This window comes from Antechinus flavipes, chromosome 1, assembly GCF_016432865.1.
Source record: "Antechinus flavipes isolate AdamAnt ecotype Samford, QLD, Australia chromosome 1, AdamAnt_v2, whole genome shotgun sequence".
NCBI classification, from domain to species: Eukaryota; Metazoa; Chordata; class Mammalia; order Dasyuromorphia; family Dasyuridae; genus Antechinus; species Antechinus flavipes.
Window position 1 is genome coordinate 428,054,936 of NC_067398.1, and position 144,179 is coordinate 428,199,114.

Genomic DNA, 144,179 nt, shown 5'->3' on the forward strand with positions numbered 1-144,179 from the left:
TTCTCAAAGGTCCTTTTCTTTAAAACATTTATCTGGAGAATTTAGCATTCTACCATGGTCAGCTCATGACTGAATGCACCAAGGTGCATGTGGATGTACCCTCACTAGGACTCCCACCCGAGGGCAGAGCAGAAGATCTTTTGCATCATTTTTAAAAATATCAGTCAGGGCATGGCATACTATCAAAATTCAAGGCTCAGCAACATGTTTTGCATCCGGTCTTTACAAAATCCAAAGAATGCTTTCTTTGGCTTTTCGGGGGCCACTTGAAAGTCAGCTCCACTCTCAAAAACCTTGGCTCAGAAACTACATTTTGTTTTATTTCTACCCAAGCCTATTAAAATTTTTAGCATAACCAATGGATAAAAATTCCAGTCAACTTTTCTTCTTTGGAAAAAAATAAAAACAACCAGCCTATTTGAAATCATTTTAAGAATTTTAATCATAACAAATGTTTTAACAGTTGTCATAAAATCAACATTACCACATATACAAAGGACAAGACATCAGTCTGGCATACAAAAATACCATATATTAAAATAGGGATCAGTGGAGAAAAAACACAGGACTTTCTAAGACACCATCTATGACAAAGAGCAAGCAAAGAATGCTTTTAAGACATTCAGATTTATAAACAGCAGCTTCATATCCCCTTTACAAAGTCAATATTTGGCAACATTTGGATGATATTTCTACACAGCCCGGCAGCTCATATATCTGTAGGGCTACTTAGCCCTTTAAAGAAAAGCTTCTAAAATAAATTATCCACATTATTGCAAATGAAACATGTCACAGACTTGAGTTAACAGCCTCTGAGCAGTATTAATCTAAGCTATTTGACTGGAATATCATCAATTGGAGAAAGCTAGAGAAGACTAGGGAACCTACAAATGGAACAGCGAGGCTGAGACTTAGGGTTTCTGTGGCCCTGAACTGGAGCCAACCTCATTGCATATGGCAAATGAGCAAAACATATACAAGTAGTAGTAAATATGTGAAACAAGGAAGAAAAGATGAACGTTAGAAACTCCAAAAGTTAAGAATAAATGTTTCCCAAACCTAATTGCAATTATCACTTTAAGTTGGCTAATGTATCCAAAGGAACACGTAATAAGTAGTCCAAGGATGCTAGGATTTGTATTTTCGGGTACAATTTGCCTTCATCATGTGTCTAAAATTGCCAGGGTATTAGCAACTTAAGGAGAGAAAATCTGTACAAGAGGGGCACAATTTGACTCCTTCTTAGACTGCTAGAATAACTCAAATCCTCTCAGCTTCTCTCTAACTCAAATCCTCTCAAACTCACTATAGTTAGCACATTCTGAACATGCTGTTCATTTTTAAGTCATTTAATATTCTAGTTGAAACAAGAGGGTTGTTAAAAAGAAGTTTGTGTCCAGTCTAATTCATTACTGGATTTTTTTCCCCCCACAACTGAGTTTTGCTACTCATCTTGGAATCCTACAAGATTAACTTTAGTTTTAGGCATTGTTATTAGATTTTACTACTTTTAAGAACTTGCTTTCTTTCTCAAGGTATATTTCCCCACACGATGGCATTTGGTAAGTTATATCCCATAGTCAGGTAAATTTCAGAAAAATCCCACAAATGATATTTAAAGAATATCATAAAGGTAGTAACACCATGCTAATTGTTGCTAATAAAAGATAGCATATATGGCACCAAACTGATATTTAACAGACATCTGACTCTAGGATCTTCTTTTCCCTCTATTTTACTCTTTTCCCTGCTAAAACTATCTCCTGTTGATACTTGTGGATTATCTTAATACAAACCTCAAACCAGAAAGGGAGAACCATTTGCAGACAACCTTCGATAGCACAAGATAACCCATATCCCTGGTAATCATCTACAAATTAGTAGATTTTATCTTTTTTCATGGACCACTGTTTCTGTAGCTTATCATGATGTGTTTCAGGGCAATGATCTATTGGAAAAGATTTTGGCAAAGGAGGCTTAATCTTATAACATTCTTAAGAATATAAAGAAAAAAGTCACATTGTGGCAAACTTTAAGAGTTCTTCAATATTTTGCCTAGTGTGCTACAAAGTGATTGCCCATAAGATATAATAATTAATAACATTAACAATACCTTTGATTTCAAGAATTATCCAGAGAACACAGGACCTACTTTACCATCATGATGTCTTTTACCTGAAAACATTTAACAGTATAAGCTCAGAAATGCACTTTTATAAAACAATAGCCAGTATATGTGAGGTAAGCTTTAAAAGACCAGTACACTTCAGGAGTTCAAAAGTCATGTGCTGCCATCGTCATTGAGCTCCCAAAATAACAAGCCACTTGGGAAAAAATGGATTAAATCTCAACAATGATTATACTCCTTATTGATCAATGGCTGCCACACCAAAAATTTATAAAATATGATCAAAATTTCTACAAACATGTAATAGATGTTTTTATCATATACTCACTCCTTGTAGTTGGTAAAGACAACAGTATAACTCATGATAATTGGCTAATAAATTATCTATACATCCAAAATCATTGAAATACATATAACAACAACCTGGAAAGTGCGGCATTTCCATCAGGATTTTACACATAATTGGCAGCACATGACTAAAAATCTTTTATGTGTATGTAATTTTTAACTTTTACAGTACATGGAACTAAAGCATAAACATATAGTCTGATGTTTGACTATGTCCAAAAACTATCTATTTAAGTTTCAATAATACACTCCTCAAAAATGTTTTGAGATTTTTTTTAAAGTATAAGAGCATGGCTGCCAGAGTAATATTCTTAAAAACAGAAATCTTAATTACTTCTTAAATTAAATAATAAGCCTCATCTTTCTTATGTATTTCAAGTGTGAAATCCTGGTTGAATTAAGGGCACTGATGAAGAGAGCAACCAGAAGCTACTAAATGTTACATACAGGTAACCAATCATGTGTTGACCCTTTTTGTTCAGGAATCAAAGATCAACTGGTTTGTTTCATCTATTTACACATTTCATCAGGTTTATCTATGTAAATGTTGCATTTTCCCATTAGACCATAAGCTTTTAACGTTCTTGTGTTTGTAGTCTTGGCATGTAGTATAACATCTAGATATATAATAGATGCCAAACAAAAGCTGTTTTTTAATTTCATTATTCAAAGTAGTGCAAGCTCCAGTCCAAGTGAAATTTACCACTGGAAAGACAAATTTGATAAATACTAGGTAGGTAAAGGGAATGAGAAAGGAGTGATTTTTTTTTAACGTGATAATTTAAAATGATAATTTTGCTCTTCTATTATTACTAATAAAAAATGAAAACAAACCAAAAACTCTAACAAAAACAAAACAAATATTTACTTAAGAAGAGGGAGATGGCATTTATATGTCATTCTCAAAATGAACTTCTAAATATCATTGTTCATTGAAAGTATCAGGTTTGTTCAAATAAGCTGTTCAATACCAACTGTAGCTATATGACTTTAAAGTAAGTGATTTGACTCCTCTGAAACCTCAGTTTCCTCCTTTGTAAATCAACATGGTTGAGTTGGAGTAAACATTCTTTTAAGGTTTTAATACTGCAAGATCTTGACATTATTATTTATATATCACTGCTTATATATTTTTGAGAAATTAATGCCTCACTTAAATATTAATAAAATCAGTACCTATTCTGTACAATTCAAAAGGAAACCAAGAGAGAGAACACATTCCTACTAAGATAACATAGACAAGAGTCTTATCCTCCTCTTTTGAAAAATGTCATAGGAAAAAATTAATTCAATTCAAAGAGGAAAAAATAAAATCAAATACTTAACATTTTCATTATACTTCAGGTAACAAAAATATTAACCAAATTTTACATAAATTTTATTGCTCTGAAATAAGACTGAAAAGTGAAATGTGGTAAATATCCTTTTGGATACATGAAATCTAGAATCATCACACTGGATAGCTAGTTTTTGGAGGAGGGGATTGGTCTTCAGACAGGGATGAAAAAAATGACACATAAATATTTGTCTTTTGATCTAATTACCATCATCCCTAGACTGTTCGATTTTGTCCTTTGTTAGATACACAAGTGATTTTATAGTAAAGTTGTGTTTGGTTTTGTAAATCAGATAACTTCCTTAGAAAAAATTAAGTGAATTATAAGAACGAAAGAAAGGAAAAAAAATGTGTTAGTAAACTAATGGGAGGTTACAAATCCTAAATTCTTTCAGAAAGAAATGAAATATAAACCTGAAAAAAAGTCCCCTGCTTAGTCTTCTCTTTGAAATGCAAAATAGTATTTCTGTTTCAGTTTGGCATCTGAAAATTTATGTATACATATACATCTACATACAAATATACACAAGCAACCCCAGCAAACAACTTCATCTAGCTGGTAGGTTTTAAAGGATAAACAACACAACTAAAGACCTTTTCTATCAATACACTGCAGGAAATTCTAACTCTTGAATTCCCATACTCACTAAAGTTAAATGCATCTTATTAAAACATCAATACACCTAGCATGGGGAGAAAGGAAAGAAGTGAGATGAGTAGATTGCCTTACTCATCCAAAAGACATTAAACTGGGGGCCACAAAATTCTGAAACAATTTCATATCATATACCATGCACAGCTTGTAAGCCAAAACGTTTTAGAGTTATTGCTTAGTAAGAGCAGATTTAGCAAAGAGAAATATTTGCACATTTGTTTAATAAGCTTTTTATCACACTGTGGCTCAAAAATCCCACATGTAGAGGCGTGATAGACATTCAAAGTTTGTTTTATCATTTGTTGATGCAAACTAATAATCACAGAGGGACATCAGTGGACTTTCATCCTTAAACAGCTTAAATACTTGATTTTGAGTCCACTGACAACCTAAAGAGGAAAATAAGAGGGATTTTCAATTACATATTCCCCAGTCTTTAACAAGAACTAAGGCTTCATAGCTTAGTTTTCAAAGTGCATCTGCATAAATAATGCCAAAATGATTAACCAGCACATGATTATAACTCCTGCTGTGACCCATGATTTAAATGAACCTTAAGTTTAATTGTGGAGTTTTTCTTTTTGTTTACAGAAACCAAAATATCTTATAGCTCTCTCTAGTCATCAGACGTGTGTTTTGACACAGAAAACTTTATCATTATAATTCATGCCTTCTACAATTGGCTGTATCTACCATTTAAAAAAAATTGCTGTGGGTTTTTTGGTCAAAAATTTTACTCTTGAATAGAGTGTTCTTTTGCTAATACTGTATTCACATTTAGTGAGATTCACTGATAAAGAACAAACTTCATGCTCTTGATTGCTGAATATTTACAAAACACCTACAATCCTTTACATATCATTTAAACATTATAAAAATGACTAATATGCAATTTAAAAATCCTACACTGCACAATCACATCATTTGATAATTTTCTTTCAATTCACTTATATATCATCAAATAAACCCTCTTCTGTCTCCCAGAGAAGCTTAAGCTAAAAATAAACACATAGATCTACCAATCAAAGAGAACAGCTGGTGAGTAAGTATATGCATTCCCCAGAAATCAAGATGGCGCCAACAGAAATCCAGGAGAGCCCACCTATGGAAAATTAGGCAGGTGAATACAAAAATAAGCATTCTCTGATTCTCTTTCGTTGTGCAATGGAATGAGTAAAAAAGACCAGAGTCAGACCTGAGTTCTCTTCCTGGCTCTGTGTGAAATGATTTCACACCTCTCTGTGTCTCAGTTTGCTCAGTTGTAAAATGAGAGGTTGGGAATAAATGATTTCTATAATCCCTACTAGCCCTAACATTCAATCTGTTTAAATCCATTCAAATTTGTAGTTGAAAAAATGAGAAGTTTTATTGGTGTGAAGATCTCTGTGTATGGAAATCTTGTGTAATTTTAGTCAGATGATATGAGGAGTAGAGGGTGCAGCTGGGTTGGATGTTTTACTGATAAATTATCACAATAAAATATCACAATAGAAGTTAATTCAAATATAGGAGGCTAAAATGAATTTCTACAAGCCTCTTAGCTTTTTTAAAACACCTGATTATTCACAAATAAAAATGATTGTGGTACACAAGTATCCTAAAAACTTCAGGCAGAATCCATTCTTAAATTATTAAAACTCTTTTTTTCAAAGTTAAAGTAGCAAGATCAACAATCTATCACAGACTGAATTAGCTTCACACTGTTTAAATGCAAAGTCAGCAGTAGATTGTTAAGTATAACTTTCCTGAATAGTTTTTATTGCAAGGTCTCATACCAAGAAAAACAGAACATCCTATTGTGGGTTAAAATCTAAAATAAAGCATGTCATACATGGGGAGTACTAGATCATGTTATATTACAAAGCAGTCCATTTTTACACACTGTACACAAAGATAATTAGTTTCCAATATTTACCCCAAAAAATGTGGCATAGCTTAAAATAAGAAGCACAGGGATCTCTCAAGCATTTTTTTAAAATGCATTTTCCAATTTGCTTATGTAATAGAAACAAGCAAATGGCTAGGTTGGACATGCATTACAGAATCCTGGGAAACTATGAGCAATTGACACTAACCCAATAGTATATGATGTTACATAACATAGGATAGTATTCAATTAATATGATACCTAAAGTATTAATATCAAATATTATTTGTTTTATAATGCCCAATGAGTTATACAATATGGCATTTTAACCTAATTTCTTGTTTGTCTTTCCAAATGAATTTTCTAGATATCCCCCCAAGAAAAAGAGAATTGGATAGATTCAGCAAACCTAATGCTTTATTATTAACTAGATATTGATACTAAAAGTCATACCAATTTCACTTAATAGTATCATTATTCTTTTTGTGTGACTGCAGTACCTTACAATAGATGAACTTCATTGCATTGTTATACATAGTTAGAATGTACTGAAAGGTAATACTTGAATTACTAAATACAAAAAATGAATTTGTTCCTTAATTTTATAAACTACAATTCCAAATGTGGTTATTAGGGACCTGTCTGTCAGGTTCTGTTTTTCCTCATTTTCCTTGGTTCCATGGAATTTGAAAAGAAATGTTAACAAATTAATTCTATTCATATGCTACCTGATTTACCAAACTCACATGAATTAGAATTGCCAAGCCCCACAGTTGCTTGTTTTATTAATTAAGGGGGAAATAGCAATGGATAGAGATCTATTATTTAATATGAGTCCATCCTTCACAGGGCCATCTAAGATAATAAATAGTGAATTTTTTCATTTCAAACAGGAGTGTATGAAGCCATCAGCTTGCTACTTTCCTCAACACATAGATGCTTTCCTTTGTATTGGCACTCATCTATTTTTGTATCAACAATTTAAAAAAAAAAAAAAGACACAATTCCATTTGGCTTTCTCACCCTCATGTCAGACATCATCTTCCAAAGAACCATTCTATAATGTGTATGTATAAGCCCATATCTGTCATCAATTGAATACAACTATCATCATTTAATATTCAGAGAAAAAATTAAAGTATCACCTCCAGTTTTTACCATACTTCCAACCCCAAACTCAAATATGGGAGAAAGTGATCAAGATGATATATATGCACTTCTTCATAGAAAGAATTCTGTTTTCCTATGATATAACTTCTTGAAAAACTTCCCTTGTGTCCATTCAGATCTAGCATCCCAAATACTTGCTGAAAAGATTTTTAAAACCTGAGGCAAATGAAACACATAGGTGCGTGCACATGCACACACACACAAACACACACACATATTTACACTTCTGATTCTTGTTTTGCAAAAATGGCTTGAGAGGGGAAAAAAAGATATGCAAATTTTCTGCAGTAATAAATCTTTCCTTCCTTGTTATTTGTTTTATTGCTTCCCTGTAGGGCTCTGAACTTTAACAAACATAGAATTTTAACTACAGGTAGACAATAGGATAGTGCATGACAAATACATCACACATGAAACACTTTCCCCTCAAAATATTTGCTCTGAAAAACTATAGTCCATTTAACTTATTTTAATTTAGGTGCAATTCCAAAGATATAAAAAATGCCTCATAAACTAAATCAAGACAATTCTGGTTTTACAACAGTTTTCATTTTGTTTAAAAAAAAAAAAAAGGAAACCAGCATTGCATACCTGTTACATTGATTCTCATGTTTAATTCTACTTCTATACATAGCATTTTGATTTTAATCTATTGCATTTAGAGATCACATCATATATACTTGTACAGTATAACATCTAGGTAGAATATGTTTTAACATGATAAAATCATAAATTACAGTTCATTTAATAAATTATTATGGTGATACATGCAGTCTCCTTCCAAGCTGTGACCATCACTCAGTACAGTTTCCCTCATATCTTGTTGAGAGGTCCTGCATTCTGCCTTTCCGGTCTATCTTCATATAATTAAGTGGCTTCCCCAGTGCCCAGTGCCCTGCACCAATTGGTCAGTGTTGCCGTATACACCTCACTGTGATCCCATCACCAATATGTTCTCAACCCCTAAGTTGGTACACACATGGAATTTCACTCTGCAGCCTTTCTCAGCCACAGGAGATCACAGTGAAGCGCTTAGAAATGCAAGACATGTTGTGCAGAACGATGCCGAGCAGGAAAACCAGGACGCAGGCCACCAAGATCACAGTGCAAACTCCTGACCAGGTGGAGCTTTTCACCACACCCCTCCTGTCTTGCTCCTCCTCCATCACCGCATCTTGGGGAATCCCCCCCTGCAGAGGCTGCTGTTCTGTCGGAATGGTCACCACGGTGACAGACTTTTGCTGGCTACCTGGCAACAGGCGGCAGCCAATGTCTCCAGGCAATAATGCTCGCTCCTTGGAGATGGGTAAGGGTAGCATGTAACACCCATTGCTGGGAAGTTTGATGAAGACTGGAGTGTGCTCCGAAGTGTGGGGGATTGCAATTACTGCAAGCACCTCGGGATCATCAGGGAGCTGGGAGACCGAGAATCCTGGGGGAAGCTTAGTAATACCCCGGCACCACGGGCACCTCAGGTCCTTCTGGCTTGTCCTCATTTGCTGAAGACAAACTGAACAGCAGGTATGTTTGCAGTCTAACAACTTGGGCCTCCGCCTTGGACTGTAATAATTGAAACAAATCTGACATTCCAGCAAAGAATCTTGAGAAAGGGTTTCCATCATCACCTCGGGGCAGGGAGGGGCAGGTTCCGGACCTTGAGGTTTAATCCACAATCTAAAGAAGGGTGGGGTTTTGCTCAGGATACACTCTTTTTTTTGGAGTCCTTCCAATGCAGGAAAGTGACCAGGAAGTTCATAGGCATCTATCACACTTGGTCATGCCTAAAGGAAATACAGAACACAAATAAGTTAATTGAAGAAGGCCAACTGAACTCAGGAAAAGAGTGGATGTCTGTGCATATGTTTATTCATGCAATATTTCAAACCACCTGAGAATTCTTTTTTTTTAACTTAAAATATAAAATAGATTTTTTATCAGCCAGACACCTCCCTCTACCTCTCACACTCAGAAAATCACTAGCAATTTTCAACACTAAATTTTTATCTACAAAACTGTCAAGAACATAAATCTAAATTAAGTTTTGACAAGATTAAGGTTTCTAAAAGTGTTTCTACCCTTAAGACTATATAAATTGTCCAAGACTTATGCAAATCCTAGGTTTCAAATAGGTTCCCAAAAAGAATGGGACTCATTCAAAAGAAAAAAAGAAAGAAAGAAAACAACATTTCAGTGAGCTGCCTTAGATCCTTTGTTTCCCCAGGGTATTAATTTTTTTTTTAACAATTCTACATTTTTAAAGGAATATGAGTTCCCTTTCCTGCTAGGACAAACCCTGGAAACATCAAACAATTGTAATTTTTTCTTCATTCCTTCATTGTATATACTCTTCTATATTTTTATCCTTTTTTTTTGTTTGTTTTCCTTGCCTTTCTTGCCTCTAATAATGAAAATTATTTAGCATTTTGAAGTTTTCAAAGCTCTTTGTATAATGTCTTATCTGATCTTCACAGCAATTTTGAGGAAGGCACTATTTGCATTATCCCCATTTTACGGATGAGACTGATGTTAAAAAAAAAAAAAAAAAAGATTGACTTTTTTTTTTGTGCTCCATGATGAGTTGTCTGAGTGCATGTCAGAGGCAGTATGTATGCAAAGACTTCTAAGAGACAATTTTTTTCTTATTTTTGTGACCTCACACTAAGATAGCTTTCATTCTACCAATGAAACAAGTATGTATTTTTACATACATACATACATACATATATATATATATATGATAGAGTATAAGCTTCTTGAAGGTATAAAACTTTTAGTTTTGCCTCTATAATGCTGACATCTAACACATAAGGAGTAAAAAAGGATTTTAGTATAATAGTTCAAACAAGGGTGTAATGATATCCTCAACTACATGGTTAGAATGAAGGAAATGGATGTTTGATATAGAGAAAGAGTCAACAGGACTTTGCAATTGACTAAATTGGAGAAGTAATAGAAAATGAGCATAACTTTCAAGACTGCAAAGTGAGATGACTAGAAAACATCGAGGCTATTAACTTGAATGATTAGAAGTATAAGGGCACTTCTTCTCACCCTCACCCTCCAAAAAAGGAAAATTAGGAAGGTTAGTAGAGATAATGACATGTGCTAGGCAGGTTGAGATGTCTGCAGGATGTTTAGTATTGGTGATTCTCCCTTATAAATGTCTCTAATAGATTCTGATCACTTTTAATAACTTTCTGATTTTGCATGTAGCACACATATAGACTATTTCTTATACAAGTAGCTTACAAATTCTTTTTTAATAATTGTGATTCTTGAAAAGATGCTACCTATCTCCTGACAGAGAGGAAATTACCCAGAATAAAGGACTAAGACATGTTTTGTTTTGTTTTTTGAATGTGGTCAACACAGAAATGTGTTCTGCTTGATTATACGTGTTCATGACAGATATTTTGTTTAACTTTTTTTCTGAATGGGAGAGGAAAGATGGAGACACAGAATGTGGATTTTCACTGATTGAAAAAAACAAAATTTTATTTTAAAATTTCTTAATAATAAAAAATCGAAAGAGATTGTCTTTCTTTTAGACCATTACTCTCTGCCTGACTTCATACCTTTTGTGAACCAAAAACACATCTAAACCAAATACAGTTTTTTAACAATCAAACATTGCTACAGAGAAAGAAAATATAAACAATCTTAACATGATATTTGACATCATAAACTCTTAAGCTTTGGCCATCTCTTCTTTCCTGTTCTTCTCTTCCCTAAGTACAAGAGAAAACTCTTGTCAGGTATCATTAATTCTCTGACCATCAACTTTTATAAAATAAAAACCTGGGTATATGCTCATTTACAAAATATTCTTCAAGTTTGACATAATTTCTATGTAAGGGAACTTCATTTTCTGTTTGACATCTATGATAAAATTAAAATTCTATTGTCTTGAAAATCACTTTGGCTCAAGAATATAGTAATATAATTAAAAGGATATTGGACCTGAATCATGTATTTGAATCTATGATCCAGCACTCTTTAGCTATGGTGACCATGAACACATCGCTAATATTCTTTGAACCTCAGACTTAAAGGGAGTTTCCTGAAACAGGAATACCCCATAACAATGAAATCACAGGTATACTTTAATAAGTATTTTCCAGATTGCTGAAGTGCCCTAATTAGGAACTACTGTCATGTCAATATAGCATCTGTTTAATTTCATTGGTTATAAAAATACAAGGTCAGGCAAGAGTCAAAATACATAATTCAGTAGGGGAAGATCCAATTAGAAGAAGCAACAGTGACAACAAGATAGTAGTTGCATATTTTATGAATTGGGGAAAGATACATTTCCCCAATTGGAGAAAGATTTTTATTTTTTACAGAAGAAATTACTTTTTGTCTTCAACTAACTTGGATAACATAATTTTAAGGATTTGGAATGCAAAGGGCAACAACCTATATGTACAAAAAATATTTATAGTAGCTTTTTGTGAGTCTTTTTGTAGAGTCCCCTAGAAACTAAAGGGAGGGGACATCAACTGGGGTATGGGTGAACAAATTATGGCATGCCAATATAATGGAATTTTATTATGCTATGGGATAGCTAGATGACACAGTGAATGGGACACTGAGTTTGGAATCAAAAAGACCTGAGTTCAAATTCAGACTTAGACACCAGTCACCCTGGACAAGTCACTTAAGTCTATTTGCCTCGATTTCCACATCTGTAAAATGAGCTGGAGAAAGGAATGGCAAAACATTCTGGTGTCTTTGCCAAGAAAACCCGAAATGGAGTCACAAAGAGTCAGAAACATTTGAGCAGCCTTAGGGTAACAACCAACTATAAAATTTTCTTCCACCACTACTATTTTAGTCTATAACCTCTTTATGATCCAAATTTAAAATTTAATTTTATTACTTCTACCTCCATCCATTTAACCCAATGCTAACATAATGAACAGTATCCAATATCTTCTTTTAAGACCAGAGGAAAATTTAGTGCAGTTCATATTTTCAGGGCTTAACTACTTAAAGTATTTTGACAGCAGTATCTATAATTTATAAATCATTTCATTCTGTATTAAACCACGCTGCACTGCATTCCAGTTTATTTTCTAGGGCATAATTAGTGATGATGATGATTAGTTAGGTAAAGAGAAGAGAATTTATGAGGCTATAGAGCAAGTCTAATGATGAATCATTCTTTCCCCCTTTCCTCATAAACTAGAAAATCTTGAGTCAACTTAGTAGAAAGAAAAGTAAAAAAATGGATTAGAAGATAATAACATGAAATTCAACTATGGAACAGAAAAGACTTTTTGTGAGTTGTGTATTTTCTTTGACAAAACTATTTTGTCTTTGTTTTATAAATATGTAAAAAGATATAGTATTCAAATTTTGAATAAATAGGAATGAACATTTTTACAGATAGTACTCATTTGTCATAGTCCTCAACTTCATTCTCACAGAATGAGATTTTATGTTTGGTACATAAATGTGTGTAGGTAGATAGATTCCCATACATTTGTGTGTGTGTGTGTGTGTGTGTGTGTGTGTGTGTGTGTGTGTGTAGACTTTTGTATTTAAACTTTTGTAGAAGGCTATGTAAATACCAGCTATTATCTTTATCTAGGAAGCTAAATGGGGCAATGGATAATCTTGAACCTGAAGTTCAGAAATGCCTATATGCAAATATCAAGTACTAACCAGGTACTAGCCTGAGCAAGTCACTTAACTATCTGATACCTGAAGCTATCTGCTTCAGCTTCCTTATTTGCAAAATGGGAAACATAACAGTACGTCCCATGTTATAAGGATAAAATGAGGATAAGAAGAGCATAATATCTGCAAAGTTTTTTGTCAACTTTAAAGCATTATAAAAATTCTAGCTACCCTAATGATTATTATAATCTATAAAGACTTGAGACAGTGTCAAAATTTTAATGATAAAAACAAATGTATACCTTGATTTTGTGATTGAGATCTTGGTATTTTACATGTAAATTTTTTTTTATTCATTTTAAATACAAATGGTGGGGGGAGAACATTTACAAATACACAGCTAATAAGAGAGGATTTGATATAAAACAATAAAAGTCCATTTCTAGGAAAACTATATTATATATATATTCTTTTCAAAGCTATCCAGCTTTTCTTTTGTTCTTTGCTGTACAGTTTTTACTTTACTTTCCCCTCCCTTTCTCTACCACCCTAGAGAAGGCCACAATAAAATGCAGATACACACACATATACATCCATATGTAAGACCATACTATGAATATTTTTACTTGTTATCTCTTTGTCTGGAGATGGATCACATCTTCCTTCATAGATCCAATCTTTCCATGTTTTTCTAAATCACCCAACTCATCATTTCTTATATCACAGCTGTATTCTAACACAATCACATTCTATATAGAGAATGTCCATGAAAGATTTCCCTCCCCCCCCATTTTAGCATTCCTTCTATTCTTGGCTATATTGGTTTTATTTATACAAGAAAAATTTTAACTTCAAATAATTGCAATTTTCCATTTTGCACTTCAACAATGCTTTCACCTTACAAGGTTTGATACTACTGAATCTCCTTCCTTTGCATATTTTTCCAGTGATTTCTTTGAAGATCCTGACTTTTTATTCTTCCAAGTGAACTTTATTATTTTTTATAACTAAGATAATTTTTAGTAACTTAGTTGTAACATTGAATAAATAGGTTAGTTAGGTAAACTTGTCATTTACTTATTATATTGGTTTTATCTATCCCTGAACAATAAATATTACTTCTATTTAAATCTGAATTACATATATAAAAAGGAGATCTTGTTTCTGTAAGTGTGAAAAAATGCCACACATAAAGGACTGGACAGGAATTTAAGGAAATAAAGTTTTGTGGGGCTTCTAGAGAACATTTCAATGTTTTTTAATTTTATTTTTTTCCCAAAACAGAAAATTTATTCTGATAATTTTTATAAATAACAATTTTAAACTTATTCATAAAGGAAAATTGCCTAACACTTTTCATGAAACTTGTCAGTGGTATAGAATAAACATACTATAAGTTTATAATTCACAATACTTTATTTGAATTCCAATCAGGAACATCTAACTAGAAAAAGATAAAATGAGGGGTTAATCTAGATCAAAGCATCTTAAATGTGAGTCCCCAAATGAGGTCACATAACTGAATTTGGGGATCATGAAAAATTTGGCAAAAGATTTCTGAATGCAATGACTAAAAATTAATTTGAAATCAAACACATAATGAATCCGAAGTGTTTCAAGCAGTGCTTGCATCATGTGACTTCACTGCAGCTTTGGTTCTGAACATATAACATACACGCTTTACATTGTGCAAGCAAAAGCATTGCCCAAAACACCTTGTCTCAGATTCTAGATGGGGTCATATAAAAATTTCTTGGACACAAAGGGGTCACAGCTGGAAAAAGTTTAAGGAGCTCTGGTTTAGATGACCATTTGCAGCTTTAAATTTTATGATCTTATGATTTTATGCTTAGATTCTCAGGAAGCCTCATATATTCTGATTTGCAGCAATGGCAACTTTATTAATAATGAATCATCTTGAATCAGTTTTGTGATTTCATATTGATAACATCTTAGTTGTCATGACTATTTTAATTAATGGTTCTGTATGATGCCATTTACATTAATGATTGTGTTGATTCTAGCTGTCCTATCTCTGGAGAAAGCCAGAGAACAAATTATGCTATTTTGCCTTGTAATATTGGCCATATTAAATAATACACAGGAAAATACTACAAATATTTAAATTCAATAATATAAAGCAATTATGATTACATATATATGTGTATATGATTCTATATATTTTAGTATTTCAATATTTTGGTAAATAAAAAATACTAAGTTATGGTGCATCTTAAGAAACATACTATGCCCCAATTAGAAAAAAACAATAGACATCGCCTGGGTGGTAACCAATATCCTAAAAGCTATTTTATCATATTGTCCATACAAATATCTAAATCCAGGAAAGCTATTTTTTAAAATCAATTTTTGAAGATTTATGTCAACTTATTTTATAGCCACATCTATAGTTACTTTTAGATTTGTCTCACTGGAAAATAGTAGTTTTCATGACCAATAAAACTAAAACTTCACTGAGCATTCCTCATGAGTATTTCTTCATAGGATCCCCAAGTGATTTCTGCTCACTTCTCTCTTGGTAACTGAGTGGATATAGGATAGCAGAGAATGAGGAGTCAGATGATTCTGAGTTTGTGATAATCTCTCTACATCTCACATCTGTACCCAAAGACACTACTTAAAACTCTCAATATCTCTCTTGGATTGCTCAAATTTGGTCCCTGACTCAAATCTTGCCCCTCTCTAATCCATCCTCCACCCACCTGCCAGGCTTGTCTTCCTTCTTTTAGGCACTCAGAAAGAGAATGATGGAGATTGAATGTAGCTCAACACCTGCTATGGTCACTTTTTTTTTTCTTCTGTTTTTTTTCACACTACTTTTTGCTCTCTCACAGACTATTTCACATAAGCAAGCATGTTTTTAATAAAAGTATCAAGCAAGAATTAACAGATAAAGTAACCCTAGATGAAAGAGCATGCAATTTAAGAGAGAAGAGGATGGAAGTTCAAATCCTGACTTTACTATCTCACAAATCTTTGAATATAAATGCTGGAAGGGACCTCACAAAAGGAATCTATTAGAAATCTGAATAAGAATACCCAACCACTTATCTGACAAGTAATATCCTGGCTTTTGCTTAAAGAACCCCAAGAGAGAGGGAACCCACTACTTCCCAAGGCAATCTTTTCCACTTTGAAAATAGCTTTAAATCCCAAGGCAATCCCAATAAACTTTGGATGTAAAATGCCATCCACATCCAGAGAAAGAACTATGGAGACTGAATATCAATCAACACATGCTATATTCATTTTTTTCTTCTGTGATTTTTTTTTGTTTTTATGCTTTTCCCCTTTTGTTCTGTTTTTTCTCTCTGAACATGACTCATATGGAAATATGTTTTAAAAAATGAATGTACAAGGATAACCAAAAAAATGGGGGAGTAGGAAAAATAGTTTTACTTATTAAGAAGTATTTTTTTTTTACATAAACAAATCTTTCTCTTTGGAAGTTCCATCCACCTCTTTCCTCTGTGACCTTGAATAATAATAAAAAAAAAAATCAATAAACTAATCTGGACTTCCTTTTCCTCATCTATAAAAGGAGATAGCTGAAGAGATTTCTAAAGCCCCTTAAGGTTTAGATCTTGTATTTAATTTGTATTTTCATAAAGAAATTGTCTTTGATATTTTCAGCCAAAACCCTTCTTTAATCATTCCCTACTACCAAAATTCATAGATGGTCATAAGCTGAAAGTACTCCAGATTATCTTAAAGAATGAAGGTCTATGAGACCGAAAAAGCTGTCTGCTTCTAACAGGAGAGCAATGTTGACTTTGACATTAATCAGGGACGTTGTTTTATTTTTAGTTTGTTCTGATTACCCAATGACAGTCAAAAAAGTGGTGACAGTTGGAAAAGCAGGGAGTAGTTTAGGTATGAAAGAGTGCCAGGGGATCCCAGAAGTTCTCTAGGGAAAAGAGGTAATGAAAGATGCAATCAAGTGGACAGACAAGTACTATTCGAACTCTGATTAATTTCCTAGACTGGCAGAACTTTGAGTAAAGCTGAAGGCACTGGAGAAATTAAAGCTAACAGAGGTAAAGCAATAAGTTTAAAAAAAAAACACACACAACTTAGCAGACCATGAGTATCTGCCAGGGTAAATTAAAGAACCCCCAAAATTAAATGGGATGTGAAGAGACAAGAGCACAACTCAATGGAAAAACAACATAAAACAAATGCCCTCTTCAATCTGGAAGATTGTAGTTATCATCCTGCAATGTCAGAACTTAGAGATTATTTAATCAAATCAGCTCATATTTCCATTAAGACAAAATAAAAGAGATTAAGTGATTTGTTTAAAGTTACATTTCTAGTTAGCAACAAGAAGAGGAGAAATGGAACCCAAATTTCTAGATTTCCTATCAGGTAACTTTTCTAGCACACTTCTAAGACCACAAGAAAAGTCTTTATTAAAATAGGAAGGCCTATCTTAATGAAATATGGATGGTATTCTTCAGACTAAAAGGACATTTATGAATAGTTTCAGGATATGTTTGTAAATTTAATAAAGAGAAAATGACTATGAGGAACAGTTAAGACAAGAAATGTTCCTTTTCTAGCTCACAAATAAAAAACCTAGTTAGAAATGCTGTCATCAAAATAAAATGGCCCTCAAGATGGTAAAAAAAAAAAAAAGTCATTACTGTTTTTCAAAAATGGAAATCAAGTAAGCACCATGTTGCTGAGCTTAATCCAAAACACAGGATGAAAAATATAACTGATGGTCCCATTAAGGATGCAGCTCCTCCATTTTTTTCTATTCACCAAAGCTGTCTAGGTGCTGCTCTTATATATTGTTTCTCACTGGAGAATGCTGTCAGGCTCCTTCTCTTAATATAACGTACCTCTGTGATTCTGTACTATCACCTATGAGCTACTCTACCATTTATATGTCAGAGACTATGTTAGAGTTTGGGAACCTCTGCTTATGTTATAACATGGTCCTGCTAATGAATGATATATCTGTATTTAGATGGCTGTCCTAGTTAAGTTACAAGGGGCTCATCATCCTAAGACTGACTACCATGTGATAAATTTCTTCAACTATAGTTAACTCATGAACTATGAATATGATTCCCATTGGTAGAATCATATTCTACTAATAGAGCACCCACATTGGTAAAATGATAGATCCTTCAATTCAAGAACATAAAACATGCTAGTTCATAGAGCAAAATTGCATAGGGTTTCTTCTTGATTAAGGAAGGTATATTGTATAAAAACTCTCCAAATATATTAAGCATTCTTTGAAAATTCAGAAGCAGCACATAGAATCACTGATGAAGAACACTGAATTAATTTGAAGTACCCTAAGGCTAAAAAGGAATTATAAGGAGGGAAAGGTTTTCTTCAATAGGAAACTAATGGCTCTTAAATTTTTTAAATTTAATTTTCAGGTTTGAATTGTCTCCCTCCAATCTCTCCCCATTGAGAAAGCAAGAAAAACAAAACCCATTTTAATCAAAACAAGAGGAAACATCTTTTGAAATGTTTTCAAATTAAATGTGGAAAAATTATTATTGCTCTATCTCCACAGCAGCCATCTTCTTCCTGTGTGGGAGTCCTTCATGCTCCCTTTTGAATTTATTAGAATGCAAGTTTCTTAAGAGTGAGGGCTATTTTGCTTCCTTATTTTTGTATATCAATGTGTATTGAGCAATACTGCCTGACACATAGTATGTACTTTATTTAGCTAGCCATTATAAACTCAATAATAACTGCAATAAAAGGAATTTTATGGAGTTTTCTGATATCCTTCAAATTATATAAAAATCACTTCTAGTTCTCATTTCCTTTGATCATGAAGTATCTGTTCCTTGATTTTCTTAGTCTTACTAGTCTCTTTGGCCTCGTATCTCAAAAGCTAGATCTCATCCTTAAGAACATTTCAAAGAGATTCCTAAAGGCATTGGCACTAAAAATGACTATCATTTTAGGTCAGCTGTCAATATAGATATCACTTTACTTTTTTTTACTTTTAACTTTCTACTGCAATAATTCAACTGGTGATGGTTTTTCCATTTAGATATAAGCAAGTTATGTAGGAAAAAAATGAACCCTCCCAAAACTAGATAATGAAGAAATATTAAAAGCAAAAAATCATTCAAAATTTATAGACCTTCCTTAACAACATTTTATCTGGGAGGTTATTATTCTGAAATTTTCCACTCTGGAATGAAAGAGAAATTAAAAAGCTTTTTTCTAGAGCACCAGCCCTGAAGTCAGGAGGATATGAGTTCAAATGTGACCTCAGACTACTTAACATTTCCTAGCTGTGTCACCCTGGGCAAGTCACTTAGCTCCAATTGCCTCAGCAACAACAACAACAACAAAAAAAAACAAACAAACAAAAAAAAAAAGCTTTTCCCTTTAATTTGCAAGGTACTTTGCCAGATTCCTTATTTCATATAAAACCAAACTTAAAAACTCACATAAATTTCTATAATCATGAACACCAGGAAGCTCTTTCCATCATAGCAAAATACTATCATTACAAAAGGACCACAAATATAGATAATTCCAATAGAATAGAAAGAACAAAAGACTTGAGAAAAAAATCCAATTCTATATGTCCTTAGGCAACTCATATCACTTCCTAAGTTTATCTCAGTTTCTTTGTCTCTAAAATGATAATACCCCATCTATTTCATAGATCTATTTTGAAAATCAAGTGAAATAAAGTATGTGAAATAGTTTTGTAAGGATAAGTTATCATAAAAACATAAGATTATAATTATGATTAGTCAAGATCTTACTGACTTTTAGGTTAAACAGATTTACAAACACTATAGTTATTAAGAGTACTTTTCTAATATTTCCTTTTACTTATATCGTACTGCATAGTTTTCCCATGGCATGTGTAAATGTATGAGGAGTGGAGAGAAGAAATTATAATAAAATATCAAGAAAAATGTTTCTCTTTTTTAACTTTTGAAGAAATCTGATAGGAAAGGTATTGTTTTGGAGCTAAGAGTATATAATAAGAATTACTTTTAGATTGCATTTTAAGGTTTGAAAAAATGCTTTACAATTATTTCATTTTATCTTCAAAATAACACTGTGAGATAGGTGCTATTGTTATTCTCATCTGACTGATGCAAAACAGACATTAAGAGAAATTAAATGATTTGCCCCTAATCACATAGCTAATTAATATGAATCTGAGTATCTGGCTAGAACTGAACCCAAGATCTCCCAATGCCAAATTCACTGACTATTGAGCAACTATAATTGGACACTATAGAATAAAATAAAGTTTCAAAGTCTACTCTGCTGGGTACAGGTACATCATATTAAAATTAATTAACTCCTCTTTGTCAAAGCCTTAATGAACCAACACTCAAGAACCCAATAGTAGTAATAACTTTATGAGATGTTTACTGTTATGATGAAATTGGGTAAAGAATTGACCTTAGAGGTTATTCTCCAACTCTCTTAATGTTATAGGCTATTACTTATAATGTAATTTCAATTTTAAATTTAGATAAATGTTGCAACACTCCTATGTCATTGCTTTATAATTTGATTTATACCAAGGAGCTTTCAGCAAGGGGATATTAAAGCTCAATGAAACCACAGTTCTTAAGCTTGGGAAAGCCAGATGTTTCTGTTAATAGAGCTTGCAGGAAAAAAAAAAAAAACAACCTCTCTCTAGTTACAATTTTGAAGGTTATTAAAAAGACATACACTATACACACCATGAACAATGCTCAGTTGCTCTGATAAGAAGGTAAAGAGGTCAATGAAACAAAATTTAAAGGAAAATACTTGTAAAAGTTCTACAACTATAATCCCAAGAATGTCAGTTAACTTATTGGTGTTCAGTAATATAGGAGAGGAGGTAGAATTAGCTGCTTCTATATCCAAATATTGAAAATCAGCTACAAAAATGAAACAAGGAAATCCTACATTTTTAATCATCTTTCTCTGCTTCTAATGTTTATAAACTATTCTACTTAATTCCTCTCCCAATCCCACTCCCACAAGCACCCTTCAAAATTTATCTTTTGCTTGAATAGTTATATAATAAAAAGGAATATTTGGCCCATTAAGAAATCTAAAAACTACTGTGTATAAAGCTCTTGTTTTCAAATATTTATAATGAAATCAATTAGGCTGCTTATGAGGAAGAAATACATTAAGGACACACTGTCCCTCCCCCTTTTATTAACCGTGATCACTCTTCTACCATCACCAAAAAGGATCATTTTTATATTTAAAAAAAAAAAAACAAACAATTTTAGTACCAAATACCTAGGCAGCTGCATGAATCAAAAAAACCTGAGTTCAAATGCTGCCTTAGACACTTAGGTATGTGATCTGAATATATCATTTTACTTCTATTTTCCTCAGGTTTCTCATCTGTATAATGGAGGTAATAAAAGCACCTACTTACTGGTGTTGTTTTGAAGATAAAATGAGATAATATTTGTAAGAAATTCTGTAAATCTTAAAGCGGCATATAAATGTTAGCTGTGATTATTGTATTACAAGCTCAAAAATATCATTATATAGGAATTTTTTGTTCTAGCATGGGTCTATTCTTTTTTTTTATTTAACTGAAATAGTTATCACACAGTACTTTAATGTTTACAAAATACTTTACTTATGGCTTCTTACTTGATCTTTGCAAACCTATTAGCTAGGTTCTCTTATTATTCCCATTTTATAGATGAGGAAAGTAAGGGTTAAAGAGATTTCACAGAGCTAGTAAATGTCAGATCTTCCTAACTCCAATTTCATTGTTCTGATCACAATACCATATTTGTCTCATGCATTCATATAGCCTTTCTTAGGAAAAAATAATTTCTATTAGAATCCCAGCTTCTTGAGAACCTGAAAGACATTTCACCATCTGAGTGTCAGTTCCCTCATTTGCAAAAATGTGTGATTGGCTCTTGGGATTTTTGCTAAAGGGTTAAAACATCCTGGAGTTAATTTTTAGAAATATTCTGATAATTGTATTTCAATATAATCATTTTCTTTTGTGATCCTATGAATTTTACTTTCTTAATTTAAAGCTATTCTAAGAAGGAGTCCCTCGGGCTTCACCAGAATTCCAGGAGTTCTTTTCTTTTTACTTTTCTTTCTTCTTTCCCTTCCCTTTCCTCTACTTATACTGGATATCATATCCTTACCTGTGAATGCTCTGCCCAAAGGAATGTAAATTTTTCAAGTTGAATGATCAACTGCTGACAAGAAAAACTGACTATACCACTAACCTAAACAAAATACCCCCAATAATACTAAATGAAATAAATTCCAGATACAAGGAAAAATCATTAAAGACATGGCTGCTGATAAAGTTTAAATAAATTTTCATCAATCTTCATTTCCCACAAGGTTCCCTTCCTGTGCATTTCTCCATTATTCCTCAAGAACCACTTCAACCTGGAAGATCACTTCAGTCCTGGAATTAACATTTTGGAAGCATCCTCTGCTCTGGGGGCCCCTCCCTCTGATTAGAGGGGAGGTGTCTCTCCTCAGAGCCTCCACTTTAGGACAGCATCCAGTCCAGCTATTTCTTCATTTCCCACCAGACTTCCGTCCTCTGGATTTCTCTAATATGCTCCTATGACCATACTTTTCCCTTTTCTCCAGTTCCCTTTTATCTGTTGTCTTCCTCATTAGAATTTAAGTTATTTGAAGACAGAGAATAACTTTTTGCTTGAATTGTATTTCTAGGGCTTAGCACAGCACTTGGCACTTAAATAAGATTTGGTAAATGTCTATGGAATAAATAACTAAAAGTCATTTAAGTATCTAAACACACCAAAAAAACATCAAAATTGTAACCCTAACAGTAACAGCTTATAATATAGATGTAGAATTATTTTCTCTGTGGGAATAGAAAAGTCATTTGGGATCTGAAGAAATGGAAAAATGTTGCTTTTTCTAGTTGTGAAAAGAAAAAGGTAACATTAAAAAAAATCACCACATATTCTTTCAATGACCCTTCTCGATATAATGTGACCAAAATAATTCACCCAAATATCTTTGAATGACCCTATTTCCTTGAAATTGGTTCACTTCTCAATGATTTCACACATTTCTGTTTATCTTAGAGATAAAACAAACATCATTGTTTCCTGCCCTATCTACAGAAGTAATTTTTTTAAAAAATAGAAATAAAAACCACTACTTTAAAATGAAAATGTATACCTTATATATATATAAAAAATGTAAAGCATATCTTTTAGATGTGAATATTTGTATTAAAGGTTTAAGAAATTAACAAATGTTTATTAATTTTTTCATGTAGAATATTTTGCTAGATCCTGGGATATAAGACAGCTTTTGGCCTCATGGAGTTTATAGTCTCATACTAAAGTCATTAAAAATGAGAACATAATGTGTGATTTTTATTTAAAAAATAATTTTTTAACCTTCCTATCTTGATTTAAACAAGGATACTTTCCATGTAAGATACTGCCAGGAAAAAAACAAAAAACAAATCATAACTGTGCTTTCAATCAGAAAACACTATTTGTGGCATTGAAATGACATTTTGTACACATTAATCTTTGTTTCTAAACACTATTTTTTTCTTCTTGTCAGTCCTTTCTGCTCTTTGCATACTACCTCTAATAAATATGTACCTGGTTATTTCAGTAATGCTCACTATTTAATAACTAGACAAGTGAATAAATGAAGCCCACTTATTCTTTTTCTAATCCTAAGGCAACATGGCAGTGAAATAATGGAAGAATTCTCTCAATTACCCAAATTCTAGTACTCTTACCAAAACTCACAGCTCTCCCAATGGAGAAAACAAGTCAACCCCCATATTTTGGCATATTTTGCTATTTTACTTACAAATGTAACTACAACAGTAATTGAGAAGCAACATAACATAATGGAAAAAAGTATTAGACCCCAAGGCTCAAATCCTGTCTCCAACATGATTTTCCTGAGCATGTAATTTAACTCTCTCAGTTTCAAGTTCCGTGTAAAATGGCAATAATAATAATTCTTTCCATAACTATTGCAGGGATTAAATAAACTAATACAAAGTGCTTTTGTAAACCTTAATGTGCCTTATAAATATTAATTATTAATAATCCCCAATTATAAACCTAACTGAAATTAATCACTAATATTGAGATCAGTAGATGAAGTTACATCAATTTACATTTTTTTATTAAGACAGACAATCTTATACAGTAAAAAATATTGTCAAGTTATTTAATAATCTCATAAAACAAAATCAAATCCAACTTGCTTAAGAAAACGGAGGGGAGCAAAAAATAGTAATGTAATATAAAGAAGCTTCAAATACAAACTGATTTTAAATACATGACTGTTATAACTACAAATATTTCCTGATTTAAGTTTAGAATTAGAATGTCCTTCCAATGATAGCTTTAATTGTGACAACCCTGCTCTGTTTTCCAGTGTCATGAAATTTCAATGAGGTCATACAGTATAAAGACACATACCAAAACATGATTTGGAACATGATTTCCTGAAGAAATGAGAATAGAAACAACTGTATTACCTAAACAGTACTGTTACCTGTTATTTGTGTTTTCTTTAATTGATGAGAAAGAGAACAATTAAGTGTAGGGACCAAGGCAACTATGTATTTTAAAAAAATGTCATCTCTCCTAGAAGCTGGATTATGACAAGAAGATGAAGGGATATTTCATTTCTATCTCTCATTCTAGAGTAGAAATTTTCACCCCAATTTACCTTTCAGTGATGTTCACTCTTGTTATCCCATTAGTTATCTAAGTCACATTCTACGGTATGCCTGCTGGTTTTGTTTTTCCCTCCCTCTTCCCCCACTTACCCTCAGAAAGCAGCTAATACATCACAGCTCAAACTGAGAATGCAAATAAAGTAAATTTGATGCTAGCATATAACTGCAGTGTCAAGGATCCTTATAAGGTCTGCCATAAAGAAAAGGACATATTCTATAGCTAATGCTACACAAAGGGAAATCTTCCTTATGAAAATGGGGGAGAGACATCGGCATATATTTCCTTATTTAAAAAAACAAACAAACAAACACAGCAGTCACTTGTTTCATATAATCTTTCTACAGCTGCTCCATAGCAGGCAGTTAACCTTTCCACATTTCCATGACTACAGAGCTATACCTACATTCAACCACCTCCTTTGCAAATCCATGGTATTTGTTAGAAGGGGGAAAGATCAAGAGTATTTGAATGGATTATCACAAATCTCTTATGGCTATTGGAAAAATAAAAGCTTCACAGCATTATTTCCATGTATGAAGGACAAAGTGCTATTATGTTTGAGAATCATTAGATTTCCTCTGGGACAAAAAATATGCCAAACAAAGAGAGAGAAACTAGAATACAGATGTCAAACTTACAGCCCCACAGTCCTGAGATTGTCAAGAAATTTATAAGGCCAGAAGTAGATTAAAATATAATTGGGAAATATTTTTAAAAATAAAAACATTTTATTAAGTTTTTATACATACAGAATAATATGTATACATAATACAGATAATGATGATTTATGGTTTTCTAAGTCAATATACCTCTTTTGTTTTTATTTCTATTTGAGTTTGATATCACTAAACTTGAAAACCTGTGATTTTAATGATAATAGCATTCCCAGGTGAAAAAACTCCCTCTGCAAAGCAGATTAGCACTTACTCCCATGAGAGTCACCAAAAGCAAGGTATCATACTCAAGTAGAAATTGTGGGCCAGTAAACCATAATAAGAATCCCTGAATGCCACATATTTACTTAGAAAACTACATGTGTTTATATATAGATAGATATAGATATATTGTTAAATATTTCCCAATTGAGGTTAGGGATATTGGATTTTTTTTGGTCCATGTTTTCTTTTACAATGTAACTAATATGAAAATATGTTTTATGTGACTGCACATGTATAAGCTATATCAAATTGCTTGTCTTCTCAATGAAGGGGGGGGACACAGGTAGATAATTTGGAACTCAATTTTTTTAAAAGCATGTTAAAATTGTTTTTACATGTAAGTGGGCAGAAATGAAAGTAGTATTTTTAAAAAGATTTCCCAATTACATTTGTATCTAGTTTAGACTATACTTAGGACTACTGTGGGTCTCATGCAGCCCAATGTGTTTGATATCTCTTGCCTAAAGCACTTGAAGTTAAAAAATGACTTTCCTGGGGATCATACAGTCAGCACATTTCAAAGGCAAAAATCTGAATCCAGGTTTTCCTGATTTGAAGCAAAGTCATCCTTCCATATATTATACCATGCTGTCTCTTATTTCCTTTGATTACAATCTTGGGAAAACCTCATTTTTTAAGTAGATGCAAATAGATATTCCTTTATAGCACTTTTTAACTTATTTTTAAAGAGGCACCTGCTGGAACTCTGCAAGCAACTATGGCAGGGGCAGGACTGACAGCATGGAAAGTTTCAGGGAAAAGAAGGCAGTTAAATGGGGATCCAGTGTGACAACTGGCTGGTTTCACAACAGACTGAGAATCTGAAAATCTGAGTTGCTTTGATCACAGACTTCTTTGGCTTTTTGATACAAATTACAATTAATAAAGAACAGAGCTAATAAAGAAAAATAACTCCACTCCTGCTGATCATCATTTGTCTAAATATTAAGATGGTACCAATTACAATTCATTCAACAAGCAATTATTAAGCCAATAAAATGTGCAGTGGGGATGAAAAGAAACATGACACAACCGCTGTTGTCAAAGACTAGGGAAAGGACATGTCACCAAGAATAAGGATATAAGGGAGAATAGAAACACAAAGGAGAGGTCCTGGCAAAGTATAAAAAGTAAAGTGCATGGTGGAGGGTATGTGGGAAAACTAGGAAACTCATATATTGTCGGTAGAGTTATGAACTTATCCAACCATTCTGGAGAGCAATTTGGAACCATGCCCAAGGGGCTATCAATTGTGCATATCCTTTGATCCAGTAATGTAATGTCTCTACTGGACCTGTATCCCAAAGAGATCTTAAAGGAGGGAAAAGAACCCACATGTACAAAAATGTTTTGTTCAGGCACAAAAATAATCCATTTCTCTAATTTCCCTTCTGTAAAATGAGAAAAACAACAGCATCTACTTTACAGAATTGTCGTCAGGATCAAACAAGAAAATATAATATGCTTAGCACAGTTCCTGGCACATGGTAAGGATATATAAATGTGAGCTATTATTGTTGTTGTTATTATTATTATTATTACTATACAGGAGTTACTAAGATTTTAGAGTGGAGAATGGTGTAAGAATTACAGATCTAATTGACAGATGAGGAAATTTGAGGCTCAGAAAGATGAAGGAATTTGGAAATCAAAATCTGGTTTTCCCAAATTCATCCCCCCACCCTAAATCACTGCAACAGTGTGATGAGAAAAAAGGATAGATGTCCGAAATAATGCAAAGATTTAATCAACAGGATATGACAACTTATTCGATATCTGGTGTGAAGGAAATGGGAGAACCAAAGAGAATTTCCAAGGAGGAAAAAAGGTCAAGGGCTTAAAGAAGGATAACAATGATACTCAAAATTTCATTTTGTGTATTACATGTCCATCTCTCTCAATATGACTATATAAAAAATAAGACCCAAAGCATAAAGCATATTCCATAGGGCCCAAATTAAGCTAAGCATATGCATACTTTGTATAAAAAGAGTCTCCTTCTCTAGGGTAAATAGAAGTAACCCTATTGCTTTTCTCGTCAATCTTATCTTAGCCCAAGAATGCCTAATATTCATCTATTGTATAAATAGAATTTCTATTTACCATTAACATTTCTGGCTGAAAGTAAATGGCTGATTTAGCCCTCAGAATCAGGACTAGGATACTTTTTTTAACTTAGGGGAAAATGCCAGGAAATAAAGTGCCAGTATTGGAATACCCAAAAAACAATAACAAGAACAACAACAACAACAAAAAACTGAGTACGGTTTATTAAGAACATCTCTCACTCCAACTGCTTCCATCTGAAGCCTCATATCCCTTCTGCTTATGCTCATTTACTTCTTTTTATTCGTTATCTTTGCTGATAATACTGTCCTAAACCTATTACTAATTGTCACTATGACCTCTAGTCTCTTGTTACTCTCCAAAACCATCAACCCCTGTCCTAACCTCACTTTTCCCTCATCCCAAACTTGACATTACACTGTCCTCTATTCTCAGATCCCCTGCTCATTTGTCCTATTGCCCCTCATTTCTTGTCAAAGAAATCTGAGTTACTTTTACCTTCTGCCTCTTATGCTCACACTTCTCTGCTGCAATTTCTTGGGCAAAGTCCTAAAATCTCTGTTGACTAGGTCTTCTAATCTTAATCAGGGCTTCAATATTTCAAGACAATCCTCCCTCCCCCTGCCCTTTATTCTTCTACCAAGCAGATGTCCAAAACTTCCCTGCTTAAGCCTCCTTACACCATCCTCTGTCTTGTGGAGAATCTTATTTCATATTTTGAGAAAATAAGAGGCCAGTCACCACAAGCTTCCTTTTCCTCTTAATCTGGATTTCAATATTCCTTGACATAATTATCCTTCTCTTCTCTTTTTATTCCATCTCTAGTGAAAAGGTAGCTTTTCTCACCAAGGCTAACCCTTCTACTTGTACCCTTGCTCCTATCATTTCCCATATAGTCTAGTAGATGACTCCCTCACCCTTATCTTATGTTCTCTCCCCTATCTATCAGGTGCATTTCTTGCTGTCAGGTTTCCTTTAACCTTTAAAAATATAATAAAGTAAAATGGGGGGAAGAGATCCTCAATTTACCATCCCCTCAAGTTATCATGTTAGATCTTCTTTACTAAATTCTTACACAATCAAAATTCTAGAAATAACATGTATTGGTCAACCTGCCATCTGGGGGAGGGGGTGGAGGGAGGGAAGGGAAAAATTGTTAACAAAAGGTTTTTCAATCGTCAATGCTGAAAAATTACCTATGCATATATCTTGTAAATAAAAAGCTATAATTTTTTTAAAAAAAAGAAAATTTTGCAATCTATTTTTGATCATTCAATGGAAAATACTCTCTCCAAAGTACTAATGATCTCAACTGTCAAATCCCAATGATCTCTCAATCTTCATCTTTTTCTCCATGAAAGACCTGTCACTGTGAACCACCTGCATACTGTCTCTTCTCTGCATTTCTGTCTCCATCTTATCACATCTCGGGTTCCTTTGGTGGTTTTTCAAATATATTATTCTGTAAATTGGGTATATTGCTAGGTCCTCTTTTATTCTTTCTCATCACTCTGTCTTGGGAATCTTATTATCTTCCATAGGTTAATTATCATCTCTAGGCAGATCACTTCTAGTTCTAAATAGCCAGGCCCTTGTTTCTCTCCTGAGATCCAAACTACAATTATCAGTTGCTTATTGGACATTTTAAACCTGATATCCCCAAGAAATCTCAAATTAAACATGCTCAATATAGAATTTATTATGATCCTTATTTTCATCAACAACTTGAAGACACAAGATGGCTTGCTTCTCTAAAAGATTTCTAGAAGACACTAAACTACAAATCAATGTTAATATACTAGATGATAGAATAAGAATTTTTTTAAAAAGTCTTAATACTCAGGAATGATGGGTCAAATAGGATAAATTTAATTGAGAGAACCATAAATATTTGTCCTTGGGTCAAAATGTCAGCTACTCAAAATCAGAATGAACCCAATCTAGCTTTATTTTAGTAGATTCTAAACTCAGTATGAGTAAACAATTTAATATACCTCCCTCAGAACCTCCATAAAGCAAGTACCCATGCCAACCATATTAACTTCAAACCCAACTCAGCCCTGGCCTCTGCAACTTATTTAGTGCCTTTCTATTCCAGCTCCCTTTTATGTGCTGTCTTCTCCTATTAGAATGTAGGAATACAGTCTTTCCTTTTGTTTGTATTTGTATTCCTAGTACTTAGCATGGTACTTGGCACACAGTAATTGCTTATTAGAAGCTTTATCTCTGGGACCATCTGAAGAAGATAATATAATTTCCACCTGTTTTAATAGAAACAATTTTCCAACAATGAAAGTAATATTTTCAATACATTCCATGCTGGTCAGACAAAATCCAGAATACTGTGCTTAGTTCTATGGTGTCATACTTTAAGAACTGCAGAAGGGAGCCAACCAGAATTCAATTTAATTCAACAGATATTTATGGGTATGAGAAATCTTTGTTTAACATAAGCAAATTATACAGTATTACCAATAAGACTTGCATGCATAAAATGATATAAAAGATATCATCCAGGGCATATGATGTAAAAGGAAGATAGATTATGCTGACAAAAGGGCCAAATTGAAGCAGAGTTCCAAAGGGCCAAGTTCAAGTCAACAATACTAAAAAGCCTAGAAAAAATGCCTCAAGGCTTATAAACTTAAACCCAACTCTTGGCTTTAAATCATTTATGACATATGCTAGTTAATGTCTATTCAATGCAAAATAGCAAAAACTTAATAATAAGTACTAAGTATTAATGGATGCTGGGGATACAAGTACTACAATATCAACCAAAAAAAAGATAGCTTCTGGGTTAAAGAATTTATAAACCTAGGGAAGGGTGAAAGACATACAGATAAATTACTGTAATACAATTTAGAAAATAATTCAGTGAATAAGAAGGGGAAATAGAGTACGCTGGGAAATTCAGAGATACAGTTACCAATTACTTCTTGCTGGAGGAAATTCAGAGAAGGAATGTTTAAGAGAAGGCAGCACCTGAGCTGAAGCAAACCAGAGAGAAGAGCCTTAGGGAGCCAAGAGACAACTGGCTAGATTCACACCAAATTCATGAAATGGTTCTTGAATATGATGTAACTTACAGATGCAGTTTGGCTTTCCTAATAACATTTAGCCAGAATTACTATATAGGTGTTGTTAAAACATAAATTATAAAGCCAAATAATTTGAGAAGTTCATTTTAGGTGATGGTGTAATAACCACAGAAATAGATACAAGATAATTAGAAACACTTATAAATAGCTATGCACATAGTAAATATTCAATTAAATACTGACTGACTAAATGAACATTTATTTTTTCCGACATTTTTTAAATTGCCACTGGAATGGTTTTCCTTTTAACATTAAGAAGGAGAAATCAATGGCAATTATTAGGTGAATTAAAATTTAAAACATATATATATGTATATATATATATATATACATATATATATACACACATATATATATATATATATATATATTTACTGAAATAAAATATCCAGACAGAAACATCTATATAAAAGGAAAAATTCTACAAGTCATTACTTGCAATATTCTGCCAAATACCTGTTCCTAATGAATGACTGATTGCCTCCCATCAGCATCTATCTATTCTTTAGTGTATCCTCCAAGATATGCATTCTGTGAGTACCTTAATATGTATGTTTTAAATGATAGAAAGATTATTTCTAAGTAACACTAGTAACCCCCACTAAATGCCACATTCCTATGGTTATCTTTGCTGAGTTATTTTTCATTGTGTGTGTTTGCATATTGTCACATGTGCTAAATTGTTTGCAAAAGCCAGGCTTTAACTCACAAATGATTTAGAGCTCCAAAATTTTTTTTTAAAAAAAGTTGTAGAACTTAGAATTTATTTTCTCAAGGAAATGATGTTATAAATCATAGTTAGGTACTAAGCTTGCTCATAAAAGTCTACTAAAGCCATATTTGTTTGTTTGTTTAACTATGTAGGAAGAATAAGGGCCATGACTTCTAGAGAATAAGCAGTGCTTTGCATTGTGCTTGAGCCATTCTCCTAGGATACCCTATGAGAAACTGAATTGAGTGGTAACTAATTTTACTGCAAATCCTATGAAGATATTTAGAAAGTCAGATAATAAGAAGTGAGATGAAGTGCTTTGGATTGAATGTATTGGGTTGCTTATAGGTAATGACAAGAGTGAGAAGGAATTGGTGTGCAGAGGAAAAACTAGCTGAATCTGGAAGGGGGAAAGGCAGGAAGTCCAGTGCCCACATAAGGACTGATCCTACATCTCTCCTTGCCTATCTGTCATCCCTATGATGATGGTAGCTTTCATATTTCCTATGGAGTTGTGGTTCATGCTGTTCCACATCCCACCTACAACATAAATCACATGAAGATGATGAAAACTCTGTATCAGATTATATCAGCTAATCTCACTCCTAATTCTTCAACTTTAAAGACTGGTCCTCTGATAGGCAGCAAACTCAAAACTTTCGGTACAAATTTAATACCCTGGTTAATGGAAAGAGGAAAACATGTCACTCTGGAGGAAGGTGGAGTAAGTTACTTTTCTTGAGTACTTCTAAATAGATGCCATTTTTCTCTGGGATCCTCACACTTTTCTTTATGTATCTTTGTCCTATTTCAGGGTTATCCTCTTACTTAAGACTCAAGCTGCACTAGAGACCAAAATCAAACAGCCATGTGATTCAAAATTATATACCCACCCTCACATTGTAATCAGAACTCGAGTCCCTTCATACAGATGATTTTAGCTGGGGATTAAAGAAGAAACCGCTTTGATTAGACTAATTTGTAAAGAGGTGTAAATCAGACAATTGAACCCTCCCAGCTGTATTTGCATCTTTAAAAGATTCTCTTCAAGCTAAATCTCTATTTAGAAATGTTTACAAGCAATGTAATTATACTAATAATAGTCAATATTTAGATAACACCTTGTAAAGTAATATAATATATAAACACATACATATAGAAAATCAAATCTAATTTGAATCCTTCACAATCACTCTGAGGTAGATGCTAGTATTTTAAGCCATTTTTATGTCATAAACCCAGTTGGAAATCTGATGAAGCAGAAAGAGGAAGGTGAAATAAAATAGCTTTCTTCTCAGTAGCTGAATATCTCAAAGGTTGTCTGTGAGATCTCATGCATTCTTTTCTATATGCTTCTCCCTCTTTTCAGAATAATGTTTCTATGTGCATAAAATACAGGATTACAAAGAAAACATATTGAAACAATTATGTAAAATATAGTTATTAAAAATTAAAAAAACTCACACAGGCATTTACTGAAAGAACTATGGCATATAATAATTTTTTTTAAAAATCAGTTTAAATAAAAGGATATGTTGAGGGTCTGAGTGAACTAATTTTTATTTTTCTTTCTTTTTTTTAACAACAAAATATTATACAGTGAAGTGACCTAGTCATCTTGTTAGTAAGAGGTTTAGCACCAAGACATCTGTTTCAGAAATCAATCCTTGTGAGGCAGCTAAGTAATGCAATGGATAGACTACTAAGCCTAGAGTCAGGAGTCCCTAAATTTAAACATATTCTCATATATTTCCTAACCCTCATACTGAGTAAGCTACTTAATCTGTTTGGCTCAGTTTCCTTAATTTTCAATATTTGTTAAATGCCTAGATGAATTCTTTGCTCGTGTTTCAAGAGTTCATGGAAAGAATCTGTTAGAATTAGAAGTAGAAAAAAAAAAGGCTATGGAACCAGAAATTTTCCTTTATGAGAACACAAGAAGTCTTTACCACAGAGAAAAGTATAGCACAGTTATTTGAGAAACATCTTGATAGGGTTAGTACCACCCCCAAGATGACATTACAGTCTTAGTATAGGTCAAAACTTCTTAAAGTGTGGGTGGTGACCCTATGAGAGATCATGTAACCAAATAGGAGGCTAAAATTATGATTTGTTATTAGTAAATATTTGATTTCTATAGCTATATACTTGGGGTCACAAAAAGTATATTGGATAAAAAGGAGTCACAAGTGGTAAAAGTTTAAGAAGCCCTGGAATAGAAGACCCTAGATGGCAGTGAGATGGTAGTAGTTGCAACAAGCCTTCAGGATCTCCTTCTAGATGGTTGGAGGAAGAATAATTCTATGTAGACTGTTTAGGCAATTACTGAAGTTGGTGGCACATTAACTCTAGTAGAGTTGGCTGATCTTTAGTAAGAACAAAGTTCAAAGACTGTAAAAAGGGCACATCAGGATGAACAGATCTGTCTATCCAAAACTGATCTTCTCAACTAAGTATCTTTGCAACCCACAGATTGCAAAGTCCATAAATAAAGCTGATAGTGAAATCGAATCTCCAAAAATCATACCCATTAAATAGGGTACTAATTGAACTAAGACTTTTAGGATCTGTGTTGTTGTTTGTTCTTCTTTCTTGACCATAACATCAGGAAGGTGATGCTATGACATGCAAATGAATTAGATTTAAGTGAGGAGGACTGTGCAAAGAAACCAGCCTTAGTTTTTCCCTTAAAGTCATGTGAGTCCAATGGCAAGCTATAGATCAGGATAATTGACTGGAGATGGTCCTGGATATAGTGGGAGAATTTTGCCTTTTTAAGCTAAAGTCTTTAACAGGTATCAGTTTGACTGAGGCAATGCCCCTTCAGTGATTATGGTTAAATAAAAATGAGGCAGATGATTTTTTTTTTTTTTTACCTAGTCAAAAAAAAAAAAAAAAAAAAAAACAATCTGGGAAAGGATGATCCTAAACAGAAATAATTGGTATATACATTCACTATGAGCCAATTAGGACCCAAATCCTGTTATTGGTCAATCAGTTAGAGCATTGATGGTACAATGATGTATGATGTAGTGATAGTACAATTCTGTCCAAGAATTGCTCCTTTCCCCATGTAATACAGTCATTTTCTGCATAGAATATATCAAATCAAACACAAACGTCAGACTGAGATGGAAAAGGATAGCATAGCCTAGAAAAAGATAATTTCCCCCAACCCTAGATCCATGATGAACTTTTTCCATAAAACCATAACTATATCAACATTACCAGCTGAGGTAAATAAGGTCTTCAGGTCACTAAATACATCTTCTGCTTCTTATGTCCACAAGGAAGCCTCTGGGAGCCTCATTAGATCACTATCAGACCAATAAGAAGAGAACCTGAAATCCTGTGATGTAGAAAAATACTAGCCAGTCTTTTATAGAGGTTCCTCAATGCAACAAAGCTTCTACTATATCACTTAATCAATCATTTAATAAGCACCTACGACTTACCGGGCACTGTGCTAAGCACTGGGAATACAAAAGGAGGTAAATTACAGTTCCTGTCTTCAAAACAGCTTACATGGCAGCCTAATAGGTATCTTGGTAAATCCATCCTTTTCTCAAAAGAGCAATTCTCCAAGTTGATCATTTTGGTATTGATATGGGCTCAAAGATTCAGACTGATTCAGCATAATGAATGAATAAATGAAAGAAAAATATCTTCTGAAGTATTTACACTACACCAACCACTCACCTAAGCTCTGGTGATACATATAGAAAAGTTAGACTGTTTCTATACTGAAAATATATAGTCCACGAACAAAACACCTCATCTTTCAGATGTGGGCATTTTCTCCAATTATCCTCCATGTCTCTCATGCTCTCCTTCTTTATCTCTAGCTTCCCTCGTTTCCTTTAAGTCCCAACTAAAAATCCTGCTTTCTACAGGAAGCCTTTCTAAATCCTTCCTAATTCTAGTCCTTCTCTTTCAATTATTTTCTTTTTATACTGTATATAAGTTTGTTTTTACATCTTTCTTTGCTTGTCATTTTTCCCCCATAGGTTGTGAATTCCTTGATGGCATGGAATACTATTTGTCTTTTTTTGTATCCCCAGCACTTAGCACTTAATAAATGTGTTTTGACTAACAGACATAGAGAAATGGTTGCCAAGAAAGACTGTTACAGTCTGGAAATTCACAAAGATGTCCCATTCACAATCATTTACCAATTTTGGATTACAATTATCATCTTCTTTTCTTCTCTTCAGCAAATTTATATTACCTAATTTAGGACATTATCTAATCTATGTTATCTAAAATGGAAGACAAAAGGGCAGTTAATTGATACACACTTTCCAAAAGCAAAGAGATTGTAGAGCTGATTACACTTCTCAGAACAAGATATAGAAAGATGAGGAAGGGCACACAGGGCAGAAAATAGCCAGGTGAAGAAGAGATTGCATGAAAACAGAGTGCTAGAAGAGAGGTTTAGTTTTTCCCAGGCTTGGTCTCCAAGGTCTACAACATGATGGAAATTTGCCAGGTGAAGAGGCAACTTTGCTGCTCCTAGGCATTATCCTGGAAACAGACAGTCAATTTAGTGACTATTACTGTTCCCTGATATCTAGTCTATTGAATCAGCCATTAAGCAGAGAAGCTTAACTATTCTAGATATTGATGGGGTCTTTTATTATGGCAGTGTCTCAATTCCCTACTTTTCCTTATAATGAATAATATTATCCATTAGCAGGACTTAGCAACAAAACTATACCTCCAAATAAATCCCTTCTAAAAGTTCTTTTCCAAGAATTCAACTACTAACATTTTTGGCCTGGTGAACAGAGATCTCAACTATCCCAAACTGAGGATCCTGGAACTAGGTGATTATGAAATTAAACAGTCTATTTGGGACAACTTCTCAGTCTCCTCCTCTAGATCTGGTAGCAAAAAAGATCCAAGACTTGGACAGGGGTTTTAGAATGTTTAGAATTCTACAGAATGTAGAATATAGCTGTTCTAGGCAATGCAGTTAAGTACTGGCAAAGGAAGGTGACCTTCCTCAAGTTCCACAGATGGCTGGATTATACAATGCCAGCCAACAGATCCTCAGTACTACTGAGAACAAGGTTATATTTAGGCTAAGTACCTGGCAAGGTTTCTTCATTCATTCCACAAGGGCTTAGTCTCCTAGGTCATTATTCTCAATGAATGAACCTGGCTCCCAGTTTCTTTCTCCAGTCTATTACCTGACTTCATATTAGGAAGTTTATACATGCATCATGATGTTCCCCCACATACTTTCTTCCTCAATCCCAATTTCTCCGTCTATTCAGTTCCCCAAATCTCCTCCACTCTACTTCTGCTCCACATAGAGATATCCTTGACCTTGCCCTCATCTATAAATGTTTCACATCCATGTTTATAAATGCTGAGATTCCTTTTTTGATCGTAATCCTTTATCATTACATACTCTATATGTCTAACATTGTCATTACATATGTCTATGTCTAATACTAGAACCTCAAACATTCTACTCCTCAGTTCTTTCTCAAAGCATTATCTTTTCACTGACTATATAGTCTCCTCCCTCAAAATCTTGAACCTTTAATGAACCAAGTCAACCTTATATTATTCTTTACTCTTTAATCCATTGTCTCCCTTGTCAAGTCACCTCACACAATTTAAAAAAAAAATAACTTTGGCTAACTACAATGAGCCTCCCCCTGCCCTTCTCTTCAGTTGCTGAATGAGCTAAAAATTTATCTTATTGCAACTGTGCCATCACTACACCAATCCTTCTACTTCTCTCGTAATAGATTTATTATCCCATTCTACACACTGGCTGCTCTGGACTTTTTCATATATCCACAAGCTTGTCAAAGAACTTCATCCTATCTGCTCTACTGAAGATCTCACTGAAAAAAAAATTGAAGCCATCCACCTAAGACTCCCTCTTCTCTCCTCCTCCTATCACATCTCTGACATATTCTTTTCCCATTATATTTTACCTCTTCCTTTATTCATATTTCATGAAGAGGCAACCCTTTTCCTTATAAAGACCATTTTCTATATACATTCTCATCTCATCTCCTCCTACTTTCTCCAACAGATTATTGTTTCTATCATACCCATTCACTCTAATCATTAGTCTTTCCCGATCTACTTTATCCTTCTCTGCTGACAAAAACTATGACAATCTCCCCAGTCTTAAAAAAAAAATACTTTCACTTAAATGGATCCTTCCATACCATCCCATTTATTGTCCAATATCTCGCCATTATTTCTCAAACTCTTTGAGAAGGCTACCTACATCAGAAGTGCCCCCACTTCTTTTTCTCCTAAATCCTTTGCAATGACCTCATCATTCAAGTGAAACTATTCTCTCCAAGGTTGCCAATGATTAGCATTTCAAGCTCTTCACAATCTAGGCCCTTCCAACTCTGCAAGTCTTCTCATGATTCTACTTCCCTCCATGCAATCTACAATTCAATCATAATTACCTATCTGCCATTCCTCCAACTCAACATTCCATCTGCCATCATACCTTGAATGTTCTAGCTCTTTGAATCCCTAAATTTTCCTTCAAGAATTAATTTTACTTATTTTTCTGCAAGAGGGCTTTTCCATTTCCTCCTCAATGCTAATGCCTTTATATATTATGCTATCTTTCTTTAACTCCATGTGCATCTTGTATATAATATGTATATCTGCTATTTCCCCAATTAAAATGTAACCTTATTGAGAACAAAAACCTCTTTAGCCTTTCTATCTCTAGTATGTAGCACATAAATTTTAATGCTTCATGATTGATTCATTCTAATAAGTTTTTCATGATTGATTTCTTCTGAACCAAAGTTGGTGTCTTATCAATTACCTCTCACTAATCATCACTACCACTGTGAATAATTTACTAATGCACTGACTAAGACAACTCTGCTTGGAGACAATCAGATTTTTAGCCAGACTAAAAATGGGACTCAAAAGACCAGTACTGCTACATAACTTCAAATAAGTCAGTGGCTGTATCTGTTTTGGCTATTTTTTCACAGATAGGTATAGCCAAGCCCTCTAAAAAAAGTTCCACTAGGACGAGGGATTTCATTCTAAAAGGATTGGTATATTCTAGCATGGTCCATTGCCTTCACAAGAACAGGCAAATTCCAATGGTGATGTCAATAATCTCAAGCTACGAAAACAACCTTTACACAAGTAGCTAATACCTATTTACAGTGAGGGCAGTAGGCTACCTTATCCTGCTGGTTGAAGATACTATAACTGCTTAGCTTAGCCTAGATGACAGGCTTATAAATGACTGACATTGGGAGGAAAACCCTGAAAAAATCCTTTATCCCCTCATCAAAATGTCAGGGACTTGTGATTTCACTTGCTCCTAAATTTATTATTAAATTATTAAATTTACTTATCTTTGACTATTCAAATAAGCCTGACAAGGCAGCCAATTCCTCAAATTGGTCTAAGTCTCACAGTAGTTTCCAAGTCTCTTTTTTAAGCTTTTTGCTTTAAGCTTAGTTTTCCACTAAGCCATAGTTCTTCCACTATGGCAAACATCTCTATTTGTCTGAGTGGTTGTCCATTTAAAGAATCAGAAAATATTTTATAAAGCTCAAGGCAGGATTGGCTGGATGTTGATAAGAGTAACCCCAATGTTGGGAAAGAGAAAGTAGGGTCTAAATTAAACAAGAGCAAACTAGCAGACTTGGACAAATTGGAATGAAGGAACAGAAAAGAATAGGAACACATTGCAAGAGTAAGCACTCAGGCTTAGAGATCACTATTAAAGGCAAAAGGCACCCTCCTCACTCCCACTCCCCAATTTGAACAACTAGTTGGTATAAGTCATTTCATCCCTCTTAAATTTTGGTATTTTAGATATATATTGCTGGTTGAGGAAATGTGGGGAAAGATCAACTGCCTTTCGGAATCCAAGTAGTTGGATAACATAGAAAAAGAATTGTCTAGCCAGTTGGATAGCAGAAAGGCCACATGTTTAGAGTTAAGATTTCTTGATACATACAGTGTGGTTTCTCTTTTCTAATTTGAGGTAATAGAACCAGAGATTTACCTGGAAGGGAAGGTGAGGTGGAGAGAAAGTGTAGATAAATACTCAAAAGGTTTTCTGATCAAAAGTTAGGTGACGGCTGAACTAGATTTATAAGACAAGAGGGTGTGCCAAGAAGAATTCTAAATCAATTATTAAATGCTTACTATGTAATAGGCTAAAAAGAATTCTAATGAACAAGTATAGTTTAAGGAAAGCAAAGGCATACCTAATACCTCAACATAGCCTTCTGCAATTCCTGATACAGCCAGGCAAATAAACAATTCGTTTAGAATCACAGTTATATGTGATTTTAGGCAACAAAACTTTAGAGGATGTGGCTCTGGTGCAAAAGCACATACACCATAAGTGATGGGAGTCCCAGGATCCCATTTTCCAGGAAGACTTTGAGCACTCGATTATGGGTTCTCCTCATAAATGAAGTCTTGAGATTCACCTAAGATCATACCTCTACAAGATGGACTGCCCATAGCCAGTCTGGTATAAATGCTCTGAAAGTTGTGTCATTGACACCTCCATGTGGCACTTAGGGGCCACCTCTGCCAATCCCCTTATCCCCTCTCCTCATTCAGAAGAAAATCTTATCAAGCTTCACAGCTATTGGCTAAATGCTAAAAGAGGAAAGTTGTAGCCTCTGCTAGAGTGAAAAAAGCTTACTAAAGTCTAGCACCTCAGCAGACTGAGAAAGGACTGAGTTTCAGATGACTTTTTGAAGACAACTTTTCTCTTAGCTGCAGTGCCAAGCAAAGAAGGTAGTGGCTGACAGGAAAGACAAAGTAGATTTTCCTGTGTAGGGAAGAAGCTTATTAATCACTCCACCCCACCCCAATTCCTCACCCAGCTGTTGGCAGAGATGGCTAAAAGAGCAAGAGAAGGCGATGTCTCCTATCCCTAGTTACTACATCCGAGAGAGGTAAACAACAAAGCATGGTAAAGAACAGATCCAACAAACAAAAGCCTGATGGCATTAAAAGCTTTGCAGTATCAGAAGCATAAACTTCCTATCCACACATTTTTCTTGGTCATATTCCCTATTGCACAGAAACTCTGGGCTGCATGCAGATGACTCCAACAAAATTCCTTCAGAACTATCTTTTTCTCCACTAATTTCATAGTTTTATGGAAAAATAAGTTTCATATGAGGATGATGTCATAATATTGCTTCATTTACATTATTCCACTTGCAAACAACATGATATAGGGGGAAGAGCAGTAGATTTGAATTTAGGAAAGTCTATGTTTGACTCCTGCCTCGGATATTTACTCTATGACTCTGGGCAAGTCAATTAACCTCTCTATGCCTCAGTTCATCTGTAAAATGGGGAAATTGTATCAACCTCCAGGGAAAGAACTGATGAACTGCAATTCAGCCTGAAGCACATTTTTTTCCATTTGTTTTATTTTTCTTGCCTTTTTTTTTATATCATGGCTAATGTGGAAACATGTTTTGCTTTACTTCATATGCATAACTGAGATCATACTATTTGCCTTCTTAGTGGGTGGGGGACAGGTTGAAGAAAAAGAATTTGGAACTCAAAATTTTTAAATTAAATATTTCAACAAGATATACTTACATTTTAGCTATTAACATTATTTAATTGAAATCATATTTTATTATGAACTGTTTGCTGTTTGGTTAAAAAGTAAACTGCTATAATTGAAATCTATAAACTATCATTGAGAAAGGATACTAAACACCTAAAAAGCTGAAAAAAGGGGAGGGGAAGAACATGGAGAATCTATACAATGGGAGCTATATCCTGCATTTACTGTAACAACTCAGTGCTAATATATTAAAATGATCCATTCATGTCAGAGCTCAACATGGAATAAAGAGATTTTTGCTACATGTAGGCAGATCTTTTTTTTTTTTTTGGTTACCACATAGCAATGCAGTTCTAAACTAGACATCTGCCACTGTGATCATCTGTGAATTCTGCTTTTGATAGCCCCTTCATTTCCTTTTACTTCTAAATCTATGGCTTCTTTAAAAGTTCCAAGTTGTTTCAGAAGTCCTATTTTCTCCATCTATCCTCACCCTACAAATCAGTCCGAGTAGCACAGAGATTTTCATTATCCCTATAGGGAAAGTTGTCAATTGGGGAAGAGATTGCTCCAATGAAGATTCCAAGAAAAAGGTCTCAGGAAAGGATACATGGGGAAAAGATACAATAAATAATTACTTTCTTTGAAGATTTTTAAATTGGATGCTCATAAATTAAGAACTATGCACATTTTGTCTTCTCTTCCCATTAGATCATAATCTCCTTATTTGTGAAAATCACTTCTTTTCCTTTATGAATCTTAATGATTATAGACATGATAGACTCTTATTTTTATCAGATTAAGGAACAATAATTTGGGGATGGGAGAAAATGATTCTATGACTATGTTTTTGTCTCATATCACTTCAGTTTTTTCTTCAAAGTAGGGGAAGTCAGTAACAAATGTGACATTGACTATTCAGTCATGGTCCTATGTTTACTAGTAGTTGTTCCAAATGATCATATTCTATAGATATATCATGATGAAAGCTTTTTATTCCTGGTCCAAGTAAATATAACTCTGCAAAGAAAATATATCCAGTTTGACTTTCTCCACCATTAGAAGGATTAAATTAGATCTCTGTTACATCCTTTTAAAATACAGTCATTATGAATCCAAGTAGCTGATTTGCTGTTTGCTGGAATGTTGTTGATTTTAAATCACATGTGAATGGTAGCATCCATTCTATGTTAAGTCATACAGCCAAGCAAATGTAATTTATTTCACCACAAGTTAATCAAGCTCACACTAGTACTGTTTACCCTGTGATTCCAGAGATTACATTATTCCTACTGATCATTTGCTATGAATGAGCCATTGTTCTATTTTCTTGCTGACACAATGAAAGCCAGAACAATTCCATACTGTAAACATTTCCTGAAAGATACCTTGTCACTCATTTTTCTAATTCTTGATAGTTTTATTAACGATCAACTACACAGCACATGAAAATTAGGATGCATTTCTTCTTCTTGTTTTTCTCCCAAATGGCTAGATTTTTTTTCTTTTGGATACAAATTGTTAACTCTTTGATCCAGCCCTAACAATTCCTACCAAGAAGGCTTTACCTTCTTGGATACTTGTTACTATGAAAATTAAAGCAGAATTGAGAGACAGCTAATTTCTTTTTAATCAAAGATGTCAAAGAAATAAATATTTGAATACTTAGTCTTATAAGCTTTACTAATCCTCAAAGATGAGAAAAAAAATGGATGTGGTTGATCCCTACCTCTCATATACCCTATATTGGAAATTTAAAATCTGCTAAAATGGCTGGTATATTCAGTGCTATAGCAATTAGATCTCTTATTTAAAGCTTTCTTTTCACATTTTAACAATAAATATCTATAATACCTGGATAGCAAGAAAGCATTAAAAAAACTACCATGGACACAAATGAAACTTAGCCACATATACTATAGCTCAAAATAAAATTCAGTATATCAATTTCCTTTATAAAACTCAAAACTATAATAAAATTTATTAGCAATATCAATACAGGACACAGAAGTAGAGAAAAGATACTGAAAAGGTCATTATTCCCCATAGCAAAATAAACACTTCTTTACAAGAATGAGAAGCTTAATATACCTATGGCAGTTCTGTGAGAAACATGTTCAGTATTACAAGGACCCAAAGGAGTATTTTTGATAGACAAGGTAAACTTTTCACTATATCAGAAATATGACGGTGCCCGCACCAGATTTTTCACTCTAATTTTTAACATGTATTGCAACTCTGTGTTTCTGAAGAATAAAAATAACATACTTGTATGCCTATACATAAAATTTATGTCCAGAATGAGACTAATAAGATACTTTACCAATAAATTTAGCAGATAATAAGCAGAAAGCAATTTAACTATAATTTAAGAACCAGAGAAAACTTTAGATTTTTCGCACTGGCCTTACAAAAAATCATTCACTTACTTGTACAAGGTAATAAAAAATGTATATTGTGGGAATAGAAGAAATATTTTATTTTTTCAATCCCTGTAATATTCCAGATAATTAGGTGAATGGAAAGGAATAGCAGGGTAAAAATGTTGGTTACTTAGGATAAGCATATTGTGTTTTTTTTCCCCTGTGTGCATTGGATTCTCTTAAGAAAGAAAAAAGGGTTAAAAATAACTTAATACACTTGAGGGGGAAAAAATAACCAAAATTCTTTAGGGCACTGAAGAAAAAAAGATGTAAAATCTTGCCAAACAATTAGCATAGTTCAAGAGTTAGGAATTCTTTTCACTTCCTAAACATTATTATAAAAGAAGTCATCAATTCAGACCCATGATGTGTGCCAAGTATGTGCATTTATATTCTACAGAAATATTTGTCATCTTTATAATTAGTCAAACCTTGAAATTTAGTTATAAATTATTTTTTCCTCAGAAGCAGAATATAAAGAACTTTGTCTATTTCATTTTTTGTGCAATAGAAATTAAAGGGGTCTTTTCTTTTTTTGGTTCAGGATTAATTTATACATAGACAGACAATTTTGGGGGGGATGCACGGATCCAGAACCAATATTTCTCTACCAACACTTCATCAAATTGAGGCTATAGATTACTACCCTCTACTGCACACAATCTCCCCATTCACCAACAAACATACTTCCCAGTGGCAGATTCAATCAAGCTGGAAATTCTTCCAATTAAAATCTTGTTTTCAATCACAGTTTCTGTTTGATAAATTTAATAGCAAATACATTTAGAAAACATTCAATCACCACACAATTTATAATTCTTAAGCCAGACACTGCAATGTGTTATGTTATGTTCTCCATTCACCTCCCTTTCTCTCTTCCTTCCTCTATATTTTTCTTCTGCCCATCCTTTTCTCATTTCTACCCATTCCGCTATCTATCCTTACAAAGAAAAAACATCCTTCTGAACTGCTCTGGTTATCATAAATTAAAATTTTAATTTTAAACAACTTGTGAGACTGAGGATGATAGCAGTTGAAGTTTGAAAGAACCTTAGAGAACATCTGGTCCATGCCTCTACACACAAACACACACACACACACACACACACACACACACACACACACATCAATTACATGTTAAATGTACTGGATTTAACTTCTACCTTAACATATTTAATATATTTTGGACTACCTTCCATCTAGGGGAGGGGTTGGGGGGAAAGAAGGGGAAAAGTTGAACAGAAGGTTTTGCAAGGATCAATGTTGAAAAATTACCCATGCATGTGTATATAAATAAAAAATATATAATTACATACTAAAACAATTTTAACATTTGGTTTTTAAATTTTGAGTTCCAAGTTCTATCCCTACTTCCTTCTCTTCCTCTCTTCATTTGGTAAAAGAGAATGTTAATAAAAGAAAGAGTGAAAATATCATGTTTCAATCTATATTCAAACAATATAAATTCCTTCTCTGGAAATAGATAGCATGCTTGATCATTAGTCCTTTGGGATTGAATTGGATCATTGTACTGCTCAGAATAGCTAAGCCATTCACAGTTTTTCATCAAACAATATTGTTATTAATGTCTATAAAATTCTCTAGTTCTGTCCACTTACTTCACTTTGTATCAGTTCATATAAGTGTTTCCAGGTTTTTCTGAAATCTTTTTGCTTGTCATTTCTTATAACACAATAATATCCCATTACATTCATCTATCATAGCTTGTTTAGCCATTTCTCAATTGATGATAGACACTTTTGTTTCTTGAGTTGGAGAAATTCACCCAATGTCACTTAGTAAGAGACTCAGAATTCAAACTTTGGCTGTCTGATTCAAATTCACATTCTTTCCATTAAAACATAAATTGATTAAGATAGTTGCACTGTGATCATAGATTTAAAACTTATATGTCATACATTCCTATTCCTTCATTTTATATATCAAAAAACTGAGACCCATTAGCCCATTTGGGATGGCGGTTATTGCCCATTTAAGAATGTTTACACTGAAGGTAATCAGTGTTCTGTTCTTTACCACTTAGTTATTCAAAATTTGGAAATACAATGTAACTATTTCTAGAACCTTATTAGTACAGAAATCCTAAAACTTTAGGCTTTAGAGCTAGAAGAGATCTTAAAAATCATTGCCTCCAACTGAGATGAAAGAAGTAGTGGTTCTAATCTCTTCAGATTTTTAAGTTCTATCTTTTCCAAATACAACTATAATCTACTTGAGGATAGAAAAGTATAAATAGAACTCTATTTCTTTTGGTATCCTTCAAAACACAGAGCATAGACAAGTAGGCATATAGGAGAGGCTCAAAAATTTCAAGATCATGTGAGAAAAATGTTATAATTAGAATTATGAGGATCTTTTTTTTTTTTTTTGGTTCTCACATTTCTTATAATGCTTTCTTTTATTTGATGAAAAAGTCTTCATTTTTTACCTTTCTTTGAAATTCTGGAATCAGAGTGAATCTCTCTTGAATCACTACCTCGTGCAGTCTTGTTTTCCCTACAGTGAGAAGACAATGGAACAGATAAAAGGATGCGATCTATGAATCTGTGGAATAAGAAAGAGCTTGACTTGTTCCTGTCTTTCTACTGTGCTGTTATGAGAACCTGTACAGCAAAGGGGCCAAAGAGCTCCCAGTTAAAATGTAAAACTTTTAGTTATAGGCACTCAAAAATTATTTATAGCAGCCCTTTTTTGTGGTGGCAAAAAATTAGAAAACGAAATGGTGTCCATCGATTGAGGAATGGCTGACCAAGTTTTGGTATTTTATTGTGATAGAATATTTTTGCGCTATAAGAGGTAATGAGCAGGATGCTTTCACAAAAGCCTGAAAAGATTAACATGAACTGGATGCTAAGTGAAGTAAATAGAAGCAGGAGAACAGTGTATACAACACTGTAAAACATTGTATAGTATTGAACAGTAATAATGTATGATGATGAACTATGAATGATTTAGCCATTCTTGGTAATACAAAGATAACAAGACAATTCTGAAGGACTTATGATGAAAAAGGCTCTCTACTTCCAGAGAAAGATCTGATACTGTCAGAAGGCACATCAAAGCATACAATTTTTTATTTCATTCTGTCTGTGTATGTGTCTATGTGCCCACATGTTTTGACTTGTGTTTTCTTTTACAGCATGACTAATGCGGAAATATGTTTTATATGACTACACATGTATAATCTATATCAAATTGCTATGAGAAGAGGGAGAGAAATTAGAATTCAAATTTTTAAAATAAATGTTAAAATTATTTTTACATGTAATTGGAAAAAAATAAAAATTAAAAAGAAACAGATACTTAAGAGAAAGGCATGGATAAGAGAGTAAGGAAAATGAGATATGACCTACCAACTCCCTAGAAGGGAGGTAAAAATTATAAAACTGATAATTTCCAAACTTTACTACAGAAAGCAACTGTGACACAGTAAAAATAGACTTAGGAGAAGGGATACTAAGAGTACCAACCCAGACCAAGCTTAAACTACTTTTGTAAAAGTATACAAGTTGCTTTCCCTCTCGAGGCTTTTATTTTGTTATAAAATATAATCAATATAAATGTAATAAGTATAAAATGAGGGATTGGAACTTATTAGCAACTAATCTCTAAAGTCCCTTTTCTGTCCCAAGAATCTGCAAATCTAAACATGCCAGCTCAAATCCATGATCAATTTGCACTAAGCCTGGCTTTCTGGGGTGGACTCTGAAATGCTCAATGTAACTTTATGACTGAGAAAAAGCAAATTAATGGTAATTAAACTATAATTAAATTCAGGGATGATAAAACATTGAGTCCATTATTCTGAGCATAGCCAAAATTCCCACAACTGTACTTAAGTGCATTAAGCATGCCAGGAAAGTTTTGAATCAATGGAAGTTCCAGACATTGAGAATTCTATATAAAGATTCACTGTCCATATTACTGATACAAAATTCAAAATATTTCTGCATAAAAATGCAAACACTAACCCCAAATAATAGCACACAATACAAATTCAAAGGAAGAAAACAGCAAAACTTATTTCAGATAAAGCCACAGAAGCCTGCTCTGGGGAGGATTTCTCTGGGTTTTATTCCCAATATGTCAACTTAGCTAAAGAAGAAAAAATATGAAAAAGGACTAGCATGTACTTTAAACAATAAACTATACCAGTATCAAAACTAATTTTACTATTAGTGATGTAATTGAAATGATTGTAACTAATTGAACCATCTATAAGGAAAATCTTATATCAACACTTTGTCTTGTTGTGAAGGTAACCATGGTATGCTAGCAGAGACAGTACAGAATATGCTCCTTATAAAACTTATAAAAAGGGTCTGTCTTAAGAAGACTGACCTAGCTAAGCTTGGGGAATGGTGTCATAGGATCATAGTTTTAAATTTGAAAGAGCCCTCAGAGATCATCTTATCCAAATCCTTTATTTTGCAAATAAGGAAACTAAGGCCCAGATAGATTAAATGATTACCCAGGTCTTACATTTAGAGCTGGAAGGACAGATGAGTGCAGGACCTCATTTTACAGATGAGAAAATTAGGCTCATTAAGGTTAACTAACTTGAGTGTTGGAGGGGATGTGGGAAAACTAGGACACAAATGCTTTGCTGGAGAAACTAAGAACTGATCCAACCATTCTGGAGAGCAGTTTGGAACTATGCCCAACGGGCAATCAAACTGTGCATACCCTTTGATCCAGCAATATACCACTACTCAGTCTTTTCCTAAAGAGATAATAAAAAAGGGAAAAGGACCCATAATGTACAAAAATATTTTTATAGTGGCAAAGAATTGGAAATTGAGGGGATGCCCTTCAATTAGCCAAAGTTGTAATATGATTATGATGGTACACTACTGTACTGTAAGAAATAATGAGCAGGCATATTTCAAAAAAAAACCTGAAAAGACATATATGAACTGATGCTGAGTGAAGTGGGCAGAACCAGGAGAATATTGTACACAGTAACAACAATTTGCAATGATCAATTTTGACAGTAATGATAAAAGGCAATTGTAAAAGACCCCTAATGGAAAATTCTATCTATATCTAGAAAAAAAAACAAAACTAAAGGGTCTGAATGCAGATAGAAGCATATTATTTTCACTTTTTTGTTGGTTTTTCTTCTTGTAATTTTTCCCCTTTATATTGATTCTTTTTTCACAACATGGTTATTATGGAAATATGTTTAATAGGATTGTACATATATAGCCTATATCTAATTGCTTTCCATCTTGGAGACAAGGGAGGTAAAGAAAGGAGAGAAGGGAAAAAATGGAACTCAAAATCTTATAATAGTGCATGTTGAAAACAATCTTTATACATAATTCCAAAAAAAATACTATTTTTGAAAAGGTTAACTGACTTGTTCAGTCATAGAACTAGTGAATATCTGAGGAAAGATTTGAGCCAAGTTCTTCTGACTCCAAGTTCAGTATGCTATCAACTACACAAAGTAAATGTCTAAAAGACAAAATTTGAATTCAGTTTCTATAACTCCAAATCCAGATTTGTAACATTTTGTTAAATGGCTGGTCACAAGGTAATTTTTTTTCAAACTCAGTGAAAGAAAAGGGAAACCTCCTAACCATTCACGAAACAAATTTTCTGAACATTATTAACCACACTACACAGATTTAAACCCTTCCATGTCCTATTATATCAAATAGAAACAACACTTTTTTTTACATACACAATTCAAAGAATTTTTAACAGAAAACATTTCTTACAATCCCCAAAAAAGTTTATGTAGGAAAAGTGATACAAAAACCAAAACAAGGAAATATTTTCACTGTATTAGATGCGAAATAATTTCAATAATTAGATATGAAATAATTTCAAATTTTATAATACAAACCACAAACTCTGGCTACCAATTATGTCTATACCATCTCATTGAAAGATCAGAAAAGGATAATAATGCTACCACAGAACCATCATTGGCTTAACATAGTAATAATAATGTTACTGTCTAGCAATTACAGACCTTTAGTCTCACTCTTTGGGTCTCTATGTGCCACTATGGAGATAAAATTAGAACTGTGGCATAATAAACCAATTATAATGCCCTCTCTTTGAACAAAGAATTTCATACTTTACTCTACTATAATAAAATTGATCATTTTTCTCATATTTCTTGAAAATGACAAAAAAAAATAGGAAAATCACCATTATGAACATTTCCTACCACAACTGTTGTTCTCTTTCCAAACCAAATACTTATAAAAATGAATTGGATTATCCCACTAACTTCCATTATAAATTCAAACTTGTGTTCCCACAGGAAAAAAAAAAAAGCAGGCCAACTCTGACACATGGCTGGAATATATCAGCATTATCTTAAGGTCTCTACTGGGACTTATAATTCCCAAACAATTCAACTTTCCTTTGTATCATTTTCTTCATTCTAGATGAATTGACTAGGTACCACAAAAGCAGAGATAAGTTTTCCCCCCATGTCTACGGATCTCTATCCATTCTTACATGTTCCAAAATGTAGGTGACCTTCTCTTCTTTTTTATCATACTTCAAATATCTAATGGACAAGTTGCACTTCATCAGTAAAAGCTGATATATTCCATAATGAAAATTTTTATACTCTGGTTTTACATGACATAAAACAAATTAAAATTACTTGTCCGCTCTTCCTTTCCTAAAATCCCACAGTTCATACAGAATGAAGCTTACTTGTACTAAATTACATAGTTTATTATTTCCTCCATTTTAAATGAACATACTTTTCACTAAAGATTAATTATAAAAAATAATTAAAGCTTGGTTTATGTGGCATAAGACAAATTAAAATTACTTGTCTGTTCTTCACTTCTTCAAATCCCACAGTTCATACAGAATGAAGCTTACTTGTACTAAATGACATAGTTTATTATTTGCTCCATTTTAAGTGAACATATTTTTCATTAAAGATTAATTATAAAAAATAATAAAAGCTTCAACCAAGCTTTAAAGTTCCTTATGGAATTACCACTTTCTAGTACAAGGCCAGACCATGAATGGGAATGAAATGATCAGAAAAAGACAATTATAGCTGATTTTATGTAGCCCTTTAAAGTTTGCCAAACATTTACATAGTCTCATTTGGGTTTTACAACAATGTAATTATTAATCAGAGTTATTATTATTCTTTCTTTACAAATGAGTAAACCAAGATTTCAAGTCCTTAAGTTTGTAGTCAATTACTCAACAGTATATACAAGTGATTAGATTTGAACTCAAGACTTCCTGAATCCAAATAATACTTTCTATCCTATGTAACTAATACTGATCATATTATGACTTCCATAATATGTGAGGCTTGATTTCTTTTTTAGCAAAATATATAACAATTCTTACAAATTATTTTTTATTTTTAAAAAGCTAGGGAAAATGAATGGGGATAGTCTAATATGGATGAAAATAGTTAACTATAACATATATTTTATAAATCTATGAGACTTCTCAGGATAGTAATTCATGCAGGATATAAAACAGGCCTATATTATATCTTGTATTAGTCATTTACTACATGCAATTTTATTTGAGAGTAAAAGGGGAAAAAACTAACAAAACAACCAAATCTCCTTCTGGGCTTTCTCTAAAAAATATTCTCTATTCTAAATAAACATTAAAATTCACTTTAAAATTCAAACAAATGAGTTATAAATTCCATAACTGATTGCTAATCATCACACAACTTAATTAATATTTCTCAATACAGAGAAAAAACTTGAGTAACTGAATGACAGATCCTGGATAGCTGATAGCAGCCAAAACATCCTGAGTCTTGGCTAGCTGACAGGAAATTTGTACTGAGGGGATCTTATAAAAAATGTGCTTCATTTTGATCACTTTCTAGGAAAAAGACACAAAATCAAATCAGAATACATTCTTCTCCCTGATCATTACCCTAAAATATGTACATGAATAGAAATAATCTTCTGGGACACACAGAATACTTATCTTATGCTAGGAGCTATGGTAAGATTAATACAAATTCAGATATTGCATGAGATTCATGGGTATCTTATCCAATATCAAACAGATAATATGAGTCATTTTTACTGATACTAAACTAATGTTATTTAGCAACAAGTTATAAATTTTTTCAACTTGGCAAAATCCATTCCTAATGATCACCATTTCTTGGGTCCATATGCTACATATAGATATTTGTTGACAAATATCTCAACACTAAATGGACTTTGTAGACTAAAATTCTCAGTCACCTATAGCTGATTGTTTCAAACTAACAGCTTGCGAAACCTTTGCACATATTATATATAATCTAGCACCATTTTTAGGAAAGGGAGATAAAGAGAAGAGCATACTATTGACAGATGGGAAATGAGAGAAGTCACTTTATTTTCTGAAGTTTTCTTTCAATTAAATCTAATTTTAATTCTACAAACTGCTAAGAATGGTGGTGGGGTGAGTTGAAGAAATGAACTAAACAATAAACAATAAGCATTTTACGTGTGTTACGTGGAAACACTAGTGCTAGGCACTTAGGAATACAACAAAAATTTAAATATTCCTGACTCCAAGCAGCTTATATTCTATTAAAGGAGACAACATACACACATAACTACATAAAAAAACAAATGTAAGGTAATTTAGGAGCAATAGGGAATTCCCTCCATTAGCATATGGAGGGAATTGAAAAAGAACTTTTCAGTTGAGCTTTGAAGGAAACTAAGCTTTGACATAGAAATGAGTTTAATAAGATTAAATTAAATTTAAATAAGCGTAAATTTTATATTTGGGTACAGAAAAATCAATTGGCATGAATAGACAGCAGTTCTGAAAAGAATCTAGGGAAGACAAACTTAATGAGTCACAAATTTGATATGGGAACCAAAAAAGCTGATGCAATATTGGGGTGCAATAGGAAGAGTATTTCTTCTAGGAAGAGGGAAATGATAATCCCATCATCCTTGTCAGATCTCATTTGGAGTACTCTGTTTACTTCTGGGCACCTGGTCACTACAGTTAAATAAAACAATGAGAAGATTAAGAAGTCCAGACGAGAGCAAAAAGTAATTTTTTCAACTTTTCATCCCTCCTCAACCTCTCAAAGCTTCTTCTCTGATAACTCTAATGAGAACCTTGTTTTATATTTCACTGAAAAAATTGAGGCCATTAGCTAAGATCCCCTGCTCCTACCTTTCTCCTAATGTCACATCATACTAATGCCTTCTGCCACCATCTCCTTCTTCACTCCTTTGACCAGAAGAGGAATCTGTCTCTAACTAAGGCAAATGCTTTTACCTGAACAAGTAATCCCATTATATCTTGTCTTTTCCAGAAGACTATTACCTCTACCAGCCCCACTTCTCACTATTTTCAATTTCTCCCTCTCTACTGGGGACCTCCCTCCTGCCAGAAAACATACTTGTATGTCCACTGTTCTCAAAAAATTCTTACTTCATCTCTCCATCTCTAATAGCTATTTTACCAAAATCTCCCCTTTGCCATTCCCCAATAGATAAATGGTCAAAGAATATGAACAGACAATTTTCAGATGAAGAAATTAAAATAATTTCTAGTTACATGAAAAAATGTTCTAAGTCACTATTGATTAGAAAAATGCAAATTAAAACAACTCTGAAGTATTACTTGACATCTCTCAGATTGGCTAAGATGACATGAAAAGATAATGATGAATGTTGAAGGGGATGTGGAAACACTAGGACACATACTTTGTTGGTGTAGTTGTGAGCTGATCCAACCATTCTGGAGAGCAACTTGGAACTTTGCTCAAAGGGCTATCAAGCTGTGCATACCATTTGATCCAGCAGTGTCACTATTGGTCTGTGTCCGAAAAAGATCATAAAAAAAGGAAAGGACCTACATGTGCAAAAATGTTTCTAGCAGTCCTTCTGGTAGTGTCAAGAAATTGGAAACAAAGTAGATGCCCATCAGTTGGGAAATGAGCTGAATAAGTTATGGTATATGATATAATGGAATATTTTTGTTCTATACATAATAATGAGCAGGCTGATTTCAGAAAAACTTGGAAAGACTTAACATGAAATGATGCAAAGTGAAATGAATAGAACCAAGAGAATATTATACACAGCAACAACAAGATTATATGATTAACAGCCATGATGGACATGGTTCTTTTCAACAATGAAGTGATTCAAAGCAATTCCAATATATTTGTGATGGAGTCATCCATATCCAGAGGGAGAACGACGGAGACCAAATATGGATCAAAGCACAGTATTTTCATGTTGTTGTTTTCCCTTTTGATCTGATTTTTCTCGCACAACATGACAAATATGGAAATATGTGTGGAGAAATTACATGTTTAACCTCTCCTGAATTGCTTGCTGTCCTTTCCTCTCCTTCTACTATTACTCTGAATTCTGGCTTCCAACTTCCTTCAACTGGAATTCCTCTCTACAGAGTCACCAATGATTTCTTGGATTTCTGCATCTAATGGCTTTTTCAGTCCTTTTTTTTTTTTTTTTTTTTTTGAACTCTGTGTGTAGCAACTGATACTCTCGATCACTCTCTTCTCTCTAGGATTACTAACCCTAAGCTACTGTGGTTCTCCTATCTATCTGATCACTCCTTAATCATCTTTCTTAGATCTTCATCCAACTGATGCCTGCTCCCAATAGATATCCCCTAGGACCCCTTTTTTGGGCCTTCTTTTTTTTCTCTATATATTATTTCACTTAGTGATCTCCTCAACTCCCATGGATTCAATTAACATCCTTATGCTGATGAGTTTCAGATCTATTTGTCTGATCTTAATCTTTCTCCTAGTGTCTAAAATAACATCTTCAACTTTCTCTTGACCATCTTGAATTAGATGACCTATAGATATTTTAAACTCAACAAGTCCAAACCGAAATCATTATCTTCTCCCTTGAACCTTACAGCTTAAAAAATCTCATTCTTTCTAAATTTCCATAGTCCTGTCAAGAATACAATCATCTTCCCAGGCACCTAAACTCATAATCTAGGCATTAACTTTGACTCCTCCCTCTCTCACTTCCTCTTAAAAGTTTACAATTACAAAGTAGTTTTCCTATAGTTATTCTATGAAGCAAGCTATGCAAGAAATTATTATCTCCATTTTATAGGTGTGGAAAATAAGCTTCAGGGAACTTAATTGCCTTTATAAAGTCTTGTATCAGAGACAGAACTTGAACTCAGTTCTCAACTTCTGTTTCAATGACCCTCCAAATCCATAATTGTAATTTCCTCTGAAACTACTAGCACCCCGATCCAGGCCTTTATCATCTCATACCTGGACCACTGCAGTAGCCTTCTGGTTCCTCTCCCTTCCCTCTCTCCCCCACTTCAGTCCAATCTCCATTCAGCTGCCAAATTAATGTCACACACAACCCTCCACAATAAAATGCAATAGTTCCCTATTTATCACCCAGGGTGATATATAAAATCACCTGCTATTTGACATTTAAAGCACTTTGTAATCTAGGCTCCTCCTACCTTGACAGTTGTATATTTTATAAACTGCTGGATTCTCTGTAACACAGTGTCAATGACCTCCTGTGCATTTCCACTGACTGTTCACTATGTCTGGAACTCTCTCCATTCTCCAACCTTTTCTGGCTTCCTTCAAATCCCAGATAAAATCTCACCTGGTAGAAGAAGTCTTTCTTGATTCCTTTTAATACTAACACCTTTCTCCTATTACTTCTAACTCATCCTGTGTGTAGCTTCACTGTACATAGGTGTTTTGCATCATAGTTCTCTCATTAGAATGTGGGCTCATTGAGAACAGAGACTATCCTTTGCCTTTCTTTGTATTCCAAGAGCCTGGGATGTAGATAGCATTTAACAAATGATTACTGACTGACTGACTAAAGGTCCTTGACTTCATAACATGTGAGGAATGGTTAAAGGAAACTGGCCTGTTTAGCCTAAAGAAGATAAAACTGGGGAGGAAGGCAGACATAAAAATTGTATCCAGGTACTGGAAGGACTATCATAGGGAAGAAGGATTAGACTTGTTTCATTTAGTCCCGGAAATCAGAACCAGTAGTAATGAATGGAAATTACAAAAAAGCAAATTTTGGCTTCATATCAGGAAAAATTTCCTAACAATGAGAGCTGTCCAGAAGTAGCTGTGATATTCCCCAAGAGACATCAGTTTCTTCTTCCTTAGAGGCCTTTGAGCAAAGCTGCACACTCACTCATTGGGCCATGTTACTTTAGGAATTCTTTCATGTATGGATTAGACTAGACAAGGTCGATTCCAATTGTCAAAATGTTTAATTCTGTGATTCTTCATTTTAAGAGGCAGAGGTAAAAAGGGAGTTCATCTCAAGAGTAGAAGACAAGAGAGAAACTACAAAAAGAGAGATGAAAGTCTTTTTAAAAGCAGCAAAATAACCAGTTTGGATCAATTATAAAATACCAAACAAGAAATGAAATACAATAAAGCTAGATAAGTATATTCAAGTTAAATGAGATTGACATAGTTAGACTTGTTTTAGAAGTATCACTTTGGCAGCTGAGTGGGAAAAAAGGATTAGAATAAAGAAGAGATTTTTACAGTGAGGCTAAGTAGGAAGTAGGAAGGTATAACAAGAACTCGGGCCAGAATTAAGGGCCTTACTTCTAGTTGTGGTTACATGTGTAAGCGAAGCGGGGACTTAAGTAGAAAAGAAGGTAAGGATACAAGATTTGTTGAAGGGACCGATTCAATAATACTTGGCAGTCTTGCCAATAAAAACTATATTGGTTCCAAGATTCCACTGCCTCTCAAAAGATACAGTAATAGGATCTGCAGTGGAACAGCTTATTAAAGTAAGTTTTATACACATAACTCAGATATCTATCTATCCATCCATTTATCCATCTAATATTTATGAGTCATTGGGATAGAGATGACAATTAAACTCATGGACACTCAAAGAGAATAGGAAGAATAAGGAAAAGTACCTAAACAAAATCTTGGAGTACAACTACAGACAGAAGGTCAGATATGAATGATATAAAATAGGAAGAAGCAATCAGACAAGAAAACCAATAGAAAAAAATTTTTTCTCTCTTTCTCTGTCACACACACACACACACACACACACACACACACGAGAGACAGAGAGAAGAGACAGTGCTTCGGAGAACAGGGTAGTCTATATTGTAGGGAGATCATATAGGGATGGTCAAAAAAGAAAGAGATGGAAAAAAAAAGACTGAATTTGGTCACTGGGATTATCTTTAGCGAAAGCATTTTCAGTTGAGTGATGAGGTTAAATTGCCAGATTGCTAGGGATTTAGAAGAGAGTGCTAGGATAGAAAGTAAATAGCTTTTGTATGAGTTTTTTGGGATTTTTTTGGTTTTTTTTAAGAGACATGATATAGGATGATAGCTCAAGAGGATTATGAGGATCACTAAGGATAGTGGAGATCTGGGTATATTTATGGGCAGTAGGGAATTAGCCAATAGATATAAATGAAAAATCAGAGAAAAAAAAAAGAATGATTGTGGGAGTAATCTGGTGGGACTGACTGATAGAGGGAATAGGATCAAAGAATCAAATGGAAGGGTTAAACTTGGTTAGAAGAAGGGTTCCCTCTTCATCAAATAATAAAGGAGGAAAGAAGAGCAGGGAAAGAGTTTGAGGGAATAATGTCAAGGCATCTTGAAATGGATAGTACAGAAAAAAAGGGAAGTGTGGAATGAATGGCTGCTGTTCTCTCAATAAAGAAGCAAGATCTTTTAATGAGAATGAGGGTAAATAGCTTGAGAGATTTGAGGAGAAAAAGAAAAGTACAGAACAGATGTATGGTGCTAAAGTAAAGAAGCAACCAAAGAAGAGTGAGGAGGAAAAGCAATGCCATGCAGCAATGAGAGCTCATTTCAAATTAGTTTTAAATTTTGTAGTAGACTGAGTCAGTTATTTTATGTAGGTCCAACAACACATGAATAGAAAAAAGAGGAAAATGATAAAAGCAAGGTTGGAGCTTCATTATATAACACAAAATAAAACAAAACAAAAGAATGGATGGAATTTAAGAAAAGATATCAGTGTAACATTGAAGTTGATTAACTATAGAGTCAAGATTGGGAATGAATATAAATGAAGTTGGAGCAGAAGAGATGACCAGGGAAAACCATGGAATGGAGAGACTAGAGGTCAAGTTGAGGATGAAGAATAGGTTTAAAAGAATGAAGCATTGGGAGTGATGAAATGATAGGATAAAGGAAATTTAATGTTCTTGTTTATGACAGCAATAGATGGTGATAGAAAAATGAAAAGTATGATCATCTCTATATGTAGCTGAGGAGGAGTGAAGGAATAAGTTCTGGGAGTGGAAGAAAATGCAAAAGTTGGAGATCATAGTATTTGAGTGTATGTTGAAATCTTCTAGCATTAAGAGCAGAGAAAGAAAACAATTAGTTAAGTGCCTACTATAGTGCTAGATACAAATAGCTCACATTTATATAACACCTTAAAGTTTATAATTACAAAGTCGTTTTCCTATAGCTATTCTATGAGGCAAGCTATGCAAGAAATTATTATCCCCATTTTATAGGTGTGGAAAATAAGCTTCAGAGAAGTTAATTGCCTTTAGTCTTGTGTCAGAGACAGAATTTGAACTCAATTCTCAACTCCTGTTTCAATGATCCTCCAAAATCCATAATAAAGGATTATTGCTTTTTGCTTACTCCTTCAAGGAGCTTATAAGACATGTTATAAATATTAAATGTGATAAGGCAAAGAAGGGATCTACACAAAATGTTTCAAGAAAATTTTGAGCATGAATCCTATACTAGTTTCCACAAAACAAAAATCATCAGAGGATAAATTCTTTCAGGTTTTGTAAATCTTATGCAAAACTTGATAACAAGAACAAGAATTACACAGTATGAAAAGGGATATATATGAATTGCAATCAGCACTACTACAACGACTATTCACTTCAATGAGATGGCAAATACTTTGAAAAGAGGAAATAAATTGTTATAAATTGTTGATTGCTGATTGAAAGTATACCCTTGCACTATTCTTCCTGTACCTATAGGGATGGCCCTGGGTTCTTACTACAGATAACCCTGAATAGGGCAAGTGTTATCTATAGAAGAAGCTGAAAACTTCTTTTTTTTTTATTCTTTAAATAACTTTTTATTGATAGAACCTATGCCATTTTTTACAACATTATCCCTTGCACTCACTTCTGTTCCGATTTTTCCCCTCCCTCCTTCCACCCCCTCCCCCAGATGGCAAGCAGTCCTTTACATGTTGAATAGGTTACAGTATATTCTAGATACAATATATGTGTGCAGAACCGAACAGCTTTCTTGTTGCACAGGGAGAATTGGGTTCAAAAGGTATAAATAACCTGGGAAGAAAAACAAAAATGCAAACAGTTTACATTCATTTCCCAGTGTTCTTTCTTTGGGTGTAGCTGCTTCTGTCCATCTTTGATCAATTAAAGCTCTCTTTGTTGAAGAAATCCACTTCCATCAGAATATATCCTCAAATAGTATCATTGTTGAGGTATATAATGATCTCCTGGTTCTGCTCATTTCACTTAGCATCAGTTCACGTAAGTCTCGCCAGTCCTCTCTGTATTCATTCTGCTGGTCATTCCTTACAGAACAATAATATTCCATAACATTCATATACCACAATTTACTCAACCATTCTCCAATTGATGGACATCCATTCATTTTCCAGCTTCTAGCCACTACAAACAGGGCTGCCACAAACATTTTGGCACATACAGGTCCCTTTCCCTTCTTTAGTATCTCTTTGGGGTATAAGCCCAGTAGAAACACTGCTGGATCAAAGGGTATGCACAGTTTGATAGCTTTTTGAGCAGAGTTCCAAATTGCTCCAGAATGGCTGGATGTGTTCACATTTCCACCAACAATGTATCAGTGTCCCTGTTTTCCCACATCCCCTCCAACATTCCACATTATCTTTCCCTGTCATTCTAGCCAATCCTGTCAGGTGTGTAGTGGTATCTCAGAGTTGTCTTAATTTGCATTTCTCTGATTAATAATGATTTGGAGCATATTTTCATATGTCTATAAATAGTTTCAATTTCTTCATCTGAGAATTGCCTGTTCATATCCTTTGACCATTTATCAATTGGAGAAAGAAAATTTCAATAATTTGCCCAATGTAACATGATTAGTAGTATTAAAGGGACCATCAAAAATAAATTTAAGCAGCCTTGGTAAAGGAATGGAATATGGTTTCTAGCTAGGAGGATTCTTTTTGTATTATGAAACCAGCACAAAGCAATCCCAGAATCAAATCTATGAAACCTTTGAATTTTTACCAACTCTACTGAAATACAGTCTTTATGAAAGATAATCTGAAACAGAGATGGGGAGGGAGTCCCAAATAAAGAAGGTAACAATGAATAACAGCTTTCCAGAGGCTTCTTAAGGTTTGGTAGTACTTGTTTCAAAGCATTAATTTAAAATTTTTATTTTTCCACCAAAATGAAAGATAGGAATAGAATTATTGTGAGTAGAGAGTATTCTTGAATTCTCAAAGTGCTACTCTGTATTGAAGTATTTCAGCCTATCTGTTTTTACTTATACATTACTTTTAATAATCTTTTGTACAATGAAAAGTTAAAACTGCTAATTGAAAATGTTTTAATATCATCACCACATACCATTTTATTAGCTAGTAATACCCAAGAATGCTAGCTAACTAAATTCATTTTTTTACTAGATATATTTTATAACTCATCCTCCAACTTAATAACTACATGTACAAATGTCTGAAGACATGAGAAAGAGTTAAGACCTAATTTCCAGATAACTCTCTTAAGAAAAATGTGGCTCTTAGAATTCCTCAAAAAGAACTGATTTATAATCTTATCTTGCAGATACTTAAATACCTTTGAGATTACCAACACGTTAGAGCACATTTTCCAAATTAATAACTTGAGTGCTCACCAGAAAGCTAAATTACAGGTGCTGATAACCATGAAAAGCTTCTCAGCTAACTAAATATTATTTAATTAAAATGGCTCTGAATTTTCAGACACAATCTATTGTTCTCATAATTGAGAAAATTTTATTTACAATTTTACTGAGCTTCCTAAGAGCTGATATATCTTAACTAAACAACCTTTTTTTGAAAAAGAAAATCTACTCTAAATAAACTAAGATAGAGAAATATTTTAGAAAGGGTTTCATTCCTTGCTCATGATGTAGCCTGGGATACTATGATAATTCAATTCAATTCCAATCTTCATTTCTTTAACCATAATCAATGGTAAACTCCCAGTTCTATTACCTGATAATTATACAAACCAGGCAATGTCCCTGATCACACATTGTGGCATCCAATTGTTACACGGCCTACGATCTCACATTTGACAAATGAGTAACAAGCCCCAAATACAGGAAAATAAAGCAAGCTCAAACTTAAAAGTGAAGAACTCATACTTGCCAAGAAATTCACAAACACCAATATATTCTCAAAGGAAGATTCAGTAAATGATATTCATAGTCCACTTAGGGTCATATATTCTCAATTTCATTTGAGCCATTTTACTTACTCACATGATCTCATGGTTAGAGTGAAGAATGTGGATGGTGGTAGCTAAGGATCCTCTGACTTATAGCATGGCTAGTTAGAACTATCTCAAGGTCATAAAGGGTGATACCATGGACAAGTTAGGGGAGAATGGAATAGTTTACCTCTCAGACCTATGGATAAGGGAAGAATTTCATAACCAATAGAGAGACAGAGAACATTATTAGACGTAAAGTGGATAATACTGATACATTTTAATTAAAAAGGTTTCACATGAAAAAAAATACAGTCAAATTTAGAAGGAAAGCAGAAAGTGTGTGTGGGGAGGGTTTTTACAGCAAATCTCTCTGATGAAGGCTTCATTTACTAAATATCTAGAGATCTGAATCAAATTTATAAGAACAATTGATCCCAACTGATAAGTGGTCAAAGCATGTGAACAGGCAGTTTTCAGATAAGAAATCAAGCTATCTATAATCATATGAAAAGGTGTTCTACATCACTACTGATAAAAAATGCAAATTAAAAAAATTTATGAGGTGCCACCTCTCACACCTATCAAATTGATTAATGTGACAAAAAAAGAAAATGATAAATGTTGAAGGAGATGTAGGAAAAATGAAAGGTACATTTTTCCTACTGTTGGTGGAGTTGTGAACCAATTCAACCATTTTAGAGAGCAATTTGAAAAACTGCTATCCCAAAAACTATAAAATTGTGCATATCCTACTAAATCTGTATCCCAAAGAGATAAAAAAAGTGAAAAGGACCTACTTGTACAAAAATATTTATAGTAGAGCTTCTTGTAATGGCAAAGAACTGGACACTGAGGGTATATCCATTAATTGGGGAATGGCTGAAGAAATTATGGTATATGATTGTAATGACAAGCAGGATGCTTCCAGAAAAACCTAGAAAGATTTACATTTACTGCAAAATGAAGTAAGGAGACTGCACATAGTAATATAATATTGTAATCATGATCAATTGTGAATGACTTAGCTATTCTTAGCAATTCAATGATCCAAGACAATTCCAAAGATTTCATGATGAAAAATGCTGTCCACCTCCAGAGAAAGAATTGATAAAGCATACTGAAGCATAGTATTTCACTTTTTTTTTTCTTGGTTTATTGTTTGGTCTGCATTTTCTTTTACAACATAACTAATATGGAAATATGTTTTTTATGATTATACATGTATAACCTATATCAAATTGCTTCTCATCTCAGAGAAGAGGGAAGGGGAAGAAAGAAACTCAAAATTTTAAAAATGGACGTTAAAAATTGCAATTGGGGAAAAAATATTATTAAGAATTTTCTGAAGGTAATAGAGATTATATCTAACACAATAAATCCAAACAGCATGATTATAGAACCCTTCCAGTTATACAATTCCACATTTTTGGTCACTACATGAACAAGTTTAAAGTGAAAAGGCAAAAAAGAAAAAATAATAAATTCATGCTTGAATCACTGATTATCTCATTTCTCAGGCCAACAACAAATTAAATCATATAATTATTTAATAATTTAATTTAACTCTTGGGTCTAGACTTTGACAAATGAAAATTAAACAAGAGAATATCAGGATTAATAAAAAATTAAAAACAAAAAAACAAAAACTTGCACCAGCTTCCCTGGTAGGGTGAGGGATTATTAGCTTCTCTGTAACATATACTAACACAGAAGGCACAAGATCCCCTACTGCTGAAGAAGGCTTTAATTATGACAGCAGAGAAGAATAGTAATAACTTTTTATAAGGGCAGTCACAGCAAAGATTAAGATACAAAGATTTTCTGGTTACTCATCAATTAAACAAGAAATTCAATTAATCAGTACACTTAATTCCTTAGGTATCCTAGTTAATCAAAGTTTCACTGCATTTGAATTGCATCACTCTCTTACTAATAAATTGCCTAATTGAAAAAGAAAGTACTCCTGACCAGGAAACTATCACTTGCATCTTAATATAACCTGAAGACTTCTCTCTGCATCTATGTATTCATAAAACTCAAATATGTCTCAACAATACAAAATTAGAGCCAAAAAGATTATAGAGAGACTGGTGTAATTTTAAACTAGAAATTAGAAAGCTTGGTTTCTATTTCTAGTTCACCACAAATTATCCTTGTCACATTAGTTAAATTTTAACCATTCTGTACTCTACTTATAAAATCCCCACCTATGAAATGAAGTAATTGAATTTAGGGTATCTATTTGCATATTTTATGCATTTTGTATTCACTTTTCTAATTATTTCCTCCTGATTTTGTTATTCTTGGGCAGAGTCACTGATTATTTTTATGGATTTATTTTGTACCTTATTATTTTACTAGAGATACTGACCTCAATCAGTCTCTATGCTGACTCTGTAGGATTTTCAAAGTAAAATCATGTCCTTGAAAACAGAATATTTGTCTTTTCTTTGCCACTGTTAATGTCTTTCTCTTTCCTTATTCCTACTGTTAGCATTTACAGAAGGTAATAGTGAGGAGAGAGGCATTTTTGTTTTATCCCTGTACTTATTTGGAAACCTTTAAGTATACATCCATGGCAAATAATGCTAGTGTTTCAATTTAAAGAATACTTCTTTTTAACATATTAAAAATTGTCCCTTAATGCCAAAGGATTTGTGGACTATTATTGTTGTTGCTTAAGGCATAAATGGATCAATATTTTGTTAAAGGATTTTTCCCCATTGGGGATATCATCATAAGGTTTTGTTTGTTTTTCTTTTTAATGTAATCATGTCTTTCCTATAGTTGAACTCATCTTCCATCCATAGTATAAATCTAACTTGGTCATAGTAAACATATGCACATATACATGAAACACACATACATGTATGTTACATACACACCTATAGACTTATTGTTAAGATTTCACTTAAAAGTCTTACAACAATATACAGTTATGATAATTGTTTATAAGTCTGGAGAAGAAATATGAGCTTCATTGACCCTACAAAAGTACCATTCGTCTTCATATTAGTTTAAAAAAACTCTTTTCAATCAAAACCAATTACTCTGACTTTTCTCTGGAGATCCTTCAAAAATACTGTTATGTTGCAGGGAAAAGAAATTTTATTTGAGATATGCAAATATAGTCATCATATAAAATAAAAAGTAGGGGTTCACTTAAGCAGTTTATTTCTATCTGATTTGCATTTCTCCTCAACTACTTTCTTGCTTGGGCCAATGAAACTAAGTTCATAGATAAAGATAGTCAGTTTCAAAACTGCCCACTGGTAAAAAAAAAAAAAAAAATACTTCAGTCTCTTGGCTCTCAGTTCCAAGATGCCTTCAATTCTACCACATTTTCATCAACATTCGAAATTCAAAGAGAACACAAAAAGTTATTTTTACATCATAAGATTCTTAATTATTCTTTTGGGGTTTATTTATGAAATATGTAGTCTCAAAATATTCTAATTTCTATGATGGCAAAATGAAAGTATGTTATTAAAAACAACTACCAACCAAACCCAAAATTGGTACTTAAAGATCACATTTGAGTGTTCCACAATACAAGCAACAGGTGGAAAATTTCCTCTTAATATGCCCTAATTAGATAATTTTCCCTGTAACCTACTGCTATGATTTTATTTTACAAAACAAACATTGTTGTTATGTACGGAACACAAGAGGCACAAAATTGGCAACTACTTTTTGAATGCTACACTATATTTTCCACAGATTTTTACTAGCAATGAAGAAATGTTTCTCCTTTTTTTGATGGGATCACACCTTGAAACTCACCCCCTATTCTAACTAAGATATGTGAAGGAAGTATATAAATATTTGTACTTAATTGTTCAGCCCAAATGATACCTATATACATGAAAGAAATTGTCCTAACAGAATTAGGAAACACCAAATACTTGGAAATTTTACTATTACAAGGCTTTAAAAATAACAGGAGTAAAATAAATATAATAGTTGCTAACATTTATAAAACATTGTGAGATTTGCAAGGTACTTTGCAAATATTTCATTTTTTCCTCACAACTACCCTGGGTATAGGTACTATTATTATTATCCCCATTTTAAAGATAAAAAAACTAAGGCTCAGAGATGTTAAAAAACTTGTGCTAGATTATACATTTATTAAGAGTCTCAAATAGGACTTGAATTCAGGTCTTCCTCACTCCACTCTAGCACTCACTCTACTGTGTCTATTCTAATCTAATCTAAATCTAATCTAGTCTAGTCCAATCTAAAAAGTTGTTAAATTAAATTGGTCCAAAGACAGCATCAGTTCTGAATCTCTGTTACCTCTAAACTTCTAAATGAGCACAGAAGATATAAAAGATATGCTGCTTCAGTATGACCTATATTATTAGTAATAATTAAAATTCTCCTTACTGAGGTCCTATTACAAGTTTTTCTTGATGTTCAGAACTAATCCACTAGCAAAATGATACAGATTTATTCTTATCCTCGTGGAACAATAAAGAAAGCACTGGCTTCAAAGACACAAGACTTGTCTCTTATTAGAAAAGTCACCTAACTTATATGGGCTTAAATAGTAGTTAATTTATATAGTAGCTAACATATAACTTATAAGTTTCCTCACCTATAAAGTGAGAGACTTGTACTAAAACACCTCCAAAGTCCCTTTGAGTTCAAAACCCATAGATTCTAAGATCTATAATTCCTCTAGCTGTAATTAAAGTCCTTTTCTTTTTTTTTCTATCCTTAGGGGAAATGAAATCTGTAGGTAATGCTCCTAATAATCTATCTTTCATTTGATTTGAAAACTTTCAGAAGTATCCATGGATAAGTATTTAGACTACTTTGTAAGTATGATGATAGGACAAAATTTAATTATCCTATCTTTAAGTGATGGAAAAACTGAAGTAAAAAGTTACTAAGAAATTTTCAAAGTCTACACAATAAGACTGGAAATAAATCCATACTTCCTAAATCTCAGTCCGGTGTGACTACTATACAGTACATGTTGCACTAGCATCTTGACCCTTATGGACTATGCTAGTTAGCAATGATTTCAGTCAATTGTAGAACTTATGTTAACTTATCTAAATAATAACTAATCCTGCACAAGGCTGTGCTTCTCTCCTGTGTGACAAAGGAGGGGCCCTGTTGGTTTATCCTAGGGTGCCAGTCACCCATATAGTGTATTTACCATTAAGAAACCAATACATATTCACTCGACCTTTTGAAATTGTCTCAGAGTACATAGTTGTTTAAATTCCCCCCTCAGTACTTGTAATAAAATCGACTGTTTCGAGTAAATCTGCAACTGCTTTTGAAGTTTCCCATTGGTACCATCTAGGAGTCTTGGTTTCAGGCTTAGTTGTTGACACCACTGAAATAAGCAGCAGAGCATGAAAGAATTGTTTTGGTTAAAATTCAAACTATAAATTGCTTCCAAGGTACTACAGAATTCTACTAACACAATATGTCTGAGAATTGTGTGGGATATGAATTTGAGATATGGAGAAAGACCAGAAGGAGACAGGAGATGAATATTCTTTATTCTGCTCTGCTGAGTTTTGATTCTAATCTCAGGACAGGATGTATACAGAAGCTAGATATATAACTAGGTAGAAAGATATAGATAGTGATAGACTAGAGAGGAGGGAGAGGGGAGGGGAAAAGAGACAAAAAGAGACAGACAGACACAGAGAGGGACAGAGATAGAGACACAGACAGACATCGAGAGAAATACAGAGAGAGAGAGAGAGAGACAGAAAGACAGAGAGAGAAGAGGGAGACAGAGACAGAGAGAGAGAGACAGGGGGAGATAGAGACAAAGAGACACAGAGAGACAGAAGAAAGCAAGACAAAGAAAGAAAGAGAGAGAGGAGAGGGAGAGAGAGAGAGAGAGCGAGCGAGCGCACTGAATTTAGCTGGTTCTCAGATAATTTATCACTATCAAAGAAATCAGGCAACAGAGGAAAGTGCTATGAAGAACAAATATGGAGAACACTGGAAATATGACATTTGGCCTGCATCATAATTATACCTAAATAATATACCTTTTGGATGTGTCTTACCTATTCTTCTCTGAATACCACTAAGTAACATCCTACCCACTGAGAGTAGACCTACATTTGCTCTGTCAATAATCTCATAATCTCAATTAAAAACAGGTATTTTCTCAATAAAAAAGTAACTTTCCTAAACCACATCTAATTATACACATGTATATATTCAATATATATGTAGCAGTAGCTATTTTGTACAGTAATAATTAAAGATGACACTCATTTATTTGTTTGATGTCATTAAATTAAAATTTTCTCTCTCCGATTCCTACATCTACATTTTTTAAAATGAACTAACCAGTCCTAAATTGGGTGTTTTAATTATTGACTAGAATTCTGCTTTAAAAATCGAAAGAAAATTGCTCATAGAACAAAAGTAAATATTGAATTCTAAATAGTGACAAGGTAATTGGTATTTACAATACTAATTTCTGACTTAATGTGGTTAACACAAAAAGCAATAATATTTTCCCTATAAGACTTAATTTGATTCTCAGATCTTTTGTGAACACCCTAAATTAATAATCCTGAATAATTTCCCCCCAAAATCACTCTACTTCATTGCTGATATTAACACATTAAATCACCATTACCACAAAGAGAGTTACAATGGACCCCAAAAATGTCTATTTTCTCAATAAGAAAATTTAGGCATAACTCCTAATACTTGTTTCTATGTCAAGAAATCACTTTAAAAACTAGTGACAAATATCCCCATCACTCAAAAATTGTTCAAGCATAAAACACTGATCATTTTTTTTTGTTCACCCAGAACTTGTGGCAACTTGATATAGTTGTCAATAAATTGACAACTGATTATCTCCTCTCTTATCCACAGATAGAGAGAATTATCTACAGGATCTAAAAGGCAAAAAATAAAGCAATCAAAATATTATACCACAGTATACAGCTTCTTTTAAAAACTGTTCAAAAAAATAACAAACTGAGAAAAAGTAGACTAAGTACATAGTAGCTGGTGGATAAAGCCATTTTAGAACTGAAAAAGGCTATACACAAAGCAAAGGACAATACACAAAGCAAATAATCAAAAACTGAAAGCAAATATCTAAAGAATACACAGTAAATGTTTGTTGAATGGGATAAGTTGGATTTCAACATGAAAAGTCTGAATCTGCAGAATTCACATTAAATATGGCCTTATTATATTTAAATAGAGTTAATCACTACTTTTAACCATATTGTATGCCTGCACACCATTTCAAAGTGAAGCACCATAAAGTAGATCGTATTTCCCCAGTGTAACAACGTTATAAATGGGGGTGCATTCCTGAGCACACACTTCCCATTAAGTTCATAGATATGAAAAACAATATATAACAAAAAAGCAAAGTTATAATTCCTGTAACTTTCTATAATTATTTAAAATAAAATTATATTTCAAGTCCATGTTATATACTGATTGGAAGATCCCAAAGTACTATAAATTATATTAACAGTTTATTTTTTAAACTTCAATGTACTATTAATTAATCCTAAGCAAACCTTTAATCATGCATTATTTTATTTTATATTTGCATTATATAATTGCATATTATAATTATGCAATTATTTTATTAACCTTCTTAGAAATTAAATAGTCTTTCAGAGTATGATTTGGAACAACCAAATCTCCTCTAAATGTTATTTAGGGATGTTTGAATTGGTTTTTACCATTTTTTTCCTACTAATAGATTTTCCTATAATATCCCATTGACTTCACTGTCATCACCCTATATTACAGGCTCAATTCGTATCTGTTGATGCTGATGAGCAGATAGTGTGACTTCCACTAAGAAGCATTTTTCAAAGATTAACCAAAAATTTCTGCTTTTCACGCCCTTTACCTTAGTTTATTCAGTTACAAAAAAAGTGCAGCTGTAGCTAGCTACCCAATATCAAATCATATAAAGTCAACCAGAAATAAAAGTACCAATATTATTATAATTCATATTTACATCCTGGGGGCAAGATTCATACATAATTTCTTTTAGAAGAAAGTGAATGTCATTTTAAGTCTAGAGACTGCTCTTATAACTGATAGATGGAAGCAAATACAATAAATATGTATTTATTTGGACTCAAAATTTTTCTCACTACCTCAAGTTTCTTCTTCCCACCATCCCTTTCATATTATTTATATACCTAATACAACCTTTCATGTAATTTAATATTCATTAAGACTTAGACAACTCAAAGGGAGCTCTCAGCTATCATCTTCCAATCCTCACAGATTCTCAACATCATCACTCATTTGTTCCTTCCTTCATATCATAAACTTTCATAATCTAGCCATCCTCCAACCTTTTCAGTTTTACAAATTACTTCCTCTCTAACTCCAGGAATTTTCTCTGGCTGTCCCTTATTCCTGGAAAATTATCCTTCCCCTGTTTTAACCAATAACCTTCCTGGTTTCCTTTAGGTCTTCCCAAAACCTCACTTTTACAGGAAGAATTCTTTAATCCTTCTTAATTTTAATTATTGGCTTGGTACTGTGCTAAATTCTTTTTAAAAAATTAAGAAAGAAAAAAGTGAAATAATCTCTTTTCTCAAAAAGCCTACATGCTTCAGGGGAATACAGAATTGATATACATAAGTGTATACATATGGGATAAGTACAAAATACATACAATTCATCCTTGGATGAATTGGAAAGGAGGACAATAGCAGTTGGGGGTGGGGGAGATCAAGAGATTGATCTATGGCATAAGGGAAATGAAGAATTCTCTGAGGGGGAAGAGGGTAAGGGGTAAAAAAAGAGCACATTCCAGGCATAAACAACGGCCATAGCAAATGCATGGAGATGGGAGATGAAGGTGGAATGTCATATATGAGGACTTGTACAAGAAGGCAAATTTGAGTAGAGAAATGACTGTCGAAAAAAGAAAAAATGTTCAAAGAGACTGAAGAGACAAGATGAGGCCTTTAAAAGCTAACAAGAATTTATCCTAGAGAAAAAATGAGCCATTGGAGTTTACTGAATCATGAAATGATATGGTAAAATCTTGACTTAAGGAAAGTTACTATGGCACCTCTGTGGAGGATGAATTGGAGTAGAGAAGTCAAAGTAGAAAGTGCAATTCCAGCTAAATAACACACTCAAATTTAAACTATCAATTTTAAGAGCAATATCTAGATTGAAGAAATAGGTATTATTCTCCTTCTTCTAAGAAAATTTCTGAACCTCTATAAGAGAGAAGAAAAGATTCTAGCAAACATGGCACTTTCTGCTACTGAATGAAAGCCTACTGTTTAGTATTCAACCAAATAAGGACTACTAGGACCCATAGCTCTAATACTAGAAGAGACCAAATCTCCCTATGGAAAGAATTTTGGTTTTGCTTTGTTTTGTTGTGTTTTTTTGCTGAGGCAATTGGGGTTAAGTGACTTACCCAGGGTCACACTATGGAAAGAGTTTTAAAAGGAACTGCTATTGTCACATTCCAATTAGATAATTTGATCTTTCAAAAATAGTAGGAATGAGTCAGAATTATCTCCAAAATGAATTAAAACTCTGTGGGATAGCTATGATATTTTATAGAAAAGTATCTGGCTTCCCAGAAAATAGATATGTTAGACATGCCTGGAACAGGATACATAAATTCAATAACCATAAGCAATAATATGCAAATGCAAAACAAGAGAATAGTAATGATCAGTCTTTTAATAGCTCTAAGTTGTTTATGGTATCTACTCAGGCCTCAGTAATCTGTAAGGTTTTGTAACATGGCTACTCTGAAGAGTTAAAAACTTTTTGTTTTAAGGTATGTGCCCAAATACATTAGGTTTGTCTAGTGTACTAGGAGCCTGGTTTTTTTTTAAATATTGAAATGCACATCCTTGAACCTACTTTAGATAATAAATTAGAATGGGGCACTTCAGGGTCACGCAAAACATATGATTAGCCCCCAAACTCCCCATGTTTACTTTACCTTAAATTGAAGGAAAATGCAGTAAAACCTGGTTTAAATAATATTAGTTTAAAAATCAGGAACTTTGTCTGAGGTTTGGTCTCAGGGCCAAGTCATTAAATGTTTTTCTGAATCCACTTTGCCATCTGTAAAATAAGAATAATAGTATGCTGTAATGATGGAATGAGAAATAATAAAAGTGAAAGGAAAACTGAGGTCCCTTACATTTGAAGATTTTTTAATGTTAATGCTATTCACTTGAATCTGTGAATCTTCATATCACACATATTTGATTCTGGGCAGATCATTAAATAACTGTCTCAATTTTTTCAACTGTAAAATGGAGATTATAATATTACATACAATGTGAATATATCATATATTATGATATTTATATTACATATGTATATATGTGTTATATGTAATACAATCATACAATCCCATGGTTGATATAAGAAACAAAAATGATAAATTTTGTAAAGAGCTTAGTCTAAGGTCTGGAGCATAATCAGCACTTAACAAATGCTGTTTCCTTTCTTATCACAAAATAAACACCCACAGATCATTAAGATCTGGACTCCTGCATCCTGCAACTTTGGACAGATGCCTATTTTGGTACCATTGTTGTTAGCTCTGTGGGCAGGAGCAGCTGATATTCAAGAACTCTTCCCCCCTCCCTCCTTTTTATTTGTATTATACCATACCTTCTCTTAAAGTACATGAAAGTGAAGCAAAAAGCATTAAAATTTAAGACTTATTTCTATTACCAACTACTTCCAACAAATGTTAATAGAGCATTTGAAAAGACTAAAATGCAATAGTCTAATTTACATTGCTACTAGTATTATAATGCCTTTCAAAAGCAAAACTACCTGCTGTGTTACAAAATTGGAAAATGAAGTACATATAAAACTTTCTATTAAAACCTTTGAGAAAAACTTTTCTGTTCCTTCTCAAGAAAGGAGTCTTTTGAAATACTTAAGCTTAAAGCATGGTAGGGAGGGGAAAAGAATAGAACAGATACAACTCAAATATTTAATATCTAAATGCCAGTAAAAGATTGCCAACCAATAAAATCTAGTAAAATGAAACATCTTAATACATCATGTCTTTTAATGGTTAAGGAAGACATACTAAGTGATGTGGTAATCTTGCCTCTGACATATAACCAACTATATAATCAAAAGTCACTTAATGTGTTTCATCTTTTGTTTTCTCATCTGTAAAATGGGCATAAAAGAAACATCTACCTCACGGGTTTGAAATGAGAGACTTTGAAGCACCATATAAATGAGAGTGATCTTCATTTGTTTCTGCAACAGCATTGTGAACCCTTAACTATGCAAAAGTAAATTTTAAAAAGTCAATTATCTAATATATTCATTAGGTGAGAAAAAACAATTTCTTCATAACTAAAATAATGTCAATTTGTTTTGAAAAAAGAAATTGAATCAATTGGGAGACTAGTATAGCAGCGCCTAACTAATTCATACTAATTAGTGGGAGTTTTGCAGCTGATGGAACTGTGATTTAGCAAGTAAACAAACCTTATCAAAAGAAAATTAAAGCTCTTGCTTTCCCAAATGTATTTCCCTCATTTATCTTAATAAGTGTGATTTAATTTTGTTTATTGGTGATCATTCTTCATGTTATACTAAGTTTATTTAGTATAATTAATTAAATCTTAGTAATAGGAAAACCAACTGCAGACGTCAACTTTTTTTTTTTTCTTTAACCTCTTCTGGATCTGAATTGACCCTGATGGCTATAAATCCAAGAGTAGAGTCCTAGCCAAGATTTTAAATACAGACAGGGACTAATCTAATTTGCAATTTGCCCCAAAGTCAACTCTGTCGGTAATGGTACCAAGAACAATCAAATCAAGAAAGCCCAGAAGTCAGAGGTCTTAGAACCTCAGCACTTAAAGAAATATTCTCTGATTATATAATTCATCTGATTATATAAGTATAATATCAAAAAAAGAATACTTTTGCTCTCCAAAAAAGAGTCTTTAGAAATAAACTTATCAAAAAATAAAACATCTGGGCTAATCCTCACAGAATTAGACTATTGGATCTAGAAAGAATCATGTCCCCTATTCCAACTCCTTAATTTTATTAACAAGGAATTCTGAGTTCAATTCCCCCTCTGCACATAAATTTAATATAAATAAATTGCACTTATTATTTGTTTGACCAGAAGAAATTCACAAGCTATATTGTTGAGGTCTAGCTTTGGGGTACCTAAATGAAATTAGGGTTAAAGTCTAGTGGCAGGTTTGGGATACAGATTCGGCGCAAGGGGGTCTAGTAGTGGCGCGAGTTCCCAATAAAAGCATTTATTGGCCCGGAGAGCTAGATTGATAAAAGAGGTTTATTATTGGATAAGCAAAGATAAGTATAGGCGAAGGTAGAGATAAGGAGGGCACTGGACAGAGGGTCCAGTGGACAGAGGGTCCTCACATGGTAGCCATGTTTGGAATCTCTGCAAAGAGGGGTTCCCAGCGTGGCCTTTTTATAATAGGAGACTTAGCTCGAGGGGCTTTCGGGTGTAGCCCCAAAGTTGGCTCATATCCGGGTGGGGCTGGGAACAGGTCAGATCTTTTATTGGAATTCAAAGGGACTAGGATTTGTGAGTTAAAGGGCAATTTACATTATTAACTAGGAGAGGGTGGGAATCTAGAAAGAAATCTTTCCCGCATCAATATGACTCTCGGTTTCCTCATCAACAAATTGTGGGTTCACAAGGTTATTATGAGGAACAAATAAGATAAAGTAGAGTTTTAGAAAAAAACCTAAGAGTATAGGGAAGAGGAACTGAGCTACACTGGGCATAGAAAATTTCATGGAGATTTTCTGCACTTAAGGGAAAAAAAAAAAAACATACTCACAAAAAAATATATAATAAAGGAGATGTTCCCAGATATCAGAATTCATGTTTTACTTGACCAAAACTTCCATTTAAATAAGTAATATGAGCTGACAGTCAAAGAAATTGATGTGATCTGAGATGGTATTAAGAGAAATCTAGGTGGGGCAGTAGTTAGAGCACCAGCCCTGAAGTCAGGAGCACCCAAGTTCAAATTCGACCTCAGACACTTAACCCTAGCTGTGTGATCCTGGGCAAGTCACTTAACCCCAATTGCCTCAGCTTAAAAAAAAAATAGAAGAAGACGAAAAATCTAGTGTCCTAAACAAAGCAGACAATATTAGGGCCACTGTATTCTGTGCTAATCTTAAAACCTCTCAAGAAATATTGGAACTTTTCAAGACAATTGTGCAGAAAGTCTGCTAAAAACTTTATTACATGAAGTATAGCTGATTCAGTCAATTGATAAACATTTTTTTTTAAGTGCTGACTCTGTGCCAAGCACTGTGGTGCCTGGATATACACAAAATAAAATAAAATAAAAAGGCAAAAGACAGTCCCATATTCAAGGAGGTTGTTGTTTATCATTAATTCTGAAGAGGAAATAATAGATATTGGAGGGACTGTGGTTAAAACAACAGCAACAACAACAAAGGCACACTTATGTACTTTTGGTGAACCTGAGAATGGGCCATTCTTGGAAAGCAATTGGGAATTATACATGAAAAGTTACTAACAGTGTGTGCCCTTTGATCTAGCGATACCATTGTTAGGCTTATACCCAAAATATATTATGAGGATGTTCAACAATTGAACAATGGCTGAATGAATGAGCTGTGGTATATAAATATAGAGTATGAATATGCTATAGAAAATGAGGAAATAGATGAAATCAAAACAATATGGAAAGACTTTTATGAATTGATAAAAAGTGAAGTAGACAGAATCATGAGAATAATTCATATAATAATCACAATGCAAAAATAAATAACTTTAAAGGCTGTACTAACTATAATTGATACAATGAACATTCATGATGCCAAAAGACTGATATAAGATCTATGGCAGAGATGTAACAGAATTAGAGCATAGTGTTTTAAAATGTGGTTCATAATCCTTCTCCTCAAATCAGATTAAAATATTATTTTAAAAATTCAACAAATAAATTAGAATGTAATTTTTTAAAATAATATTACATTTTAAAACTAAGTCAATATGTAACCCTCAATGATCTTTGTGTATGGATTAGCATACCGTATTTCCTTTTAAGCTGAATGAGACATTTGTTTTTATATGCATCTGATGAAGGAATATATTTTGCTTGATTAATAATATTTGTTATAAGAAATGTTTCTCTCCTCCCCCAATTCAGAGGGTGGAGAGAGAGTGAGAAAATTGATTCCTGTTCAGAAAATGAAAGTAAGGGTATCACAGATACAAAATGTTGCATATACTTTCATTTGAAGTCATGGCATACTACTTAGCTGTTTTATTTTATAATAAGGAACCTCTCACAAAATAAGAATAATGTACATGTTTATAATATAAAAATAAAATACATCAACAAAACTTTTAAAATTAATATAAAAAATACAGAGGAACAAAATTATCCAGGAGAGAGTACAAGGTATAGAGAGACGGCTTTTAGTACAATTTGAGAATAAAAATTATTTAATAGGATTTCATCCTTATAAAATAAGGTCATTTGCAAATCATATTACATCTACTCAGGCCTTTCTCCTCAAACTTGACCTCTTACCCAACAAAATCATTTTGAACTTTTTACTGGGTCCATGAGGAAAAGTTATCTTTTGACCTTTTCTTATGAGGAACCAGTTGAACAAGTTACTTCCTGGCCATTACTATACATTGTCCCCATCTCTTTTAACCTCCTATCTTGCTCCCTTTTGAATACAATCTTCCCCAATTAAAACATAAGTTGGTAACTTTGGAAAGAAAGAACAGTTTCAGTGAGTGACAAGAACTGAAAAGAGATTGCAAACGATTAAGGCATAAAAGAGGATAGTTTGAAGGAAGAGGAATTGACAGGGAAAGCTGGGTTTGGTTCTGGGGCTTTGGGGAGTTTTTTTTTTGTGTTTGTTTTTAAAAATACGGGAGATTTTAGCTTGTTTGAAAGTGATAAGGAAAAAACCAGTAGGTGAGACAAAAGAGAGATACCGATTTTGCAATCTACTGACGATGAGGAAATAGTTTTTCCCTCCATAATCATCATTGTTTAATGGAGGAATAAGCTTTCAGAGGATCAACATTTTAAAAGACACTTTAATCCACAGCACTCAACTTGACTAAGGACAAAAAAGTTTGTTTCAAACGCTGTCATATAATATAGTGATTTAATAATGGTATGGTGAACAGCTGTGACTGCACCATATCAACATCTGTCCCCTTTTCTAAATAAATTATGATATATTAACATAAATTACCATAAGTACTTTTAAATTCTAAGTCATAAATGATTCACTTTGCATTATGTTCTGATATTACATAATATCCTTCACCAAAGTCCTTCTTTCAATGCATCTCCATGGCATGGAGGTGACCCTGGAATCTCCAAGGTGATGCCAGCCAAGTGAGTACAAGCTCCAGGCAGGTCTTACCAAACTGGAAAAGCTTTGAGAACTGGGACTAGTGACAGATTGCATGGCTATCACTCAAGGACCAGACTTAATGGTTCTCCAGAAAGCAGGTCACAGCTAATTTTTTTTTTAAATTTTGGCTATGACAGCCAATTAAATTGAATACTAAAGCATGAAGTGAGTGAGATCAGATGAAATGTTAAAGAATTATACACAGAGAAAGAATTACCAATTCATTTGGCATTTTCATGATTTTCAAAATTATTACCCAAAATTGTTTGTTTGCTACATGCTACCTTTAGTGTCAAAAGTTGGAAGAGGAGAAGAAAATGTTGAATGTACCATTATACCTCTTTGTTTGTTTCTTGCTTTTTGGCTCTCATCTGTGATTTCATCAGTATAGGGAATATCCTTTGTATTTGCTCCATTTATACAGGTCTGAAAGTCCTCTGCAATTTACAGTCTTTAAGTATCATTGGGGCACTAAATAATTAAGTAACTTGCCCTATGCCACAAACAACTATTGATAATGTGAAAGAAACAAGACCTGAACCCAGATTTTTCCAAACTCCAAACAAAGGAGGATCTTTATTGACTGCATCATGTTGCTTCTCATTATTCAATTCTACTGTATAGTAGGTAAATGTAAAAAAAACAAAACAAAACAAAACAAAACAAAACTACAGAGATAAGTTTGATGCTACAGGGAGGAAAAAAACTAACCAAGCTTATCCTTTAAGATTAGTACCCCACAGCCTTCCACCTTAGGATCATAGCTTTAAAGCTGGGAGGAACCTTGAACAGTTCATTTAATCTAACATGCCCATTTGACTGATGAGTAAATCAAGGCTCAATGAGAAAAAATTATTTTCCTTGGGTCACTAAGGCAGGAAGCTGAAAAACCACAATATGAACCCAGATCCTGACTCCAAATTTAGAAACCTTTCCTCTAAATCATATCTTCTCTTCTTGCTAATAAACCAAAGTACTAAATGCCACCTGTAAAAGACTTTACCAAACTTTTTGTTTTCATTTTCTCTAATACTTGGGTTCCACATCTTTAATTCTCTTAAAATGCAGCATGATCTAGCATTGTTATTTTCTCCCACGGCCTGAATGGAAAGAAAGCTTTATTATAGGTATTTGTTACTAGTTAAGTACCTCATAAGTGAAGCTCAAATGTCTCCTTGATTGATTACAATCTTTTAATAGTCTTAGGAAAATTATGAACACAAAGTTTCTGCTAATAATATAATTCTTCAGGTCAGATGTTACCTTTTAGGAAACAATTACTACTAATATACTACAGAGATATGCATTAGCAAGTGACAAAGTTCCCACTTCTGACTCAAGTAACTTTACTGTAATCACACTGTAAATGTCCTACAAATAATCTCATACATACCTATCTTAAAGTCAACATCAAAACTACTCAGGTAGATAGAGCTATCAGAATTATCTACCTTGAGATAACAAAAAAGCCTTGCAAATAAAATCCCTTTTGCTAAGTTGTGCTTCAGTAAATTTGCTCTTTTACGCAGAGGAAGTTGTGAAGTTCCGTTGGATTTTTTTTCTCCAAATAAAAATTTTCCAAAAATATCTTCTACGTAGAATATGTAAAACACCATTTAGGGATGAAATTTATGTGGACAGTTTTTTAAAAATTATTTCATGTGTCAATATTATTAATAGAAAATGTCTTTTATGTGAAACTTCTAAATCACTATACAAATGGTTACACATGATTTAAATTAGGTAATTGGACATGAAATTGCCTGTCATAAAATGTATCTTTCTCTTAGTTTTCATTCACTCTAATGTCTCGCTTGAAGTACTATTCCCTCCCCCCAAAAAAAACAAAAAACAAAAAAAAAAACTTTTTGCTTCTCTGCCATTTTATTTGAATTTACTATGGTCAGTTTTGGAAAACATAATGTATTGAGTCTTTATGTACTGCTCAAAGAAGAAAAAATGTTTCTTAAGACTCTGAACTCCAGATCTAGCATTCAAAGCCTGCCATAATCTGTTTCAATCCATATTTCAAGCCTAAATTTGCATTTTCCTTTCATATACCCTCTTTCCAGACCACACTGGACAATTCCAACTATGTCTTTATCTGCCTTCTTCTATCTCTGTGCCTTTGATCACACCCTTCTTGTACCACTACCCTACCAAAAAAAAAAAAAAAAAAAGGAACTTTTTGCTTCTTTTGTATTTCACCTACTCTCTTAATGAAAACCTTCCTTTCCTTCAAGGCCCAGCTTACATGACACTCTTCTCCCTGAAGTCTTCTCTGATCCCCTGCCCTCTGGCAAAAATGATGCCTCTTTCATATTAATATCATTCTCCTTTATATCGTTTATTTGTGTGTATCTTTCTTTTACACACTATCCTTCATTAGAATTTAAACTCCTTATTCTATCTTTGTAACTCCAGCTGTCTCTCCTTTTTTTCCTCCTCATTTCAGACCATATTATTCACTATAGAGTAGTGGGTTTTTTTTAATTTTAGGGATTTTTTTTAGGGATATATCCTATATATAATGGTGCTTTATAATATCCAAAGTATTCTCCTCATAAGAATCTTGAGAGATATGTGACATGAGTGTCATCATCCTCAGTTTTAGTAAAATAGATACTAGAATTTAAAATTTAGGATGAATTTGATTTTAAAAGCAAACTTTACATTGACATTATACATAAATTTTCTTAAGTTTCCTCTTTTTTTCCCTTTCTTATTGGACAACTCACTTTACACTAGATGACTATACTTTTAGGGTATATTTCTTATTTTTATGATGCAAAGTACCCACATCACAACAACGAGAGATAAGTTGCATGATTATCATTATCCTCAGTTTACATGTAAAGATATTTTCCCTGTAAGGAGAAGGAAGGGCAATGAGTCTATTTTCATCAACTTTAAGTCATACCTATTCACATACATACTCTTCAGCTCCAGTTTTTTTGTTGTCTTTTCATATTAGAATGTAAGCTTCTTGAAGGCAAGGATTCTTTCTTAGAGCACATAATGCAAGGCACCTAGTAAGTACTTAAAAGGCTTGTTTTGTTGACTTAATTCTAAACTGAGGGCATTAGAGAAGTTAGGAGGAAAATCTTACCCCAGCTCCTTTGCTATTTTACTAATACTAACAGAGATGATATTTTAGATAAAATTTAGACCTAACCTCTTGTCAGCCTTTGATTCCAAGATCCAGCAGAAGAAAAGAAGCTCAAATGAGTTAAAAATTCTCTATAGAGTTTTCATTGTAACCCTATAAAGGTTTTTCTTGCTTGTGGCTAGCTGGGGTTTTAACCACAATACAATTGGAGCTTTTAAGAGGCAATAATATGCTTATCTTCTCAAGGAGGGGAAAGGTGTGAGAGGGAGAGAGAAAATTTGGAACTCAATTTTTTTTAAGATGAAAGTCAAAAGATGTCTATATGCATAACTGGGGGGAAAAAACTAAAAAAAAAAATTCTAAAGATAGTAATCAGGGGCAAGTAGATGGCGCAGTGGATACAATACCAGCTCTGAAGTCAGGAGGACATGAGTTCAAATGTGATCTCAGGCACTTAACACGTCCTAGCTGTGTGACCCAGGACAAGTCATTTAACCCCAATTGCCTCAGCAAAAAAAAAAAAAAATAGTAATCAGCTTCTCTATCTTTTCCTGCAATTGGCAGGAAAGGATGCCAGCTCAGTGGAGACCAGAAAAAAGAATATGAGAATCTAAGACAGGCAGGTCTAATTCACTTTCCCCATTTTACCTTACTGGTAAACTGAGACCCAGACAGGTTAAATGATCTGCAAAAGGTAAGCAGAAAGACAACAAGAATTTATTTAAGTCTTATTCTGTGCCAGGCGCTCACTGTACATAGGACATGTGTAAGATAGGAGTGGCTCCCAAGACGTGTTTTTTCCCTCTGTGTGTTCCACTCCATGCATGTTCTCTGATCACCATGTTCCCTGTAGATATTCTGCTTCCCATCCCCACATTTCATGCCATAGCATAATTAGGGGAAAGTACTTCTAGTCATAGGAAATCTTAATCACCTATTTTTCTTTGGTTGATTATACATTAGTGTCCTCTGGGTGCCTTAATAAAAATAAAGATTTAAGGAAATGCATATAGATTGATCTATGATTTTTGGTACATGTTGACAAGGTGCTTTTAACCATAGGTATTTTCTGGAGGAGCATGCCCACATGTGAGAGTGAACCCTAGATACTATCTCCAGGTGAGGAAATAGAAAAATATAGAGAAATAACTTGACTAAGGTCGTCTAAGTACCAAGCCCAGGAAACTCAAACTGGCAAACCCAAGCTAATTTGTAGTTTCCAAGATAGGTTTCTTGTCATTATATAAAAGCAGAAAGTTATGTATAATGTTCCGTACTGAGGAGAAATGCTACATGTATTATCTTTTCTTCCAAGTATTGTAAAATCCCTAATAATAAGGTTATAAAGTTGCTATCTGTTTTATTTACAAAGTTACTATTTATTTCAGTCTCTCTTACTACAAATTTGTAAAACAATGGTAAAACCATTTTCTCTGCAAACCAATTTCATAAGATAAAATCTTCCCATTGGAGATACATTATTTAGTCAAGGAAAAAAATTTCCAAGATCTTCTTTTATTTTCTTTACTGTTCTGCTAAAATGTGTAAACTTTTCTCATGAGCTCTGATCCTACTGATGAGAAGAGAATAAATCACTCCAATTCAATAATCAAATATCAAGGGCCTGCTGTGTAAAGGCACTAGTCTGAGTAATGCAGATGCAAAAACAAAAGGAAAAACAGTACTCTGCTTTGGTGAAATATGCTGATTCTATGAGTGCATTCTGTGTACTGAGAAAAGGCAGTCATTTAAGTGGATCCTACTGGCCTAAAAGATTCTAAGAAAATAAGTCACTGACCTTTTTTTGCTAGGGGGAACTATTAAACACATAAAACAGTTGGTTGGATCAGAACATTAAAGTAACCACAAGTATGAAATATTAGCCTGTCTGGTGAATGATAACTGTTTTAAAAGTAAACTCTCTTTCTATCAGGGATTACAACAGATAAAACTCTGGCATGTAGAGATACTGGATATAGGGCTACTCCTCTCTACTAAAGCTGCCTCCACCCACCCCATCCCCAGACATCATTTGCATGGGATTTACAGAACTGTTACAATTAGCAATATAAATACAGCATTGAGTGATTAGCTGCAAACATTACAAGAACCAACTTTAACATCACTAGATTGTAAACAGTAACAGGGGGAGATAGAAAGAAACTATTTTGAAAAAAACTGAACAGAGCTTCATCATTTATATTACTTTCCAAAGATAGTAAGGAACTTCCATTTATCTGTGACTCTCTTCTGTTCCCATTGACCTGATGGCTTTAACATTGCTGAATCAAGGAGCAGAGCCAATTAGAACTCAGGCTGGGAATTTCCTTCTAACCTTCCAGCTCCCTGAGACTGAAGTGTCTGTCTGTGTATGTCTCTCTTCCCCTCCTCTCTCTCAATATTATGTATGTGTGTGTGGGTGGGTGTGTACGCAAATATATGTATATATACACATACACATTTTTTTTCCTCTTCCCCCCAGCTCCAGTTTCTATAACTGACTATTCCATAAATCCTTTTGGTGATCTTCAGGGCAGGATTATGTGCAGCATGTACATAAAGCCCTACAACTCACACTAAATAATGTTTCAATATTCCCCCTTACAGCTGCAAATATAAAGTAGGAAAAGGCTATTTTAAAAAAGACAAGGGCAAACATTTTGTAAACATCACATGCTGCTCCACCCAAAACTAAGGAGCCTTGGCCCAGTGAAGGTCACAGGCTTCTAAGTCTGCACAGATGTCTTTTGAGAAAGAAATGAAGAAAACACTACAGCAATATATATTTCAATCGTGATAGTTTTTTAATGAAAAGAAATGCATACAGGAAATCAATTCCATCATAAAGGTAATAATCAACTACATTTTCTTCAGGATTGTAGAGCTTATTCCTGTCAACTTCTGGTATCTTTAGCCACATAAAAGGTCAAAGCCTCTCCTTCAGAATAAAGATATCAATATATAATTCTTTTGATGAAATTCAATTAACTGTAGGGGACACTATTATTCCATAACCATCAAGAACTTGAAATGATGCACACTCAACTAACTTTATTCTGGCAAAAGTTTTGTGATCTTTCTTTAGTAATGTGCCTTAGAAGAAGCACTTGCCTTAGGAAAAAAACATTGGATTTAGAGTCATTAGCCCTGGGTTCAAAACCTCAGTTCTGCCACTTATTCATCCTGGGATCTTGAACAAGTGGCTAAATATCTCTGGGTCTCAGTATCCTTGTATGTAAAATGAGGATTAACTAGGTGAACTAAGGCAGGTCCCTTCTACCTCTAAGTCTATCATATATTTGGGAACTACAGCTGATTTATAGAAGGTTCTGATTATAATCTCAACTTTTATATTAGTACAGTTATACTATCTTGTAAGTGGTTTATGGCTTCCAAATGTGACATGTTTATCAGTTATTTAACATTTTAAAATAACACATGACATGGCAGCAATATCTTATTAATTGGGTTTTCATAATTTCAGAAATTTTTTAATTAAAACTTTTTATTTTTCAAAACATATGTGTGGCTAATTCTTCAACATTAGCCCTTGTAAAACCTTGTGTTCCAATTTCCTCCCCCCTTCCCCCATGTCCTGCCTAGACCACTTCAGAATTTTTGCTTATTTCAAGGGAAATAAAGTAAAGTTTACTTTTATCTTATCCATGAAAAAAGTGATTCCTAAGTAAATTATTAAAGTAAACAAGATCATAGGAAAAATATTTAAACTAGTTAAGAGAACAAACTTAAAATAGGCAACAGAAATATCCATTTATAGCAGATTTATGGTATTTGTAAAAACTTCTTTATTATTTATGAAAATAGGCCAGTCGAGTTCTTCTATGACAAAATACTTTATTAGTCTAAAAATTCTACAATTCAAATTTTTCCTAATTCCAAGTGGCCTTCCCAACTCTCTATCAGTGTAAACTATAGAGCTTTAATGCAACTAGGGGTGAAAGGAGATTTTCCTGGAGTAAACATGGACAAAAGAAGAAAAACAAATTTAAAGTGAATAATCTTCTAAACGTTCTTTTGACTTTTAAGACTAGACAAAAATAAAAGATCTTTTCCATCTACAGTACTGAATGAAATAAAATAAGAAAGGTGTGCAAATGATAGATAATACTAACGATTATATTCTCTCAACAAGTTATTGCTTTTGATTTCCTTGAAGTCTTTTGTAATCACTGGACTTGCAAAAGTACACATTAGTATGTGATAGATGAGAAGAAAAGGAACCACATATGGCCATGGCTACTGGTCACATTCCTTTCACAATCAACAGCAATTCTTGGTTTTTCTGCAATATGTTAAGACCAACTTACTAAGAACAAACTTGCCCCCAAACCCCCTTCTCTTCTCCTTTCCTACCCCAACTTGAACCCAATCAGTAATGTCTTTTTTATCTCTCCAAACAGTAACTATTTCTGGGACTAATTCATTAGAACAATTGGACAGAGACTTTGATTTAGTAGCTGGAGAATTTACATTTAATTTCTTGCTTCCTATAGACTACTTCTGTGTGCCATTGGGGAGTCGCTTGATTTCTTTACTAAAGTGAAGGAGTGAGGGTTGGATTAGATGATCTTGAGGGGTCCTTTCAGTTGTAAATTCTGTGGTTCTATTGTTCTCTTTGCAGCCTTGGTACTTAGTGGGCTTCTTATTGGTATCTGCCATAAATTCCAATTGTCTTCACCATACAAATTTAACTCTTAGTTGTATACAACATCACATTCTCCACATTTTTGATAGTAATGTCTCCCTAATCAGAAGACAGTTCAGACAGACCTTCAGTCTTTCCAATCAACTATCTCTACCACACCTGATGATTAGTTCAAATTAAAGAATTTTTTTGTAACTGAGAAAAGGAGAGAAGAGAAAGAACAAGGTTTCTTTGTGGTTCTCTAGTACTATTAATTAAAGATGCATTTACTAAGATTTGGGATTGAGAGATTTTAAAAAACAAATAAAAAGGGTCAAACCTTAAAAGGACTTACATATTCTCCTATAAGATATACAATAAGTAAATAACCTGTAACTTGAGGGAAGAACAGAGCATTTATCTAGGTGATTTTAGGTACTTAATTATTCTCTTAGCGTCTGTTTCCTTAGTGCAAAACAAGAGTTGGACTAAATGGCATTCTTTTCTAAGTCTCACTCTTTGTTCCTGCTCTAATGATTGGGGTAGCCATGGAAGATGTCTCCCCTCCCCACTTTTGTAAATGGCACTTCATTAATACTTGCCCATTAACTGGGATAAAATGAGATATATCTATCTCACTATGAACATGAGTGTCAAATATACTTTATTCCCTCCTTCCCATTCTTCCCTACATTAAAAAACAAGGTACCAGAAAGCAAAGCCCATAGATGAGCTCAATACTATTTTTATTCCCAAGGTGGTTCAAATCAGCAATATGACATTGAAAATAATGCCTTTAAAAACATAGTTAAATAGGAAAGCAGGAGATGAAAACATCAGCATATTGTGATCAGTACCAACTCTAGGGCACAGTTCTCAAGAGTCAATGAAATGGGGCAGGGACATTTAGCATGGTACTTAGTGTAAATTAACAGTGGGCCTCGATCTGCATGGCTGATTTGGTTATTTTTTCACATAAAATTATGAGAGGAGCTCATAAGTTATATGCAACAAAGGAGTAAATTCTCCAAACATAGTAGGAAGACTTATCTATGTGCCTCCCAATCACATTTAATGTAATATTAACCTTCAAAGTAGCAATTCTCAAACCTACCCCAAAGCACACAACTGAAAAAAAAAATCACACTAAATATGTTATTGTTTTTGAAACTATTATCTCAGCTTCATTCACTATCAGTCAAAATGAGAATGTTATTTTAATGTTAATGTATTCCTGGCCATTTTCTCTCGGCAGCTGAGCACATTTCGCTCTTTCATAATAACAGTATCCATAATGATCAGGAGTTCTGAGAGTCACAAAGAGGGTTGTTATAATGTGAATGAGGATACTCAAATCAAGGGAGGTAAGGTAAAGCAGATGTCTGCCACAAAGAGAACTTCAGCAGCAAGGCTAATTGCAGAGGGAGTATATTGGCCAATTACAGACTATAGTCACAAAGTCCTGACATACCCAAATGAAAATCACCATTCCCCAATAGAGATTGTGACCAGCCTGGTGGGGTGTAACGTTATAGCATTTTTTTTCCAATATGTGTCACAGAGAGCAGGTGTTCCTTTTTGAAGTGGCCTTCAAGTAGAATTTAAAAAACCAGAAAGTGAAAAGTATTAAGGAAATACAGAAAATTTCAATACACACAACAACACTCCCTACATATTCTCATTCCAACACCAAGAGCATTTTATAAGAGCATCATTAATATATTATAATATATTATATATTTCCCCCAGCTAGTGAGCAGCACTGGTATGCATACCAGCAAAGGACTGCTTTAACACATACACATATTCAAAAACCTTTTTCATTGCCATTTACCTTCCTCCAAGAGAGATAGTTGTGAGCAATACCAGGAGATGTAAACCATGAGTATAAAAGGGGGGAGGGAGGACCAATATCAGGGAAACCAGAGTACCACCCCTGCTTAGGGCCAAGGGTGAGTGTTAAACTAACTGCTGGTGCTGGGAAGAAGTGAACACTAGAAAACAAATATTTTAGGAATGAAACTCTCACTATAACTAAACTCCAATGCATCACAAAATGCCAATATAATTTGATTTGGTCAATCACTAGCAACATTAACCAGTTAAGTAGAGGCAACAAAATGAAGAAAAAGGCTTTATTAACTCCAAAATATCAGCCTATGTACTATTCCATTTGTAAAATGGTTCCTATGGTACTATATATTCTTTTGTCTAATATCTTGTTTTCACAAAATCAATTAATGACAACTGGGAAATAATGCTTAAGACAGCCAATTCTATAAAAATTATGTTCTCTTACAAGAAATACTAATTTGTCTCCCTGTGTCCCCAGATAAAAATATCACAACTTAAAACATTTGGGTCTTATAGTACTTGTTTTATCATTTATAAAATATTTATAGAAATGTTAAATGCATCGACTCAAATATCCAAGGATAATTTTCATTAATATTTGTACTTAACATCATTTTCAATCACAATACAAGTCAAAAAATTTTGTGTTCTTTTTTTAATCACTAATTCAATAGAAAGCCATTATTATTCTGTTCAATTTTAATCAGTACAATTCAACAAGTACTGGAGGGACTCACTATGTACATGATACAGTGTTAGAGACCAATAAAAAAGGCAGATAGAAAAAAAAACAGTTCTTGCCCTCGAAGTTTAAAAAATGACAAAGCTGACAAAAAGTGAGGCATCCAGAAGTTAATTTGCCTATCATATATGCCAGGCACTATAAAGATGTTATAAGGAATACAAATGAACATGAGAGGAAATCTAATCCCTATCTTCAAAGATTGTATTACATTCTACTAGAAAATTATAAGTACACATAGATTTGAGAATGAAAGGTGTGTTCTTCACAGAAGCAAAATTAAGTCACAGAAAATAAGGAATGAATGGCATAGATGAATGTCACAGGATTTTGGAAACAAGAAATTTATATTGTCTGGGATAATGTAAAAAGATATTTCAAGAGAAGATGGTATGTCAACTGACCCTTGAAAGGTAGAGTAGGATTCCAATAAATGAGAAGAAAAGGAAGGGAATTCCAGATTTAAATAAATAAATATATATTTGAATATATATATATTGAATTATATATTAAATACTCAAATTATATTCAATATAATATATTGACATATATAGATTTGCATTTTTGTAAAAATGTATAAAATAGCCTGAGAGAGAGATGGAATGAGTTAGAATGCTTTGACTGAAATGAAGGGTTCATTTGAAGACTGAAATGAAACTTGGAAAGATAAGTGGAAGGCCCTTGTGGAGGGCCCTTGAATGCCAGGCTAACTAAATTTGGATTTTTTTTTCCAATTCTTTAAGCAACATATACCTACAGAACATTTTTAAGCTGGAAAATATTGTCTTCAGAATACAATCTAGCAATGTTTGGCAAGACAGATCAAGCAAGAAGGCCAAACAATCTAGATGCAAAGTGGCCTGACCCACGATGATGGCAATGGGAACAGAAATAAATAGACAAATGTGAAAGAACTGTCAAAGGATTAAAAGTATTAATAATACAATCTACTTCCACAGAATTTTTCATCAACTTTCTCATTAATTCTCATAGTACCCCTGTGAGATATGCACCAAATATTTTTATACAGATTTATTGATAGGAATTGAAGCAAAAGCATTAAATTACTTCAGTCAGTAAGAATGAAGGAGAAAAAATAGAGGAGAAAACTTGGAGTAGCCAGGGAAGAATCATATAGCTTTACTGATGTCAGATCATATTAGGCTGATCCATCACCAGCACATTTCCTGCAATGGGACATCTGGAGCACATGTGTAATGAGATTCATATTAATCTCAAGATAAATGTCTTACATATCCAAAAATCTTTGTGTCACTATCTTTGAAAGACATATAATACATTTTATATAATTAAAATATTATTTAAATGTATATTTAATATATAAAATATTACATATAATTATATGCTTATATTGTATATATAACAATTTATATATTTTATATATTTATGTAACTATATATAATAAAAATACTTAAAATAGCAGTAATCATATTAGCAAGTACTTATATAGCACTTTCAGATTTGTAAAACATTTAAAAATATCTCTTTTTATCTATTTAACTACCTTGTGGGGGAGGAAGTAGAGAAAGAGAAACAGAGACAAAAAGGGGAGGGGAGAGGAGGGGAAAAAAAGAAAAGAGGGGGAGAGAGAGAGGAGGGAGAGAGAGGGAAGAAAGGAGAGAGGGAGAAGAAAGGAAAGAGAGAGAAGGGGAAAAGAGAGGGAAAAAAATTATCCCCATTTTACATATGAGGAGACTGAGGTAGACAAAAGTTAAGTGACTGAAACCACACTTGAACTCATCATTCTGACTCAAATAGTCAGGTCCAGTCCTCTATCCCACCTACAAATCAAACAAACAATAAGGACATATCTAAAGCACCTGAGGTGGTACAATAGATGGAGCTTGAGCCCTGCAGTCAGAAAAACCTGACTAGCCTCAGACTCTTATTAACTGTGTGACCATGGACAAGTCACTTAATCCTGTTTGCTTCAGAGTTTCTTCATCTGTAAAATGAGCTAGAAAAGCAAATAGTAAATTACTCCAGTATCTTTGCCAAGAAAACCCCAAATGGGATCATGAACAGTCAGACAAAACTGACAACAGCAAGCTAAGGGACAAAGAACTTTATTTACCTCTCTTTCTCTAATGCAATACCAGCAAGTATTGTAACTGTGTCATATCATCTTATTAAATGTAAACTCTATGAGGAATGGGACCTGTGTTATCCTATACTTTGTATTTCCCCCAGGTCTAGCACAGTATTCCAGCTCTCCAAACACACAGGAGGCTTTCAATAAATGTTTATCAAATTGATTCTAATAGATTTTTAATTCTTATATGAGAAGGGAAAAACATGTTATTTTTCAATTTTGTAACCCCAATTCCTGCACATGATCTTGCACATATGCCCTCAATAAGTGCTTATTGAATTGATTCCTTTGGGGAATGACAGTAAAGAGCAATGAAAAGACAACAGCAAAAAACTCTTTATTAAAAGTTTCCCAAATCCTAGTTTAAGAATGATTATCTAAAGTGGTTTCTCTAATACACAAGAACCAGAGGGGGTCTGAAAAAAAAGAGTCTTTGGGTTGTCATAAGATCAGTCAGGATCCAGAGCTCAGATCTAGGATCAGATCCTCTCTACTTGTCTTAATTGCCTTCTACTCCCTGTAAAACTTCAAATCCATTCTTGAGAGGGACAAAATACCAAAATTTGTTTCCTTTGTCATCTGTTGCATTCATTACTCTTTCAGATGTTCTGCTGTGATTTGAAACATTCTACAAAAGGATCCTAGATAGTAGAGGATGAGAAATGTCTCACCAGATCTGCCTTCAATTAAGCAACTGGTTCACAAGATAATGACACAGGATGCCACAACTTTGCTCCTTAACTGAAAGATCTACAGGTAATTATTCACTCCCACAACACTCAAGAATGAAATGGAAAGAGTTATTTCTTCTAGTGAAGGCAATGAGGCTCCTTTTCCCTTGGAATCCTGGGACAATACTCATTCAAAATCCTGGGAGAGTACTGATTGGCATTTTTTTCTCCTTCCTACCTACATCTTGTAAAATCCTGGATTTTGTCAAAGCTCAGTTCAAGTACTACTTCCCAAAGGAAGTCTATCTTGGTCTCCTAAGTTGCTAATGCCTTCACTTCAGAAATTATTTTATATACTTTTTATATTTTTCCTTTCTATGTGTTGTTCTGTGGGCAGGGGCTTTTCAATTTTTGTATTTAAATTTTCAACATGACAAATATGGAAATATATTTAAAAGAACTGCACATATTTAATCTTTATCAGATTGTTTTTTGTCTTGGGAAGAGAGGAGGTAAGGGGGGAAATTTGGAAACACAAAGTTTTACAAAAATGATGTTGACAATTAGCTGTACATGTTATGTGGAAAAATAAAATACTATTGAAAACTTAAAAAAAAACTAGAAACAAAAAAAAATTCTCAATGCTTGGCACATGGAAGATCCTTAATAACTGTGAAATACATAAAGGAATTTTAAAGAGAAGAGTCCATTTCATTCCATTCATTTTATGGATGAGGAAACTAAACGCAAAGAGAAGTGCCTTCACACACAAAAATCAACCAACCAAACAGTATTTTTATTAGGTGCCTACTAAGTGCCAACCATTTTCCTAGGATTTGGATTGTTCCAGGATTCAAGGACAAAAACAAAAGTCAGGAGGACTTGAAGAGCTTACATCCTATTGGGGAGACTTGTAGGAAATACAGATAGTAAATAGAATAGACAGAAATCAAACCCAGGTCCAGTATCCTTTCTACTGAACTTACACTAGCCCTCGAATTGAAATTGCTAACTCCTATAATCATCTGTCTCTTGGGTTTAACAGGAATTCTCCTGGAAGTGATCTTAAAAATCTTCATTTCCTTTTCCCATTGGGCTCTTAGACTTGATTTTAAGGTTGCTGCCCTGTTCCCTGAATGGGGACTAGAGCATGTAGTAAAGTCCTCATTTAGATTTTTCTACCCATCTTTTTAATGTGATCTCACCTCCCAAACAACCGTCACTTTTTGGTGAGTGTTATTATGCATGTTAAACTAGGCCCAAAACAGACATTAAAAATTCTAAATTTGAAACTCATCTGTTTTTTTCTGTACATAAAACCATGAAAATTCCAATATAAACAATCATACATCTCTCTCAAAATGATCAAATACATTTTGGCATGGAGTAAAAAGGAAGAAATAAATATTTATATAGCATATACTTATGTACCAGGAACTGTGTTAAGTATTTTACAAATAGTATCATATTTGTACAAATATTTGATCCTCACGACAACCCTGTGAAAAGTAGTACTGTTATTATCTCCATTTTACAATTGAAAAAACTGAGGGAAATGGAGGTAAGTGCCTTATTCAGGTTTGCATAGTCAGTAAATGTCTGAGGCTGTGAATTTGAACTGAGGTCTTCTGGACCTTAGGCCCAAAGTTCTCTTCACTGTGCCATCTAGCTGCATAGTTTTCATTTCATCCACTAAGACATCAAAGGTTAAGTCACTCCAAATGCCTACTTTGAAGCCCCAGATAGTATCTGGAAAACTTCTCTCAGATGATTTCATATCTTATGGGGTGCATAATTACATTAACTCTAAGGAGTGAGGAGAATGCCTGTGAAATGTTTTTCCGATGGACTCATACTTCTTTGCAGACTAACTCTAAATTGGTTGAAAAACCCTTGGAAAGAGACACTAACCCTCCTACCCAGAATTAATGTAATTTCTCTCATTTTACTACCAATGTACTATCATGGGAAATGCCCTAATGAAAAGTTATTTGGTCCATATTGTAAATATGCTAGGGTCATAGAATCTCAGAAATGGAAGGGATTACCTACTTCATATTGGCCAACTCTTATCAAAAAGCCTGAATTTTTCTTCCAGTATTCCCAAAACAATTATTCTCTTTAAAACACAAACTCTCTCTCTCTCTCTCTCTCTCTCTCTCTCTCTCTCTCTCTCTCTCTCTCTCTCTCTTTCTCTCTCTCATACACACAGTGATCCCACTAATTAAATACTACTCCATTAAATTTTTTGACATTTCTAATTGTTAGAAAATTCTTCCCTAAACCCAGTCAGAACTTTCAAACCTATCATTTCTATCATTGACCCTAGATCTTCCATTTTGTGTAGATTAAGCTTAATCCCTCTTTCACAATGACAGCCCTTCACATATTTGGAGATAATGATCAAAACTGCCAGCCCACAAGGCTTCTCTTCTCCAGGCTAAATATCCAAAGATCCTTCAACCCACTCTTCATATGACAGCTTCTGTTTCTCCCTTTCCCCCAATCATACTGATTGCTCTTTTTCTGCTGAACTGGAAGATGTCAATTTATCTCTTAAAATATGACACCCAGAGCTTAAAAGAATATGCTATTAGGCAAAGCAGAATGGGACTATCATCTATCCTGTTTTGTAAACTTATTGTGGTTCAGTCATTCAATTGTGTCCCAACTCTTCCCAACCCTGTGAACTATAGTGTGCATGAGTTCTTTTGAAAAAGATATTGAAATGGCTTGCCATTTTCTTTCCTAAATAATTTTATAGATGAGGAAACTGAGGCAAATAGGTTAAGTGATCTGCCCACACTAATACAGCTAGTAAATGTCTGAAAGTCAGATGTGAATTTAAGTCTTCCTGATGCCAGACCCCAAACTTCAAACCATCTACCTCTCTACTGTTCTATAAATATCACCTCAGGGACAATGTGGCAAGCACAGCAGCTAGAATTTGTGCTAAAGGCAGCTCTGATGTGGGTTTGAGTCTTAACTCTAACATACACTGGCTTTGTGACCTTCAACATGTCACTTAACTTCTCTATGACTTAGGTAATTCTTGAAAAGAATAAGGACCAATATGCACTGATAGAAGTAATTCCCTCAGTGGTCAGCACCTTCCAATGAAAACACAAGTCTAGACAAGACAGCAGCATTTTTGACAGTTGTCACAACACTGGATCATCCTATGCTTATGTTCCACAAAAATCCAAGTCTTTTTCACATGAATCTAAATCCATTATTTGTCTATTAATAACAATTGGGTCAGGGCTTAAAATGGCATTTCCTTCTTTAACCAGATTTGTCTTTTTTAAAAAAAATATTGTGAACTAAAAGAATACGTGACTTTGTACACTTAGAACAAATGTACTTCAGGAACCTTCAAGCACTTCAATCGTTTATCAATCAATCATTCACATATTAAGCATCTGCTGGGGGCCAAGAAATGTACTAGACACCAGGAATTCTTAAGATAATTCCTGACTAAAGGGGTTTATATTCTACTGAGGAATACAAGATATCCACAGAAACAGATAGAAACTCAATAAACAAATAAATAGTAATTTCTGGGGTAGATAAGGGGCCACTAACAATGGAGAATGGAAAGGTGCTTACTCTCTAAGGGACCTAGGAGATCTAAGATAAAAAGGTAAAAGGGAAGAATGCTGTAAGGGAGGAAAAAACTGTGTAGAGGACAAAAGATAAAGATGTTATGTTGGTCATGGGGATAAGCACAGGGGCCAGAATGGCTGGAACATAAGCATGAGGGAGAGTAATGAGTAGTCAAACTGGAAAGATAAGCAATAGTCTGACTGTGAAAGACTAAGTGCCAAACAAGAATATCGATTTGTGTGTAAGGAATTGATCTGTTCATTATCAATCATTCTTCTCTATGCAGTAAATCAGGTTCTTTATAAGAATATAACACTTTAATATAAGTTTAAATTATGGTATATACTTGAAAATGGTAAAACTCATTTCTCTAAAAATATTTTGTAATTCAGATTTATTACTATTCTGACTAGCCTTTTTTCCCCATTTAATTCAAATTAAGGAAATTTTATTGGATACTATTAAAAAGTGAACATATTGAATATCCAGAAAGGAATTGAAATCACAATGAACCATCCTAGCATCATCAAAAAACAGGTCGCATCAGAGTGGCCTTATTTTCTTTTTTGACAGAGTTACTACACTAGTGGAAGAAGAAATGTGTTGATATAATTCACATGTATTTTAGCAAACATCTGAAAGTGGCTGATGCTATTCTTGGGGAAAAGATGATGAGAGTGGGCAAAATAAGTGGGCAAGTATAATTAGATGGATTTAGAACTGGCTAAATGACTGGAACCAAAGCATAGTCATTAATGACTCAACTCTTAGTGGTATTCCTCAGGGACCTAAGCTATTTCACACTTTTAATGCACAGATGGGAATAGCATAGCACCTACTATGTGCCAGGTACTATGCTAAGACCTTTTTATAAATATTATCTCATATGATCCTCACAATAACTCTGTGAGGTAGGTGTTATTATTTTCCTTTTACAGTTGAAGAAACAGGCAGAGTTTACATATCATTTTCCCAGGGTCACACAGCTAGTAAATGTCGGAGACCAAATATGAACTCAGGTTTTCCTAACTCAGGCCCAGCTCTCTATTCACTGCATCTCCTAGCTGCCTCAGTATAGATGACCAGCACGTTTATCAACTCTGCAAATAATATAAAGCCGTGAGGAATGACTAACATGTTGGGTAGTAGTCTCAGGATCTAAAACACAGTATTGGCAGACTACATCATTCGACTAAATTTGGTAAAAGAAAATTTAATAGTGATAAACATCAACTCTTATATTTGGTTTAAAAGACAGCAACTTCACAAGTCCAAAGGGAAAGGTCAAGTGCAGTTTGTCTGAAAAAGGAACTGAGGATTTTAGTGAACCATAAAATCAATGTGGAATCAGCAGCACAACATGGCAACCAAGAAATTTACAATGCTCTTAGGCTACCTTAGAGAGTTAGCTTCAAAAAATAAGGAAGTAGATGAACCCACTATTCTGCCATATCCAAATCAGACTACCTTCAGAGTACTGTTTTCAGTTCGTAACACCACATTTGAAGGAGGAAATTAATTTATCATAATTGTACATCATATAACATATTTTATATAATAGTAAGAATATAATTATGTATTGTATAAATTGATATAATTAAGTGAGGCATGCAAGCAGAATGATTAATAGGCTTCAAATTCATGCCACATTAAGATAGATTAAAAAAGTAAGGATGTTGATCCGTAAAAAGATGAGAGATATGGGGTAGAAAGTTGGGACATCATAATTTTTTTTCAAGTCTTCAACTGGCTTATTGTGCATAGAAATCAGGTGTCCCTTTCACTTGCTAATCATTTTTACAACATTCCCCATGAGAAGTATCTCCTCTACTCTTTTCCAGCTCTACATTATATATAATAATTTTTCTCCATTAGAATGTAAGCCTTTGGAAGGGAGGGACCATCATATCTGTATTTATATTCCCTGGATTTTTATCTAATTGTGCAGAAGTGGGTTTAAATCACTCTGCTAGATCCCAAAAGGCAGAATTAGGAGCAATGGATAAAAGTTATCAAAAGGCAAATTTAAATTTCAGTTAATAAAAGGCTTTCTCAAAAATTAGAGCTATCAAAAATATTATATGCTTTGCTTTGGAAAACAGTGATATTCCTGCTCACTTACATATGTGATCTTTAAGCAAATTCTTGATGTTTATATATTTCTAATCAAATGGGGACTCATTTAAACATAAATTTGGCCAGATGTTCTTTGAGGTCTCTTACAACTCTGATATGGGGAGGGGAGTTAATCCTATAGTTAGAAGTAAATGGTTCATGTTGCAAAAGTTGGCTCACAAGATATTTAGAACTTAGAAGCCTTTTCACCAATAGAAGCTGTTTAAGTTCAGAAGCTAGTCCAAAAAAGTTTTAACCCATTATAATTTATGTGGCTGACTTATTTCAAAATCATTCTCTGTAATCCAATTTGGAGTTTTCTTGCCAAAGATACTAGAGTCGCGTGTCATTTCTTTCTCCATCTCATTTCACAGATGAGGAACTAAATCAAACAGGGTTAAGTGACTTGGCCAGGATCACAGAGTTAGTGAGTCTGAGGCTAGATTTGAATTCCAGTTCTCCTGACTGCGGGACTGGCAATCTATCCTCTTCACTGCCTAAATGCCCCATAATCTGTGTTGTGTATATGCAAACCCTAAACAATGTAAATCTACAGAATCTGAAAATGTGAAAACAAGGCAAAAAAAAGTATTGTAGAGAAAACCAAGGTGCTTCAAATTTCATAGAGAAAAAGGCAACCAAGACAAATTAAGCTGTGACCTAATTCATCTTCACTTGTCCCAGGTAATAGTCCATCTTTTTAGACCACTATCACAAGGAGACTCAAAGGAGAATTTATTACTGTTTCTCTAACAGTTAAGACTAAAGATACGTAGATCTGAAAAGCTGAAAACGTGGGTGATACACCTAAATGTTAGAGAGTGGGTTTTGTGGGAAGAAGATAAGTCTTATTAAGTTCTAAGCACTGTGTTAAGAAACTTAGCAGAAAATGCCTCCTTGGTGTGATATGGAATCAAAATTTTAAATTCTGTCAGATTCCTCATAACTTTAAGAATGGCAAATGTTCCTACTTACCCTCAACCCCCACACTGTTTATTTTGTTAGATTATATAACAGTGCCTTTAGTTTCAAAGGTTTCCACTCCTTTAATCAAGCTCAATACTACCAGGAACAGGACAATACTATGAAGAGAAAATGGTGCCAACAGGATAGACTAGTTCCAACAGCCCTGTGAAATGGTTGGGAATAATGTATAATAGAAGAAGGAAATCCTTGGCTGGGAACAACATGAGGAATTCATGTAAACATTGATGGAGTGATTTCTTGTAGTACTTTGTATTCATTCCTTTCACTCCTCTGAAAAATGTTAGGATGGATACCAGATAATCCTTAAAGTTCCTTCCAGCTTTCAATCCCATGACCCAACTCTAATTTGTACCATCATTATTTGTACATGTTTTAATTTTCCAATTAAACTGTAAGCTCCGAGCAAAGACTCTATAGAGTTATCTCTATAACCACCACAGCAGCATCCTTGCTAGGCACTTAATAAATTGTTTGTTGACTTGAACCTAATTTAGCCCAAGGTCCCAATGAATAATTCAAGGACAAGGAAAAGAACACCCAACAATGGATCAGTTATTTCTAAAAAGAGTAAGCTAGTTCCCTGTTAAATGAAGTATGTTCAAGTAGAGTCTGACTGACCACCTGTCAGTGACATTATAGATGGGGATTGAAATTGGGACTAAATGCTCCCTGAGATCCCTTCCAACATTAAGTGTCTATGAACCTGTACTGAACTACAAAATCAGTTACACACACAAAAAAAAAAAAACAAAATGACAAACATTAAATAATGTTCTTTAAAAAAAAAAAAAAAACTCACCCCCCGAATACAACTGCAACATATCATCCTATTTTATCACTGCACAAAATTTAAAACTTCAAATTGTTCTGTGCATATCCATGTACTTGGATATGAACTTAAATGCGTAGACAGCCTTCTCCCCATGTGGATTTTTGTTTGTGCTGAATTTTTTTTTAAGTTTTTAAAACCACACCCTGTGCTTCTATTATGACCCTTCCCATTATTCTGTTCATTTCTTTTTCTTTGAGACAGTACACACCCTGTAGTATTGCTGACATTAACATTACTGGTCAAAAAGACTGCTGTCCTAGAATTCTTTTTACCAATCACAAAATTTCAAAACCTTGGTTTTTGTTTCAAGAGTGACTAGATAATTTATTCTTTCCCATATTAATTTTTAACACCTTGAACAAAAGACAAACAACAATATGATGGATTGCTTCAACAAAAGAAAATTCAACAAATATACTACAGGTGAATTTCATAGTCTTTTACATGTGACCTAAAATTTATTCTTCAAAGATTCAAAGAAAATTAGCAACAGATAAGTGTGACAATCACAGCATAACATCATAGATAACATGATTGGAAAATGCTTTTCACTCATTACAGAAAACTATTAAATATAATTAAAACATCTGAAGTAAACATTCAACCTCCAGTCTATCTGTATAGGTCAGATAACAATGTCCTAAGAAAGAACCAGTGGTCACAGTTCTAAAGAGGTTACATTTTTCCCTTTGATATCTATGAAGATAACCCCCAATCTAGTTAAATTGCAAGGGAATCACAATTATCCTTGGAAAGAGAAAAGACTGAAGAGAAGAATTTATGAGTCAAATTTCTTAAGAACCAGTGACCTACAGAAAAAATGCAGAGTAAAGAGTACACTAGTTCATAGCCGTATAAATGGAAACTTTATTAAAGCTTGGCTTCTTTGTTCTACAATAAGACAGCTCTCTCCTCCACAACCTCAGCAACTTATTGCATTCACATCTATGACATTGTGAGCAGTCACAATAAGGTGGGAGGTGGGGAGAAATATTTTAGTAAATAATCCTACAATGAGTCCTGGGAGGAAGGATGTGAGGGGGAATAGATTCTTGGAATGACACCTTTTCAAATATCAGCTTCAGAAGACAAAGCTAAATTTTATTATTGTAGATGGATAACTTAGTGTATGTTGAATTTCTATCTTCTGATAAACTGTCTATGGATAGATTATATCAAAATTGCAAAGGGGGCTAACAGAAAATCATGCAACCCAAAAGTCACCTAGCCTGGAATTAACATTTCAAAAGAGACATAGAAAGTCACTAGCATATCCCTACTATGAGGATGGTTATCATCTCAACCTCCAACATCCATATCCTACCTTCACATAGGTAGAAATTATTTGATGCAGTTAGAAATATAGCCCAGACAGATCTGTGTAATCGCGTGCTCCACAAGGATGCAAAGATATCCATGTGGCTACTAAGAGTCTTTGGGGTTACCTGAATCTGTCATTGCATCCCTTTTACATTTGGTATTTTGCTGGCAAGAGGCTGACAAGCAGGAAGCACAATTGTGACAGAGCTTTGTTCTGCCTGCAGTGAATTACATGCAGTAAGAGACACTGGCAGCAGACAGAAAAAGAAATCAAAGAAAGCATCCTTTCAAGCCAGTCTGTCATATTTGGTTCTGAGGGGGGATACTGGAGAGTAGTTAGGATCTGAAGTGAGGAGAGATAGAGATTTTACATTTTCTAGGTGCCTCTGTTTAAAAAAAATTACTACCACCCCATATCATCTCTGCAGTTTCCCCCGGCTCCCAAATTCTCCCTTTGGTGGTAGAGACTCTTTTAAGCAAGTATGGTGCTCCAAACAACAACAAAAGGTGGGGGGAGCAAGGGCAGGGTAAGGGACGACTACCCTGAGATTAATAGATACTGAAGACCTAGACCTAGCTAATCCATTCATATGAATAGATTAAAATTCATGCCACCCACATAGACGCACACAAACTAGTGCTGCATTTCCAGGCACCGTTTTTTCTCTTCTTAGTCCCAGAGATGATCCTCCCCATTCCCATCCCTCCCAGCCACCTCTTCTTCATTTCTTTCTTTGGTTATTGGTTTTAATTTCCCAGGCCACCAGGTCTTTGGAAACACTGTACCACTGCCCCTAGGCAGGAAACAGGCAAAGCATCCTTGGCTAACTGCAATGTTTTCCACAAGCCCTAGCTTGCTCTTTGTCCTGCTACTTGCCCTTTCAGAAGAAACCACCTCACCCTAATCAAACGGGATTGGCCACAAGAAAGCCCTCAAAACATCTGTCCCTTCTGCCTTGGTTCTGGAGAAAGGAGATAAGGACAGAGCTAGATCTAGGTACACCGATGGCTAACTTCTTCCTTGGGGGAGGGGGAAGAGGGTGGGTTTTGTTTTTTTTGTTTTTTGTTTTTTGTTTTTTTGCCCTGGGAAAAAGGAGGAAAGAATTGAAGGATTGGTCAAGAGGGAGCGTTGCCTGTAAGCCCACCCGCAGTAGCTGCACACACCCCCACCCACCGAGGCACATAGTCAGTTCCTCAATTTGACCAGAGCTCCAGGGGGCATCCGAGGACTCCAGGAACAGACACAGACATCGACACTCGGCGATTTCCCCTCCTCCCCCTAACACCTCAGTCATCATGCTAAAATTCAATCTAGCCAATACTTATTAAAAATCTCAATTCTCAACAGACCACCCTGTCCATCCCCCTCCTCCGTGAATGCTTCACACAGCCAGAGACTGCCTCTATTCAGCCCTTTGCACCCCAGTCTTCTACCAATGGGCCGGGCAGCAGGGTACCCACTACCCACAATTGGAAAAAAGAAAAAAAAGAAACACTCACACTCATTCATATTCTTTCTTTCTCTCTCTCTCTCTCTCTCTCTCTCTCTCTCTCTCTCTCTCTCTCTCTCTCTTCTCTCTCTCTCCTCTCTTCTCTCTTCTCTCTTCTCTTCTCTCTCTCTCCTCTCTTCTCTTTTCTTCTCTCTCTCTCTCTCTCCCTCCTTTTTCTCTTTTCTTTTCCTCCCCCCTCTCTCTTTCTCCCTCTCCCTCTTCCTCTCTCTTCTCTCTCTCTCTCTCTCTCTCTCTCTCTCTTCTCTCTCTCTCTCCTCTCTTCTCTCTTCTCTCTTCTCTTTTCTTCTCTCTCTCTCTCTCTTCTCTTTTCTTCTCTCTCTCTCCCTCCTTTTTCTCTTTTCTTTTCCTCCCCCCTCTCTTTCTCTTTCTCCCTCTCCCTCTTCCTCTCTCCTTCTCTCTCTCTCCAAATAAATAAAGCACATCTGCACCAGCCAGTAAACGCACTGCCAGCTTTTTGGACTTCTCAGATTTTTGGAAAATCAGACACCTCACCCTACATTTCCAGCCACTCACCCTCTCTCTACGAGTCCTGGGGGCCTAGGAAGAGAGGAAGGTGGAAGAAAGCGGGAAGACAAAACGAAACTCACTGACCTTTCCTTTTAGCCTTGTCGGGGTCTGCCTTAAACAAGCAACGGTGGCGACAGTAGCAGCAGTAGCATCCCTAGGTTGTCCCAATTCGTCCCGTGCCTGCTGCTCACTCACTGAGTCTGTCTCCCTCTCCTTCACTCCATAACACGCACCCACACGCGCGCACACACGGATACATACACACAGACACACGCGCGGGCGCGCCAGGAAAACGCTGGAACTCCCCACGAACTGGCTCCCGCCGCTGAACGGAGGAGAGCGGAGGGGCCGGCCGGGTAGCGCCCGCGGAGAAGCTGGAGTAGCTGCGGGCTCAGTCAGAGCCGCCCGCCCGCCCGCCTGCCCGATCTGGGTCCGCTCCTGCAGCCCTGCACCTACCGGGTCCTCCAGGCAATGTCCTTCGACCCCTACTACCCGCCTGGCCCCTAACGCCGCCGCCGCTCCTTTCTGTTTTTGTGTCTGCACAAATTGGAGCTAGCTCTTTTTGTGGCACTCCAGAGCGCGCACACACACACCCAGAGACACACAGACACACGGCAAGAGCAGACAGCGGTTGCAGGAGCTCCCCTCCTCCCCCGGGGACCGCCCCCCACTCTGGACTCCGCCTCCTTCCCACTTCTCACCACCCCGCTGCCCTGCAATGTCTGTGGGTCAGTCTGGGTGTCTGGCCGTCCGGCTGTCCACCCTCCAAGCAGTAGACAGGTCTGACCGCGGTTAATGCCCACCCTTCAGCTCTCGCGCCCCTTTCTCCCCAGTGGCCCAACCTCATCCCCAGCGCTGGGGTTTTTCCCTCCACCGCCGTCGAAGGAGCCCCAGCTGGAGCCGGACCCAGGAGGGAGTCAGGTGTGAAGAGCAGAAAGCCAGAACTGCTCCGCGGAGAGGAGGGCGGAGCCCGGGGATTTGAAGCGAAGTAGGCGGAGCCATACAAGAGGCCGGAGACTTGGGGGGCGGAGGGGCGGGGGGCGGAGAGGAGGAGGAGCTTGGTTTATCACGTTCGCAGAAACTGGCCTCGCGCCACTCCAGGTCTACTCTGTTTTGGCCGCCCCAAAAATTTCTCACAATAGGATTAGGACTGGGGCCCTTTGTGGAGTGCAACTGAGAGATCCTGAAAGAGGATCCTTCTGTCTGGGGCACTTAGGGCTTCCAGTTTTCCATGTTAGTGGGCACATAAACACATCTGATTTCAGGGGATGGCCAAAGTATAGGGATAAGATCTCTCCATTATTTCCCTCCCACCCCATTCCCAGGCTTGTAAATCTTATCTTGCTACTAAAAAAAAAAAAAAATCTACCCTATACAGATGAAATGGCTAGAGTATTGTATCTCCCAAGGAAAACTTAAGAGACTACCACCACCTGGTAGTTACCTTCAAAATAAATTGATTTATTCCTTGTCAATGGAGAAGCTATTTAGCTGGTATTTGACTAAAGAGAGGAAAAGGAAGAAATTAGGCAGGTGGTATTTTCCCTTGCTTTATAGAAAGATTCCTTTGCATTCACAGAGTAATTAACCCTCCACAACCTGTCTATTTTGGGTTCCTTTTAAACCTCTTCCATAATTTGCATAATTTGCTAGGGTTTGAGTTGAAGAAGGCTTTGCTATTGTCTTAGTCTACAAAATTAGGAAACCGGAAATCTTCCATGATGTCTCAGGAGAATATCCTAGGATGCCGGGAAGAGGAAAAACAAAAACAAAAACAGGCAGAAGCCCAGTGATCAAGCTGAGTAATTATAAAAGTCTAACTATAGTTATATCTAGAGGCCTCAGTTTTCCTTTCTTGCCTGTGTCCAGCAATTATATACTAACCTCATAATGGAAATCTGTATTCATGATATACAGATACAATCTAACCCTCATTAATCCTATTTTCCCTATGTCTATGTAACCCAGTGAAATCTTGTTGCCTCTTCCGTCTATTGCACCCATGAAACTTAAGTGCACTTTTTCATTTATTAAATCCTCTGTTGTCCTTTGTATCTACGAGGAAAATCCACGTGTTGGAATTTTGCATATGTCCCTAAGAATAAAAGAAGGCCAAGTTGCTTAAGAACACTACTTTAAGAATCCTGTTTTCAATTTTTAGCAAGAATGCAATTTTTTAAGGAAGAAAAGGTTTTCCATGAGAAAACTGGAGGCTGTAACAGTAGGTCCAGGATCTTAGCATAGGGTAAATTGGTTGTTAGTTTCAGAGTGTATTTTCAGGAGCTATTCTAATAGCTATGAAAAACAGTTTTTAGGACACTTTTTTATTATTTTAAGGCAAATAAATATGAGGAATCACTTCTTATTACTGCTTTCCTACATAATCTCTTAACATTTAATCATTCATTCTAACAATGAATAGTATTTTTGATGCTAGATACTTAGTTAAATTCTAATGCTTTTCTAATTTACACAGCATTACATCAATTTAATAGGCTTAGTCAACTGAAAATTTTCTTTCCATGAACTTCAGCAAGTTAGAGATAAATCTCTGAAACAGAAACATTTTTCACTTCTAAATCAAATCATATCACATGCTTCATATGGAGAACACATGTCTAGAAGAGCAACCATATTGAACAGAGAGCACTATTTTGGAAATGCAGTTGACTGATTCTGCAGCATTGTTACACATGCCTAAAATATTGTAGCACCCACAAAGTTACCATGCTGTGTGATGAACAATTATGTAACTTGACTTAAAAAAATTATACATAATTAGAATTTCTGGAATTTTTACCTCAGAATTATTAAATATTTAGAAGCCTACCTACAAAGATACATACAGAGAAACTATATGAAAACTACATGAATACAACTACAAAACACTCTTTAGAAATGAAGGTGGATCTAAATAAGTGGGAAAGTATCCAATATTCAAAGATATGGTGTACCAATTTAATAAAAATTATCAAAATAATTTACTTATTCAATGCCATACTAATCAAACTATTTTGCTTTCATTTCAGTCATATACAACTCTTGGTGACCACATTTGGAGTTTTCTTGGCAGTGGTACTAGAGTGGTTTGCCATTTTTCCTTGCCAGTTCATTTTATAGATGAGGAACTGAAGCAAGAGGGGTTAAGAGGCTTGCCCAAGATTACAGAGCTAATAAGTGTCTGAAGCCAGATTTGAATTGAAAAAGAGTCTACCTGATTCCAAGCTTAGTGCTATCCCCTGGGCCACCTAGCTGCCCTTTTACTTTTCGTTTAGAAAACAAAAAAAATAATAAAATATATCAGAAGGAACAAATGAAAGATTCTCAAGGGAAATAATAGAAAAAAAGCAAGAAGGTCTAGCAATACCAGATCTCAAACTATAGTCACTTTACAAAGCAACTGAATCATCAAAAGTATTTTGTGCTTGATTTTTTAAAAAGAGTAGAATTTTTTTTTAAGTTCTATCAGATAGGTATCATACAGAAGGACATGAATGCAAAAACAGTGTTCAATTACCTAGAAACCTCATCTACTTACTGGAATAAGGACTTAATAACTGAACATTTTAAAAAACTGAAAAATTATCTAACAATCTGATAGAAATTCAGTTTAGACTAAGATTTCACACCATATACCACAATAAGCTCCAAAGTGATATTTTATCTAGTATAAAAGTTCATATGATGAAAAATTATAGGTTTAAAGAAAAAATACCATTTATTATTATGGGTAGAAGAGTCAATAACAAAGGTTAGAAAGGCCCATGGAAAAGGAAATAGATCATTTTGATTATATAAATTGAAAAGGTATGTAGATATAAAATCAATATAGTTAAAATTAAAGGGAAACAATTCATTGTAAGAGAAATATCTTTACCAAATTTCTCTGATAAAAATCTGATAGTCAAAATATATAAGGGATTAATTAAAAATGACACCCATTTACCTGATACATAAATGCTTAAAAGTTATGAATAAGTAGTTCTTAAAGAAGTTTCAACATCACATCAAATTGGCAAAGATAATCAAAAAAATAAAAGAGAGAGAAGAAGGAAAGAAGGAAGGAAGGAAGGAAAGGAGGGAAAGAGGGAGAGAGGGAAGGAAGAAAATTTAATTGTGAGAAAGGCTTCAGAAAGAATAGAATATTAATCTTAATTGGCTCTACTTTTCTGGAAAACAAATTAGAACTATGCTTAAAAAGCCACTAAAACTGTGTGTTTGATTTAGAAATATCATTACTAAGCTAATATGACTACTATACTAAATCTAGAGATCAAAGAGAAGGAAAAAATAACTAGACATGGTCATCTATTTATTTTATAAATATTTATGTTAAATATTTTTACAAATATAAATAAATAAAAATTATTTATAGCAACACATTTTGTTGTAGCAAAAAACTGGGAGCAGAGGAGATGCCCATGAATTGAGGAATGTCTGAACAAATTATTGTATCTGAATGCCATAGAATGTTATTTCATCATAAGAAAGAACAGTTTCAGAGAAACCTTGAAGTTTGACAAAATGATGTAGAAATAACAGTCAGAAAAATAATTTATATAGTAACAATTTTATTTGGTATTGGGAAAGAAGATAAGAAATAAAAGTGGCTCTTGAAGCATTTTTTTAAGTCCATAAAAGAGAAATGAAAGTGGTTCAGAGGAAAACAAGGACAAACAGAACAACTTTGAAAGCAACATGATGAATTTATTAATCAGATAGATGGATGGATGGATGGATGTATACATATTTAAAATCAAGATTTACAAAAATCAAGATTTGTAATTTACATAGAATCCTTTTTTTCTCTTCTACTTTGTATATGGAAATGTTCCCCTTTTTGATGGTTATTACACTCCAATTTTTTTAATTGATGAATTTAGAGAATTTTTTGTAAATCTGGAATGAAACTAAAAAATTATTTAGTCCAATCCCTGCCCCTTCTATTTACAGATAGGGGTACTAAGAGAAGTCAAGTCAACAGCCTTCATTAAATAACTTAAATATTATGTGCCAGACACTGTGCTAAGATACAAAGAAAGGCCTAAAAAAGCAAGTACCTATTCTCAAGGATCTTATATTATAAAGAAGAGAAAGCATGAAAACTATCTGCAAATAGATATACAGGATAAATTAGAGATAATCTTAGAAGAAAGGCACTAAGATTAAGGAGGACTAGAAAAGACAGGTGGGATTTTTCTGAGCTTTGAAGGAAGCCAAGAAGAAGTGAGAGTAAAAACTCCAAGAATGTAGAATAGCCAGTGAAAATGCCTGGAGTGGAGAAATGGCATGCCTTGGACAAGGAATAGCAAGCAGGCCATTCAGATTAAGCAATTATCCCCAAATCCCACGATTTGTATTCATTACACATTATTCATTAGTTATATAAACTATGTAATTCATGTCATATGACTGCTAGTACAATATTCTTTTTAACTATACTATTGTTAAAGACCCAAAGCACTTATTATTCCAAAATAGGATTCATTCCCTTTCCTCATAAACCTCTTTTTTCCAAGCTTCCTGGTGAGGCAATGAAGATCCCACAGGTATTCAGGCTCAAAATCTCAGCATCATCTTCCACTGGGGTTTTCACTTAACACTTCATATCCAATCAGTTGTTAAATCTTGTTATTTCTACCTACACAGAATTTCTAATATCATCCCCTCTTCTCCAGTCAGCCACTCTCTTAGCTTAGGTTCTCAGCTGCTCTCACCTTACTGCAATAGCTTCTAGCTGGCCTCCATCCTTAATATTTCTCCTGACTGCAATCTATCTGTGACTCAGATATCAAAGTGATTTTCTGTAAGTGCTTGTCTGATCTTGTCACCTTCCTACTCAATAAACTCCAATGTTACCCCATTACTTCTATGGTCAAAGATAAAGTCTTCTGTTTGACATTTAAAGCTTTTCTTGAACCAGCCCCTTGCTCTCTTTCTAAGCTTCTTACACTACTCTTAATGAACCCTACAATCCAGCTTCATTTAGCTTCTTTATTTAGCAAAACTTCCCTCTTACTAGTATCCTTTGTATTGTCTGTCCTCCATTCCTTTTATTCTCTCCCTCTTATTTTCCCTGACTGAAATTCAGCTCAAATCTCACTTGCTTCAGAAGACATTTCCCCATCCTCTCAAAAGATAGTGCCCCCCTCTCTGAAATTATCTCCAGTCTATTTTCTATTTATCTTTTGTACTTATAATCATTCACATGTTCTCTTTCTCATTAGAATGTAAGCTCCTTAAGGCCAGGACTGTTTTTTTGCCTTTCTTTGTGTCCTTGTTGCTAACTTATCACAGTGCCGGGCATTTAGTGAACCTTAACAAATGCTTGTTGATTGACTAATAATACTTGTTCATTCTGTTCATTTGCTAGTTTAAATGAAGATCTGATTTCATAAAACAACTGATATATGTTGGCAAATGACAAAGTGCTTAAATTCAATAAATTTGTTTGGCATTCATACATTTGATATTTTTGAAGTAGGGATCTATTCAGTCAACATTTCCATGTACTGATCATTGTAACTGTAGGGATACAAGGGATACAAGGATATCAGCTTGGGTCAGATTTATGAAAGTCCATTAAATGTATAATAATGTAGCAAAACTATAGTACCTTCCTGTAAGATACTTGGCAAGACAGACATCTAGCAAAGGCTTGCTTTTAGAATACCTTAATCTCTCTTTTTTTTCCATAACTTTTTTATTAGCTTTTATGGTCATAACTTTTATTTTTTTATCAATTCAAAGCAAAAAGCATTTAATTTATGAGAAGAGCAAGGTAATAAGAAGGAAGTGAATAGCAAGTATTCTCAGCACTCTTACTCCAGTGTTACCAACTGCCATACCTCCAAGAGAAAGGATGAATCAAAACAAAATTTTATTTCCCAACACATTGATAGAAGAATGCAGTCTGCTTAAATACATGGCATAGAGAAATGTTGATAGAGAAATATATAGACAAATAGTCTCACTTGTTCACTTTCATAGGGATAGAGTTCAACTAGCAAACAGTGGAATAATAGAAAATTTTAGGACAGGACATGTATGTACAGTATTTAACTAAGCCTAAAGTAAACTACAATCCAGCATCAATCTGAGGGCAGTACTTTTTGCCTAGAAGTCAGCTTGGAGAGAGACTCAGCATTTGAAAGCTGAAATGATTTTCAGATCTAGCCTTTCCCCACTCCACCCCTCCCCAATCTAGTATCATAAGGAAAGGATTCAGAAAATGAATAACATAAAAATATACAGGAGGAAAGATTTACATTACTAAAATTTTGGGGAAGAATAAAGCTCAGTTAAAGACCTTGAGGATAAGTAGATAAGTAGGAAACACATTAACAATTTAAAGGAATATGGCCTCCAAATCAGCTAAGAAAAATAAATACTGTTAAGATAAAAGAAATGACTCAATACTTAATGACAAGAGAACCATGTGGATTCCCCAAGAAAATGTGGATCCACAGCAAGATGTTCCTGAATGATTTAAGAATTGTGAAACCAGAAAACAAGAGAGATAATTGGCAGTTTAGAAAAATTTAAATCTAAAGTGGCAAGTCTCAGCAAAATAAAAAAGAAAATAATTTATTGGGAATGTTAATGCACAGAAGTGAAACAAAAGGCAATAGTACTAAAAGAAAATGTGATGTTCATATAAGCACAATACATTACTCTTGAAAACAGGACACATAGAGTTAATTTAAGTATATAGACCTCCTAGAACAATAAGGCAAGTTGAAAAACCTGAATATTATATAAAATTATAACTCTAATTATTATATTATGATAAATAAAACAAGAAAACTATCCAGAATTACAGAATATAAAAAGCAAAGTGCCACTTGAAAGGATCCACAGATTGCCTCTGGGGGAAAAACCTATTCTGCAAAATTCAAGACAAATAGTTCTTAAATATAACAATTCTAATGGCAAACAACAAATTCTGAAACCAGCATGGAGAAAGACTTTCATATATAAAAGGAAGGAAAATCAAACAACTCAAGACTTTTGCACCTACAATAAATCACAGAAAAGAATAGAATAATGTGCTCTGAAAACAAAGGAGTTAAAGATTCCAGCAAGGGAAAATACCTTGCAAATAAGACCCTAACCTAAATTGGCAGGTAGTGGAGTGGAAAGGGCATTGGGCCTGAAATCAGAAAGATTTAGCTTCAAATCTAGCCTCAAATACTTACTAGTAATGTGAGTCTAGGTAAGTCATTTAGCCTTAGTTTCTTCAAATGTAAAATGGTAGTAATAATAGTATCTGTTTTGTTGTAGGGTGTAGAGGGCTGAAACTCCAAAAAGGTGTGCTTGAATCAGATAGCAGAACACTTAAGGTTAATTACCTATTCAATGTGAGATAATGGCTCTATATACATATTTAGATGAGATGGGATGTGATGATTCTCCTCACCATTGCTGCTTGCTGAATGTGTGATGGTGAGGTAATGGTAGGCAAGGATTGGAGGACTGGGGGAGAGAAGTCAGGATCATTTGGCTGTAGGACAAGGAGGAGAGAAGCTAGAGACTCTGGACTCCAGAATCCAGGATACAGCTTTGGCAAGCCATGTGGCAGTTTGCCTGCCTCCTTCACTTCTCCACCTAAAGACCAAGAACTTTGATTAATCCTGACTCTGACTGATCCTGAAGCTCTCAGGGAGCTAGTCCGGACATTACAGCAGGGATCAAATAACATAATACTGTAAAGCATGCACATTGGTACAGTGCCTAGAACATAGTAGGTATTGTATAAATTCTTCTCTTTTCCTTTTTCTTAGCATTAATGAAAAAATAGGAATGTTCAATTAAAAAGAATCATTTAAAACATCCCTAAAAAGAAAACCAGGAATATGAACAGACAATTTTCAGATGATGAAATTGAAACTATTACCACTCATATGAAAGAGTGTTCCAAATCACTATTGATCAGAGAAATGCAAATTAAGACAACTCTGAGATACCACTACACACCTGTCAGATTGGCTAAGATGACAGGAAAAAATAATGATGAATGTTGGAAAGGATGCAGGAAAACTGGGACACTGATGCATCATCGGTGGAGTTGTGAACGAATCCAACCATTCTGGAGAGCAATCTGGAATTATGCCCAAAAAGTTATCAAAATATGCATACCCTTTGATCCAGCAGTGTTTCTATTGGGCTTATACCCCAAAGAGATACTAAAGAAGGGAAAGGGACCTGTATGTGCCAAAATGTTTGTGGCAGCCCTGTTTGTAGTGGCTAGAAACTGGAAAATGAATAGATGCCCATCAATTGGAGAATGGCTGGGTAAATTGTGGTATATGAATGTTATGGAATATTATTGTTCTATAAGGAATGACCAGCAGGATGAATACAGAGAGGCTTGGAGAGACCTACATGAACTGATGCTGAGTGAAATGAACAGAACCAGGAGATCATTATACACTTCGACAATGATATTGTATGAGGATGTATTCTGATGGAAGTGGATTTCTTTGACAAAGAGACCTAACTGAGTTTCAATGGATAAATGATGGACAGAAACAGCTACACCCAAAGAAAGAACACTGGGAAACGAATATGAACTATTTGCATTTTTGATTTTCTTCCTGAGTTATTTTTACCTTCTGAATCCAATTTTCCCTGTGCAACAAGAGAACTGTTCGGTTCTGCAAACATATATTGTATCTAGGATATACTGCAACATATCTAACATATATAGGACTGCTTGCCATCTAGGGGAGGAGTGGAGGGAGCGAGGGGAAAAATCAAAACAGAAGTGAGTGCAAGGGATAATGTTGTAAAAAATTACCCTGGCATGGATTCTGTCAATATAAAGTTATTATTAAATAAAAAAAAGAAAAGAAAAGAAAAGAAAAGAAAAGAAAAGAAAAGAAAACCAGGACTAAAAACATTATTTCCTATTCAAACAGCAGAAATACAAGAAAGAAAAAAAAATAAATAATGCAATAACCAAGGACAACAACAAATAACAATAGAGAGCATTAAGAGATTTCTTTCTAAAAGTATACAAGGAGGAAAGGAAGGAAAAAAGCATTCCCAGAAACACTGGACCCAACTCATACAGGAGATCCTGAATATGCATTAGGCACTGTGCTAAATTCTGTGCAAATATTATTTTATTTGATACAAAAAGCCCTTCAAGATAGATACTACTTTTATTCTCACTGAGGAAGCAGAAATTGAGGCCTTCCCCAAGAACTCTAAGCAGTAAGTATCTGAGTTCAGGTTCTAACTCAGATCTCTCTAATTCCAGGTCCAACATTCTCTTCAGTGCTTTGCTTAGATGCCAAGGTTTATATTATTACAAAGATAAAAGCAAAAGTCAAATACAAATGGCTGTGGTGAAACAAATTTGAAATCTTATGGATTAAACCTCACAACCCTCCTCTTGCAGGTGAGTGTTTTTATGGGTTTAACTACAGAATGAGAAGGCACATGAGAGGCAAAAGGGGAGAAGAAATATAGAGGGGAATAATTAAGTCAAAAGTTAATAATGAACAGAAAGTACCTCCTGTAGTCTCTCAGGAAGAAGAAAGTCTACAGGAGAACTGAAGAGGCAAAAGGAGAGGTGGATTGAAAGGGGGGTGAGGGGAACAGAAATCTTGTTTCATTGATAAGAAAAGGTACTACTGATGAGTTTCTACCATAGGAGAAAAGAGGTATTCTATAAAGAGAGATGAAGAGCTCACAATGAGATACCGGTATTTGGTGCTTACAGACTGCTCATCCTACCCTGGAAAAGGGGAATCAGAATTCCTGGGAACAACTGACACCCAGAAAAGTAGGAGGTAGTAGATCCAGAGAAGATATTTCATAGGAAATGAGGGGCAGATGACCATGAGGAGGACAAAGGTTAATGATGAATTGCCCTATTAGGGACTTCGAAAAATTCTCACCACAGAGAAATATGTTCTCTATTACCTTCAGGAATTGCCTATTGTAAGAGTAAGACACAACAGAAAAAAGATTTTAGGGTATAAGATCTATAAAACAATAACATAGACATTGTTTAGAAAAGGGAATTAAAAGTTGATACTTTAGAAGCTTTAATCTTATGAGGAATATAGGTACCAAAGAATAAAATAAGTATAAATAAATCAAGGAATAACAGTTTAGCACAAATAGAAAGGAAAGATAAATAATAAAGAGGGAATTTTTTAACTTGCAGAAAATTAAATTTTAAAAACTAATAAAATAGGGGCAGTTAGATGGATAGAGCACCAGCTCTGAAGTCAGGAGGACCTGAGTTCAAATATGGTCTCAGACACTTAACACTTCCTAGTTGTGTGACCCTGGGCAAGTCACTTAACTCCAATTGCCTCAGCAAACAAAAACAAAAATTAATAAAACAAATTGAAAGGGAAGGCAAGACAAATTTTTTTGATGGCAGAACAAAGAAAAATAAAGAGAGGAATTGAATAACTAGATTTAAAAAAAAAAGAAAATACCTAATAAGTTAAGCAAAACTCAAAAATAAGAAAAGATGTCACAAAGGAGAGGAGTAGAACTGGAGATTAAAGGAAGCAAACCAACAGGAATAAGATTTCCTTAAAGTTAATTAAACCAAAAAAAAATAATTTGGAAAAAATATATTAACAACATTAGAGACAAATGGTGGAAAGTGTAAACCTGACTTTCATAATTTTAAATGTGAATGGATTAAAAAAGTCAATAAAATTTCAAAATATTAGTTGCTTACCAAAAAAAAAAAAAAAAAAAAAAAACCTGCCATTTAAAAACAAAGACATGTACAGATTAAAAACTGAAGAGCTGGGGGAAAATTTTTACTATGCAACAGGTGAATGCAAAAAAAAAAGTTAAAATCATGCTATCAAACAAAGTAAAAACAAATATTCAAAACATAAAAGGAATAAAACAGAAAACTATATTATGATAAAATGATCTACAAATGGTAAATTAATGTCAACATTAAACTTACACACACCAAATCCCTTAACATCTAAATTCAATCAAAATCAAAAGAAGACATAGAAATTAATAAATATTTGCAAGAGATTTCAATTTCTCTCTCTCAATTTTGGCCAAATCTAACGAAGATAAACAAAAGGGAATATATATAGAATTGAACAAACTACTTAAGAAACAAGAATTTTAAAAAACAATGATTTCTTATAAATGAAACTAAAAAATATATATTTCTATTTTCCACATTGAGCTTTATAAAAATTGATCATATATTAGAGCACTGAGATATTACAAAAAAACCTGAAAAATGAGAAATGATAAAAAAACAAACTTTACAGAGTATAATATAAAAGGGGGTGGGTAAGGAGGACAGTTCATGGAGCTAAGAAAAAAAATGCAAAAGTCCAAAGGGACACATAATAATGAAATACTAAATAATGAGTGAGTCAGAGGACAAATAATAGAAACAATCAATAATTATAAAAAGAAAATTACAATAATGAAACAACATACCAAATTTTTAGGATGCGACTAAAGGAGTTCTGAGGGGAAAATCATATCTTTATAAACATACAGTAGCAAAACAGAAAACTAGAAATCCATGCTAAAGTTTGATTTTTTTTAAATTAGAAAGCCAACAGATACATAAACAAAAATATTTATAAATATAAAAGATTTTAAACATTGGAGGAAAATAGATATCCTGGAAGCAAATAAAAATGATAAAACTAAAAGCTGTTTTCTTGAAAAATTGGCAAACCTTTACCCTATCTGATTAAAGAGAAAAGGACAGAAAGTCAAATCAACAAAATAATAAAGGAAAAAAATCACAACAAAATCAGAAGAATTAAAAGAATTATGTATACAAATTATGCTAACAATTATGTTAACAAAACTAAAAAAACAAAAAAATAGAGAAATATTTCCAAATATATAAAATATTCAAACTACCAAAAGACCAAGTAGAGACCTTAAATAATCTAGTCTCAGAAAATAAAGTAGAACTAGCTATAAAGGAACTACCAAAGGGGGGGAAAAATGGCCCTAATGGTTTCCCAAGAGGATTCTATGAAACTTTTAAAGAATATTTACTATGTATCAAATGAATCCAAAAAGACAAAATGGCAATCATGGGCGATTATTAAAGAACAGCTGTTAATGAATAAAATATTCTCAGAAATTGAGAAAGAAAGCACTCTACAAAATTCCTTTAATAGGGTAAATAAGGTCATATTACCTAAAACCGAAAAGGAAAAAGTATAGAACTATAAACCCAAAGTATTAATGAATATTCACTTAAAAATATTAAATAAAATCCTATCAGACTATATCAATTCATCCAAAAAATCACTGATTATTACCAAGTTGAGTTTGTACTCAGAAAGATAAAGAAGATTCAACATTAGGAAAACAATTAACATAATTAAAAATTAAAAGGTTTAAAACTACATGATTATCTCGAGTTGTGGGGAATACCTTTGAAAGTTACAAGGGTCATTCATATTTTAAAAAGAAAATACCATAAAGTATAGTCAAAGTGGGACTTTTTTGAAAGTTTAGATTTAAACCAAAAGCAAGCATCATAAACAGTGGGTACTAGAAGCTTTCCCGGTAAAGACAGGAATAAATCTAGGAAATTCTCTGTCCATCCTAACATTTTATGTAATTCTGAAAATGCCAGTAATAGTGACAGCAAGAGTAAAAATTAAAGCTGTAAAGCTTGATTTAAAGGAGATAAAACTATCCTTACTTGCTGACAATATTATGGCTACTTTAAAAATCCTAGGAACTCAATAAAAGTACTAATAAAGACAAAGCTTCAGCAAAGTTGCAGTATTCAAAATAACTTCTCAAAAACCAATTACAATTTTATATAATAATAGAAAAATCCAACAAGCAATAATAGAAAGAAAACTCCCATTTTCAATAACCACAAAATGCACAAAGTAAGGGGGGGGGGAACCAAAGCACACCAAAAAAAAAAAAAAAAAGCTTATATAGATTCAGTTTTAAAAGATCTTAAAGAAATAAAGAACAAGTTAAATAGCTAGAGGAATATTCAGTGCTGATGATTGCACCATGCTAATATAATAAAAATCATTATATTACTAAAGTTACTTATAGTTTTACTGTTATGTCAATCAAATTTTTAAAAGGATAATTTCTATATTTTGGGGGGGGGAAATCTAAAAGATTAAGAGAAATGATGAAAAATGGGGAAGTCACATTACCTGATCTCAATTATACTATAAAACAGCAGTCATCAAAACCATTTTATACTTAGTAAAAGAAAAAGAGACAGAAACAGAAAGAATTGGGGGAAAGGAGGGTTGTCATCTTGTTCTTTCCATTTACATTCTTGCAATTGTGTATTTTTCTCTTGCTTCTGCTTACGTCACTCTCCATTAATTCATGTAGATCTTTCCACACTTCTCTATATTCATCATATACAAAATTTCTCATAGCACAGAAAAATTCCATTACACAATAATATTTTATAATTTGCATAGCAATTTCCTAATTGATTACAAAGGGGGTTCATCATTGGAACAGACTAAACAAGGGAGAATCAAAAATAATGAAACTCAAAATTTTAATATTTATTAAACCAGAAAATATAAAATAACTATTTCCCATATACTAAAAAATATTTATAGTAACACTTTTTGCAATAGCTAAGAAATAGAAACAAAATAAATATACCTGGATGACTTTGTGCAAATTACTTAACTTTATCATTCCTTCTAGATTTCTTAACTATAAAATAATTCCCTCTAACATTCATATTCCCTCTCTCTCTATGGTTCAAAACAAAGTCTAAACAATGCAAAAATGAAATGTCTTTAGGAATCTTCTGGTCATTGGTTGTTCCTGTTTTTAAGGGAGAAGGCTCTCAGGATAGGAATCCTGACTTAGGCTGCTTTGTCTTAAGGAAACTTTCTATTCATTGGAACATGACCAAGTATTTCACCTCCCACCTAATCTCTTTGATTCATCATTCTATAAGCCCCTGGCACATAGTAAAGGCTTATTACATCTTTGCTGATTATTTAGATAATCATTTAAGTGATCCCTATATCCAGAGCAATCAAATAAAAAGTTTAGCTAAAGCATAGTCTCTACTTTTATGCACTTTCTAGTTACAAAGGAAGGCACAATTATTCAAATCTGTACTACTTAATGCATAAATGCATTAGGGAAGTAAAAAAAAAAAAAAACTAGAGTTCTTGGGAACAGTCATGAAAGAGAGGGGAGAATTAGATATAAAAGAAAAGATTTCATGGAAGAAATGGCAGTTTTCTTGAGCTTTAAAGGATGGGGTGGGGGGTAAAAAGTATTTTATCTTCTGGCTCTACAATATCAGGACAAATCTTCTTGACAATTTCTTGAAAGATGATGTCTAAGCTCTTGATCATGGTTTTCAGGTATTTAAATATAAATAAAATATTAAATTAAATTATCTCTTTGATATATTTTCTTTTCATTTTTGTTTTATTGTTTCTTGCTGTCTCCTAAAGTCATTAGCTTCCACTTGTCCAATTCTAATTTTTAAGGAATTATTTTCTTCAGTGGGCTTTTGTATCTCTTTTGCCAATTCTACTTTTTAAGAAGTTCTTCTCTTCAGTAAATTTTTATATATCCTTTTTCAGTTGGCCAATTATGACTTTCATGATATCCTCTTCATTGAATTTTTGTGCCTCTTTTACTGTTTGGATTATTCTGGGGTTTTTTAAGATGTCATTTTCATTAGCATTTTTTATGCCTCCTTCACCAAGCTCATGACTCTTTTTTCATGGTTTTCTTGCATCACTCTCATTTCTCTTTCTAAATTTTTCTCTACCTTTCTTACTTGATCTTTAAATTAATTTTTGAGCTCTTCATTGTGCTGAGACTAATTCATCTATTCTTTTTGAGACTTTTGATGTAGCACTTTTGATTTTGTTGTCTTCTTCCAACTTTGGGTTTTCATCTTTTCAGTCACCATGGTAACTTTTATAGTTATGTTGTATTTCTGCTGTTTGCTCATTTTTTCAGCCTATTTCTTGACTTATCACACTATGCTACAGGGCTTTGCTTTCAGAATAAAGAGAGCACTGTGTCAAATTTCAGGGTTTTTGTACAGCTGTTTTCAGAGATAATTCCAGGGACCCATACTTTTTAAAATTCTTCCAAGATGGTATGGTCTAGGGAAAGATGTATTTACTGTTCTCCCAGCCTATGTTCTGGTCTGTGAATGACCACAAACATTCTTTTCACCCTGGAACTATGATCCCAGCTTCCCTGTAGTCTCAAGGTCTGGTTCCTGCTTGTCCTGGGATTGATACCCATGACTGAAATCCAGATCAAATAGGCAATGCAACATATTCTTTCCCCCAGTGCCAGCAAAGAAACTCCTGTAATTGGCTAATCCCCTTACTATTTGTGGGTTGAGATGTCTGGAAACTACCACTACAAATGATTCAGTTGTCCCCAAGGCCTACTGCTACTTTGCTGGAGGTAGTCTCTATTTGACTGCATTCTACTCTCAACCCTTTTCTGACTATCTTCTAAGTTGTCTTGGGCTGGGAAATTGTTTCACTCCATTCTTTTGTGGATTCTACCACTCTAGAATTTGTTTGAGGTATTATTTTAAATTGTTTGAAGACGCTTGAGGTAGAGTTTAGGTAAATCCCTGCCTTTTCTCCTCTATCTTGTTTCTGTCCCTCTTATAAGAGCAATATAAGACCATGAAGCATGGATTAATGGTAAGCCTGCTAAGATGCAATTATGATAGTACAGAGACCTGGGGATAATGCTAAAGTTGAACTGGAAAAGAAGAGTCAAATGGGAGAGATCATTTAATAAGTTCATTAACAAATATGTATTGAATGATTACTTTCATGCTATACACTAGGAATCAAAAGACAAAAATGAAATAATTCATGCCATCAACCAGCTTCCATAATTACATGAATTTATAGAAGCATATATAAGACAAAACTATAGAAGGTAAGGTGGAGAAAGAACTCAATTTTGGGCAGACAAGGAAAGGATTTACGTAGGAAACAGTTTTGGACAGGACTTTAAAGGAATTTAGGAATTTTAAGAGACTGAGTTAAGGAGGACGTACAGATATTGCAGCAGTAGAATTTATAGGACTTGGTAGCTGAGTGAAAATGAGAAATGAGAGAAAGAGGTCAAAGATTATACAGGTTCTACAAGTGAGATGGAGGACTACACAGAAATAAGGATGTCAGAGAGGAGCTGACTTAGAAGGAGAGAGAGAAAGCAGCTGCTGAAGATTTTTGATGTAGAGCTAGAAAAAATATTTTGGAACTGATAGAAAGAATGAGATTGGAAAGGGGAAAGAGTGGAATGGAGGAAGTTTTGTAAAAATATTGCACAAGTCACATCCTACAATCCTTTCTAACTAATTTACTGTCCCATCTAAGACTAGAGCTATTTCCTTTACCCTTCATTCCACTCACACACACACACACATACATTTACCTTTTTTTCTTTTTAGTCATCAAAGGTATGTATGCATGAGGAGAAAGTTTCAGTCTCTCAGGGTATTTCTCTTTGGTCTTCCCTAAAGTTCAAGTTAAAACTATTGTTCTCTCAATGACCTTGACTCTAGTTCCGCAGAATCTCCATTTTCTACCCCAAGAAATTCCTTGAACTAACCTTTCTTTTTCTCATTAAACCACATTCTGCTTACATCTTCTGAGATGTCCCTACTTTCAACACAATGCTTGGCATATAATAAGCTCTCAATAAATACTTTTTCACTGATTGATTTACTGATCAGATGCTATTCTATGAATTTAAACACCTCTCCTCCTTTTCCAAAGATCTTCCCCAAATCTCAAGCACTTGGGAAGCGCAATTGCCCTGGACACCATTCCCTTCCCCATCTTCAGGTCACAGTTTCTTAGAATAAGAGGATCAGAGATTTAGAGCTAAAAGATATATTAAAGTCCATCTAATCCTTTCTTTACAGAGAAAGATACTGAGGCCTGGAAAAATGAAATGGCTTGCTCAAAGACATCAAATAGTAAGAGGCAGAGGGGATCTGAATCAAGGTCATCCAATGCTAGGTTCAGCTGTTCTTTCCACTAATGAACATTAGCATCTCGATTACTTACTTACAGTTTAATAAATACAGCCCCAGAGACTGAAATTTGGGATGACTCCCAGATCCATATATAATTTTAAAGGAGCTATATTTTCAGTTTGTTTTGTTTTTCTATCAATTGACATGTAAATTCAACCTCTGGCTAGAGGTCTAGAGAGTTCCCAGTTTGGATTCCCTAGAGCCACCCCATGTGATGAGGGACAAGTAAATGACAATAGAATGTACAGATCCCTTATATTAGATGACACTTCAGTGAAGAAGTTCATGACTTTGTCTACTCATTTAAACTAAGGAAAATAATGGAAATTTTTAAAATGAGAATGATGAAAGGAGAAATGAGCCCTTGTATTTTCCAATTATATTAAATGAACAGCTTTCAGATTCCATATCAATAGCAACATTTATATTACTTTACAAAACACAAAAATTTGAGGTAGGTTACTTATCTCATCATGAGATTTTCAGGAAGAACTAGCACTTCTGATGGGAGGATTTGCTGAGCCCTTTTTTCAATACTGCACGTCCACCTTTGGTGTCCATCTGCTTTATCCAATTTTCACCTGTGGTTCCAAGAAGCTGTAGCATGCTCAGGATTCATACTCAGACAAACCTTTTTGGCAGACAAGTCAAACCAAGTTGTGGGCAACCAACAGGCTGAATTAGGGGGATGTCTCCCCCAAGCATGTTGTGACTTTCTCAGATAAATTAGGCATATAGGAACATGTGTTCCAATGACCTCAAGGTGACTGAAGTAGGTACATAGGACACAGAGAGCTTGGTCAGACATTGAAGACATCCAGGTCATTCTCTGGATTATATGTTACCTCCCATAGTCTTGACTTTTATCTAGCCAGCAAGCAAGTCAAGAAACCACCTAGTGATGTCACTGATCCTCTTCAAAAATGAAGGATGAACTATCACAAAAATTTAAGGATGATACTATTTTCATGAATTGTGTAAGAAATATTTACTGAATACCAATTCAGCACAAGGCACAGTGCTAGTTGTTAGAAGAGATAAAAATCAATCAAAATTTTTTATTAAATACCTAATAAGTGTCAGGCAATAGGGATACATACACAAGGAATGAAACAATTTCTGTTCCCAATGAATTTATATTCTAATGAGAGAAACAAAAAATGCACATAAATATATATGTATTGATGCTTGCACATGCATATAAGGGACATAAACATAAAATTAATAAACACAAGCACATGTACATACAGAATTCTCTAGTGAGAGGCAGGGCACTAGCAGTTGATGAGTGCAAGAGGAATTAGGAAAAGTTTCATGCAAAAGATGATGTTTGGACTAGCTATTCTATAATGTGGATGTGAGAAGGGGATGTATTCCAGACATGGGGTAGAGCCAAGGACAAACACAGAGAAATGAGAGGGAATATTGGGAATGACCAACAGTGAAAAGGCCAGTTTGGCCACATTATTGTGGGTAGGAGGGAGAGTGATGTCCTCCAGGGCAAGAAAAGTAGGTTGAGGGCAGATTGTGTAGAGCATTAAAAGCTAAATAAGGATTCATTTCCCATGGTCAGATCTAAACTTAAGAAAAATTACTTTGGCAGCAATGTATAGAATGGATTGTAAAGGTGAGAGGGTTGAAGTATGGAGATAAATTAGGAGGTTGTTGCAATAATCTAAATAGCAAATTTTGAAGGCCCCAACTAACATGGTAGCTCTGTAAGTAGAAAGAAAGGATCAGATGCAGGAGTTTTTGTGATGGTATAAATGTCAAGATTTGGTAAATAAATCAGTTTTTACAGAGACATTTACTGTGAAAATATAAAATTACAAAGTATTTTTCTCAATGTATAAGAGTACACCTTATAAACTACCTTAGTTTTTAAGGAGAGGAAGCAATGTTTGAATAGAATTAATCCTACTAAGTGTACTTCTGGCTTCTTGCAAATCCTGTCATAGACTCCAAATCCCAGATTCCAATGACTTTCTCTCTGACCTTTTCAAATTAACCAGGTAGCCATCTCCAATACTCTTTCGCCAAAAAGCAGAAAAGAATGGACCCTGCAGAGATAAAAACAATAGTAGGATCCCCACAGACCACAAGGAGTCAGTTTCAGTAGGGGGTGGGGGGGAGATAAAGACCTTATTCCTCTTTCCTTAATCAAGGGTTTCCTTATCTAAGGTCTAGACCCTCACTTGAACACAGCCACGCAGTTACAAAACAGGATGCTAACTTGGCCAATTAGTTTTGGTCCAGCACTCAACCAAGAGATCCTCTCTTCAATGACTAGTAGACTGGAAGCAGTTTGTGCAAGCTCCAAATCAAGGATTAGGGCATTCTGTTACAGGTCATCCTGCCTTTCCAGAAGCAGGGTCCCCATTGTTTTACCTTTTCTTTTTTTTCTGGAAGTAGGTAGATAATATTGCATATGCTCAAATGATGAAGCTCCACCAGATAGGCTCCTGCTCCACACAACTCATGGATAATCTTTTTTCAAAAAGATTTTCCTGATCTTCTCATCATAAAAGCTATTACCCTTATTTATATTTGTTCTACATATTGTTTCTCTTGAGAGAATCTGAGTCCCATGAGTTATTGTTTAGTCATGTCCAATTCTTCATGACACTATTGGGGTTTTCTTGGCAAAGATACTAGAGTGATTCACCATTTTCCTCTCTAGCCTATTTTGTTGTTGAGGAAACAGAGACAAACAGGGTTACATGATCTACCTAGAATCACACCGTTAGTAAGTGTCTGAGGCCAGATTTGAATTAATTGAAGATGAGTCTTTCTGACTCCAGGTCCAGTACTCTATCCACTAAGCCACATAGCTCCCTTAAGTTCCAAGAGAGAAAGGATTATTTCTTTTCTTTTCTTTTTGGTTTTGTGTTCACTGTGTCTAGCACAATTCCAGGAACATACAGTAGTATTAACTTAATAAATATTTGCTGATTGATTGGCTATCATATTTTACCTCATTTTTTATGTTATAATGTAATACAACTCCTGCTTTATAAAATACATAATAGGGGTTTTATCTGAGACATCCAGTATTGTGATTTAGTGGAAAAAGTACAGAAGAGAATCAGAAGATTCTTTCTTGGATTTGATTCTTGTTTTTGTCATTTACTAGCTATATGAATCAGGTACACAGTCAATAAGCATTTATTAAGCACTTACTATGTGCAAAATATTGTGCTAAGGAGGACAAGACAAATACATAGAGAAAGACAGTCCCTTCGCTCAACGAGCTTACATTCTAATGAGGGAAAACAACATATAAAAGGAAGTTGAAAAGGTTTGTGTGGTGCACATGAAAGTACCTGATACTTAAAGAGGAATGAAAGAAATCTGTCCTGGGTCTTCTTCTTAAATAAAGGTTCTGGGAAGAACAGCTCAATCAGAGGGAAAGACCTCCAGAGGGAAGGTACTTCCATTGTGTGAATTTCAGAGAAGGTGTGAAATTCAGGGTGAAGATTAGGGAATAGTAGAGGAACTTCTTTTATCTTCCATCTCTGAATTTCTTTTATATCTAAATCTCAGAGTATTTACCTGTGAAATGAAACTTAAAATATTGGTATTACCAACCTCACAAAATTTTTGTTAGGAATTACTTGGTAAACTGAAAGAATTATATTAACATCAACTATAAACTATAATTTTAGGAGGTGAAAATGGAAATTCCATTCAAAATGTCTACAATTTGATGATGCTTTTGCAATCTAAAATAAAGAAATAATAGAATATTGTCCATGAATGGAATATATCTTAACAAGAGTTGATTTTAAGAGGTAAAGTTTTCCAAATCTGATTAGACATGATTTTTAAACTGAAATGAATGAGTGAAGGAGGAAACTGCTTATAAACACCTACCAAACAAGAATGCAGAGAAAGTAACAATATATAAACAATATTCATAGAAATGCCTAGAAAGTCATAAAAAATGAAATTTAAGGTTTCGACTCTGTGGGTAAACAATAAAAATTTTTAGAGTAAGCAATAAAATCCATGCTTCAAATGTCTATATATAGCTGTGAAAATGTAGGTTTTAAAAAACATGAACTAGAGATCCTAATACAATGACTCGATATAATTTCACACATAGCACTGTCTTATTACCTAACTCCTAAGTCTGGACATGTTATTCCTCTACTCAATAAACTTCAGTGGCTCCCTGTCATCTGCAAGATCAAATGCAAAATATTCTGTTTGGCATTTAAATTTGGCATCATCAAGCTGCCCAAGGAATAGTGAACCAGTCCAGATCAGAAAAACAGAGCAAGTTAAAACTTTCATGATCATCAGTTTAGGGATCAGAGCCATGAGTAGATATTGTACCTTCAACCTGGTGAGATAGGGAAATCCAATTTTTTTAAAAAAGTAAACTTTTAAAAAGGAAAATCTATCAGCATTCATTGTTTCCTCTTTCTCTTCTCTTATTAACTTTTCAAATCTTTGCAATCTGGTTTCCAAGTATATCACTCAATTGAAATTCTCCAAAATTACCAATGATCTCCCAACTGACAAATCTAATGACATATTATAATTTTATCATTCTTGATTCCGACATTACTTACCAACCTTTTCTTCTCAATAATCTCTCCTTTCTGGATTTTTACAAAAATACTTTTCTGTTTGTTTTTCCTCTTATATGTCTGACCACTTCTTTTTAATGTTCTTTGGTGGATCATCGAATCCCCAATTATTAATACTCCCCAAAGCTCCTTCTTTGGTCCTCTCATTTTTTCTACATTCCATTCTTACTTAGTGACTTCATCAGATCTCATGACTACCTCTATGAAAATAACTCCTATGCCTATTAGTCTAACTTGTTTCAGGACTGAATAGCCATCCTGCATCATCATTGCCTATTAGTTATTTTAGACTGGGTATCTTATAATCTTCTCAAACTCAACATGTCCAAAAAAAGAAAAATAATTATCTTTTCCCAAAAATCCACCCCTTTCCCAAATTTCCCCAGATCTGTCAGTGGTACAACCATCTTTCCAGTTACCTAAGTAAACAAATTATTCTGGGTTCCTCACTCTCCCTTAACCCACACTTACAATCAATTGTCAAATCCTATCCTATCTCCAAAATAATTTTTGTATATATCTCCATTTCTCCATTTCACAAGACCATCACCTCTAATCTGGCCCATGTATTTCAAGAACCATTCAACATCTTCCTAATTAGTCTCCTGCTTCAAGTAACTCCCCAATCTGTTCCATCTTCCAAAAGCCTTTTAAAATGATTTTCCTAAAGCCGAGGAATAACCATGTCACTAGACTACTCAATAATTTCCAGTAGCTTCCTATTAACCTCTAGGATAAAATATAAATTCTTCTATGTCATATTTAAAGCCAAGATGACTCCAGCCTACCTTTCAAAACTTATATGTTATTCTCTTACTCAAAGTTCCACTAAATTGGCTTTCATACTGATCTGTATACACATCGCTCTATCTCCCATCTCTGTGACTTTTTACTGACTATCCCCCATCTCTGAAATATGTTCTCTCCTTAATTCTACCTCTTGGAATGTTTGGTCTCTTTCAAAATTATTCAGGTGAAATCTTCTACCTTAAACTTTTCTTTATTGGCTAAGTCTCAATACTGTTCCTTCTCTTCAAAATAAAATTATTTTGTATCTCTTTTGTAAATAATTTTACTGTACATGTGTATTGTCTATTTTGATGGAATATCATCTTTGCTCTATTTCAGTTTTGTCTTTTTATTTCTAATGTTTGTAATGAGTCCTAATCAATTAATCACCTCACTCACCAGACTAACTCTTCCAAAACTTCTCATATTTTCTCAGATCTCCCATAACTCCCTCTTTCTATTCTCTCAGCTGAGAACCTTAAATTATATTTCACCGGAAATTGAAGTTATTCATCAGTAGCTTCCTCTTCTCCTTTCTTCATCTAACATCAATAATATTTCTTCTGTTATTATGTTTTCCTTCACTCCCATTTCAAAGGAAAAGGGACCTTTCCCTTGCCAAAGCAAATCCCTCAGGCACAAGTAATTCTATTTATTTCATCTTTTCCAGTAGATTGTGTCTTGAATATTTCCTGACTGCTTCAATCCTCCCCAAAAACTCTCTCCTCCATCCTCAAAAAAGAAAGCTTCACCTGATCTGTCTATCCCTCTTATCATCTCATATTTCTTCTTCCTTTTGTAGCTAATTTCCTTGAAAAGTGCATCTATAATAGAAAACTTCATTTCCTCTCTTTTCATTCTCTTTTTAATTTTCTATAGTCTGGCTTCTGACTTCATGAAGATCAGAAACTTCTCTTTCCAAACTTACCAGTGATCTACATCTAATGTCCATATCTAATATCCTTTTTTCAATCCCTATCCTTTTTTACCTCTTTGTAGATATTTGACACTATTGATCACTAATTTTTTTTTTTTGATATCTCTCTTCTCTAGATTTTCATGACAATGCTCCCTCCTGGTTTTCTTCCAGTGGATTTTTTTTTTGCTGAATATTCATCTGGGTCACACCTACTAGTAATAGGTATCCCCCAAAGCCTTGTTCTGAATTGTCTATTTCCCCCATCTATAGTATTTTACTCAGTGATCTCATTAGCTCCTTTAGATTCAATGATTATTTCTATGCAAATGTTCTCAGACTATTTAACCTTTTTGACCTCCAGTCCTCCATTTCCAACATTTTCTCAGACATCTTAAACTCAGCATATCTAAAAGTGAACTCTTCATCTTTTTCTTCACACTTTTTATTCTTCCTAACTTTTTTTTACTGTAAAAGGTAACATGGGATGTGTAGAATATTCATCAGGACTAGCACTTCTGGTGTGAGGACTGAGCTCTTTACAGGGTTCCCCATTCACCTTGGGTATCCACTTAATTCATCCACCTCTCACCTATGACTCCAAGAGGTTGTAGTATACAAATCACTCATACCCCAGTAAACCACCTGGGCTAAACCAATTTGAGAGAAGCCAACAGGTCTCACACCCGCTAATGAGTTCACATCAAGCATGTGAAGACTTTCTCCAGTGGAATGGGCAGGTGAGAACAATTTCCAACAGCCATGAAGGCTTAGAGCTTAGGCAAACAGTGCAGAAGCCAACATCATCCAGAGCGTCCCAAGCTGTCATCAGTCATCCTGACTTGTGTCATGACACAAGATTTTGAAAATTTAAGAAGAAAAAGTGGGGTTGATGATTTTCTGCAACTCTGCCTCACTTAAATCCAATTTATACATGAATGAAGACATCATCTGTGAGGTCATTCGTCCTCTTTTAAAATGAAAGGCAAACAATGAAGGTGGCCTACCTGTGCCAGACCTAAAACTATATTATAAAGCAGAAGTCATCAAAACCATTTGGTACTGGCTAAGAAATAGAGTAGACGATCAGTGAAATAAGTTAGAATCACAGGACAAAATAGTTAATGGCTATAGTAATCTAGTGTTTGACAAACCCAAAGACTCCAGCTTTGGGGATAAGAATTCACTATTTGACAAAAACTGCTGGGAAAAAATGGAAACTTGTATGGCAGAAACTAGGCATTGATCCACAGTTAACACTGTATACCAAATTAAGATCAAAATGGGTTCATGATCTAGACACAAAGAATATTATAAACAGATTAGAAGAACAAAGGATAATTTACCTCTCAGACCTGTGGAGGAGGAAGGAATTTGTGACCAAAGAAGAACTGGAACTCATAATTGAATTATATTAAGTTAAAAAGTTTTTGTACAAACACAACTAATACAGACAAGATCAAAAGGGAAGCAATAAATTCAGAAAACATCTTTATATTTAAGGGTTCTAATAAAGGCCTCGTTTCTAAAATATATAGAGAATTGACTCAAATTTATAAGAATACAAGCCATTCTCCAATTGATAAATGATCAAAAGATATGAATAGACAATTTTCAGGTGAAGAAATTAAAACCATTTCTAGTCACATGAAAAGGTGCTCTAAATCACTATTGATCAGAGAAATGCAAATTAAGACAACTCTGAGATACCACTACACACCTGTCAGATTGGCTAGAATGACAGGGAAAGATAATGGGGAATGTTGGAGGGGATGTGGGAAAACAGGGACACTGATACATTGTTGGTGGAATTGGGAACACATCCAACCATTCTGGAGAGCAATTTGGAACTATGCTCAAAAAGTTATCAAACTGTGCATACCTTTTGATCCAGCAGTGTTTCTACTGGGCTTATACCCCAAAGAGATACTAAAGAAGGGAAAGGGACCTGTATGTGCCAAAATGTTTGTGGCAGCCCTGTTTGTAGTGACTAGAAGCTGGAAAATGAAAGGATGTCCATCAATTGGAGAATGGTTGAGTAAATTGTGGTATATGAATGTTATGGAATATTATTGTTCTGTAAGGAATGACCAGCAGGATGAATACAGAGAGGACTGGCGAGACTTACATGAACTGATGCTGAGTGAAATGAGCAGAACCAGGAGATCATTATATACCTCAACAACGATACTGTTTGAGGATGTATTCTGATGGAAGTGGACCTCTTCAATAAAGAGAGCCTTAATTGATCAAAGATGGACAGAAGCAGCTACACCCAAAGAAAGAACACTGGGAAATAAATATAAACTGCTTGCATTTTTGTTTTTCTTCCCAGGTTATTTATACCTTCTGAATTCAGTTCTCCCTGTGCAATAAGAAAACTGTTCGGTTCTGCACACATATATTGTATCTAGGATATACTGCAACCCATTCAACATGTAAAGGACTCTTGCCATCTGGGGGAAGGGGTGGAGGGAGGAGGGGAAAAATCAGAACAGAAGTGAATGCAAGGGATAATGCTGTAAAAAAATTACCCTGGCATGCGTTCTATCAATAAAAATTTATTAAAAAAAAAAAAAAAGAAATTCTGAAGGTACAATGAGACAGTTCCAGAGGTAGAGCAGAAAGCATTGTCTAGAAGAGCAGAGATTGATGCATAAGGAATTCATCAACCAATTTATATTTGAAAAATATATAGAGAGAAGTTAGAAGCAAGGACAAGTAATAGAAAATGAAGACAAAGCTATGACAGTTGACAGAAAGCACTTGTTTGAGGTATACTAGAATTCAGAATGAGCTAAGGATGCTAACAAAAGCTAAAGAACAAAAGAGAGTTTGTTTGACTTTTTTTAAAGCTGTATAGTAATGTGGAAAAAGAGGAGGATCAAAGAATGAATAGGACTTCCACTAGGTGTGGCTAAGATGCTGATAAAAATAATTGAAAGAAGGGACAGTTGCTGAACTCATTTTACTTTTGTCTTTCCTGCCAAGAACAATGCTCTTTGGACTAGAATAAGGACAGAACAAGAATTGTTTATAGAGTTCATTATTAAGATAAATATGGAGATACTAAAGGAACACTTAGCTCTTCATAGTGAGTTTAAATCATCTGATACCAATATATCCTAGAAGGACTGAAAAAAATAGCTATTTTTATTGTTGAGCTATTGTCAGTTACATTTTCCCATGGAGAATGGGTGGGGGTTGGAGGATAAATTTCCTGATTTTTTTGTTAAAGAAGATAATAGAGCACACTATAGGCAAGAAAGTTTTACTTTAATTTCTTTGAAAATTCTAGAACATGATAAGGATTATTAGAAAAGAAATTGCTGATCTCAAAGAGCCAATATTTACTTATCAAAAATAGGTAATGTTTGACTAATCTTATTTCTGATCTGAACAGTTGCATTTTTTGCAGAGTTGTTGTAATATGTCTGTACATATATGTGTGTACATGCATTTTATATGTATTATATGTGAATGAATATATATGTTAAATATAGGTATATAAAATTTGCACACATCTGTGTGTGCATGTAAAATAAAATTTTATCTTTGAATTTAAGATTATCTCTGATGTTTTTCTTATGGAAAAGTTAGAGAGGGAATTTTTTATCAGAAATGGTAGGATAAGTCCAAGCCATGCTCTGGTTTGCCAGAAAATATGAAACTTGAGGCAACTCAATAGAATGTAGAGCTAAAGTGAAAGTTAATTCATCAGTCCCACAAAATGTTTCCTACTTTGATGTTTTTATAATTTCAACCTCTCACAAGAGTTTAAAAGGAGTTCTAGGTTTCCACTTCATATTTTATGTCTTCTTCAATATATTTATGAGTATCATTTAAAGCATTTGATTAGAATGGATTAAAAATTGCTACCTATCTTCGTTGCAAATAGAGTAAGTAGCTTTCTAATCCCTTTTGAGAAGACCCCAGACTTGAACTAAGCCTAAATTTTAAATGATTTTACCTAGGACTAAAAGAACCAGAGACTATGAGAAAGAGTCTGATACCTCTCTTTATAGTATTGATATTCAATCCTCTGAAGAACTCTTTGATGGAATCCTCTGTCACATTATAGTTCCCTAGAAAAGCAGTGTAGGGTGGTAACTTGGGAAGATGGCTTCGATCAACATTGGGTTCCTGAGCAGCCCATGGAGCAGTGGGCAGGATAGAACAACCAATGGGAGGTGTATATGTCATCATTACTACTCCTTCTTCTAGGTCATCAGTTTCATCAGCCCAGCTATCTGATTTGGGAACAATGGTGCTTCCTCTACCATTAGTGTCACCATCCTCATCAAGAAAGTTTGTCAAGGTGAGAGTCTTCCTCTCCTTATTCTTCTTTTTAACTGAAGTCACCATGTTAGGAGAGGGCGAGAGAGAGTGCAAAGGGATAACTCTCTTTAGAAGTCAGGATCTACCAGCTGTCTACCTTAGGGTCCTTAGTCCAATAGACTTCTTGTTATATTTACTTATCTTAACCCACTCACGCTCCTATTCTATAGAATATAGGGTGTTCTGGGAAGACAAGTAGCTTTGATGTGAGGACTGCCATGGCCTTTTTAGGACTACTTTAAGTGTTCAGCATCCAACTGATTCACCCAGCTCTCATCTGTGACTCCAAGAAACTATAGTGTATGTAGCAGTTGCAGTTAACTATTTTGGTAGTAAAACTGTCAAAAGTAACTGAAGGGTCTCAAACTCTTGGATGAGTTAGTAGGTTTTCCCCTCAGAATGAGCAAATGAGAATAATGTGTTCCAAAGGCCATGAAAGCCGCTGAAGGAAGCACTGTAGAATATTGAGAGCTGAGTCAGACATTGAAGAGGTCAGTCATCCACTGAATATCAGGGCATTGCAGTTCTCTTGAGTTTTGTCTTGCCACTGGGACTACTACAACTCTGCAAAAGAGCATTTCTGCGTCACTTACATTCAATTTATTCTCAAATGAAAAGACATCCTCCTCCTCTCCAAATGTTCATGCTTACTCTCTGTGTCCAACCTTTGTAGATCTTCTGAGATCTTATTGGTTGGATTAGCCACAGACAAACAGACTACCTTGTCTCCATCATAATGATGCCATTTTGGTCTTCTTCCAGAATGAAGGACAAGAACTAACCAACCTAGAAAAATAGCAGAAACGCCTCCAACTTTCTCTGCTTCTTTTGAGGGAAAAGCATCTTTTTAGTCACCCAGGTCTATAATTTTGGAGTAATGCTTGTGCCTCCCTCCTCATTCACTATATATATCCTATCAGATGTCAAAACTCTTTGAGAATAATAGTGCTTATGGCAAGATTATTCAATGATCAATTCTGATGGATGGGGCTCTTCTCAACAATGAGACAACTCAGGCCAGTTCCAATAATGTTGTGATGATGAGAGCCATCTACACCCAGAGAAGGGACTGTGGTAATTGAGTGTGGATCACAGCATAGCATTTTCACTTCTTTTGTTTTGTTGGTTTGAATTTTATTTTCTTTTTCATTTTTTTCCCTTTTTGATCTGATTCTTCTTGTGCAGCAAGATAATTGTATAAATTCGTATACCTATATTGGATTTACATATATTTTTACCATGTTTAACGTATATTGGGTTACTTGCCATCTAGGAGAGATGGTAGGAGGAAGCGGAGAAATTGGAACACAAGGTTTAGTAAGGGTCACTGGTGAAAAATTTTTCTTGCATATGTTTTGAAAATTTAAAAGTTTCAATAAAAAAGAAATTTAAAAAAGAGAATAATAGTGCTTGCTAAGATACATATTATACTTTAAGATTTACAAAACACTTTATGAATATTATCTCATTTTTGCTCTTCTCAACACCCTCATAGCTTCTACTATAGTTTAATTCTTCTTTACCTCTCACTTAAATTATTACAGAAGTCTTCTCACTTTCCATTCTCTTCAATCTACTTTTCATACAATTGCAGAACTGAAATTCATAAAACAGAGATCTGCCTCTCAATTACTCAACAATCTTGAGGAGCTCCCCAAGTATTGCTGATGACACAAATCTCTTGTTAAGAGATAATTTCATCACAGATATAAGAATAAGGTATATCATGCCAGATATCATTAATGGAAGCTTCTTGAGAGTAGGGACTGTTTCATATCTATAATAACTAGGTAAGTTTCCAGCAAGAGATTATTAAATGCTTATTTTTATTTCATACAAAATTGAGGAGATTATATTGAGAAATTATTCTTTAGGGAATCTGGGTCTCTGCTAGGAAACCCTCTCTACCAATGTAGGTCTGACTCTTTTTTGCAACTTTCATTCTCAGAGGGTTTAAATGACTAAAAATTTAAGTGAGTGGCGTGTAGTAACATAACCTGTATGAGTAAGGAATATGATTTGAATTCTGGTTTTTCTGACTCTGAGAAGAGCTCTCTATTCATTATGTTTTGCTGTTTCCCTTTGGGCATTAAAAAATAATAGTGATATTTGGCCAGGGTAAGGGGGTTTAGGGTGGGGCTACAAGGATTATCAAAACATTGCTCTGTTTCCTCTATTCTGAGTTTTAGTCCAATTAGCCTGCTAGCCATTATTCATACACAAAAGTTCATCTTCCACTTCTGGGCCTTTATATTCCATATCATCTGGAAGGCATTTCCTCTTTTCCTTCATTCTTTGAATTTCTAGCTTTCTTCAATCACCAATGAGATGCTTTCTTCTGCACAATACCTTTTCTAATCTTAACCCTATGTCCTCAAGTACATAGTGCTCATTCCCTTTAAAATATTTCTTATACCTAATCTTTATATGCTACATTTCCCAAGTAGATTATAAACCTTAGTGTAATGATTATTTTGTTTGTTGAACTGAGAAAGATTAACCTCCCCCAGGGAATTGTATGAGAATTGATGTCCAATGATTGTTATGGGATAAGATTGAAGAAATAAGGGAATTGGTTCATACTAGGAAGCATGGTTCTAAAGGGCCTAGTTGTAAAAGTAGGCCTTGGGAGGGAGAAATATTGAACAAAATGAAGAGAATTAAAAGCGTTTCTAGCTGAAGCAGTTAGGTGAAGGATTAGTGGTCTTAAGAGTTGATAAGACCTGAATTCAAATTCTGCTTCAGGACACTTCTTAGATATATGACTATGCAAATCTCTTAAGTTCAGTTTCCACAGCTTTAAAGTAGAATCAGTAATATTAAGTATCTTACAGGGACTTTCAGGAGCCATTACTTGTGGCAGCTATGTGGAACAGTGAATGGAGTACTGGGCTTGGAGTCAAGAAGACTCATCTTTCTGCGTTTAAATCTAGTATCAGACACTAGCCGTATGACCCTGGGAAAGCCACTTCACCTTGCTTACCTCTGTTTACTCATCTGTAAAATGAGCTGGAGAAAGAAATAGCAAACCACTCCAGTATCTTTGCCAAGAAAACCCCAAATGGATTCATGGAGATTTGGGCATGTCTGAAAAACAACTGAATCACAGGAATAAGGGAAATAGAAAATTGGAAGTAAGCTGGGAAAACATGGTGGTAGTTGGAGAGGTGAACACTTTGAATTTCTGAGTTAAATTTCTTTGAAATTTTTCACATAAAGGTCTATGAATTACACATCAGAAATTACATTTTAGTGAGTTAATGATTCCTCCTAGGCTAGGGGTGGGAAGGCTAGAGTTTATATTCTTGTTCATCCTATTAAAAATCTGATTAAGGTACTATTTTGAAAATATCTATAGGAATTGAGAAAAAATACATAACATGCTTTGCCAAGTTATTTTTCTGCTTTAAACCTTGAAGGAGTTGGTTATGTGGTTCTCAGTAGGCCTTAATAATACTTTAAAAAACCTCTCCTTTCCTTTTGTTTTCTCTATCTATAGATTAAACTCATTCATTTAGTTCATTTCTCCCCTACCAGTTAAACCTAACTTGTCTGGTTCTCAGGAGGTTTTTTGGTTTTGTTTTTGTTTTTTAAGTCTTTACTTTTTTGCTTGCTTGATGATTGATTTACCTCTGGGAAGCGTTCCACAGGCTGCAAAATTTGTTTCCTTGTATTTGAGAAATTAACAGGAGTTTGGTTTTTTTCCCTCTTTTTTCAAATCTGTGGTCCTGGTAATTTGCACCATGATTCAGGTAATCTTTTTTTTTTTTTTCTTGCTTCTTTATAGAGCCATAAGATTAAACAATTAATCAACTTAACAACTAACATTTATTAACCTTTTACAGAATGCTAGGTGTTAGTGACCTCAGCAAAAAACACAGTGTCTGGATGGGCATTATCTCTTGCCCCTTAAGTGGCCCTTTCTTTAATTTATTATAAACAATCAAGAGGCCAAGCTACTTTCTGGCCTTTTGTTGTCCGTAAGTGAGCTTCTGTTTGTGGACCTACAGGTACCCCAATTCTTAGCTAACTTGTTTTTAGGAACTTAGTCCACTAAGCATCACAATGACTAGTTCATTAGGAACTTAGATCTAGTCTTTCCCCTTGCAAATGGCTGAACTCCCTTTTGGAATTTAGCTTGGGAGCGGAATAAAATCTTTGCTATTTGATTTGGAGAAAGTCTAACCTTATAATTTATTTTGAGACCTCTCTCAACAATTTTGGATTGGGGTCCAAAACCCCAATATATTTTGGAGATTCAACTCTCAGTACCCCATTACTGGGGATACAATCACAAGATCATTTTAAGTGTTGAGTATACAAGGGAAAAAAACAAAACAGTTCCTACCCTCAAAGAGCTTGCATTTTACCAAGCGAATTCATAGTGAATATCTTGTATTCTAATATAATCTATATTTGTTCATTATTTTCAAAAAATCTTTGCTAGTCCTATAAAGGATTATTACCAGAATTTCTAGATCAAAACAGATGAATCCCAAAGTTAAGAAAACATCTGCAACTGTTAGTATCTTTTCTTACAAACTTTTCCCTCAAATAATAACTAATGCCAGCTGTTTTAAGATTCATGAGCAGCCACATAGTAAACAGTTATGGGAAAGTGGAAAAATTGGTTTGCAACAGGAAATACATTTCCATCACATTTGGCATCCTTATAGGAAACTTAGGGACTCAAAGACTCTCCCAATCTGGAAAGTGGGGAATTCTCAAGTTCTTGAACTGACCCATCAGACACAAAGAGAAAGAACAATATGGAACAGGGAAAACAACCTGTCACAAATTGGATTTCTGTGTTGTCTCTATCCTGTGAGGGAAAAAAACCCAGGTTTTCCACTCAGTCACATTAATCTTTTTATCTCCACTAGACATAAGAGGTACCTTTCAAAAAAAGAAGATAGACTGTTCTGTTCTAAGTTTTCAAAATTAATATAAACAAAAATATCAGTATATTTTAAAATTTTGTGATAAATTGTGACAACCTTTCATTGCACAAATCAAGCATTTATTAAATTTTAATAATACATAATTGTACCTTTTACTTTACAAAATACTTTTAGTCTAAAGTCCTTTCATGCATCAATTAATAAAATTGTATGTTCTATTTTAAATTATTCAAAAAAAAAATTTTTTCCAAACTGAAAAGGAAAACAAAACAAAACAAAAAAACACAAAATAGAGATGATCAAATCTCTGAATTTCCCCTTCCCAGTGAGTCAGATTATCTATTTGTAAATTCACTATTTTTTAGTTCTTTTACTAAGAGGAGACATATAATTTGTTTAAAATCATATGCAAATTGATGGATAATACTTTTAACTGAACAACATTTAGCCAGCATATATAAATCAGGATCCTTTTATTGTATGCACTATAAAACCACAGATAGACCAACAAATTGCTATTTCTCAGATCTTTATAATGCAAAAGATTGAAATAAAGATAGATAAAGGGAAAAAAATGGTTGCCCAAACAAATGGCCTGAAGTTATTTTCATGATTATCCTTCTATATAGTCACTTACTCCTCTCCAAAACTGTATTTGAAATCAGATGGTGGGGACTAATATCTGGGAAGTTATATGTCCCTTTCTAGCCAGTCTAAATCACCAGTTGTTAAAGTATATTATCTTTTGCTGCTATATTATCTGCTTATAGGAATGACAAAGCCTCTATTCTGAAACACACCTGGGTTGGAATGTATTTGTCCTAAAATGACTCAAATCACAATGCCATGGAACACTCATTACTAATCACAGTGAGTCTGACAACATGGCAAGCCAGCTGAATGTGCCACAATCAATCATTATTACAGTTGGAAAAACAAACAAACAAAGTCTAAAAGTTTGATTTAGTGGTCATGTGTAGATGAAGATCAAATTTTGTTATTTTAAAAGTAATTTCATTCACCTTTAACTCTGCAATGAAATATATCTACTTAAAATAAGTTGTTTTTTTCCCATTAACTGCTGGGAATAAAAATCCCTTCAAGTACACACTGTAATTTTTCTTTAAATAAAGAATTTCTGTCTCAAAATTTTCAACTAAGAAAAAATATTGGGTTTCAAAAATATAATAACTTTGTTTAGAAACAATCTCAACAAGCTTTCAATAATATATCATACCCAAATTCTTTAAAGCAATCTAATCTAACCCAGCAAACATTTATTAAGCACCCACAGTATTCCAGGAACTGTACACGGCCTACGGGGTAAAAAGAAAAAGTGTGTAACCAAGTAAATACATACATACAATTTTGAGAGGGAGAAATCAGTAACTAGACCTGGGAATCATGAAAGGCTTCTTGATTTAAAAAAAAAAAAATGCACACTATCTAAGCAGCTAGGTGGTGCAGAGGATAGAGTACTAGGCCTGAAGTAAGGAAGACCTGAGTTCAAGTCTCAAACACTTTAGTAGCTGTGTGACCTTGGGCACTTAACTCCATTTGCCTCAGTTTCCTCACCTGTAGATGAACTGGAAAAGGAAATGATAAATTTCTCCAGTAGCTCTGCCAAGAAAACTTCAAATGGGGTCACAAAGTATCAGATATAATTGAAAAACGACTGAACAACAATCTAAACCTTGGATGAAAGTGGAAATTCTAATAGGTACAGAGAAGTAGGGGGTGCATTCCTGGATGCTGAGAGCCACAGAATAGCAAATAGGCCAGTTTAGTTAGCAAACAAAGTACATGGAAAGGATTTAATGTGAAACCAGGGGAGAAAATTCAGCTAAAGCCAGATTGTGAAGGTCTTTAAATACTAAACAGATAAATTAGCTGCCCTTAGAGTTAAAGGATCTAAATGCAAATTCTGCTCTAGTGAATATTATCTGTGCTAGCCTGGGCAAGTCATGTAACCTCTCTAAAGGGTCTCAGCTTCCTAATTTATAAAATGAGGCATTATACTAGATGGCCTCTGAGATGTTTTCCAGCTCTAGATGTAGGATCCTGAATTTATTGTTTACCCTGGAAGCAGTAGAGAACCATTAAAGATTCTTGAACCAAGTTAAAATAAAATGTCATGCCTCAGGAAAAATGATTTTGCTAACATTGTGGAAAGTATATTAGAGACTGGAAAAGTTGGAGTCTGGGATTCCAGTTATTTGTTGGTTGCAACAGACAGACCTTTGAAATTGAAATTCTCAACTTGAGCAGTCCTAGATTCCTCCTACAGAGTAATTCCTCCTGCCTGGGTCCCTTTGACAAAAAGTCAGTAAATCAAGAGGAAGAGCTAGAATATAAAAAAGTTAAGTCAGATCAGCTGATTAGCAGGTAGAACAAGGGATAGATACATACATGTGCAGTGTAGGGTTGGACAGTTTTAATGTGGGTAGCTAAAGGAGCCAGTGAGGTGAGGGAGCTTGGCCATTGTCCTTATTTGGAAAGCTGGTGAGGGACAGGATGTCAAATGATTTGGCGGGGAGAATGTCTTAACACTGGGCTGTAACTTATTCATTTTGGTATTGCCCAAGATTAAGTCTGTTTCAGTGGAAACAGGTTTTTTTTTTTTCCCCTATAGCTAATCTAATTCCCCTAATTCTTCGCCTATAGTTAATCTAATCAGACCATGTTGGTAGTCTCTAGTTGGAATCCCATCAAAATTTCATCTAGATGAAACCAGAGGTCTAAGATTATCAAGGGATGCTCTAAATAGAGATGAGAGATTCCCCAAGCCCTTCAGAGAACCCTAAAAAGAGGGCAGGTAAAAATGTAAGTATCTGGGCCAGAGTCAGCCATGTTAGTGGTACAAGCTTGAATATCTTGAAAATAGCCCTTTTACTTTGAATCCCTAAGACTACAGCTATTCTCTAGAATTGTCTTTAACCTACTGAGGAATATATAGTTTACTTTTAATCATTCTCATTGGTTTTAAAAAGAAGAAGAAGAAAGGAAGGGCAACCAATAATGCTGACAATAACTACTCCAAGGATGGATAGTTGCAAGGGTCAATAAAAAAGATTTTAGAATACTTTGCAATTGGATGGCTATAACAATACTACCATCAATAATAAAAATCACTCACAACAGTGAAAATTTACATTCTCTACTTACTCTGTAAAGTATTCTTGAGGCAAGCTTATCTGTTCACAATGACTTCTGCCCGACTGATGAAGGAGGATCCAGTATTATGGGCAAACTGGCAATATAATGGGAGTTTTTATTATGATTATGGGTCAGTGGTTTTTGTATTGTTTATATGTAGGAGCCACCAGAGGCATATGCTGAATATATAGTCCATGAAAGGCCAAATTAAATAAACAAAAGGCAATTTACAAGCTGGAAAAATGTGTTAGTTCACATGTAGAGTTACAAGCACATGCCCTATATAATCTGACTTAACAATAAGACTATTTATACTCTGATGGCCAAGCCAGGGGCTCATCTGCCTAGAACCTAAAAGAAAGTGGGCCAGATGTCAAAGAAAATTGAAAATGTGACCTATGGCAATCCTACTATACTATTTCAGACTTCTGAGACTTCTCATAATAAGAATCATCATCACTGTAGCACAGGATAATTGGTGAAGGAACATTAGAAATATTTTGCAGCCAGACTCAGAAATTGTTTGGAACCTATCTACAAAGTTAAGAATTAATCTAGTGAGGTGTCTAAAAGATTACTACTACTTCTATAGGTCTAGAATACGCTTGACCAAGCTACCTTTCCCTCTGTCCTACTGCCCTGTCCCCTGCTCCATTAAGATAATCTATCTTAAGCTTGAAGCTGAATCAGCTTCAATTTGGAGAGAGGAGAAAACCAATAAGCATGACTGCTGCCCATCTCACACTCTGTGGCAAACTACTGACTCTTAATGAAAAAAGAATGATGCTCAGATCCTTATCCCACCTGCACATCCATATTAATAGTATGTGAAGAAGCAGGAGCTGGGTGTAGGACAAAACCAGGCAAAAAGTGTGAGAAAATATTTCTTTAAGACAGCAGTTTTCAAACTTTTTGGTCTCAGGATCCCTTTTCTCTTAAAAATAATTGAAGATTCCAGGAGCTTTTGTTTGTTTTTATTATAACTATCAATATTTACTATATTTGAAATAAAAAAATGGATATAATATGTTTTAAAATATTTACAAAAACATTTAAAAATACTAATAACAATCTATAAAATGTTCATATAAATGATGTTTTAATAAAAATAATTATATTTTCCAAAACAAAAAATAATTTTGAGAAGCATTTTGTTATTTTATATATTTTTGCTAATCTCTTTAACATCTAGCTTTATAGAAAAAAGCAGCTGCATTCTCCTGTCTTCTTTCTTCAGTCTGTTGAGAACAATTGTTTTGGTTGAAGAACATGAAGAAAAGCCAACCTCACATTAAGATGTTATTGGAAAAGAGGAGCATTTAAATAGACAAATGTTTTAGTATAATTATGAAAAATTTTGACCCCTTGAGAACATTTTGAAAATCCATAGGAATCCTTGGATCACACTTTGAGAGCCATGGCTTTATGGTGTTCATATTCAAAGGGACAGTAACAAGCCAAAAGGATTCAGAAGATCAAACATATAATCCCGGGGAAGGAACTTTGTGATTGATGATGTTCAATTATTCCCATCATGTCTGACTTTTCATGACCCTATATGGGAAATCCTTGGCAGAGATTCTGTACTTCTAATACAGATGTACAGATGTGATCAGTGTCTGAGCTTCATTCATTTTGTTAGAGGGTCAGTAGTTTGCCACAAAGTGTGAGGTGGACAGCAGTCATCCTCCTTAGTGTTCTCCTGTCTCTACACTGAGGTTGATTCAGAGTAATGGATAGGTATCTTCATGGAAAAAATCCTATTTCCTTCTGCAGCTCATGTTACAGATCAGAAAACTATAATAGTTACAGTAACTTGTCCAGAGATAGATGGCCAAAAAGTATCTGAAACAACAGTTGAACTCTGGTCTTTCTGCCAACAGACCTTGTGCTCTGTCCATTGTACCACCTAGCTGCCCAGAAGGCGCCTCAAAGGCATGTAATATAAACAGCCTCATCTTACAAATGGAACTGAAACCAAGAAAAGTAAAGGACTTGCTGGTCCAAGGGAATAATTGTTTGTCCTTCATTCACAAAGAGCACCATGGTATCAGGAAGGGGAATGCCATGATTTAACAAGTGAATTAGATTTAAGGAAGGAAGGGTTGAGCAGAGTCATAAGCTTTACTCTCAAGTTGGGCTCAATCATAAAACAACTGAAGATGACTTTGGATGCACTGGGAACTAAGGTTTTTGACAGGTCTTAGTTTGACTGAGGCAATGCTCATTAAGCCTAGGTAAGAAATGAAGCAAAGAACGACTTCTTCTATCTAGTTAAAAAAAATCAGTCTGAGAAGAGAAGACCATTAGGGGTTTGGGGCTAAAAATAAAAATAGTTGCTATTTACATTCCCTCTAAGACATCAGGTCTATTGTTGGACAATCAATGAGAGTCAGAGTGTTTTGGATTTAAGGCCATAGAACTATAGGAAGCAACAAAGATGGAATCTTCTGATTCCAGAGTCAGTGTCTTTCTACTATGGCATGCTGCCTTCCAAGGAGATGTAAGTGCCACTATAACTTTGTTGACTAGTTTTGCTATTTTAGGGCTAAGTTGGTTTCTTTTTAATTAGCTATTCAATGACCCAAGAATAATTCATTTCATCCCAACATCAAGTCTGCCATTCACAAGGAGGAATTTTCTCTGTCTCTTTTTTTTTTTCCTTTTTTGCTGAGGCAATTAGGGTTAAGTGACTTGCCCAAGATCACACAGCTAGAAGGGTTAAGTGTCTGAGATGAGATTTGAACTCAGGTCCTCCTGACTTCAGGACTGGTGCTCTATCCACTGTGTCATCTAGTTGCCCCACAAGGGGCAATTCTCTACCTTCTTGAGGCTATCCATTCTATTTTGGATAGTTCAGATAGTTTAGAAAAATTTCCTCCTGACATTATCATCACATAGTTTTGTCGAAATTTCCAGATAAAGCTCTGAATTCGACTATCCAGGATCAACCAGAACAAATTTGATCTGTCTTCCATATAATTGCTTAAGTGTTTGATGTTGGGAAAGTCACATCATCTCCCGACTCATCTACAAAATTAAGAAATTGGATTATATGAACTCTAAGATCACTTTTCAGCTATAAATATCACTTTTCAGTATCCTATGAAATATTTGAATGTTTGAAGTAAGCAGCAAAGAAGCCCTACTTAATTAGGTATAAAATAAATTTAGTGCCTATGTTAATAGGTTATAAGAATATGTTTTGTAATGTTCATTTTGCCTAAATTATGTGGTTTTATTTTTAAATTTTGAATTTGATAAACACACAAAAATAAGCATTTACACATAGAAAGTAGCACAGAAACATTTGTATATGAAATCACAACGTGATTCTGTGGAATTTCAAAACTGTTTTATTTGTCTATTATTCCTTTTGAACTTGTTAAGTTCTCCATAGTACATTTTAGTGTTTCAATGCTAATCTTCTCTTTCTTTTGGCAACACTCTTCCTCCCCCCAAAACACTTCTACAAAACTGAAAAGAAAGCCCTTGAAATATATAAGTACACTCAAGAAAGACAAATTCATTGAAAATAAATCTCATTCTGTACCTTTGGTCTGTCATCTCCCAGTCAGCCAAACTTCATTATCCATCTGGAGCCTCAGTCACTGCATTGTTTTTAAGACTTTCAATTTTTTTTTCTTTATAATGTTGATGTGATTGTATAAATTATTGAATAAATTATATAAATCATGTTAGGTTTTTGCCCTCTTTTCTCCTCATATGAGGTCATATATATCCTCCTAGATTTTTCTGAAGTCATCCTTTTTGGCATTCTTTGTCGCTACAATAATATTCCATTACATCCATATGCCATAATTTGTTCAGCCACTCCCTAAATGATAGTTTGTTGTTCTTTGATTAAAAACAAAAAAGCTACTATTAATAATTTCTTTTTCCTCTTTTTAAAAATTTCTTTGGGGTATAAATTTCCTTTGCTTTCTCGTGTGACTAAATCAGTCCACAGCTCTACCGATAGTACATTAGTGTGTTCAACTTACACATCCTCTCAATTAGTAGTTATTTGTTGTTTTTTTTTTTGTCATCTTTAACAATCTTGTAGTTGTGAGTTGTTTGATTTGAATTTCACTTACAATTAATGAATTAAAGGATTTTTTTCCCCATATGGCTGTGGATAGTTTAGATTTCCTTCTTTGAAGACAGTCCATATCCTTTGACTATTTACTTACTGTAGAATTTCAATTCAGTTTATATATATACACATATATATATATATATATAGGCATATATGTTATATATATTAATAATATATACATATTACTTTTATTAGGATCATAACAAGCCCTCTGTAAATCAGTACAAATATATTAATGTTAAAAAAAAAACAGTGAATCACAGAGCCTAGATTTAAATTATTTTTTTAGTCACTTGAGCAAGTTAACTGATCTATCTGGACCTCAGTTTCCATTTCTGTAAAACGAGGAAACTAAACTACATAATTTCTAAGGTCCCTATCAGTTTGGTTTTTTAAAAACAAAGAAAATTTTTATTACAATCACATATGTTATACATGTACAATTATGTAAAATATTTCCATATTAGTCATTTTGTATAAGAATCGAATAAAAGGGAAAAAAGAAAGAAAATGAAAAATAGCATGCTTTAGTCTATATGCAATCAAGATCAGTTCTTTTTCTGGAGATCAATAGTATGCTTCATTATTAGTTCTTTGGCATTGGTCTTAGATCATTGTATTGCTGAAAATAACTAAGTCATTCACAATTCTTCATTGAACAATATTGTTCTTACCATATAAATGTTCTCCTGGTTCTGTTCATTTCATCATCCATCAGTTCATATAAGTCTTTCCAGGTTTTTCTGAAATCTTCTTGCTTGTCATTTCTTATAGCATAGTACTCCATTACAATTATATACCACAGTTTGATTTGCCATTTCCCAATTGATGGGCATCTCTTTGGTTTCCATTAGCCATCACAAAAGAGTTGCTATAAATAGTTTTGTATAAATAGATCCTTTTTTCATTTTTTGTATATCTTTGGGATATAGGCTTAGCAGTGGTGTTGCTGGATCAGAGGGTATGTACAGTTTTTAGTCCTTTGGGCATAGTTTCAAATTGTTCTACAGAATGGTTGGATCAGTTCACAACTCCACCATTAATGCATTAATCCCCATTTTCCTACCTCTTCTCCAAAATTTGTCATTTTCTTTTTCTGTCATATTAGCTCATCTGATAAGAGTGAATTGGTTCCTCAGAGTTATAATTGGCATTTCTCTGATCAAGTGATTTAGAACATTTTTTTTCATATGATTATAGATAGCTTTGATTTCTTTATCTGAAAACTGCTAGTTCATGTCCTATGACCATTTATCAATTGGTCAATGACTTTTTTTCTTATAAATTTGACTTATTTTTCTAAATATTTGAGAAATGAGACCTTGCTGCAAATATTTTCCCCAGTTTTCTGCTTCCCTTATAATTTTGGTTGCTTTGATTGTTGTGCAAAGACTTTTAAATTTTATTCAATCAAATTATCTATTTTTGTAATGCTCTCTATATCTTCTTTGTTCCTAAATTATTCTCTTATCCATAAATCTAACTATTCCACACTCTCTTAATTTGCTTCTGTTGTCACTCTTTATGGGTGAATCATGTACCGATGTACATGGCTTTATATTGGCATACAATGTGAAATATTCATTTATACCTAGTTTTCTGCCATATTACTTTCCAGTTTTCCCAGAAGTTTTGGTCAAATAATGAACTTTTGTTTCAAAAACCTGAATCTTTGGGTATATCATATACTAAATTACTATGATCATTTACTATAATGCAATTTGAATCTAATCTATTTTACAATTCTACCACCCTGTTTTTTCACCAATACTGGATTGTTTTGATAATTACTGCTTAATAATACAGTATGAGAAATGGAATGATGATGAATTTTATTATTATTTATTTCTAGCTCTATAAAATTATTTTTTGACAGTTTGGTATGACACTAAACAAATAGATTAATTTAGGGAAAATTGTCATTTTTATTATATCAGTTTGTAATGCTGAAGAAACTGAAACAAGATGGAGATTAGAGAGTTTTTAATAGTTTATTTATTGGAGAGCTTAATTGATTGACTGGATTGGACTCTTGTCTCAAAGTATCCAGTATTGAATGTGAGACTCCAAGGTTTTTTATAGGACTTCAGTGAGAACAGAAACAAAGGCAGAAGGCAATGAATGGGAATTTTCAGGGATGGGCCATAAATTTGGTTCTGACAGATTGGGGGTGAGAATTACAAATTTTTACTAATTTGGAGTTAAGGAGGTATTCAGCTAAAGACTGGAAGTCTGATGAGATAGAGGTAAAAGATGTCAATTAGGTATCTGAGATAGGACATCTCAGTCCTAATGAACAGAAAAAAAAAGGGGGGGGTGGGGATTGCATACTAATTTAGGGAAATTGAGATATTATAATTCAGGGAAACTAATGCAGTGAAACTGAGGTAGAATAATTCAAGGAGACTAGCATAACAAGCTCAGCCTACCCATGAACAATTAATATTTTTCCAATTGTTTAGATCTGATTTTATTCATCTGAAAAGTGTTTATTGTGTTCATATAGCTTCCTGTGTTGGTCTTAATATGTAGACTTCCAAGTATTTTAAATTGTCCATAGTTATTTTAAATGGAATTTCTCTTTTTATCTCATTGCTAGGTTTTGTTGGTAATATGGTAATATGCTGATGATTTATAGAGTTTTATTTATAGGGATTTATAGGATATTATAGGTTATTATCTCCCGGTTGTGAGGATAAAAAGTTCTGCAACTTTGCTAAAGTTGTTAATAAAATTTCAAATTTTTTAGCTGATGTTCTAGGGTT

General features: G+C 34.2%; 1 protein-coding gene across 4 annotated transcripts; it reads right to left on the minus strand.

Annotated features, from left to right (window-relative positions):
• Positions 1 to 417: 417 nt before the first annotated feature.
• RNF152 (ring finger protein 152) lies at positions 418 to 101,522 on the minus strand. Of its 4 annotated transcripts, XM_051969898.1 has the most exons (3): positions 101,043 to 101,522; positions 71,119 to 71,243; positions 418 to 9,285 (listed from the first exon to the last, which is right to left on the minus strand). In XM_051969898.1, exon 3 carries the CDS (start codon positions 9,124 to 9,126, stop codon positions 8,509 to 8,511), a length of 618 nt encoding a protein of 205 aa, XP_051825858.1. In that variant the 5' UTR covers positions 9,127 to 9,285; positions 71,119 to 71,243; positions 101,043 to 101,522; the 3' UTR covers positions 418 to 8,508. The 4 variants fall into 4 exon arrangements, with proteins under 4 accessions (XP_051825858.1, XP_051825861.1, XP_051825859.1 ...); XM_051969901.1 differs by lacking the exon at positions 71,119 to 71,243 and having other exon boundaries at positions 101,429 to 101,522; XM_051969899.1 differs by lacking the exons at positions 71,119 to 71,243; positions 101,043 to 101,522 and adding an exon at positions 61,204 to 61,417.
• Positions 101,523 to 144,179: the final 42,657 nt, after the last annotated feature.

Coding starts and splice junctions, on each gene's coding strand:
- RNF152 (XM_051969901.1), bottom strand. CDS start 9,126: ATGATGGAAACCCTTTCTCAAGATTCTTTGCTGGAATGTCAGATTTGT.